We start from the raw sequence: 144179 nt of genomic DNA, 5'->3' as shown, positions 1-144179 counted from the left end.
TTCGACGTTCTCGTACTTATTTCCGAATTTCGCAGTCCACGTATCTCAAACGTATAAAAGGACTTACTAGCCCAATACTATATACAATTCTGAACAAAAAACACTGCGATACATTTTCATCTGACGACAAAATGAAGAAATGGCACGGATTGAACGAAATCGCGATAGGATATTCGAAGAATTCAATCCATTTCTAGCTTTCTTCGTCAAACGGAAATGTATCGAAGTGCATTTTTGTTCAGAATTGCGGATGAATGGAGCTGTTAAACCCTTTTTCGCGTTTGAGATACGTGAACTTCGATATTTGGAGATATATACGAAATCGTCGAAATCGATTAAGACACCTCCTTAAGCAATTTCAAACTCAAACTGAGACAATTTATCTACTCTTAAACAGATTGGTAGAGACTAATTGAGAAATTGGGAATTGAATATGATCTATGACCCAGTATTGTGAAGCTACTGCCGACGTGGGATAGATTTCAAGTCTAATTTCCTGCTAGAAAGTGGTTTTCGACCAGTATGTATAATTATCTATTAACGTTTCATTCCTGCTCAGGATTAAGTAAGGAGAAAAACGGTGTGGAGGTAGAAAACCTTGTTTGGCAATCGCTAGCCTGGTCGTCCCAGACTTCGGAGGATGAAGATTACACTTTGCAATATATATAACATACTTGAAATCTGGCCACAGTAGGCTCAAGTTGTTGAGACGTAACACGAACCGAGATTAAAGAGACTCTTGGAGACATCAGCACAGCAGTGAAGTCAACCACCACAGCAATAAATCCCAAGTTGGAAGAGTTCCGAAGAAAAGTCTCTTCCACGTCTACAGCATTGTCATGACTTAAAAGTAGTTCATCAACTACTACTACTACTAGTACTACAAAAACCACTTCGACATCAAATGAAGTCAGAACCCGACTTGATCATTGATCTGAAATCAATCAGATCAGTACCATACCAGTGCAATTATCCACCGTAACAATAAATTCAAAGTAAAAAATTTTGTCCAGAAAAGACTGTATAACTACTGTAGTATTGTTGTGATTCCAAACCGATGTATCAACTAGAAAAGACAGCCCGACATGCGACACCAGGAATACTTAAGAGCTGAATTGATCTTCTGATGTGGATACTTGATTAGGTGAGTAACATGCGTTTGACTAACGGAAAGGATGTCGATGAAGGGGGGGGGGGGGGGGGGGGGGGGTGGAGGGAGCTTGGCTGGATTATATAAAAATTAATCGTTTTGCCCAGTTTCCTAATTTCTGCTTAACAAGCGGTCGTAAAATTAGTTTGTATGCATCAGGGTCTGTTAGCTCATGGCTCTGGGTGGCAGCCGCGCAGATGCGGGCTGAGCTAACTGATCCGCCACGCACTCCACGCACTCCACGCACGCCACTATACAAGCTACCATCAAGGCTCGCACAGCGTTAACCCATCTAACGTAATAATCGTTTAATTCCGGACCTCGGACGCCCCTGTGCTTGGCGCCAAGTCAATCTAGCGCATCCCGTCAACCGGATATGCCCTGCCACCGACTGCTTTGTCCCATTGTGACTGCAGACCGCGGTGACGCAATCGAAGAGCGCCAGCTGAACCTCTTCCTCAAAACGTTATTCACCGGTTTGGTATCTAACGAGAATGCATTTTTACCGTTTACGGTACCCGCGAAGAAAAGAGGAAAGAGGAAGTTCCACGAAGATGCTGAGAAGGGACGCACTTCACTTTCGAAGGACTCATTGGCACTTACTTTCTCAGTAGAACACAGAGTGCAATTTATGTCCGACTTGCATTGCCAGTAGCGAATTAAGTCAACTGACTTGACACGTTATTTGACATAGAAGAAACGTGTTCAAAGTCCATAGCTGATACTGGATGCCAACTATAAGTTCATGAAAGTAATATGAAATTTTATTGTCAATTGGCTAAAATATCCTCGTCAAATCGTAGTCAGGAAGAACTTTAAGACTTTGATTATAACAGTATTTGCGCATCCTGTAACAGGCACCATAACAACTCGTACTATTCGACACTTATTTTTTGATTGAAGTTTGTGTTGATTCTGATGTTTTAAAATACATTTGCAAACTGATAGTCATTATCGCCAAGGCCAACTTCATTATTTTTATTGTATACAGTATCCGCAAAAGAATTTCGAAAGAGGAAGTGAAAAGTGAAAGTGAGCTCAATGATTATCTGCAGACGACGACCTCACGTCACAAAAAGACATGTTCAAAGTCGGTATTTGACAACTCATGCAAACCGTCTAAACTCATGAATGTCTTTTAGATTGTCGATTCACAGTCGATAGTATACAGAGTGATTATCTATCGCCAGAATGGACAGTTATCTACTCTAGTTTAATACGCATGCGCTAAAATTCTCGAGCAGTTGTTTGTCAGGGCAACCAACAGTGATAAATTCAGATGACAGGTCGCCGCGATGTATGTAACCAAAAAAATTTTGGCAACTGTAGGTATTGGCCGCAACTGCTAGCGACAATTGTCAAAATTTTGAGGTTACGTTCACGACAGTTGGTAGCCCTGATAAACAACTGTTCTCGGATTGTAGCGCATGCGCATTAAACCATAGCAGACGACGGATCATTCTATCGATAGATAATCAACTCGAAATCAAATTTAAACTATGATGATAACAAGATTTTGTTCATTATATAATACGCAGTATATGTATAGCAGCAGACAACTACTATCAAAAATTTATTTTTCGGTCTAGTTTTATCTTTATCTTGACATTGTCAAAGACTTTTGTGGCTTCTGGTCAACATAGCCAAGGCCAAAATGATTGAATAATTTATTTGTGAAGCTTAAAATCACTGTAAGGACTTGGTAATAATTCCTGAATTGTGTAAACCTTCTAAAAAAAATGTAAACAAAAAAAAATGCAACCGTCTTGTATCGACAATTGAAGAAGAAAGAATTATTCCAAGTCACGTAAAAGTATGTTGAGCAGTAAATCCTGGCCTTGAATCAACTTCTGCCACATGCGTGAAAGATGAGAGGTTATGTGTTGTTACTTTGTCCCGTTATCGCTGAGAAATGGATGAAAAACGGACTGCGAATTGTTTAAGCGAAATCTTGATAAGCCCGCAATTCCGTTCCTCTTTAAACGGAGCTTGGTAGCAGATTCCTCGAATTGTACTAACTCCAGGCCACACTGTATCATCATCGGTGGCACGATGACGAGCCCACGCGGGGGCGCCTGCGGCGTAGGTTTGACGGAGCAAAGCGCAGATCAAAGTAGTTTTACCAACCGACTGCGAGCCACGGTCTCATCTGAATTGATAATTTCCCCGTCAGCATATCAAAGACTCTTGTGCTGAACCTATTTCCATCCCTTCCTTCCTCTTGCTTCAACTGTAGGTACCTACATATCCACTTTGCACACCGAAGTCTTCAGATTCCGAGGCTGCTTTGACTCACGTTTATACAACTGCTCACCCACACAATTCAGACTCGTGAGAAACGTCACGCGGTTACCTAGGACAGTATAGAACTTTCGAGATGACGATACATATTTAAAACTTTGTCTTTGACTTCTTGCGAGCTTGCGAGTCTGCGGTCGCTGAGAAAACAAAAACTGCATTTTTTTTCAATCGAGAAATTTATAGCCATTATTCAGAGACTCAGATTCAATGAGCTAATGGACTGCTGAACAACAATTGGAGATCGCTTATATGTTTACTGTTTTTGAAATGTTACTGCCAGTTCTTTAAAAATGAATTTCGTGATAGGGTGTAGAAGAAATGGGTTCGTTTTGGGAATTTATATCTGAACAGTCAATTTTTTAACAAATTTTTTTCATCGGAATCAATTAACATCAAGCATTGTTAATGACAAAAACGTAAACCGTTTCATCCAGTGACATGTTTTGTAGTGCTCGAAATATCTTGAAAACTGCTCAACAAGCTTACGTTAAACTTGGAGATTCTACAGTCTAATTTTGAATAGTTTATCCTCTTTGCCGTCATTGCGATTTTTTGTTTATTTTCTGTTTCGAACAAAACGACGACGTTTCAAAGTTGGCATTAAATTTTTCGTTAAAAATTTACGCCTTCTTATTTAACTGTCAGAAAAACGTAATGATGTAAAAAAAATGGAATCGCGACAAGGAAAATCAACTATCCAGGAATATCGTCTCAAAGTTTGAAGTAAGTAGGTTGAGTGGTTTCAAAGTTATCGTAGACACAGCAAGACGTGTCAGCGAGAGAAATGGGTTGACGTTATTATCAATAACAATGCTTTCTATTAATTGATTCTGATAGAAAAGATATTTCAACGAAGTCTGATTCACACAGTTTCGAATAAAATAAACCCCACAAGAATTGAATAATTCTTTGTAGAAGTATAAATACCCAAAATTTTAACTTTTGAATATTACAGTAGAACAGTTTTTATAAAACTTAGAGCAACCGACTTGTGTAACATAGATACATGTAACAATAAACCATTGGTTTCAGTTCACAAAATTTTAGTCACGATTTGACGAGTAGGTATTCTACTTTTTAATCAAACCTAATTATTGAACGGTTTTCCTAGCTCAAAGTGTTGTAAATTAGGGTATTAAGTACTCGGGGTAAGCTTGGTGGATTTCGACAATCACACACCTGATTGATATATCTCTCTCACAGATTATTACTATCGGCGATCATATTTCCATTCAGGATCATAACTACGACAAATTCGTTACGCGCAAATAAAAGATGGAGAGAGAGGGGGGGGAGGGGGGCGAGAATGTTAATATCAAAAATCAACCTTACCTAACAAATCTGCCTTTAATCACGAAAACACCTTGGATCGATCTATCATCAATTCGATTGATTCACCACCACGTCGACAACTGTGGTGTAACAAGACTGCTTAGAGTTGCGTTCTTTGGCGATAACACCTCGTTTTACTACATTAATTATATGCCATTAGCTTTGTCAATCAGGATTGAAAAAGTTGTATTTTATACCAGAACAAGTCATCGTTGGAAGTAGAAAATAACGAATACCGTTTCAACAGTGCTAAATGTACGAAAATTTGGCGTCTGATTAAAATACTTACAATTTGAGAAAGGTCTTCAAAATCTTGAACAATCACACTTGTGATCAGTATGGTTACCGTTTCAAAACATCGTTTTAACGATCATAATTGTCCCATTCAAGTACTTTTACATGAAAATATGAGCTGTTTCATGTACTTATATACTTTCAATATTTATAAACAGGTATTCTTAACTAATTCGAAGATTCTCGTTTTCACAGGACACAATTTTGAACCCATACCAAAGCACACGAGCATATGAGAAAGTGACGTAAACGTAACTACGTGTTGTTCAAAAAGTGCAAGAATCTCGAGGCTCAGATTAGAATCCTATAACTCGTTGATACTGGCGATAACTGGAGTGTTTTTACGTGATGAAATTTCAATTCACGAAAGCACTGTGCGATCAGTGTGTATTAGGGTGGCGTAAAAAACCGACTATTTTTTTTTTTTTTGAGTCTCGTGTAACAAAATGTTAGTTTTTGATGTTTTAAGAACCCATTCCAAAGGACAGCTCAGAAAAAAAAATTTTAAGAGGTCGCTCCAAATTTTTTAAAATGTCAAAAAATTAGATTAAAAAAATTATATTCTCAGTATTTTGTTTGATTTTTAATTCATGTCGTGATGTATTGTTATCGATTCTTTCTTACTAAATTAAAGAAAAAAAATTTATGAAATTTTAATATGAATATTAAAAGGTCGCTCGAAAAGATCTAAAGAAATGCACCAAAAAATTGAAAAAAAATCATCAGCGACCTTTCAAAATTCAAATTTTGAACTGTAACTTTCGGAAACTCGTTTTTCTTTTGTCTATAAAATTGTACCGTAACGAGAAAAAAAATCGTTTTTTGACGATTTCCGACGTTTTAAAAAATGTGGAGCGACCTCTTAAAAATTTTTTTTTTAACTGTCCTTTGGAGTGGGCTCTTAAAACATCAAAAAACAACATTTTGTCACACGAGACTCAAAAAAAAAAAAAAAAAAATATTCGGTTTTTTAGCGCCACCCTACTATGCATACTCGAAAGCTCGAGAAATCCGGTGCCAATCAGTGCGGTCTTTTACTCGACTGGATATTGCGACATATCGCTTGCGCGCGATAATGCCAAGCATAACCCTTTAAACGGGACAATGCCACCTGAGACGCTAAAAGCTCACACACCATAGAGTCGTTCGCTCTACACACACACACACAAACCATGAAGAGGGGAAGCAAGATTTAGAGCTGATGGACCCTTGAGAGTCCATATCCCGATGCACGTACACTATCAAGTATCTAACGATGGCCTGATACTTGTTATACCAGCAACTAAGGAATTACTTTTTCGATTCAAATCACCCATAATATGGTGTTGAGATATGTACACTACAAATGATGCATTCATTCTTGTCATATATTGAACTCTATTCAGGCAAAACTGGAACATAAAGGAACACCGATATCATAGCTTCACTGTTCGCAGATAAAAGGTCGTCAAAATTGAGCTGCTTGTCGATATTTCACTTCTGATTGTAGTCTGAATTTTCATCTTTCTAGCGTATCGCACAACATTAGTTGTGATGATCAAGAAAGTTCAGTAGTGTTTGTCAACTGTGTAATTGATAGGCTTGTGAGACTGAATAAAAATTGAAAAAGTCTTCAATTTACGTGATGTGTAATCCAGAAATTGGAAGAATCTGTTAGTATATACAAAGTACACGGTGAAAAGGGTTTTCTACAATCCATCAATCTGTTCGTGTGAAGTTAGAAGTACAGTTTGTCTATTCGGAACACATTGAAGTCTTATGAGTTACATTGATGCTCTCATCGTCAAGTAAGTAGCAAATCGATTTTTTCAAGACGTGACTTCAATTTCGGTAGAGTAGACACACCTTTAAAAAATGTTGTTATCAATGCTAAATCTTCACGATGACTCGATATTCACAAATAAATCTGTTTGTTAATACTTGGTAGATTTTCTTGTTTGAAAATAAACATTCACGTAGATGAAAGCACCTCCATGCAATTTTCAACTATATAACTTCATACCACACGTATAACGAATATGATCCATTGACAGTTGGCACTTATCTTTGAACCGAAGATAACAGTCATCAAGGTTGGAAAGGTAGAAGCAGAAGAATAATAAATATGACTAAGGACAGTCGTTAATAAGGTCACTAAAACTGCTACATCTACTCTACGACATAACGTTCTTCTATGATTTGGGATATGACTTGTGAGCCAAATGAACGAACTTCAATGGGACGAACTTAACGTCGTCAATCGGAATGGAAAACGGATGACAAAAGTGACATCAGCATGCAGTGATTTTGATACGACAGAATTGAACGTGCGCGTGTTCAGGTTCAGCGTTAAATCCGTGATGGGCATAACGAGTATGATGAATTGTATTAATGAAGGATCAATGGGCTGCTGCCGCTGGCCACTTGCAGGGCCATCGAGGTCAAGTTGACCCGGTTAAGACGACTTCCTCCTCGAGTTGACCCACGGCCACGCTCAATCTCGACTCGGCGTGACTCACCGCGTGATCAGTGCCGCTGGTTCTAAGGCCTTCCGACGTTCCGACGTTCCGTCGTCGTGGAGCAGCTAACTTGCAGGCCTCGTCCGACAAAGAAGACTCTCCTCTCCGCAAGCGAGTGCAGGCTCGCCCATGTTTGTGGAACAATCAAGCCCAATCATTAACCCCTGAACGCCGCCGCGTGGCTCGACTACTGTGCACACACAAAACGCACCGCGTCGCACCAGCCCTGTGTGACCTGGGCAACCACACTGGGTCGACTCGTGGACAGGAAGTCGAGCTAATCAGGGGTAGTGAGTGGCAAACAGGGGCGCGTCGCTCCGCTGGTCGAGCGATGGGACGTGATCGGCGAAAAGCGAACTTTCGACCTTTGCCTTTTTCAATTTTTCGCCCTGTTTGGAAAGATATTTGGCGGTTGTTTGTCAATTTCGTTTAAAGTTGAATTTATGATTTTTCTTTTTAGTTATTGACGTTTTTTTTTTCTAAGAGAATAACTTTATACAATGCTGGGTAAAGAATTAGAACGACTTTCGTAATTCTACTTAACCAAATGATCAAGCGCGATGATCAAGAAGATCTAGTACTTCGCTTAAGGAAGTCATAAATCCATCGCATATGGATATTCAATTGTATAAACTGCAGGAACTCAAATGGCTTGAATTTTCTGTCACGATATTATTTCAAAGTCACTTGCAATTGCATAATTGGGCCGAAGAACGCTTTTCATTCAAATCAATGTCAAAGTTTTTTCTTTTCTTATCATTCTTTCATCTTTTTTTGTTGATTTTTAACTTACCTTATGATTTCCATGAACTTCTAACGATTTTGTAGCGCTCTCGGTGATTCCCAGCAACTTCCAGTCATTTCTTCTGATCCCCTTTGCTTCTGTCCAATCCAAAAATCACTGAAAATCGCCCAGAACGATTAGAAAAAATGATCAAAAGACAGAAATAATCTTTGCCAAATCAGTAAAAAATAACGAAAAGTACATTATGTAGTAAAAATCATTGATAATCACTCGAAATCAATGTTCATGAATATAAATCTTGCATTTGATTTCCAAAGTTGTGTTCTATGTGATAAAACGGAAACCGGATTGGTTTCAGTTTTTGATGGCATCACGTGAGCATTTATTGCATAATGTTTATTATACTTGAACCCAACTGCACGATTCGTTAATCGCATACGTACACTGCCCATTCAACTCCGTAGTCTTATATTTTGACTGCAAGCTTTAATAGCCGTCCGGAGTGTAAACGACTTTGAACGTGTGAACGCAAAAACCCGAGCTCGGCTAATTAGCACGGAATTGGTGAAATGAAATGAATTGCGTGCATCCCGTTGTTCGCAGATGTTTTCCTGTACCGTAAACGGGCGGACAAAAATGTCACAAACTTGCACCGGAGCATTTCCTCGGGATAAATGAACAATCTTTAAAACTGTTTTAATAATTATCAACCAAAACTAGTGATAAATAAGATCACAAACACATGGTGTTGATTTATTTTATTCGAAAACATAATTTCGTCAATTATACCTACCAGTGTTGTTTTCATCTAATTTTTGCAAAATTCTGCACTTATGTGTGCAATTCCATGTCAAATCGGACAAGAATTGACTTCGTATTTTTCTAATCGATCGAAACGTTTTTTTTTTCCACAGGGTATACGCAAAAACAGACACGTTTTTGTTAGTTCGTCTAGAATATTTCGTTTTCGAAAAGTACGAAACATTCAATTTTTAAAAAAGTGTTTTAATATTGTCTGATTTAGCAGGTAGAATCTCCGGTTCCATTTGTTATAATGTACAGGAAAATGACGATCGTAGAAAAAAAAAATACAAATCACTGAATTAGTAAACATTTCGAATTGTTCCGAAAAATTGAAACGTTTGAACACTTTTTTCACAAATTTTGCATTTCATGAAAGTGAAAACAAAATATTTATTGAAATCGTCACTAAAATCTATCAGAATTTTCCATGAACTACGTATCAAAAATATGCGTCTTGTCTTTTCACATATAATTTGTGTGACAAAAGTTTTGATCGATTTATAAAATTCGACCTTCAAAAATCCTCGAAATCAATTCAATTTAACGAGGCATTGCCTGTAGGTATAATTCCTCAACACCTATAATTCTGCATTTCAGATGAAAATATGATTATTACCACAAGAAAAATAAACGTGTGCAAGAAATTTTTTCCTCAACATATTTGAAGAAGCTTCCATAATTACTCAAATTTTCTTTCAGATGATCCTTCTGACATGGATGAGACAAAATAATTTCGACTGATTTCACATTAGAGTGCAGGAATGAGTCACCAATAACACTTGACCCGTCAATGAGGAACAGCAAGCAGTGTCCTCATGTTTCATCTGTAGAATGTTGAAACGAGCTCGCCGTAAACATCTGAATTAATATTCGTTCTGCTTAGGGGATACAAAAAAATTTGAGTTGATCTTAGTCAGCGAGCCATCCGATGAAAAATACCTCAGGAGATATAATAAATTCATTCAAGCAGTTGAATTGTGTTTTTATTTACGATTGAAACGATGTTACCAAAAATCTTGTGTCTCATTTTTCTATTCCGATTTGCGATTCTTACTTGAGCCAAAATTTATGGTAATTGCATCAGCCGATGATGTATTTTCTCATCGACTCGATGCTAGACTTGATAATAGAGATATTTTGTCTTCTACAATTATACAGACTCGATTAGTCAGAACTTCTTGCACGTAAATCGAGTCAGGAATTGCAGGAAAATTCGTTCTCCCCGGGGAAACTGAAATCAACCGTCACAAGACTTAACGTAAAAGAGTAACAATTGCGTTTACTAGTTTAACAGAGAAGCCTTGTTCGCTGAAATACTCTAAAGTACTTTCAAGGTATCGATAGTAGCCTCAAAATCTTGGTGCGTAAAATATTTCAGCGACAAAAATTTCACGGTATTTGTTTGTTATATAACAAATGCGCATGTTTCTATAACGAATTCGAACAAAGAGTTACTACAGAATTCAAAACAACGTGTTTTTTAGTATTTATTTTATTGCAACTATTGTACTAAATATTTTCTAACAAACCTTTTTTTTCTAACAATTATCGATAAGAGATGTTTAATAATCATTATTTTGTAAGTTTTTAATCATCTCGTTTTTTAAATAAAAACGTTTTTGTCGTTTTATTTAAATACGTTTCTTTCGGGTGTCACTCGCGAATTTTTCACGAAAAACATCTTCCTTACTCTTCTTTATACGGTAAAATTTTCAACTTGATCCATTTGGCGCAACATAGTCAAAAATAAATAAAATTAAAAAAAAACGATTTTTTTTTCATATTTTCTTCGAATATTATTCACTATTTATCAGATAAAAAATATTTTTGGACAAAGTTCCAAAAATCTCATACCGCTGATTAATTTGAAATTTCATAAACTCGTGTCCATGTATTTTGACTCGTTAGCAAAAATACTAGCAAATTTGATTTTCAGGGTCAAAATTCACAAAAGTATAAAAGTTGCCTGTGAATTGTCAGGTTAAACCTCGAACCTCGATTCGACCATTTCAGACAAATAAATAAACATCTAGAATTCTCTTTGTTCTGAATGGTACAGTAAACCGCAATCAAAACAGGGAACTGCGATTACTTATAATGCGCAATGCGAAAGCTAATTACCCGAGCAATAACAGTTTTATTTCAATAAAAAACCGCAAAGTACGCAGAAAGTTTTTCGCAATCTAATCTAATCGGCGGTAAAAAGTTTAAACTAATTAAGAAATTAACATTTTCTGGAATGTTCCGTTCTCGTCAGCGTTAATCGCAAGGATTTATAGAAATAAGTGATTGAGAAGAATTCTGATAGGTACTTGACTGCACGCAATGACGTATCGAAATTGTAACTGAATAAAATTTTTTATTCCTGATCATTTGCACGCAATTCATGACATCGCGCATTTTATTTAAGAGAGTGGAAGTGAATATAATTATTATATACAAATAGATGATGGGAATCCCAATTTAAACATCGCAAAATAAAAAATTTTGCACATTAATAAAGAAAATGTCTTTTTGACTTTTGAACTTTAAACCTCAAATATAATTGTTATAGTCAGAAATCAAAAAATGGTCTTATCGAATGCCCTACTTCCCCAACGATTGCGGTTTTTAATTTCTTTAATCTCTGATTAATCCGAGTCGAGTTTCCGGTCGAAAAGTCTTTTTAAACCTCGCTCGCCAACGAGTTTCTACAGTTCGAATTCTCCTTGCGATCCAATAGAGTCGCCCACACTCGTTAGGTTGTCACATCACAGATTTTTGAGTTTTTTTGGGATCGTTGTGACTATCCGAAAAAAGCAAAGATCAAAATACAGAGTAAAGTAATAATTGAACATCGCAAATTTGACTACATGAAAGAACTCTTTCTGCTGAATTTGCGGTGAAACGGACCCAAAAATTCTGCGTAAGTTTCAAATGATGCTTCCAGTCGTATGACTGAGATTCATATACTTGCACTTTGTTATTCGGATATCCATCCAAGTATTTTACATAAATAAATTATAAATATTTCATTCTTTCTTCACATCAGAAGTAGGGGAAGGTGAGGCAAAGTGGGCACCTTGAAATTTGAATTTGTGCTTTACGCTCAGTTCGTCGAGGTGAAATAAATTTCTGAACTTGAATTTACGATTACTTTTGCTCGAGAAAGCTGAATAATAATTTAACATAATTGTTCATATAAAAACTAAACATTTTATTCTCATTTTAGGCATTATTTTCTTAAGGGCTCCACTTTGCCCCACCCTCCTCTGCCAAGCTGCTCTAATTGACTTTTCGGTCAATTTCCGCGTCCGGAAAAATGAACACTGAGGACAAATCAACTGCGGAGGTACCGAAGGTAAAGTAGCTAATTTGATTGGCTCATTCTCCCACAGTGTCTTCTTTTTATTGCCTTTTTTCTTAGTCATTAGAAACTGGAATTGATTCCGAACAGAATGAAGTTGGTCAAGATTTTCATAAACTCAAACAAGAATGGTTTGCGAAGAAAAAAGATGCGAATGATAAGACAAATTTGTTTGTCGACCTATCATTCACAGCGCAGGATTCGATCTTATATCCAAATGGGATCCCATGTGACAAAAAGAAATTTCCTGAGAGAATCGTATGGAGACGTCCATGGGTAAGATAATAGCTATTTATGTGGCATGCCCGTAAACCGCCTGTTTTTTTGGCAAGGATAAAGATTTCAGGACGAGCTGAAGGCGAGCCGGAAGCGAGCCGGAAGCGAGTACTGAAATTATCCGAGCCAAAAAACGGTTTGACGGGCATACCACATACAATATTTTTTACGGTATGGGAATTGAAAAGCAAAACGAAGAGTGAGGTTATGTCGCGATCTGTTCGACGAAGCTACTTTATTCGGCAGTTTGGGATGCGCACTTCGAACTGCGCATCAAAACTGCGAAATAAAGACTTTATTCCGCAACTTTGTTCGCTGCCGTATAAAGCGTCACTTAACGGAACAAAAACTGCCACAAAAAGTGGACTTTTCAATGCCCATGCCGTAAAAAAAAATGTATACCATTGTACCAGTGATCTTACAGAACTACTCAGAACTCGTTCACTGCTGCGTAGGTCAATTTATTTAGACTTTATTTCTAGGAAATAGTAAAAAACCCGCAATTCTTTGTCGATGGAATTTCACGATTCGATGCCGAGCAGCGTGTGTTCGATAATTGTTGGGTAATCGCTAGTTTGTCCGTTTTGGCAACGAACCCTAAATTATTCTATCAAGTTGTACCGGAGGATCAAAGCTTCCAGGAGAACTATGCTGGAATATTTCACTTCAGGTACCTACTCAATGCATAAAGAATTTCTTAGCGTGTAAATACCCAGCAAGGATTCAATCTGTCTATTCGAATCGCACGATCGTCAATTGTTTTATGCGTAATCAGATTTTGGCGATATGGAAAATGGGTGGAGATCGTGATAGACGATTTGCTACCAACGGATTCAAGAGGCCTGTTATGCTCACGCTCACCAGAAACTAACGAGTTCTGGACTTGCCTGGTTGTGAAAGCTTACGCGAAACTCTATGGATCATGGGAAGCCATAGAAGACGGTCGAGCTTCCGAAGCTTTGGAAGATTTTACTGGAGGACTATCGTTGTTCTACGCTTTGGATGAAACAAACCAACTTTCTTTTGACACTTTACTGAAGGCTCATGAGGATCATGCCTTCATGGTGTGCAGTTCAAGGGTAAGTAATCGCTAACCTAACCAACGTAGTTTGTCTTCAGCTGGCACATCTTTCACACCATTGTCAAAGTAAATCGAGTAATTCACGTTTCCTCATAAGCCTTTGCATCCGAACGATTGGTCCGTGAATCACAAGAAAAATTGGATTGTTATGGCCCGTTAACTTTCTTTATTATCACCAAATATCACGAGCACATACAGAGTACAGTACCACCTCGTTATATAAGATGCTATTAGAACAGTTAGAGGAATAGGATTCCAAGCAATTCGTCAAGTGAGCGTTGCTCCGAGTGTGTCGATGATCATCACCGTCTTCGTTATAAGAGAATGACAGTTATGTATACTAATTTGGTGTCTCAGCAGTTGCTTATAACGAGAAGACCGCTCCAAGGTTGAAGCGCTCCAAAGACATTCTCTTATGACGAGGACTCTTATATCGAAGTAGTACTGTACCTAAGTCTGATGATTATTACAGTACTACGAACGGAAGAAAAACTCCTGTGAAGGATCCAGACGCAGTATTTGGCCGCAACACGGTTACAGTATCACTGGAGTCGTGAGTTATAAGGGAAAACAGTTACTGCGGATGAGAAACCCGTGGGGTAATCACCGGGAATGGAATGGACCATTCGGAGACAAGTAAAGATATTTCGGCAAAATTTCTTACGTACACCTAATTGTGAGAACAAATAGTAGTGCTTTTAGGATCGAAGATTAAATCGTCCTTCATGATTCTGATTCTGATTCTCAACACATTAACGTAACGGTTTGAGTATTGATGGATATTATCTGAACCATTGAAATTCCTCGTAACTGTTGTTCTCTGTGGTCAATCTACAGCTGATGAGTAAACCATTGCGTCAATCAATTTTTCAACAGCGATGCAGTTTGGACGGTCGATGCTGAGATGAGAAAGGCACTCGGTTTTGAGGCTGACTCTGACGGGGAATTTTTCATACCCTACGCAGTGGTTCTTAAATATTTCTCCAGAATCGAGATTTGTTACTTGTCCTTTCTTGGCAAAGGTAACGAGAATGTTAAAACGATGGTGTTTGAAGGAAAATGGATACGTCGCAACAAAATCCTTGAAAGCAGTAATTATTTGGGTACGTTAGCTTAAAGCATTGTTTTAATTGTACATTTCATTTTCCAACCTGCTTGAATCGTCGTGATTAATCATCACTGAATCTTGTGAATTGCTTTACCATATTCAGACATATCATCAAAGATATTGAGTCAAAACACGCAGTATCGTATTACCTTGGAAAATAAGGACACGGATGATGGTGAATACGCAGTGATAGTTGCACTGATGCAGAAGAATCGAAGAATAAAACGAGCTGCTGATCTCACAGTTGGACTGGAAATTTATCACGTATGTTTGTAATTTCCATTAGTATGAAAAACCGGGAAAAATTGAAATCTACAAAACCGGAAAAGTGAAAACTAAGCACCTTTCAATATTTTCGAACAGCTGGCGTATCCGAATAGTTTACCGAAGCCATTGCCTGCCGATTTCTTCAAGAAAAACCAACCGATTTCAGGATCTGGAGCAGGAGCGCAACTCCGCGAAGTCTATAACTTATTTAAATTGAAACCCGGAACTTATTGCATTATTCCCTGTGTTTACAACCGAGAAGGTGAAGAATACGAACTTACTACCAACGAAGAAGAAGAATTCTTGCTCAGAGTCTTCTTCGGGAACATTCCCGATGTAAACAAAGCGTTGATGACCAGTAATTTAGAATCTCGAAGAAAGTATGAGTGAATCTTGTTCACTTCCATTATACCAACCCCAACGTCTGGGAATTTCTATTTTTTAAGGACTATGATTTAGGTTACTAAAATCGACCATATCGATCGATAATGATAATATTAAAAAATGAAACTGTTCGTTTGTTAAAATAAACTTTACCAGATTGAGCAATTTTTACACTGAATAGTCATTTTGCAATTCTTTCATCTGCTACGACTCGCTGATTTATACGATTGATGTGATGATCGAACAACGAACAAAGCAAAGTAAATTAGAATCCACATTCGCGTTTAGGATTCGCAACACTTTTTCTCTATTTTTAAAACCGTCAAAGTTGAACAGTCGACGGATTAAAATATGAAGTCGTAAGTACTGGTAAATATGGTAAAAGTTCCATCAATCTCGCATCGAAAGTCAATTCTACGTGAAATTCGATTGAAAAAACGTTTTTAGTATTTAAGCTATCAAAGGCGGCAAAAATTGCAATCACAAAATTTATAGAGAATTCAATATTCTGCAAATTCTGCTTTCAAGATTAGGTTTATAGAATGAATTTTGTTCGAATGGTAGCAATTTTTCAAAAAAACTTATATCCTCCCCCCTTTTTGGGTAGAAATACCGTTTGTGACAATGGCGCCACTTTTGGCCAGTCATGTAAAATGTTTCAACTGTTCCTGGCACTAGAAATCTATTCAATAATTGATTCAATCACAAGAATATCTTCTGCAGTAAATATCAGTACAGCTTGTTGGCTCCTCAATTGTTTTAAAATCAATTTTACAACGTGCCTAGGCAATCGAACACCTCCGTGCCAATCATGACCAGGAATCGGCCAGGATATGGCACCAAATGGTAAGATTTATGGCTTAAAACTTCGAGAGTCACTTTGTACCTCGAATTTAAGGGACACCATTCTAATGTATGAACTATAGTGTACAACAACAAGGTTGACTCAGATGTCAGGAAGAGAAAGAAATGCTTCGTCGAAACGAAACACCCTAACGTACCCTCTCGTCGCCGCGACGGCGTCTCAACGATCTCGTAGAGGCTGTTACATCCCCGAAGCTACCTCCACATAGAAGACCAGGACTGCAGGTACCTCCGCAAGAGCTTCTCGTGGGATCGAAAGACGCACGCCATCAAAGACGCACGGCGATGGCGTGCGTGCCGGCAGTTCGTCGGGCATCCGTTGACGGGAGGCCCGTCGAGGGCCACTAGAGCCGGCTAGTAACCCGGGGCTCGAGAAGCCGTCCGTCCGTATTTCCGAGCTCACGCTCGTCTCCGGGGGATTCCGGGCGGCGCGCCCATCCAGCCCTTGGGAGCCGCACACCCACCTTCGTAATTGTTTAAAATCTGACCACGACGTGCGGTCACTAATTAACTGATAGCGTTATTCAGAACGCGGACTGTCTGATTTACGGACCACTATCGTCCAGGGACCTCCTCTCTCTTCCTCTTCCTCTTTGTCCTCTTGATCCATCAACGAATTAGGTTCACGGTCAAACTTTGGTGTAAGAGAATGAAATGTATGAATAGAATTGATGTGAGGGCGGTTTCGGACAGCTAGTCGTCGACATCGGTTGATATCCGGATGTCACTATATTCGCACTTTGCTTAGGTTTAGGTTATCATCGAGGGTTATGCTAACAAACGGTCTACAGATGAGCTTTCAGCTACCATCGACGTGAGCATTCATTGTTAAAAACGACATCCAAAACAAAGTAGGTATTCCATGCTTAAGGTGCTTATGAAGACACGTTGTACACCTCGAAATCGCGGGGATGCATAACTCCTATACCGCTCAAGCGATCAGAGTGAAACTTGGGCAGTTAATGCCTTATTTTAGCTAAAAGTGGAGCGTCTTTTTACTTTTTCAAAATTTGGAAAAAAATTTTACAGATTGGTTACCACCCACAGAAATTGGCCAAATTTTCACAGTTGCACGGAATGGATCGATCTATCCGGTATGATGCCACTCGGCGGTGATGAAACACACATTTTGAGCCCAGTTCCATGAGATTTGATGGTGAAATGACGAAATGACAGCTGATCTGGTTTTCGATTATGAAGAACACCGACATCTCATTTTGGCGACATTTGTTACCGACATTACGCGCATGCCGGTAATGTATACGTGTAATGTCGGTAAAAAATTACCGGCAGGCGTGAAAGATCGGTAACAATAAACCAAGTACCAATAAACTTATTTTTCTCGAAGTATTCAAAGAATTTCGTTGAAAAGTACAATTTTTTTTTTAAACTCCGTGGATTCTCGTTGAGGAGTACGAAACTTTATAAAAAATTGTGATGATGGACAACTCTGGAATTTGATTTAGATCGATGAGGTTAGGAATATGTATGAGAAAGTATGAAATTCTATTTTTGAACCACTGCTGGATGTCGCATCTTTGTCAGAAGCAAAACCTTATTGCGACAAGTTAAGTACATAGCAGAATTTGGATCTACGTCCAAAGACTGATTTTTTAATCTTGCAAGTATGATCCAGACGGATGTAGAGAATTCACCGTATAATTTAGAACTCGCTTTATCTCAATAAGTGAGTCTTATGAAAAAACCAACATTTGATATTTCACTAAACGAGGAATTCTACGATATTTTACAAAACTTTATATCCATTTCAATATTTCATACCTTTCCAAAAAACTATCGCGTAAGTGCAAGCCACTCTACACTTGTCTATTAAAAACGTCGTTAATCGACGAAAAAGTAAACTATTTCAGAAAGTACGATAATGTACAAAAATTCTGTGGCAAATCTGTGACAGTGTCCGAATTTCTTTAGTTGATCGTAAAATCAAATTCGAAAATTTTATTTAAATTAAAAATTACTTCATATTTTTCACGGTATGTAAATTATTTTGTAAGATGTTAAAGGATTTCGACAAATTTCGGGAATTAACAAGGTTTCAATTGATTTCAAAGAATTTTCAAAAATTTCAAAGGCTTCCGGATATCGGGTGGTTTTACGGATTTCAAATGATTTTTTCGTGATTTCACAAGATTTTAAATGATTTAAACAAATTTCGGTAAATTTCAAGGATGGTCAACCACTAGTTTCAATGCAAATCAATATTTTGTAAGAGTATTCAAAAAACATTAATTATACAGTATAATAAAAACGAAAAACGAACCGCTCTAAAACCTGAGTTATTATAATTATATTTCTTACTCACACAGGCTATTTATTTTCACCCAGAATCATCGGTCTAAAATTTTTTTCCACTAACTTTAAACACGAAGATCATTACGAAAACAAAATGACGAATTTCAATAATTATTGTCTCGATCAATGGGGTGTTTCCCGACTAACAACTGATCATAATTTGAGCAAAACCGGTTAAGCTTTTTCTGAGTTCGTTTAAAAAATGTGCATTTTTGTATCCGACCATAAATCGAAAACGGGTATAGTGATTTACATTAGATGAAACTTGGTCCATTGAATTGCCATTATTCAGCATCCAACAGCACAGATTTTAAGCAGAATTGATCGAGCCACCTGCCAGTTATTTACAAAATCAAAAAGCATACTTTCATAAATAACCGGAATATCGATTTTTCTTGTTTTCGTTTTTGTTGCCGCTTGTTTGTTTTCTCACATCTGATTCCCGCTCTCTAAAGTTGAAGTATGTTATACACACAGCTAGTAGTGGGATGTCGTCGATGATTTACTTCTTTATTACCCGCAGATGCGAAGTCTTGTAGCTCGGAATGAAATTTCACTGCAAACGGTGGGGCTGGCTGCCGTCCGTATATGATATAGAGACGGAAGTGGGGAAGGAACCAGGGGAATCAGCCGGGAACGGATAGAAGCGGAAGCGGCGATGAAAATGGGATTGAAAACCGCCAGACTAATCTCTGGTACACTCGGCAGACTTCGTGATACCAAAGAAGCTTTAAAAGATGTGTTCAGCTTACAGTGTTGCCAATTCGGATTTTCGTTCGATGTTTTTAGTGTGAACCATGCACATGATTTAATACCAGTGATAATATTAAATAAATTTAAAGTCAGAAATTTCTCGCTAATAACAAGAAATTATTTTGAAATCGCTAAATTTCACACCATGGAAAACAAATTATTTTTTTCAAATCGACGAGGTAGCTTTTCGTCTCATTTCGATTTTCTTCAGTCAACTTTCTTACAAACACATTGCACACAAATTTTTTGTACACGGATATTATTCGACTCGGACGTGTTCTGCACAATTTGTCTCTGACACAAACACTATATTACAAGTCAGTATTCAATACGACAAATTTTAATGTAACCAGATATTATTCGACTCAGATTTAGTCAAAACGAATTTTATTTGGCGCAAACTTAGTCTACACAGGTGATACTTGCCACGACGTTACTTTACTAGGACGTGATTGCACAAAGTTTGGTCAATTTATGTTATTTGGACATGTGATATAAATAGAACAAATAGAATAAAACCTATGCAGAATCGATTTGTGTCAAATAAAGTCTGTGTCGAATAAAATCCGTGTATAACAATAACATCGTGTCTAATAGTACCACAAAAAATATAACATTTGTGTAAAAAAAAAGACCGGGTCAAACAACTTCACGTCAAATAATTTTGTGTGGAATGTTTCTTTGCAGAAAGGTAACTAATTGGAATGTAGATCGACCCGATTTATACTTAAAGATCACTAGATTTCTCGCTGATCGCTAAAGTATACATTTCCCCACCAAAAGGCATCCAAAACCATGAAATCCAGTGAAAAAAAACTAGCAAGTTGGCAACACTGGCTAACCCCGCATCGTTTCGACGAATCACCGCAGCGCTGCGCGCACCTGCAGCGTGCGCATCTCGCTTCCTTTCTTCTCTCTTTCCCACTCACTCGCTCATCTTCTCATACGCCGTGCGCGTTGCGTGTTTTCGCGTATAAGGCGCGAGTATAGAAGAATCCTTGACGTAGCAAAACGAACGTACTACAGCAAGGAGCCGCCGAGTGGAAGGCTGCCATTTAAATAAATGTTTAATCTCATCCTCCGCAGCCCGCTGTGTGATACATATATATTGTACCTATATATGTGTGCAAGTGTCTGTGTATGAGTTTATGTACATCCATCGACTTCTCCGTGAGAGTAAGAGAGAGGGAAAAAGAGAGGGGGAGGGAGAGGCTGCCTTGGAGAGTAAAAAACCAATCGGGTCCGTGCATGCGCCCCCCAGGGCATCCCAGCCCCTCGCCGAGCCATTTAACCTCTGCATTGCAAATGCCACCCCCTGGTAGTGGTGTAAGCGTGCGGGAAGGGGGGCCTTCAACTCCGCCGCTGAGTCGGTACTGTTATTTTAACGAAATATCTTTAAACGCGGGGGCGAGGATCGGGCAACCGGAGATGAAAGGATAGCCGCACCTAGTTATACGAAATAAAGGCTCGTTTAAGGGATTACCTACCATTCCCCCATTATTTAAATGTATGCTAAATTTCAACGGATGTGATATAACCTCCCATAATACTTGAATATATATGTATGTACTGCCTTATCTATGTATTATACACATACCTACATAAATACATATACAGACGTATGTACCTACATCGGGAGAATTGATATTTTGTATCATTGGTTTTAAGCCTGTGAAGTACTTCACGAGGATAAGTGGCACCTGATAATATCTGTATCTTCAGAGTATAGATCAAGTTTAGTGGTAGGGAAGAGGTGGGTAAATGGGCCCTAGTAGCGGGAAAGATGGGCCCCCTGTACAATGAAATCGGATTTCAAAAAGTATCGATAAGGCTTGAAAAAAAAATTGAGTTGTCGAAATTGGTCTAACGTTATTCCTCCCTTGAGGTGCCCATTTTATCCGTCTCTCCCTTATATATCTTCAAGGGATTAAGCTTTCACGCACGGGAGAGGAAAAATTTAGGCGTTTTATACGAAGCTGGTAAATTTGTATTTACCAGTAGACAAATTGTTTAATTCAAACGTTTGCCGTGAAAGGAGGAACAATTTGTACCTTGAACCAAGTAAAATGTTTAACTTAATCCTGGTTTTTGTAGTCATGTTATCAAAATATTTTGTCAGCCAGTGTCTTTCCAAGAGGAAATCATGAAACAGTGATTTCATTCAAATCAAAATAATATCATTTATTACTAGTTTGGAAAGCGTATTGCTCAGATTAGGGTCATTTATCCCCAAAAGAAACAACTCCAAAGTAGAAACCTTATCATCGTAGGCTGAAAATTATGATACATGACTAAACATCCTTTCACAGGAAGATACATGTTACGAATAACTAAATTGAGAAAATGTCTACCGCTCGTAAAAGGATCATCCAAGGCTCGGGAAAACAAAGAAATGCAACAACGTACTTAATCAGAAATCAGTGTCAGTTACGGAAATTAGCTCTTTCAGGTTTTATGGCTACGATTACACTTCTACGATGCGTAGAGTTGAAGTGAGGTTAACCAGTCACGTGTAAGATTCCAGTCACCTCAATGAAACTCTACACTGCATGAAACTCTCCACTATCCATAAACTGTGCCAATATACATCAGTGTCTTTGGTCTCTGAACGTAGTTCCATCTCTACAGAAACTTTATTATCCTTATAACCAGTATTGGGATATCACGTAGTTATGTGTAACCATTGTAATAAAAGAAGCTCTTTGCAATTTTCACAACCCCAAAAAAGGAACCAGTGAAAAACTAACACCAAACTTTTCACATTCTAGTTGAATTTGAAGACTGTCACCATCTCGCCACTTTTGAAGTTCAATGTTCGAGGAGCTTTTTGAAGAACAGCAATGTTTAACGTTATTCAAACCACTATCTGTAAGAATGTGCTGAACACAATTCATCAAAAAAAAAGGAGAATAATTCTAATGCCGTAAACGAGTTTGATATTCAAAGTGTGACGTCAGTAAGAAACGTTTTGTAAAATGAATCCACCAGATCATTCACCAAATTCATCATCACCAACAACAGCTAATAAACTATGAATAAACGATGATTTCAGTATTTTTATCGCATGAAATAAGGTTAGATTGACTTTCAATAGTGTTTCATTGCCATGAGATAGCTCAGATTGAATCGCCCCGATATTACCTTCTGCAGAAGTCAAAACCTAACTTTTTCTCATACTGTACAAGGATTTCTCGTATCTGATGTACATAGAAAACTGAGTTGGGAGAAAAATATGCTTCCAAACTTGCAGGGGCATATTTTGCCCAACGCTTTTAACCACGCGATGGAAATTGCGGGAGATATTCAGAGTTTCGAGAGTCGCTGAACGCCCCGTGTAACTCGTAGCAGGTCAGTACACTGGTCAAGCGGTCATCTATCTCGGTATCCTTGTGCCGAGCTTAATTAAAACGAGAAACCCTTACCGGGGTAGCCGTGGCCCTGCGGTATTTGGTAGCCGAGTATAACACCATGTTTCCATACTCGACCGCATGTATATCCGGAGCTCCGGTCGACGTTATTAACCAACCAGGACGAACGAGACACGCGGGACTCGAAATTTCCACTAGGTTATGCACGGTATTAACGGTCAGAGAATTCCACCGTGCCGAGAAAGGATCGGCGGCCCTTCCATGGAACTCGGCGTGGTCAGCTTTTACGAGTTTCTCTTGCTGACTGAGGCATGATTTGGTTTGTTTCGATTCAGCTTTGCCTAATTAAACCCTGCGGACTTTCTCTCGCATTTTTTTTACTTGCACTTCGCGAGACTAGTGAGAAAAGTAACCCAGATATGTACCTCAACGATTTTCTTTAATCTCTAATATGCTGTAGAACGTCAAAAAAATGAGACACGAACTGTTTTCACCTGTCAATACAGTCGTTTGAAAAGTGAAAACTACCCTTGAAGCTTATTGCGGATATTATCAAAAAATATTGCGTCATTATAGAGAAGTTCTGAGAAAATTCATTTCTAGGCTTTAACTTAAAGGTAAACTAGGAGAAAATTCTAGTTGTGGTTGCTGAATGGTTCTTAACTGTTGTTAATTTTTCCCATAACCAATAAATATAGTTCTTGGTGAAAATAAAGATGAATAGAATTCGTAGCTGCAAAGAGGAAATATATTATGTATTCCTGTTTTTTTGCGATTATGGTCACTCGCACTTTATTTTTTTCTAATTATTGCAATAATTTGACGCTGGTGCAACGTTGAATTCATCTCACGGCATTAATCAATAAAAAAAAAAAAAAAATTCAATGAACTAGACAATCAGATTTTATGCTACAATAACTAGAAAATAATGTATCGGGACAAGTATAATTACCCTAAATATAGTTACTTTTATCACATATTCTTATGGCAAATCCAGTATCGTAGATCTGATAAAAATTCAGAGAATAGTTGGATTTCATGCAAAGTATAAGGTATTTTATAATTATTGAGGCAACTGAATCCGAATCTGAATCGAGACGCATTCAGAATCAAGTTGAGTATCAGACCGAAATTCGAAAAATAATTTTATTTCGACTAACGCGGGTCCTTCGTGGAGGATACTTCCAAAATGGGGGATCTACACTAACAGCGAACGAAAATTATAAAAAATATTTGGTCTCCAATGGGACTCTGTAAGTCGAATTAACATTTCTGAGAAGATTTTAATGACCTTAATAACGCCTTTCGCGAAATACGAAAAGAAGCAAGAATTTTAAAATACTGATATGGAAAAGGTGCAACATCTGAACAAGGGTAGTGAACTAGTAAACCATCTTCCATAGCTGTAGTTATATCCGAAGTAAGCAGAACAATGGTACTAAAAATGAATAGGAAGATAGGAGTCAAAGTGCGATGATAGAATTTGACCGAAGCAAGCAGAGAACGGGAGTCGGAGTGGTCGAGTAGGTGATCTCTTGACCTTTTTACTTTTGTAAATGTCAGAATGACGAGAGGTTGAGAAATGCACAACCGCTACTCGCGGGCTGGACACGCGAAAAAGTGAAGAACGGATCGCGGTGATTAAGCAGTGAGCGATTTAACGAGGATGACCTCACGCGAGTCTTGGACCAGAGATGGCAGACGATGGACGAGTCAGAGAAGGAGGGCGGGAGGGAGGGAGGGAGGGAGGGAGAGGCGTGTGTTTTTGTGGCTTAGAGTCAGCAGCGAGGCTTCGTTATCTCGAAGTTATATACGCGCACTAAACGGATTCTCACGACAATTGGTAGCCGCGAGTCAAGTGGCGGGAATTGTCGGCAATTGTTTCCGAAATCCCTAACAGTCGCGAGAAGAGAGCTCCAACTCTAGCAACTCTAGCATCACGGCATGCGCGGTAATGTGGCATTACACGTATGTATGTATGTATGTACATACATACGTCGTACATACGTATATACGTATAACGCGAATAAGATACATACCTACTGACGCAGTTGCCGTCAGCAACGCGCGGCTGCACAACGACTCGACGTGTGAATCACTCGACACAATTACGGCAATTACCGCAGCGGTCGCAAGTCACCGCTATCACCGGCCTTTACTATATGACACAGTAACGCCAAGCCGTTCCCACGCCCTCTTCTTCCCTGCATGATCATCCTCCCGCGAGGCCAACCCTTCGCGCCGAAGACTCGGAGGATACCTACACCTAGCAATAAACTGGATCATTTTATGCGCGTTGGGATTGTCAGTTTGCGATGCGTCATCTGGTGGGATAAAATCAAACTAATACAACTAGGCTGAGAGATGAGGGTTGAGCGTGTTTTTTCGCGTATGGATAGTAGAACAGGTAGATTATTGATTGTGTTTAATTATTTTAAGTGATATGAGTAATTCGAAAGCTCGAGAATTACGATAAAATGGCGCTGACGAGCAGGCTCTGACGTCATGAGGACATTTTCCAATAGAGGCATGGAGATAATATCGATAGAGTAGGGAAGTCAGCGGAGTATACAAGTTGCGGTTAAGAAAAGAATGAAGATCGCGTGTTAGTGCTTTTTATCTCTGTCTAACCACTTGCACGTGGAGATGGAAATGTGACGCAAAAAGTCGAAATTGAAATTAAAAACTTAGGTTATGTGGTGATAAAATGGCGCCGACAACCAGACTCTGACGTCACGAGGACATTTTCCAATAGAGGCATTGAGATAATATCGATAGAGTAGGGATGTCAATGGAGTATACAAGTTGCGGTTAAGAAAAGAATGAAGATCGCGTGTTAGTGCTTTTTATCTCTGTCTAACCACTTGCACATAGCGATGGAAAAGTTACGCGAAAAATCGACTTTTGAGTTCTTTGAGAATCGATTTTCAACTTTCCAACTTTTGAAATCGATAGAAGATAGATAATTGATATTTTGTAAAGCGATATAAATCAACCATCTTGTTGAGAATAACGAAATGACGGTTATCAATTATTACCTAACCGTGTAACCAGTGCAATGTAATAATATTTTGAAAGACAGCGTTTTAATTGATATAGGATATGTACTATGAGAAAGAAGTTAGGTTATTAATTATTTGCTACCTTACTGGCGGATATTAAATTGAGTTGTAAAAAAGTTGAAAAGTCATCACCTAAAAGTCGATCTTGATTATTTCTGAATAAGTGACTATTTTCAACGTAAAGTCGATTTTCGAATCAAGTTCAAAATCAGTTTACCAATCCTCAAAAAAGCTTTATTGCGCATGCGTCAAAAGAGAAAGTTAAACAGTACTAAGCGATCTTCTCTCTCTTTTTTTTCGCAACGTGTTTCCACTTTTTCGATGTTTGCCGGTTATGAAGTGGACAGTTTTCAATATTTTTTCATATGAAAATTCATTTCATCAGAAATCTCAAACAGCAGTCTTTGCACCAAAAAATACGCTCACATTTATTTGTTGGAAGACTGTCATTTTTCCGAGTAGGAATTCTGAAATCTGCGTCAAGATACAACATCCTCGTATACCTCGCAACACCACACTCGTCAAAGTAGATTTTAACAACAAACTATTGTATCTAACCTTCAAAAATCTACCGAATCGATTGGATCTCTCTTTTTTCCCATCTTATGTAATGATCTATGAAAAAATCCACAAAAAATAGTTTATTGCAGTGGACGAGAACGTTGTTCCAAAGGTATACGATGCTCATTGCTCATGCATCTCAAGATACAAATGGGTAAAATTTATTAAAAGTAAGGCGTGCATATTTAGATGATATATTTATATCTCACAAAAATTTCCGAAAAAGCCGTTCACTGACTAGGCACAGATCAGAAACGAAATTTTTAAACATCTAGTTTGGGACGCTGAAATTTTCAAATGAGTATACACGTTGATTGGACTAACGTAAATAAACTAAATTCAAGTAAGTATTGCAATATTGTAAACCACTATTGATTTGCAAATCGAATTAAACGTGACTATTCAATTCTTATCGAAATACCCACGTACCTCTGAAATGAATAAACAATTTTGCACGCTCGAGATTTTTAACGGTATTGTAAACATTATTTTGCCATTGAGAAAATAAGATATAATAATTTATTACAATGTAGTACAAGGAAGTAAAATCCTTTTTTCCCCAATCACTGTTGAGCTTGAAATTCGAGCGTTACTGAACCGAAATTGGACACGACATAAAATCGTTGATCTCGTATACTTCCACGATATATTTATATAAATCCATTGTCCATATCTCGCATGCGAATCGCATCACGGGCTCAGGATATCACCGCAATCCTGGGGCTTTATTTTGCCGATTGAAATACTGCAGCACAAGCTTCGAGTTCCCGGCGGTAAAATTGGATCAGAGTTCCCTCAGGAGCTGACATTCGACACCTTGCGAATGCCGTGGGGTGTTTTCACCCCATTCTTGATTGGCTGATTATGATCTCTGGCTAATCTAACAAGTCGGATTCACTACGCACCGAGGGCGACCGCCGACGTTCAGCTCTTCTCCAAATAACAAACACACGAAGCCGAATACCGAATGAACATTTACACATATGTTTGCAGAAATGGATACATACAGGAGTCATCCAGTGGCTACCCTGAGGATATGTTTTCTGTACAGTTATTGAAACGCCAAATCAATTTGTTTATAAGTTACCTAATTTTTTTTTAGTTCGGACTTGATAGAGCAGGTATTGAGAACTCATTAAAGAAACACTTGTCACTGAAGCTCCAAGCTTTTTCCATTTACATCGAATGTTAATTATGAATAAAGCTCCTTGAATCAATTATTTCTCTACCTCTGTGGACTGATTGTATTCAATAAGTTGTAGGATACATTTTTTTTTTAAATATAAACGTACGGAATTGGTGTTGATCAAAAAGCTCCTTTCTTTACAATTTTTTGCATCCAGATGTTTGAAATAATTTCCTTCATAACATGGAAAATAAAAGTTACTATCCTGATGATTGAATAAATCAATCATCTGATTTGAGAAATAATTTTAATATTCAATTTCAACATATTTTTATTAATTTATTCTATTTTCTTTTGTACTTCAGAAAAACAGTCAAGAGAATACTTGTTTTATGAAACTCGCTCGATAGTCTTAAACTAAAATTATTAAATGTCATATTGGAGTTTTGATGTGTTCCCATAATTACACCGAAACCCATATCGATCAGATGATCTGAATAATAAAACCCACATCATACACAGTTCGAATTGTCACCAACCAAACTCAAATGTCCAATTTCTTCCTTCAATATAACACAACAATAAAAAATCGAAACAAACTAAGATATTGTATACTAAAAGTAGCAATCACTGATACCAAAAAAGTAAATAAAGTCCAAAAAAAAAACGACTAATCCCGACTAGTTTCCCTGCTTTCTTATTCCCTTTTCCTTCAATTTCTCCTCTCCAATTGCATCAACGATCAGACTTATCCAGAACTGGTTAATGCCAAGTTCTTACGCAAGCTCGTTAATTGGAGCTGGCAAAGTTCTCGCAGTGCCGCAATCAAAATGCTAATACCCTGCAACAAGGTGTAAGTCCATAGAAATTGGATGTAAGGGGGAGCAGAAGGGGGGCGGAGAGGGGAGGGGGGGAGGGGAAGCTCGACGCGATGGATCTCTAAAGAGTATTAGGCAGGATTAACCCCCGTTAAGTGGAACCCAAGCCACCACCGGAAGCCCGCGGTGCAGGAGTCTTGACAAAACGGCGGGGAGGGCTGTACAGACCTTCTGTAAATATTGTTACTACCACCCCAACACTGCGACAGCCAATTTCATTTGCCATATGTGCGGAGAGCGCGATTTAGTGACGTTCTTTTCTTGCTGATAAGTTAGGAAACTAGTGATGGAGAGGGTGGAAACGATAGGAAAGTCGGAAATTGAACGAGTCTTGAATAGTGACGACGTTGAATTTTCAAAGACGAAAATGTAGAAAATCGAAGTATAGAAAAGTCAAGTGTAGAATCTTCAAAATTAAGAAAAATGTATAACAAGCCAAAATATGGAAAGCCAAAATGTGAAATGAGTAATGTGTTAAAAATAAAAATTCAGAATCATCAGAATTCTGTGTAATGGTGAAAGGTTTTGAAAATATGGGGGAATAAATGTGGAAATATTAGAAAATAGAAGAATATGTAAGAATGGTGAAGTCTAGGAAACCGATTCTGTGCATCAACTTTCTACACTACAAAACTCTATCAAACTAATTTTTGCGTTTTTGAAAATCAAAAACGTTTTAGCTTGTATTATTCGAATTTGTTCAGAATCATTTCTATCGTATAGAAGAAACGTTATTTTATTCGTCTTCGTGATCATTGGTACAAATAAAAGTGCTGCAATTTTTTTGAACATTTCCTTCTCTATTCCTAACTTTTGATTCGGACGATTCATCCTTAACCGGTAACGAGTCGCTTCCTGGATTCATATTCACGTTTATGTGAAGAATATAACAAAGCTTAATTTCTCATACGAGAATCCAAGAATAGCTATAGTTTCCCTAAAATCAAGTAATATCCTTGTGATAATTCTATGAACCATGGTAATGAAGTCTTGTTTTACAGTTCATATTACACGATGGGCATTGAAACGAGGTGTTATTCACTCACAAATCACGTGACAAACGATTAGGAATGAGTTCAAAGTGATAAAGTGATTTCAAGCAGTTTCGATTACGAATGGTTTCAAATAAATTTCGACAAGTTTCAAATAACTTCGAAGTAGTTTGAAGCCATTTCAAATGGTTTTGAAATTATTAAAAACTGTTCCAAAGTAATTTCAACGTGTATTCGTTTTTCAAAACGATGTCACGTGATTTCTAAGTAATTTCAAACGAGCTCAACTGATTTCAAGCAGTTTCGATTACAAATGGTTTCAAATTAATTTCGACGAGTTTCAAATAACTTCAAAATAGTTTGAAGCCATTTCAAATGGTTTTAAAATTTTTTTAAACTGTTCCAAAGTAATTTCAAACGAGCTCAACTGATTTCAAGCAGTTTCGATTACAAATGGTTTCAAATTAATTTCGACGAGTTTCATATAACTTCAAGGTAGTTTAAAGCCATTTCAAATGGTTTTGAAATTATTAAAAACTGTTCCAAAGTAATTTCAACGTGGATTAGTTTTTCAAAGTGATGTCACGTGATTTCTAAGTAATTTCAAACGATCTCAAGTGATTTCACGCGATTTTTGAGCAACGTCAATCAAAAGTAGTTTGCAATTTCAACGAGTAAATAGCCCTTCGTATCAAAGTATGTAAATTTCGTCATGCAAGGGTAGCGTCAGAACTATATACATGTATATAAATCGCAGGAGCTGCAGTAGGGCTGAAGAATTAGCATTGCTTTCAAGTCGCTTTCTAATCTTACTAACCGTACAAATTGGTATTGAATTGAATAGAGAATATAACGAATTAACGAGTGGACCAGCAAAGGCGGGAGCAGATTGCTCCGGAAAGGGGGAGGAGTAACTGATGCGGTTGCAGCCTCCAGCACGTGGCCCGGATTACGTCTGTATTACACGGCCAATTTCGGACATCCGTTCGACGGAACCTGCGCCTCATCGCGAATGTTCGATCGGCGCGTGTGTCGCCGGTATTTTTCCCTTTGTCAAGCCGCCAAGGGGTGCAGGATTTAAATTTTTAAGTGTCGCCGATGTGTCTATCAAACCGCAGACAGTGATTCATTCAACTGATTTATTCGGGTCCAAGTGACTGGAAAAAGCTTGTGCGGTGATGAATCTTTGAATTTTATATCTACAAGCTATGATTGTTGATTGCCTTAAGAATAAGATTTCCGCGGTGTAATATAGACTTGTCGATAGTAATTTTGAGGTTAGTTTTTTGGACAAGTCGGTTACGTTGGCAATGTTGAATCAGCCCGAAGCGCCACGGCGGACTGGCCACGAAACAGACTCAATCTTTGTAAACATAACCTGATTTACCTGATCCATGACAGTTGAATTTTGTATTTTTAGGTTAGATTCGACGATTATGGGTTACGTTATGTTTACTATGGAGGGTGGAGGTAAGGAGGATTATCTCCGTGTATAGAAAGTGTCCATAAAATAGTGTGCAATTAAAATGTCGCTGCTGTAGAAAAAGTTTGACATTTAAAAGAAAACGCCGATCAGATTGAACCCTGATTACTTATTAGCATCGTTTTTAGGTCAACACTTTGTTAAGAATGAAATTAAAATTATATACTTACGATTTTAACGGGAGTGCAGGTGCAACACGAACGATTAAAAAAAATAACTATTAAATTAAATATTAACACAATTATAACATTAATCGCGCTCGTTGATAAATATTCGCTTCTATGAATTATCGGACGTCTTACTCGGACTGCGTTTACATACGAACTACTTCTTCGCTTCGCTCTCGTGCGATTTGTTTTCGTTGACACTCTTCTTAATCCTATTCTATATCGTTCGGTCATGAGAAACCTCACGCAGATTAACACGCACGGTATACATGGAAACGTAATACCTAAATCAACAACTTTTTCAGTCGACAAGTCACATGAAATACTTCTCCCAACTTCTATTCTCCATAATGTTTACAAAGATTGAGTCTATTCACGACTAGCCGTTAGTGGCGCTGTGGTCGATTCTGCATTGCCAATTACGTAACATCGACTCGTTAAAAAAACTAGCCGTCTCCGAATTTTTCGTCTCTTCTTTCGATCGTTTTACTGTTTCATTTTACGTACCTTCAATTCGATGAAAATTTTCTTTCGGACCGATAAATTTGTGTCTTGAAAAAGTAAATTTCCGTGTAAAGTTTCTTATTCGAACGGATCTTTTTTCTGGGTTCAAGGCTGCAATGTGGTAACGAGTAAAGATTTATTAAGCGTGAATTGGAGGGTGGTTAGAACATATTGGGGCGCATAGGGACAATGGCGTGTCGGAAAATGGATTGCCAGCGTGCGGCTCGCAACGTTAATGGAGAGCTGGAAAGAACAAGTGTGAAATCAGGTGCATTCGCACAGGGGCTAGAGCGGAGGGCGAGGAAAATAGAGCGATACGCATATGCATGACAAAATCCCGGGTGTGCCAACATGCAGGGATATACTGAAAGCCCTGTATCGGATACGGTGTAATCGCTGTGCTTGCAGTTAGTCGTAATACGTATATATTTTTCTTTTTTTTCGCGTAAAGGGTATCACTTTACACTTTACATCCGTGAAAATCAGTTTTTTTCACCAGAACTGATACGTCATGCGTAGGGTTCATTTATCACTGCACAACGCACGGGGAAAGAAAGTTTTTTCTCTGTAATTGAATAATGAAAAACTAGTTATCACTGGGTGGAAGAAAATATGGCAAAAGAAATGTTTTTTTTTTTTTTTGTTTATGTTTTTGTTCAATAAAACTGTAAAAAATGTCCCTAGGAGCCCAAAGCTAACGGTCAACTCCTAGGGACTTTTTCTGAGAGTCGAGTTTTATAAAAAAAAAAAAATCCCATAACTGTAAGAAATCATCGATTTGATTCCCGTAAAATACAGATCAATGAATGTTTTTGTAGGGAAAAATATCCAACGACTGATGATCGGTTCACCTATAATTCAACTGATTATTACTGTTTTATTAATTGTACGACAATTGTAGAACAATACTATAATCTATATCTATAAACTCAATCTATTCTAAGGTTATTTTGATTGTCTTACAGTGACGTCAGCTAACTTAAAGTGTATTGCACATTGTATATAAACAATAATTTATGGCATACCACTGATAAAACGATTATTCTCGAGACGGTTTTTCTTATATCCAATTGCGAAACATTCTCACGTACAGAGTGACGATAAGTATAAATTACAGTCTATCACTCTGATTGATATTGGTTAATGCGAAGCGTCATAAATGTTGCAACACGAAGTAAGTAATTTCCTTGAGCTCGAAAGCTCGGAAGATTATATACTGAATTGTAAAATAATATATCCGATTTTTATACCTACGTATCGTGGTATATAGTCAGTCAGATACCGATTTCACTGCTGAACAGCTCTTTGGTCTGTTTATAGATTTTATCCCGTTATTTGCAATGCAAATTTTTTCTAATTACATTTCTTTAGTTAGTTGGTAATCAAAAATTAAGTCATTTTTTTAAAACAAGAATCCTTCACGTTTGATTATCGGAAACATTGAGGAAAAATTCTGGAAGTGGTGTAAAAAAAAACTCCCAAATCTCGCTTCATCATAATTATGTAAGGAAGATAAAATTTAAAACAAATGTAAATTTTATTTAACGAACCCGAAAAAATTATTAAAGCTGATTCGGACTGCCATTGAATTGAAAACAATTGGGTTAACAATCGATGTGAGTTTTCAGTTTGCATAATACCAATACAAAATTAATCGGAATTAAGGTTATTTATCGAATCAAATCATATCGATAAAATATTCGTATACAAGGACTAGCGATACAATCTGATAGAAATCAGAAAATTAGATACTTTGATCCCGATAACGACACAACAATAAATAACACCCGAAATTAAAACGAGGCTGAATTATAGTTATAGCATAACGTTAATATCACGTATCAAAACATTGAAAGAAAAATTATCGTTTTTCATTTGTAGAATACAAACTTTGAAGAAGTTGAGTTTCCAAAATTCGATTATATACGCAATGTCTCGTTATTTATTATAATTAACTGAACTTTTGAACACTCCTAATAAAATTGCTGTAAAATAATTTTTTACTTTGTCGTAGATTTTCTTCTAACTTCTTACCTCATAAACAAAATGTTTAATTATCTTCTATACATTGGCGTACATAAAAAACTGTACATCCGTGCATCATTTTCATCATGACAAAAGTCATAAAATAGCATGAAAGAGTGTAAATAAATCAATGCATTGCAATTAAACAAAAATGCAGTTATGCATCTCAATTTGTCAGTTTATTGCGTTATAATATTGCAGGTGTATCGCCCCGCATAGAAGCGGAAAACAATTACGAAACTGGCAGCACTGCTGCAGTCGGGTCCCCTATCAACTTGTCCACGCCCCGACTATTAGTATAATCGCTTGGGGTTGGTAGCCCTGCGATACTCACTCCCTTCCCTTCAACCTCCTGCAATTCGGTTTAATTCTTGCCAAGTCACGAGTTCCATCCCTTTCCTCTCCCCTAACCTCATCCTCTTTTTGCACTTTGTTTAACTCGCATGAAATTTCCGCTCTTTCATTCAGAATATATATATGTAATATATAGGTATTCTTCGAGCTAAATTCTTACATTGTGAGAATTCTTTATTGTTTTCTTTCTTTTTTTTTCTTTCTTTTGTTGAATTTAATAAATCAATCTTACAGGCTAGTCAGTCAGAAATTCGATACGTTTTCGTTAATTCGATATTACAAGATACAGTTGATCATTAAAGATTTGGCAAATTTGTTTATTTGTAAGGTAAGATGGTTTTTCTGAGAATTCAAGAAAAACAGTTCCTATAGGATTGTAGATAGAGCTTAGGTATCGATTTTTTCCTTCAAATCGCTCTTGAATAATTACAATTCTAGTAGATTCTTCAAATTTCACCCTGTTGTAATTTAACTAATAGTTTTTGTCAAATTTTATTAGCCGACAGTTACCGTCTGATTGAGCAGCCGACGCGATACCAATCGCGATTGTCTGAAAATGTTCCTAGGAGCCCACTGTTAGCTGTGGACTCCTGGGGACATTTTCTAACAGTCGTGATTAGTATTGCGTCGTTAACCATGGGCTTCTAGGGACATTTTCTGACAGTTGCGATTGGTAATACGTCGGCTGCTCAATCAGGCTAAATTATATGTATGTAGAAATAAACACGGAGAAAGGATTTTTCGATTTAATTAAATATGGCGGAAAAAATATCGTTAGATTCACCTCAAAAGTGATCAAAACAACAATTTGAATTTTATTATGTTTTTTACACAATTATTGGGATTGAAAAAGAATTTTCATTTCGTTTTGTCGTTGCGTATGCTCAAAACTTTATTACAATTTACTGTCAAATAGTTATATGTGATTAAAACTTTGCAGGTTTCAAGTCAAAAGTTATTTAGCCATTCTTGAGCCTCAAGAAAGCGTTAATAATATCAGCGTTTGTAACTGAACTAATTTTATAATTCAATCGGTTTTTTTTTTCAAAGTGAAAACTCGATTTGTACACCATAGTTCTACTTTGAAATTGTAGAAAATTCATGACTGAATGAGGGAAATATTTTGATGGTAAAGCTTTTCCAACCGCATTTGTACGAAATCAAGTTTTCTTTTTCTTTATCCTTAGTGCTCTTGATTTTTTTTCATATAGGTAACTAAGTTCTCAAAGTTCTAACATTATTATAGAGTAAGGCAAATAATTTTCAAACTCTCGGAACACCCATAATTGCTCAGAATTAATGTTTCTAATTTTTGCACAAATTTGTTAACATAAAGCTTTCCGCTAGCAATTTTCATTATACATCCGGAGCAAATAAAATAATTGCCACATTTTTCTCAACATTCGTTTCTAAACATTTTTATCCTTCTCTAATTTCACTTGACTGTCTTGATTTTAGGTTTCAGTTCGAAATATCGAACGAGTATAAGCGTTGAATTGTTTTTTGTTCACTCTAGTTGGAAAAAAATTGTTGGCAACTTGGCAGAAAATAGAAATCATATTGAATTGAAACTGATTATTATCGAGTGCTCCAAGTAATTACTTACAAAATTTTCAAGTGCTAAGAGGACATGGATTAGTTATATTGTAGGTTTTTGATAAATATATTTTTAATGTAATTCCTGCTATTATAAATAAAATCTGGGAGCTAAAAAAATTGGTACATTTGAAAGAGCAAATTTTATCATTTATCTAAGATGGGTAAGTTAAAAAAATCGTTAGATATTAAAAGTTTGTTTCTTGACAGGTGCTTTCAAGAAAAAAAATTGTAGAGATTATAAAAATTTAGATCCGAAATTTAGGTTCTTGATTGTTTTATGATTTGACTAAAGCGAAGAATTCAGTTCTGTCTACAAAATGAAAATGAGTTTTCTAGCTGTGACCGACTCGTTTTATATTTTCTATAAACTATTACGATTGTTGTTTTGCGCAATAACCAACGCTGAAGCCCTATTTGTCTGCATAAATATAATAAACTAAACGGATTGAATGTTGCAATAATAAGAAAACGAAGTATAGAGGAATTATAATTACAATCAAATAGTAGCTTGAAGTAAATTTTTTTTGTAATCCAAACGATACGTAAGCTGTTATTTTGACGATATAAAATTTGACAAAAACTTTTTAGCGTCGAAATATCAAATGAAAATTTTTCCAATGTTATAACCTTCCGATCTTGATCGAGACTCGGGGTAAGAATTCTCGAAAAATAGAATGAGTAAACGAAGACAGAAGATGCGAGGAGCAATAAATGAGAGACCGAAAACAGTTTGAATAAAAAACAGAACTGCCCGGGCGGAAGTGGATGGATCAACGTTTGCGGTGCGACGTCGATGATGTGGAATAAACTCGGCGAGAGCTGGACGCCGGGATACACAAGAGCGTAGGAGTGAACAATGGCGTTTGCCTTGGCAGGTTGATCCGTGTTGAGTAATGTTGAAATCTGGGGCGAGCCTGGGAACGGGCAGCTGACCTCCACCTCCACCTCCGCCTCCGCCCCTTTAACCCCAGAGGCTCGTAGATCCGCAGAGCCGATACAACAGGCATAATAATAATTACCACTGCAAATGTCATTTCTCTCGGCTGCTATTCGTATGCGATACATTTTATACGGTTCTGTAGAGTGTATATACACACAGCAATTGTAGTTCAAACTTGGCGCCAAAATCTAGTTCCTTTTAGTTCAATCTAGTTGATTTTATCACAGGTATACCAGTGGGCTGACACGAGTTTCTGCTTCTACGTTTTTATTTGAGAATTTGTGGCATTCTATGGTAATAGAATTAAATAGATTGGTAAATTGTAGTTCAAACTTGGCGCTAAAATCTAGTTCCTTTTAGTTCAATATAGTTGATTTTATTACAGGTATACCAGTGGGCTGACACAAGTTTCTGCTTCTACGTTTTTATTTGAGAATTTGTGGCATTCTATTACCAATTGTAGTTCAAACTTGGCGCTAAAATCTAGTTCCTTTTAGTTCAATCTAGTTGATTTTATTACAGGTATACCAGTGGGCTGACACAAGATTCTGCTTCCACTTTTTTATTTCAGAATTCATGACATTCTATTACCACAGCAAGAAAAATAAATGTTGAAAAGGAAATTCATTAGTAAGAATAGTAAATCCACCAATTTTCAGACCACCAAACCTTACTCTTTAGAATTTTCAGCACTTCCGAAAAAATTTGATGTGCCAGATGTGCTTTTTGTGTAAAAAAGTTTAATCTTCTCTAATAGAGAATCCAAGTTTGGGTGAATCCCTAAGAACTGCAAACAAAAAACATTTTCAGTCTTGTACGTGCAACAAAAAACAAATCGCTTTTTACGTTTACTCCGGTTAAAAAAAGACGTTTCGAAGTATTTGAGAGTGGAATGAAAATGGGATCATAATTGAATCGATATAAATATTTCAGGGATACGAAGTCAATTTAAAAAGTTCGCTGTCCACTCTAAAAATTTTCACCCACTTTTAAAAATTTCCAACATACTCAAAAATGTCTATATTTTTCACACAAAAATTAGGAACAATTTTTTGAGCAGTTCCAGAGTACAATCTATCGTGAAGTAAATTTCTTTTTGGAAAGACTATCCTTTGTTACGTACAAAACACATTAGGTGATATTTTTTCTGATACAAAATTTTACTGTATTCAACTAAACAACTTCCGACTACGTGGATAAATTTTTCCGAGAATAATATAAGCATATTGATGGATGTAGACATGTAAATAGCCACGGGGAAAAATTTCTATTTGTCATTTTTCGTTTTTGAAAATATTAAAACATACACAATTTTCATTTTACTTTTACAGTATTCTGAACATGTTTCATAGATTCTCAATTGCATCGATTCATTTTCTTGCTAGTGATCCACAATAAAAATTTGCAATACAAGTGTTGGATCACGCTGTGTGTTTGTGTTTGTCTTTGACTAACAATAACTCAACACCTGGTGGACTAATTTGATCGAGATTTGGTCCATTTGGAGCCACATTTGATTTTTTTCAAAAATCAGAATGTCCTAGTCACTACAGGTTCAGTTGCTTATAAGGTCTCTGAGATGAATTAGGTGATTCTTGGATATCAATAGTAGATACTCGTACATACCTTAGTCCATATAATCTCACGTCGGTGTGAATACAAAATTACACTTCCCGAGATGCCATATACATCGAACGGATTAGGATAAATAGAAATAAATAATAATGCGCGTTATTGGCGGACTGTGCGAGAGGTAATTGAAAATGGTAAAAATTTAGTATGCAGGGTTGAGTTTATTTGAATTTTATTGGGGAGTGAGTTGTCACGCGAGGAGGGGACAGACCTTTCCACTTTATCGGATCGGAAGACGTTTCCTCGGATCCCGTGGGGACACTTCCGCCCGACCAATATCGCCTTTCCTGGCCGGTTCCAATATCTTTCTAAGTTCTAACCGTCCATGAATAAACTATTGCCGACTTTGAATATGCGATCGCTTTCGTTCGCCACGCGGCACCCGCCGCACTTCTATAACGGGGAAAGTGCCACATACGACCGAATACGAAATGATTGATCGGGGAGAGATATTCTCATCCATTTCCTCCCAACCCCCAACATACCGTCAATTTTTTCCCCATGCCGATGAAACTTCTTGCTGTTTCGTTTCATAATCTCAATATTTCCTCTTTAATATAATTGTAAGTATTGGTATAGAATCCAAGTTCACACCATCATCTTATTATGGGTGCATATGTGCTGTATTATTTTCATCAATTCGAATAGAAATGGAAAAAAGTTTAAGTGTTGCACTTAAAAACCGTAAAAATTTTCTTTTTTATTTATAGGCCTTTCTCAGGTTAAGACTATTCAAAGCTTTTTTAAAATTCTGAGAAATTATAGTTATAGTTATGATCATTTCAAAGTCAGCTTATTGATATTCGTTTCAGCATTCTGAAAGTTCTGGTCTCATAGAAATGAAACATTTTAAATGTGTTTATTACACGTCTCATTAGTTTGAATGAAATTTAAAACATTGTTTCAGGAATTATGAAAGGCAAATGTGAAAATGTTGCACGTTCAAAACCCCAAACTATTGTTGTTAAAAAAATTTCTACGAAACACTTTATCACACCTTCCTCAAAATTCTAAAAAATGTTATCTACAGTTTCAATAATTTTATTCCCATTCTTTCCACCACTTGAAAAGTTTTGCATATCAAAAATGACAAACATATTTTCAAGTCCCTTTTGACCCTACAATGACTACTAAAATTAAAAAATAAGTAAAAATCGAAATTGCAGTACCTATTTGACAACATCTTTTGGAAAGACGATAAAAAGTAATGTAAAAATTAATTCGACCTTCTAACATCGTTTTCCAACGTTGGCCGAAAGTTGTGTTGACAAGTGACATGATTCCCCAAATTATACAACGAGACTTCGCAACTGTGTCTCTACAGTAAAATTCCACCCATGTATAAACAAGGCTGCACATTCACAGTCAGGTATTAATATACCGATCCGGTTGATTAATTTTTCTTCATCGTCTTGTCAGCCTGATGAAATCAAGCTGCGGGGATACCGAGCAGCTTGTCTACCTCGCAATTCATTGGACGCTGGGAGGGTTATTAATATTCAGAAGCGGGCGCGCGACTTGAGCCTCGCCGAGTGACAAATACCTCACTTCATCCCAACCCCGACTCAACTCTGTAATTAACACTAATCTCCGGCGTGTTCTCCGACACCTCTCCAGCCTCTTCCTCCGCTTCCTCCACAGAGTCTCTGGCTCACCCTTTCGCTTCCGCTTTGTCTTCTTCTTTTCACCCTTCTCCGTCTCACCTCCACCCCCTGCACAAGAACAACCTCGCCAAAGACAGCTCCAGCACACCGAAAAATTATGCTTTAGTGTTGCTAAAGAAAATCTACTTATTGGGATTGTAGTGACTTTACAATGCGTGATCTGGTGGAAAAAAATCAAACTAATGCAACCAAGCTGACAACTGATCTTTGACCGTGTTTTTCTGCGTATGGATAGTGGAACAAGTATATTATTGATTATGTTTAAGTTATTTATGTGACATGAGTAAATTCAAAGCCCAAGGATCATGATTTGCTTACATTAAAATTAAAAACTTAGGTTATGTGGTGATAAAATCGCGCCGACAACCAGGCACTGGCGTTATGAGGACAATTTCCAATAGTTGAAAGTTGTCTGATTGAATAGGACTCGTATTTCTTGGGTGAACAGAAAACTGATTCTTTTTTCTTATACTCGTGAGGAATGTTTTTGTAAGATATATTCAGCACAAAATTGATTGAGCAAAATTAATCCTTCAATTATTTTCGCTTAATTCTTCATACAGCGGGTAGAAAATGTGAAAAAGCAGCGACAACAGAAAGGCAGGTTCGTAACCACTCGAGTACTCATTTCACCAATTTTCCCTATAAGCGCAAGTTCACGCGGCGTTGAATTTTATCTTCGGGCCTAACTCCTAATATATATATATATATATAAACAAGGAAGCTGCGCCCACTTTAGTGGCTGCGGGTTTTCGTCCCCATTAGACAGATGAGCAACAGATCCAGTGTTGTTCTCGGTCTCTTGTCTTCTATATCTTATAATAGATGTGTACAGGGTGTCCAGTAACTCGCAAAAAATAAGTTTATACATAGCACTATAATGCATAAAAATTGAGGGTGGTCAAGTACAAGTGAAATTTTTTCAGCGTGCATATTGACGAAGCTATGATGATGCAAAAACGCTAGATATTTACCTCATCTGATCAGGGTGACTAAAAATTTGAGAATTGGGAGTCCTCGACGGTTACAGATTAAGAATTTGAACTCAAAATTCCAGAATTTAAAACGGCGAATCCATTTTAGTGGACAATAATGGAAGAAGTCGATTGGTTTACATGAACTTTGGCATTTGGGGGATTTTGAGATCGTTCAATACGAATCTGAACTCAAAATTTATATATTAAAAAAAAAACGGATCCAATATTCCGGGCAAAATGGAAGTGGTCAGTTGATTTGTGTGAAACTTAGTACCCAAGGGTTTCTAAAATCACTGATTGCGAATCTGAAGTGAAAATTAATCAACACAAAATGTCTGACTCTGTGAATCTGCTATTTAGATTTTTCCAATTTCTATAGTCCCAACACGTATTCAACGACTTAAAAAACCCCGGATCCTCAAATTTCGACTCAGTTAAAGGTAAGAAAAAGTGCACGCCCAAAATGGGTAGACATCAGCTATTCAGCATCGTTAATAGCTTTGTCACTATGCAGCGGGATGTGAAAATCTACCTCATAGATTTAGCAACTGTCCTTATTCTCCATAGAAAGCAACGCTGCTACTGACTTACTATTCCTGAGTTACCGGACACCTTGTATAGCTATACATATGTACCTGAACTACATACCGTTAAACAGTGGATGTTACCTATGTCGTCCTGTGCCCGCCTCCTGTCCCCCCTTTTCCATCTCTTGCGGATGGCCACTGCCTTAGTTGCCTTACTTACTTCGGTTGGCTAGAATACGACTGCCAAGCCACCCGACCGCACGAATACCCTTGATTAAACACAAAAACAGCAAGGCGAGTTCCTCTGGTCCATATGCCCTAGGTAAATTGTATATCTATGTGGTATATAGGTTGTACTCGTGAGCGGCATCGTGCTATACGTACATATTATATATCTAGAAGCTACAGCACGTTTTTCTAGCCTCTTTTTTTGCAACCGCTCTAACTCTGTCGCACAGAGAAATTAAATTACCTTTCGTACTCGGCTGAGATGCGGGGAGCAAAAGTAAAAAAGGAAAAAGACCGCAAGACGATGTTTAATCACGAGTCGGTTTAATAGCATAATGAATTCTTCCCACAGACAGCGTACTCCAAATAACTAAATATTCATGAACCGATGCTTTTTGTGTCTTCAACCTGCTCAACTACCGACTGTTTTTTCCAAATTTCATCTACCTACTTATCGAAGTTGCGTCATTGGACAGTGCTCAAAATTTTAAATCTTATCTCCAGAATTTTGGCTATTTTTTCCTCAAGACGATATATCTAAAAGTGGTAAGTGTTTAATATGATTCTAGTTGTAATCTGTTTGCTCAATTTGCCACATTTTTTCAGTTATATTAGGTCTGATCGACGTAATTTCATTCTTTCACCAACATCAAATGATTCCAGTCATAGCTGGAAGAAAATATATTATACATAGTCCAAACGACAATGATACAAAAAGAATGGTGTCATTAAAAGATCGATTTTCCGCTTACAGCTACGAAACTCGTTTTCACTTTCTACCCAGAATCACTATACCTATACGAGATAAGCAAGTGGACCTTGACTATTTTATTGTTTACAAGGTCTGCACGCTGACCACAATTACAGCTTTTGTTGGTGCAGGTGTACCAACTGTTCAGCCGCGGTTTAACCAGGCATGCTGAGTGCCGCGTCTTCTCTATACGATTTCGCCTGCGATATTGTTCAAACAATGGGTGGGGATCAAAACTTTGAAGGATCAATATTGCGAATGAAAAATGAAATAACGAAAAACAAATTGTTCGAAATCTTGATTTTTGAAAGTGTCGCTGATTAGAATGACTACTAACCAGTCACTCAAGATTTCGAACAATTCATCTTCCGTAACTTTATTTTGAAATTTCGACGATCCTTCCAAGTTTTGACCCCCACCCTTTAAAACTGGGGAAATTTCTCTTGCGATCAGTGCAGCCAGTTTGGCTCTAGGGGAATAATGTGTGTGTATAGGTAATTTACGGGTAAAAATAAAAGTAAAGTTGAAAAGATTAAGGAGGTTGGATTAAGACGTGACATCCGTACCGTTGTTCGAATAAACAAGCGGCAATAATACGCGGGCGGCCCCAATGCACGGGGGTCGGGGAGAAACCGTGATAATCGGGGATGACGGCGCCCGAAACAATGCGCTAGGTATTCGCTCGGATGGGGCGTGCATGCGTAAAGGCGCGAGGAGAGCCTCGGTGCTAGGGGTTTCGATGTCAGACCCCCGTGATGTATGGCGCCCAGCGCACGGGAAATGCCACGTGCCTTCCTCTCCTGCAGCACAGCCGAAGAGTTTGGGGTGCGCGGTGACGTTTTCCCGGATGACAACTGCCTGCCTGCAGCCTTTTCGTTTCGCCGGAAACTCTGCGGCTCGATATACCGATTATCGCCCTTTTCTTCTTGTCGATTACTTACCAAGTAATTAAACTTGCTCTCATGTTGTTGACTATCTTTCATTTTCACCTACAGATCTTGTGTTCACTCGAATTACGAGTATGGAATTGTCGGGTATTATTAGATAGGAATATTTTTTTTAGGTTATGAAATGATTTTACATTGGAAACTTTTCATGAGCTATATATTTATGATGATTGTACACAGTAAGATTATCTAAGCGCTAGAGTGTATTCAATCAAGATTGTATTTATGTAACATTATCTTCATTGGTAAGGGGGTTCTCTGGTGGATTTCGACGTTGACGTATATATCTACAAATATCGAAAACCACGTATCTTAAAGGCGAAAAACAGGTTAATACCACATTTAATACACAATTTAGAATAAAAATATACAAACGCGTTTTTATTTGATGCAGAAATAAAGAAATGGCATGGATACTACCAATTTAACATTGCGATTTTGTTGCATGCATTCTGTTTCTTTGTCAAATGAAAATGTGTTGGAGTACTTTTGTTCAGAACTGCGTATGTAATGGGGCTGTTGAGCTCTCGTTCACGTGGACTTCGATGTTTCGAGATGCTTTGAGCACCTTATTGGCCGATTTAAGATCATTTACGGCATTCAATTACATTTTTTTGTAAAACTTGATTTCTAATTCAAATCTTTTGTAACATCATCATTTAGATGTTAAGAAGTGCACTCTGGTCAGCTGTGAACGACAAATCATCATATGAATTCATGAATTGATAATCGAATAATTAGCAAAATATAACCTCGAAACCTATCTCACACCAGAGCGCACTTTCTAGCCATAGCATCACCATTTTACAAGAAATTCCAGACAGATTCAAAGTCTTTCACGAAACTCGTGACTTTCAAAAGACAATTTTTTGCCTGAAACATTTTATTTTATCTCTATATCATTTTGTAGACATTGGAAGATATTATTAAACACAAAATTTCAGGAGTCTGAGAGTCCTCAGACACAGAATTACCACACCTTGTACAGGTCTGCCAGTAATTATACGCTTTGTCGTGATGTTTTTCGCATCGAATTGAATGATTGATAACTTATGCTATGGAATGATTACTGCTAATTATATATTGGACCAGCCAAACGCGTTACACCATGCTCAGATCGCAGTGTACCAGAGTCTGGAGAACATATTTTCGCACTAACCCAACGTAAATTGTCATAAATAAAGAAAAGTAGTAAATTCCGAACGCTCACGAATGCTCGACTACGATTCTCGACCTTGATTACGATTGAATTTAACTACATACCCTTGATCAAAAAGCTTCCTGAATTTCGAACATCGATTCTTCTTAGATGTCAATTATGAAGATGATTGGGTATAAAGAGACCATAGATTCTCGAGAAACCAAGGAAAATTGCGGTTTCCTGTGTGATTTACTATCAATGACCACCATTATCATAATCCTACAAGAATTTCGGCAATGCAGAAACCTAAGATATCCTCGAAGGCCACCAAAATCCATCACACGACTTAAGCCAGGTTTGGTAACCCTTGTGTACTTTCATTCAGTATTCCAAAGAAAAACTTTTTTACCGACTATTAACCGCCGGCAATAAGTCATTCATTGGCGAATGATCTCGAGTTTCTACAGTGAGTAACAAACTGTTGTCGGAGGATCTCTCAACTTACCGACAGAGCAAGCCTTATCGACAATAGAAAACACTGAGCGTGTAAAATAAAATAAGCAGTAAGATTAGGTTAGGTTAAGTTAGGTTAGGTTAACTGAATGACATTCCGAGCAAAACTGTGACAAAGGTGGCTTGTAATCAAAGACCAGTGTGATGTGATGTAAACAACTCGGGGAAAAAGCTAATACTAGATCATAGATTAATCGCCAGTACGACCTGATGAACGTAAGAGTACGTGTTCCCTGAAACAGTCGTTGATAATTAATTCTAAACCAGTGCGTTGAAGTTTTTTTACGTATATATACATACAAGACTCGGTGGTTGAACTTGAACTGAGACAAAGAACGGCCAGTTTCTGTTTATTAATGATCCGTGATCTCACAGAAGTGCTCTGTCAGATATGAAAGCAGTGCTGTCCTCGGACGTTTAATGGCAGTCGTGTGTTTATTTATCATCTGCAGAGACAGCTGACAATGCATTAGAGATGTGTAGCAAAGCCTGACATTGGCAACGACATCTACGTAGTTCCCTAACACAGTCGCAGACTACAGTATTTATTCAAGTTGCAAAGCACGAAGGAACACGATGTTCTACCGCAGCATTTACTCTCTTCTCATTTTTGCCACTCTGTTAGCCGCTCCTAATTATGCGGCCAATAACTACAGAGCTGTTGTACTCATTCATGGAGTCCTCACTGGAAGCGAGAGCATGGAGTTGATAAGCAATCGAATACAAGAGGTATGTTTTATTTCACGTGTCAATTTAACGACACGAGATTGAAGATTGCTACGTTTAAGTCGTTGGTTTCGCTCATCATGATGAGCCAGCCCACAAATTCCATGTTCGGATACGTTTCAAGATGAGAAAACGATGGTGTATACAAAAAAATTCTTCATTATTTTGTTATTTAAATAACACGAACATAAATAACTCGAGCAGCATTTCATTAGCCACGTCGATTGAGGCCAAAATCGTCAAAATCCGTTCATCCGTTCTCGAGATGTCGTTTGAATTTTTTTTCCTGATTTTGGTATTTGAATAATTCGAAAAATGCTGGACCGATCATATCCGAAATCTAATCAGTTATAAATTAAAAGAATTGCGTCTATTTCGACCAAAATCATTAAAATCCTATTCTCCAGATGAGTAGGTATCATTAGATATTTTTGTAACTTAATTGTTATTCCAATAACTTCGAAAGTATTGAACCAATTGAATCAAAAATTCAATCAGTTCTAATTTGAGAAGGGCCGCGTCGATTGAGACCAAAATTGTCGATATCCGTCTATTCATTCTCGGGAGATCGTCGGATATAAATTAATCACACATACGCGTGTGCAGGTTTCCATCTGAAAATGGTCGGAAGTGATTCTTCGCACCCCAAAACGTAGGAAAAGAGCAAAAATTAAATTTTTTATTTCGAGGTCATTACAATAACTTTGTCTCTTAGAATTGAGTGAGTTTAAAAAATTCATGACTTTGAATTTCGTAACGTTAGTATAAGGATGCATTTTCAATAAACGGTCAAATTCAATAAACGGCAAAATACGCTCATATTCGACATTATCAACTCCTTGAAAGTCACTCTAAAGTTACAACGTATCTAATGATTGTCTTGCAATTATCCATTGCGTTAAAGTCAATGTTGTAAAGTATATGCAGATACTTTCCTCAGCAAGTATCTTGTACTTGTACTCAGGTACATTTACAATTGCCTATATATGTATATCTATTTATAGGTAAAATGTAAGGTACTTTATTTGCGTAAGAATTTCCGCGTAGAGCGTGCGTTCAGCTCTGGAGGGCAAATACTAAGAGATCTTTCCACTTTGTTCGGTGGCAATATGTTAGATTTTTTATCAAATTTTCATCCAAAAAACGTGAAATATAAAATGTCGGTATTCGGTGTGTTTACTAAGCGGTCTTTATTGAACACGATGTAAAGTTTGACACAACATGATACTGGAAGTGGGAAGAGCCTCAAGGATATCCTTCGTTTGTGGAAGTACTCCTACACGCCCTAGACAAGCAATCTTTATAAAATTTGGCAGGCACGTGTACAACAAAGGTTCTCATTAGTTGGACCAGAACGAAGAAGAAATATTGAAAGATAAAAAAAATAATGAGCGATTGAAGGGGAAGTTTAGTATTTTGCCGAAAAATTTTTCAGTATCAAGTTCATGAAATAAAAATATTTGAATATTGTTGGATAGTTCTGGTTTTTAACTTGAAGCTCATTAATTTGAAATTTATGTGAGAACGGAGGTTGCTAAAAATGTAGAACAATTCGTGATCTACAAAAATAATACGATTTTGAATTTTCGTTTGTACATTTTCGATAGGGATTCAACGAAAAGTTTCACACCGCCATTTTTACTCACTCATACAGAGAAGGAATGGAAATTTTAGGGGTTTTTCTAAGGGTTCATGTACTTTCAGATGCACCCTGGCACCCAGGTATTTAATACGGTAAGGTACGCCGGATGGAGCAGCCTGGAGCCTATGTGGCGTCAAGTGGAAGAGATCGGGGGTGACATTATGGCAATTGGCGCCGCGTTTCCCGAAGGAATAAATCTGCTCGGGTACAGTCAGGGCGGCCTCTTGGCCAGGGCAATCCTGCAGAAATTTCCCGACCACAATGTCAGAAATTTTATTTCGTTAAGTTCTCCGCAAGCTGGGCAGTTTGGAAGTGAGCTCTAATTTCATTGAAAATCTTTATAACCTGCATCCTTGGCTTTAGAATCCTTCACAATTTAACTATAATGCAATGCAGCATAGAAATTTAGTTCACTCTTTATAGGCATGACCAGTACAGAAATTTCCCAGTACAGAAATTACAAATTGCAATTGACGAATTTGTAATTCGAACGAAATGAAATACAAATCACAATTGTGTTTTGTAATTGAGGCTAAATGGATACTAATTACTTGCAAGAATTCTAATTAAACCGAAATTAACCGCTAATTACAAATGTAATTTGTATTTTATTTCACTATGATTGAAATTTTTTTATTTCATTTATATTTCATTTCACACTAATTGTAAAATACAAATTTGTATTTTATCTTTCCTAATTACAAAATACAAACGTAATTTGTATTCTATTTTACCCTAATCACTCCATTTTTTTACTTAAAACATACAAATCCGATTTATCATCTGATTTATTTCGACCTAATTGCAAAATACAAATGTAATTTGTAATTTAAGTGTAGATGATTACAAATTGTAAGTAGGCGGTATCCAATACTGATGCGTATTTCTAACTGCAATTTCGTTTAAAAAAAATGTATTTATGTAGTCTATATGTAGGCGCACGGTTGAAATATTTTGAAACAAAACTAAAAACTTTTATGTTATCCAACAGCTCGATTTCTGCACCTGTTCTTCCCAGATCTGGTATGCGAAACTGCCTATGAACTGTTCTACTCAAAAGTAGGACAGCGGACTAGTGTTGGCAACTATTGGAACGACCCTCATCATCAGGTAGTCAAGCTGTTCTAAGTTATTTATTAATTACAAGAAATAAATTTCAATTGGGTAAACAGACGATTACACTCGATGTTCATTACAAATGTTTTCAATTTCGCAGGGATTGTACTATAACTACAGCAGATTTTTGCCATATGTGAACAACGAAAAAACCAGTTCATTGACTGACGATTTCAAACTTGGCATCACAAAGTTGCGTAAGATGATTTTAATCGGGGGACCTAACGATGGGGTTATCACTCCGTGGCAGAGCAGTCAGTTCGGATATTATAATGTCAATGAAACCGTGGTCGAAATGAGAGATAGGGATATTTACATAAAGGATATGATAGGACTGAAAACTCTCGATAAACACGGGAAGTTGAAGACGCACGTAGTGCCAGGAATTTCGCATTTTGAATGGCATAGAAATACGTCGATTGTAGATGATTATATATTACCGTACCTTGATTAAAACTCATTAAAATAATAGCTCAAGTTAGAAATTTAATGGAATACTTTTGATTAAAAAATGTTTTCATGTAAGAAAATACTCTCTAAACGTGAAAACGATTGAATGCGAGTTACATTTATCTGGAATTATCTAAGGAGATGAAAAATGGTGCAAAAATAAAAATCTATTTTTTTAGTAATGAACAGGTATCATTAACCCTCACAAGTTTTAACGAATTGTCGTAATGTCTAATATCAGCATGATCACGTGGGACACATCCGAGTAAATGACTAGAGGAGTAGGCGAATTACCAAAATTTTTCTTTAAAATACTAATTATTCGATTCCATCCATTTTTTTTCAAAGTTTATACGTTAAGGTATGTTCACTAATCGGTTGATCTAAAATAAAAAACTTCTTTTTTATTAACGAAACGGTGAACGTTTCGACTTTATCGTTCATTTTCGGCCTAAATTTAACACCTTTTTTGAACCATAAAAAAAATAAATAATTGAATTAAAATAAAACCCATAGGCAGCGAACGAAACAAAATGTACAAAAATATTGTGTCCAAATCTGGTAAAAATTGGTCGTGCCGTTTTCGGGATGTCCTAGCCACGGACTCGGAAACGTAGTTTCGAGATAATCGAGTTCGAAGTTCGACGAAACGGCCGCAACTTCTACAATTCTTCGAATTTCATTATGCAATTTACACACAAAATTCTTCATACTTCAAACTTTCAGGAACGCGAATAAAAAGAAAATTGATTTTTTAAATATTTTACTCGGATGTGCCCCCTTAATATAGTAGCTATTCACGTGGGTTTGACTGCAGATCGTCTTTTTATCGCATTTCTGTAGTGATTTTTTTAAAAGGCGTAACGCGAGGTTTTCAATTTTTTTTACTGATATAGGCATGTGTCGTGTAATTCGTGATCAACTGAATTTAGAATCTTGGAAAACTCACTAGCATTGTACATACATAATGCCGCTGTTATAAAAGCGTAAAATAACAACCTGAAACAATCTAAATTATAAAATTCTGATATTACAAAGGCTTATAAGAGAGTTCATACAGAGTTGCTGATTGTTATGAATTATAGCATCAAACATTTGTGTACAATAATTATAGCGTAATTGTTAAAAATAATGCAAAAATATATAAACAAATAATTGTTTATTCTCATGTAAGTGAAGCGACTGAATAAAAATAAGAAAAAACAATACAAAATGTAAACCCAGCACTCTTTTGTCACAAAAACCGAAAAAAATCTGCACAAATCATCAAGAGTCAATTTTCCATATTTAGGAGTTAGCTAATTGTAAAACCATATTTCAATTACTCTTGCCGCAATTTTCTTCAAAGCAACAGACCGCTTGGCATCTACCGAGTACAAAAAACGATCGTTGAGCCAAAACGATATTCCAAGTGCTCCAACGGCAGCCATGTTGGTTTCACTTCAAATTCTCAATTCACGGGTAAAATCTGATCGTCGAACACTTATTTAGTACATTGAGGCAGCGCAGGGTAGCAGGGAGTCCGAGAATTGGAAATTTTATTCGTTAGAAACCTTAAAGAATATTTCGTGTCAGAATGCCTGGACGTAGCAAGCGGATGCGCAAAAACGCTACACTAGATTATAGTTTTACAGTGCTTGATAAAGAACATGGACATAGTCAGGCAACTGTAGTACCCAGTTCACGATCAAACACCGAATCCAAGGAACAGCAGCCCGATCCGGCAATAGCGAGACCGCAAACAAATAAAATATCTGGGAAAGGAAATGTGGTTGCAAAGGGAAATGTATGAACAAAACTTGTGGTTGGGTAAAAAAAGAGATTCCTTGTGGGGAATTTTGCAAGTGCAAACACGCAAAAATGCCAGAACAAGGTGAAATTAAATTTTCCAAAACAAAATTCAAGTTTAAATTTCAATCTTTCTTGGCTATTTTAACGCAGACTTTTAAACAATACTATGTAAAATATTATTGAAACATTTTACTTGAAGAATATCGAAACCGTATAAATACAGATACCTTTTCTACTTTTACATGATTTTGATAAATTTACAGGAATCGAACAAAGAAAATATCGCGAATCCAAATCTTCAGGCCACATTGGCTGGGGTGGCAGACCATGTCTCGAGTAATTTGTCTATGTGTAAATTTCCAATTCTCGGACTCCTCCTTTCTTTCATTCTTGGCACTTGCCGGCTGCTTCAATGCACTAAATAAGGAATCGGTGGCCCTGGCCAGGAGTCTGGTGAAAGTGCCGAGTCCGAGATATGCGATCACCGCCAGCGCCAAGACACGTATGTATGGAAAAGTTTTCATTCGCAGCATTTGTCCACTACTCTCGGAATTGCTAACGATTGCTCGGACCGTTGCTGCGAACATTTAAATGTGCACTCACTACGATCCGAGAGCAGTTGTGTCCCAGGGCGACCATCCGTCATAGATTTAAATAGTTTGCTGCGATGTGTGTAAACTTTAAAAAATTTCAACAGCTTTCAGTGGCAGCATGTTCAAGTCGCGACTAAAAATTTTTGGTATTACATATCAAAGCATTATTGAGCGGATTCGTAGGTAGAACAATAAAATTTTATTAAATCAAACAAGTACAGAAGTATGGGGATAAAAATTATAAGCTTCCCATCTAACACCTCTGCTGAATTCAACGAATATACGACTAAACTGTACGAATGTAGAAAAATATACATCAAAGAACTATGGGAATCAAAAAATTTCACATCAGTCCTATCGTAACGAGATGCAACAATCTCTGTACAATATCACAGTTAAAATATCCCTCTTTGCGTGACTGATAAATTAGTCTAAACAAGTTTATTACAGAAAAAAAAATAACCTTCGGCTTCTACACACTGCAGAAAAGACTCTACGAATGCGAGTAAAATCATTTTGTCAATGTTTGCTCGCAACAATTAATCGCTGTGAATTCTGTCTCCCACCCAAAATCTCAGAGTACAGTGGAGCGTCATTATAGTCTCGCTGTTAAAGCTGTCGCAGGACTATAATAGTCAGCCCTACTCCTTGTTGTTGCAAGGCTAGTGAGGTTTCTAGCGAGTCCCTAACATATGCCTAATGGGCAAATGTAGGAGGACAGGCTTCTAAGACGAAGCTTATATTGACGCTCTACTGTATATTGAAATGTTGAGATATTCAACATTTAGAATGGTTTGTTCTTGATAAATCTGGTGATCAAATCGAGGGCCCAAAGAGGCTGATCAGAAGGAACCATGTGGCCGGCATTACGAACCAAAACTTCAGTCAAACTCCCAGCAGTTTTTGAATATCCGGCGAGTTCTTTGCCCACCCACCACTGCTTCCTGACAGCCTTTTTGTATGCCTTAGCACCGGGCCAATTAAGATTCTTGAGGTAATTTTCAGTCGTCGGATAAGCAACTATGATGTCCAATTGCCCATTGTAGAGTAAAACGCGATAGTGCTGCGTCAAGTCCGCTATGAGTACTGCTAACGACTGCATCACGTCGCTTTTCAAGTGCATTTCGACTGTCTTATCCTCCGTGTGAAAAGAATTGTTCCCGACATGAATGGCTCGGCGAACGTCGACACGTTGCACCCATTCCGACATCCAGTTGGACTCTTCGCTGTCTTTGATGTGCAAGTAGTTGAAGTAGAAGTCGAAGCCGGTTAGATTTTGGAACAAGGAACCGCCATGCAGGTCACCGTTCAGCAGCTGGTCAAATACGTCGAAAGCTTCGTCGTACTTCTTGGCCTTAATCAGTTTGCGCCCTTTGTCCTCAAGCTGGTGAAACAAATCCCTGCCATTCGAGTCGATAAGCCCAAGCTGGTACAAATAGTCTCCGTAGACGAGTTGGTTCTCTGGATCGGTGAGGCCGTTCCCGATGGCCAATCCCTTCAGGTTTATCTTAAGTTTCGCCTTGATGTTGAAGTCTTTTATGGCGTGCGAAACTGCCGGGACGTACTTTCCTCCATAGGATTCTCCTGTAACGAAGAAATCATTCTCCTGCAGCTCGGGGAAAAGGGTGAAAAACTGAACCAGCGCTGTGTGAACATCTCTGCCGACATGAGTCTCGTTTGTCGCGTATCCTTTGTCGTTCTTTGTGAAACTGTAACCTGTCCCAACAGGATTATCGATATACAGTACGCTGTGCGCTTTTGTCCACGAATATTTGCGTAGCTCCAAAGTCTTGTTACTCGTTACTCGGAACGGACCATTTTCCGTGAACAGACCAAACAGCGACGTTGCTCCTGGACCACCCTGCAGCCATAGCACTACTGGAGCAGATTTTGGATTGATCTGTAGTAAAATAGACAACTTGATCAGTGATTGTTACTTCGAGATGAATGATAAGATGAAGTTCTACTGTTGTTACGATTTACACTTTCCTCAGTTTTAAATTCGCTTTTCATTCACACTGAATTTTCAATAAGCAAATTGTTGGCTGTGTAATCCGGAATCTGCCTTAAAAAATTCAATTTTTTCGGGGCCTAAATAAAATTTTTCCATAGTCGAACAAGTCTTATTTCGGAGAGCAATCAGTTTAGAATTTTAGATCTATCGCGATTGCCTGAAATTGGGTTGATAGTGATATGAATGATTTTTACAACTTTTACTCTGAAACACTACTTTATACTCGATGAAATTATCCCTACATATCAGAAATGAGTTGAAGTGAATCATACCGAATGTCAATGATGAACTGTCAATACACCCATTATGTGTGATAAGGGAATGTGATAAGAAAAGCACAGATAAATCCAAATTTATGTGTACTCCACTGTGACAAAGTCTCATCCTAATAAGCAGTGATAAGTGCAAACATGAAATAACAAGTTTGTCATCACTGTATGTAAACATGCGATAGAATTATGGAATGTTAGAATTATTATCTAACAAAACGGTTTCAAAAGATGAGAAATAGATGTATTAATATATGAAGTTGAAGTGAGTGAGTGAATTTAATTTAATTTTTTATCACAATATCTTTACTTAGCAATTTAAGAATTACTTCAACAGAGTTGATTTTGAGAAATATCTTTCTTTTGATATATTACAGTTGACTGAATTTTAAACGATAATTTTTTTTATAAACTACATCATCACCTAAATATGCCTAACTTTGACCTTGTAAGAACATTATAAATGAATTAGTCAGAAACAGATGAAAGGACATCTCTGTTTGATAAAAAAAAATGAATCTACAGAGCAAATTCAAGTAACACTAACTAGTATATCAACAATTTGAGAACAGATTTTAGAATTACAACATTCAGAATGTTTAAAATCTAGTATTTTTCATCTAATTCTATCGGTTTTGGACTCATTTTTCTGGCTGACGAAATACCCATAAATTGTGTGGAAGACATTCAAGATATCTTACATGACAGCATAGTTATAATGAACAAAAGTAACTATTGGCAAATATTTTTTTGCACCCTACTAACATAAGTTCAATTCTATATAGTCTGGCGTAATAATTTTGGACTATAGGTAATAATTTTTTCAGGCAATCTTCAGAGATCTGTATGGTGAATAAAACAGATCCACAAATATTAGAATTTGTTCAAAAACATAGTTGTTTCAATTTCATTTGCCATCAATGGCGCAAATAACGTTGCGAAATTTTTTTTTGTCCAATTCGTTACTGGATCTTTTACCTTTTGTTTCAGACAGTGAGCGCATTTTGAGGGTTCATTCGTACTTAAATTCGTACGGTTTGATCGAAAAACAAAAAACCAAGACGACTGTACATGAAGTAAAAATTTTACCTGCGACGGGAAGAACCAGAAGAAGGTATTGGATTGGTACTCCTTATTGACAGTGAGGTACCCGGAATAGCTCTGAACGTCGAGCATTTCATCATGCCGAACTGTCGCTAATTTCCTAGCTTTGTCGATTTTCCCGGCTTCTATTAGAGGCGTTAGAAACAACGGTTCGCCGGCATCATCTCCTTCTTTCAACGGGTAGCTTGCCAGCTTTGGATACGGATTAATAAAAGCGTACACATTGTGGACAAGGAAAACCGTCAACAATAACTTCAGGCAAATCATTGCTGAGACAAAGTATGTCAGAAAATTACACTGTTCTGCTCCACAGTTGGTCTTCCTCTGAGCACCCAACTGACGAATCTTGACCTAATCAGCGATTTCTATATATACATCATGGAGACTAGAGTAACGGAGTTCGATCTTTGTACCATGTTTGTATTGTACATACATACATACCTTTGATCCGGCATCAAAAATCCGTACAATAAGGCTTGCGCAGGCTGACGCTGAACGGCGCTGATATCACAAAGATCGAACAAATGGTGGGGAGACTAGACAGAGACAGATATACGCATTATTATTATTATGCATCTATTTCATAGAGGAAATGCTTTAACATCACCATAATAGATATAATTTTCATTATAATGCAATTTCCGGTATATTGGAGTATATAAGAAATAAGAGTGCGGCATAGAGTCGCGTGTAAATTTGTTGAAGTTTTTTTTTAAATATTTTTAGTGGCTTTTTTTCTTCCTATTTTTCAAATAAGAGAAAATCGTTGAAAAAGGAAAGAACATAAGATGTCAAGTGAACATTGGCTATCTGTTGAAAAATCATCTCGGAACCATCCTACAGGCAAGAAAAAGGCAGGATATAGGTGGCATTCGTTTATTATATAGACTAGATAAAGGGCCGTATGTGCCGATCACGGAGGAGTAGGAGGGAGACAACATTCAAGCAACGCTTGGCTCAAAAGTTGGTCTAGATTTCTGAGCAACGTAAAGCCTAAGGCTAAGATTTCATAGGCAGCAAAAAGTAGCAGCAGCAGCAATTCACTGAAAGTTACTAGCACTTCCGGTGTAAGTTTTTGCTGCTTGAAGTTCAGCTTTTCAGTGCCCATGGAATCTTACTTTTAGAGCAAGAAATTCATAAGTAACGCTGTTACTGCACAAATTACTAGACCGATGTTAGTAACATTTAGTAAGTTACTAGCTGCTGCTGCTTTTTACTGTCCATAAGGGGTGCGTTTCAATATTTCCTCCCAGTACTGACAACGATCTTTTATCTCTGTTACTCCATCAAGTTCGTGGATAGCTCTGCCTCTGTCCTAGGGAATTTTCAGCGCTGCCAAGTAATTTCGGAACGCACCCATAATCTTACTTTTAGAGCGTTGGCTAGGGAGTTTTTAGCATTGCCATCTAATTTCGGAACGCACTCAAGACAACTTTTGTCTACGAACGCCATCTGATAATCTGTCGGACAACCACCAGACGATACTCGTTTTACTGGGGCGAGTAGCTTCACCAAAGTTTAACAAAAGTGCACTCAAGCGCCAGTGGAAAAGACGGTACCGACAGGCAACAATTTCCACTAATATGGCTGATTCTGCGGTCGGTCGCAGTTGGTTATAAGCGTTTGCTTTTGCCGCGAAGAAAGAGCGCTGTATAATGTGTCGTTAATTTAGAGTTTCGAACAACCCTAGCAGTGATGATAAACGAAATAACAGACGAAGATGCTGTCCAGGCGACAAACGACGATGCGAGTGAGTGCAAAAGGTGCGCCGTACAGCTCGGCTACTGGACGGATCCGTTCATTTCACTTTTCGTTAAGCAGACTAACCGAAAAGCGCCCGAAATAAATCGCGGCTACTTTGCGAGGGTCAAGGGGATCGAAGTATTCATCGACAAGTTTCTCAAGGTCGGTAAAAAGACAATCACTCTCCAACAATTTCATCTAATCGTCACCTATTTTTGACAGTTCGACAGTTGACATGTCAATACCGCATCCATTATAACCTAGAAACTCACACAGTCATGTATTGCACATACAGCTGATCGTCGATGCTGCGCAATCCGAATATTCACCGCGCAGCATTTGTCACGTCTGCCCCAATTTCACGATGCGCCACTTTCGTGGGAATATATGGGACAGTCAGAGTCAAAGTAAACAAGCTTCAGCCTTGGCCTTGGCAAAATTGGTTGCCAACTTCATTTCTCCTGCGAGAACGTCCAATTATCACTCAGGATCTTTTGTTTCACATTTTTCAATACATTCGGAAATCAAGAAAATGCTTGACAACTGATTCAATTTGAAATTTTAGAGAGAACTCCTAACTTCTGTCTCTTTTTCACTTAAAAACACATTGCTAATACATTGAATCTCCATAAAACTAATTCACTTGACTAATTTATGACATTGATCATTTCATATCTAAACCATATTTGTTAATACCATTCTAACATTTGACGTTAATTTTTTTACTATTTTCTTCATAAGCACTCGTAAAGCTTTCTCGACTGTCAATAGAAAAAGTTTATTTCTTTTATTCCATTCCAAAATCAATCTCCACTATTCATACTTTTTAATGGACATTAATTTTTCAGTACACACGGCAGTAGAATCAGATTTATTTCACATTTCGAGGCATAACAAAGGCACGTTTTGCCTATTTTTTGGCCTAAGTGAATGGTTACAAAACAAGAGCTAAATATGTAAACTTGACAACTTTGCACTCCTGTATCTTCGGAAGAATTTGTATACTGAGACTAAAATTTTTTCCTGAGTATTAGGGTATCGTAAGGTATCATTTGGCTCTTGTTCCAGAAAAATTGGTCCACACTTCAAAATGGGCAATTTTTACAGACCCTCTTTGATCGAAGCATCACGCAACAATTCCGTTCAATAATTGTATGACTGTTAGGCAACTACATTATATTACAGTTTCCATGTCCAGTTTTATTATCAGATAGTGTTTTGAATTTCCAGTTGTAAAAACTGTTTGTCAAGCTTTCATTCCAATTATCCAAATACTCATGTGACCCAATTTATCTGAATAACAAGTATTTCAGTGTACGAATAATATTCCTTTATTTATTTAATTTTTTCCCAGGTTGAAGTTTGTATCGTCGATGTAACGATGCATTTTTTTAAAAACTCGTTATTTCGCTACTTTGGAATTGTGTTAAACTCTATAAACAGTAATAACTTCAATTTCATTATTTTTACATACCTAATCTAATCCCAGATCCGTCCTCTGATACTCACGTACTTTGATTCCGCTAGTTGTTTCCACGTTATGACCAACGACACGATACGGCTCGAATAGTAGCTTTGACCGCGTAGATCTTGTAATGAGCAACAATAAAATGCAAAAGAATTAATTTTTGCTCATAGCGATTCACTGTGTGGGTTGTCATATTCGACACATTCGTTTAATTGTGTTTGTACTTAGTTAGTTAGTTTGAGTGAAGTGTCCAGAAAATTCATTAAAACTTATAATTAAAAAAAAAACGATGTAATTAACTGTTGAAAGTTATATCAAAGAATCTCACAGTACACCATAAAATTAATGATAACGAAAATGCAATCATAAATTTTTACAATTGTTGAACAGATGTCTGGAGACAAAAGTCAAATAATCAATTTGGGTTGTGGATTTGATACTCTCTACTGGAAACTGAGAGATGCCGAAAATAGTCCGCAAAATTTTATAGAACTTGATTTTCCGAGCGTCACAGCGAGAAAATGTTACCACATCAAAAGACATAAGCAGCTCATAGATAGACTCAATACTGAAGGTATGTAAGAAAAAACTTGTTCAGCAACAAGTTAATAAGTTACTAATAATAAAGCGCTTATAATAATTTACTTGTTTTTTGTCTTTTTTTCAGATGGTGAAATAAGTTTCTCAGCAACAGATTTGCATGCAGCTAATTATCACCTGATGGGTATCGATTTGAGAAACATATCGGAACTGGAAAGCAAGCTTGCTCAAGCCGAGGTGGACTTCAGTGTACCGACGTTATTTCTTGCTGAGTGTGTGCTCGTTTATGTTGACAAAAACGCAACGTCTACTCTGCTTCAATGGATAGGAAAAAAGTTTGCTGACGCGCTGTTCATCAATTATGAACAGGTCAATATGAAGGATAAATTTGGAGAAGTTATGCTCTCAAATCTTCGAGGTCGCGGTTGTCTTCTGGCTGGAGTCGAGGACTGCGAAAGCTTAGAAAGTCAGCAAAAAAGGTGAATAATAGATTCTAGCTTAGCTCAAAGGCTAAAAGGTTCATGTCTCAGTTACATATTCAGTAGCTACGTGTTTAGAGAGATGGATGTAAATAGTGGAGGAAGGACTGGAATGAGTGAATGGGACGATAGTTAAAGACTTCTGATGATTAAGGAAACAATGATATGATGTACTTTATTCGAGAAAGCGATATGATCTGTATCGTGAGAGATCAGTACAACAACTGCGGCTTTACAAAATGGAAAGCATACATAGAGTGTCCAGTTTCACGAAGTTTCTGTGAAACTGGTAGCATGTGCCTTGGATGAAACCAAAATTTTCGTCAGTAACAGTGGAATATGTCAGGGAATTTGATACGCCATTAACACTAGATACCCTAAAATTATGTTTTAACTATCAGAAATTAGTAAATGGTAGTAGAACTAAACTGACATGGAACATCTGTAGTGAAAAATTTCACCATCACAGAAATTATTGTAATCGAAACTAAAGCTTAATCTAGAAATACTGTCGGAAACGATCTTCAGGGTTTATTTCAGTCCATTTTAATTCATCCTTATTATAAAAATAAAGATTAATTCCAAGGGCAGTTAGCAAGTTTAATATTATCTATCTACAGAATTCAGTTCCTCGTTACTTTGTAATGAACATATTTTAATTACAGGGTGAAATAATGATTGTTACAAGAAACATAGTTTTTCGTATTTTTAAACCAAAGAAATATATAAGGAGATTCTTTTTGAATGCATTTTTTTTTTTCGAAATAATTTGAGAAGGTTATAATACTCGAACAGACTCTTCAATTGTTCGTACATTTTTCTTTACTGCCATTATCATTAGCTTTTAGGCATATTTGTATTCCTCATAGTTCGTCATTACAATCTGCAATTATTATCTTTCAGTCTTTCAGCTGGAGAAATCTCGGATCTATCGGTCAGGTCTCTCCCTTACAGTTTGTCGGTTCTTTTTGTATGTATCACTGATAGATAAAAAGAAATTATTTCCACCTTAAAAATGTTTGGTGTGAAATATCTTCCAACAATTATAGATTCGTATTATTAAGGAAAACATTATTTTTTACGATCTTCCTCAAGCCGCCGGGAACTTGGGCTGAAATTCAAAATGGCCGCTGTTTTAGACACACTTGGAATTTAGTTTCGTCTCTACACTGACTTTCTGAGGTTGTTGGATATCAAATGTTATTCCACGCCAAACAAAATGATAGCAAAAGTTGCTGAAATATAATTTCACCTTCAACCAAATTCTAGTAACCGAGAATTCAGCCCATGCATGTATGCAGATGTGTACATGTATTGCAAAACGAAACTTGTATGGTAGGCTGTGAAAATGAAAATTGTCACAACTAAAACAGTGAGATAATTCACACAATCAGCCATTAATTCCGCAACTGATTGACACGGGAAATCATCAAATAATAATGCGCCCAAGTTTTAAAATTTCAGCTAATAACAATGGCCATCTTCAGATCAATTGCAAAGCAATTCTGCAAATAAATCGCATAATTTTATTGTTCTGCAGTGTCAGCTTTGATTTTCAATAATATTTTTGGGAGTGTGTTCACTGTGTTCTTCACTAAAATCTATTTTTATTTTTTTTTTATTTTGTTATATTAAATGTTGATTATTCTTATTTTCCATAATTTAAACTCGTGATGTATCATTATTTCGTAGTATTTTTTTAAACTGAAAATTGCTCCTACTATTCCTATTACATGGTCTAGTCGAGTTATGTATTATTTTTACTCACAAATAATCATTTCTTCTCACATTTAAGATGATTACAGTTGGGTTTCTTGTGGAGAAGTGACTAATTTGGATATTTTGGCGGCCGAAAACGGTGATAATGTGTCGTCAACGTAAATGCTAACCGGTGATTTTTGAATTGGACAACAATTTGTAAGTAGCAGAGCAATAAAAGTTTACTCTTAACCCTGTCATTCAATTAGGGATAACAATTCACGAAAATTTGGATCAAATGAAAACGCGCCACGTTTGGCAAAGGTAAAAACAATAAACACTAACGAGTGCAAAAAAATAATTATAGAATTCGCAAAGATCAATCTATTGTAACAATCTATTCCAACATACTGACTAGCATCAAAACATAAATATTATAAAATTTAGTTGAGAATTATTTTGCAACAGACCTCCGAAGATGGGTGTTGTACTTATTGTTAGCTAAAACATAATCAAACTAATAATTTACATCGAAATAGCTGAACTACCGCATATAATAGTTATTCTCTGTTGAAACGAGAATCTTTCAGCGTTTGTGTCTGTGATTTTTTTCAAATCTATTCCACGTTTGTATTTCAAAACCAGAACCTGTACCGGAAAGCATTTTTTTTAATTTGGGCTTTAATTTTCCTATCATTTCAACCTTTAACAACTGAGTATACTTTTGTTTGTGCCATTCACAAGTCGATATTAATTATTAATTCTATTTCTTGGAAACCCAACTATTATGATTCATGTTCCATGGTGACTTGAACTCCAACAACCATAATTTGCTCCCTTAAATCTACTACATTGGCTTACACATTACGAGTGTATTCTCAATCATTAATGCTGAACTGATTACACACCCTGCTCGAAATGTTTGATTTAATATAAAAAACAATGATGAGATATTACAGAGTATTATAAAATGGGAATCGAAAACACAGTACCAAACGATAAGTACGTCGTCTATTTGCTTCATATTCTATAATATCCGATGAGAATATTTCATTACCTATGAAACTTTTTCAACAAGGTAATTAGGCTTCGCCCTTCCTGAACATTAACTCTTTTCACCTTTCGTCATGCCCTGTATTGACGTTAGTGATGCGTAACTTGAAGGACTAAGCGATATAGAGATAAAAAGTCAAGTGATACCCAAATAGTAAAGTAGTATGGCAGAATGTAGTGCAAATAATTGCCATAGATGAGTTATTGCCATACTGAATTACTGAGTTGAGTAAAAAATAACGGTTGATCCAGCGATGATGGATCCCGGCTGTCTAAAACGGTGATAGCCAATAACGAAGGCAGTTGTGCGATTCAATTAAAGGAGACACATAATCCAGTGGCTTCTTAAGACGAAGCAAAAGATCCTGTGACTATTGGCGAGTAATAATTCATGCAAGAAGTGACGAAACATGCGATGTATGCTTGAAGTTTTGAACGTTCATTTGAAATATAAACCGGCTCAAACCGTGCTACTCATTTTCTGATCGAATGCTTTCCAATTCTCCGTCCTTATGGAACTCCGTGTTGAATTTGTTGACACATCCTTGACTTGACAGCAAAGTTGTGCCCTTTGGTGCCTCGCTCTTGGTGTGTGTACCTATTATTTCCTATCTATAGTTGAGTAATCCAACATCAGATTTCATTGTACATGTTCGATACTATTCCCTAAAATAAATTTCGCCATTCATTGGCAGTTTTGAATTATCAAACTAGGACGTACTCCAAATGACCGAGAAAATGCTTGATTACAGATTTACAATGAACGGTTGGGAAGGCTCGAACGCCTGGACGATGGTTGAAGTTTACGACTCTCTACTATCCTCGGAGCGAACGCGGATAGAGCGAATAGAAATGTTGGATGAACGAGAACTCCTCGTTCAATTGTTGCAGCATTACTGTATCGCAGTTGCTTGGAATGGTCAAACTTTTAAAAATATTTCCATAGCTCAGGGTTAATCCCATCTTTTATTCTTAAGTTTCATATTTGTCTGTCGCAAGGGTCGTGTTACACCAGGTATATAAGTATTCGAACTGAGTCGTGTAAGATGTGTATATAAAATAACATATAAAATTAAAAAGAATTCGAAGGTATAATAATGATAGTAATGATAAATGAACAAAACAATACGTAATGGTTTTTCGTTCCCAGGATAATATTATCCTGTTTGGCCGATGAAAAATGGTGACTTGTCTGTTCAAATAAAAATATTCAATTTAAGGTCCCGATATCGAGTAATGTTGTCCAATGGATTTATTGGAAACAAAATGGGTGATGTGGATAAGCAATATGACCCAAGAATGTGACGTTGAGATCTTGGCAGTTAGCAAGAAGTTTCCACTAAATTATGCAAATACAAAGGTATAGACTATCCAGTGCAAGCTAGAAGATTTCCGTTTCATCATTCAATCAAAAGAGGTCTTTTGAAACTAAATATGGCTCACTTGGAAAACATACCAAACATAACTGGGAAAAATTAACAGTTCGATTAAGTGACTGCGTATATGCAAAACGATTGAACTCTATTGATTGGCAAGATTATCAGACTTCACAGTGTGTAAGTAGGCTAATTTCAGGGGAAATAAGGAGTATTAGGGTTCCAATGCACCAGTAGGCAGTAGAGCACTCCTCTGACCATCAGTTAGAGCGGGCTGACACGAATTTCCTCTTCCAGTTTCCACTTTCTTATTTGAAAACTGGGGTGACATTCTATTACCACAGTAAGAAAAATAAATGTTGCTGAGGAAATTTAATGACAGTGGTAGAATTGATATAACAATAACAAACAATGGAAATTTGGTAACTTTTGTATGGGTGCTTTCTGAAATTAGTTGGCAGCCCCAAAAACTCCCTAACAGTGAGACAAAGGCAGAGCTACTCACGAACTCGGTAGCGTAAATGCGATAAAAAATTGTTGGCAGCACTGGGAGTTAATATCGGAAGCACCATATATTGAGTGTGCTGGTGATATAATTGCGTTACCAACATACGTGGGGGAAAACTAAAAAGTTCTACTAACTCTTGGTTAATTCATCACTCAGCTCGAGTCAGGTTTTAATGCTTCGTAATTCATCGTCGAATAAAGGTCTTATCCTAAATCATTGAGTGTCACTCCGATGCTCACAATATTCACTTTTATCAGCTTGTTAGTAACTATTGGACATTAATTCTGGGTATATTAATATAGGTATAAGTGCCAGTTACCGACGAATGGTAACGCCGCTTACCACTGGGGATATTTTGTTAACTACCCATCAATCTGGGGATATGAAAGTTTCCCACGATTACCGATTACTCCCTGCAAAAAGTCGTACCGTGTCAAACGAGCCTAGGACTGTAGGTAACTCCTCATCTGGTAAGGTCCCACAAAGTACATACATGGAACTGATTATTACCTACCACTCATTTTCCCCAGCCTTCCAGTGGTAAATTTATCCGTGCAAATCAATAAATATTCGCTGATTATACCAGCAAATTTCTATTGATTTATACTCAGATAGCATAAATCCGGTACAGTTGAATTTATTTACACGCTTTAAATTGAATCTTTTTTCAATTGTTAATAAATAAAATTTTGGCTTGTATACACTGAAAAAGTTACATAAAAGAACGGTTTTTGATACAATAGCATGCAGACGGATTATTGTATTTGAAAAAAATATTGTGACTGTAACCAAATGATTATAACATGACGTACATTATGAAACTAAATAAATGGAACTGCTTATTTTTGAGATTGAAAAGTAAATAAATATACAAAATTACTTTTTGATAAATGATATATGTACAATATACACACTAACAGTATTCGCCGGATACAGATGTTCCTTTGACTTGGTTGACTTCTCAACTTGGAGTAACTCCAGCAGTGTTTTCAAGGAAAATTTTACAGCCATGGTCATGGTGTTTATTTCCAAATGAGAGTCACTGTTATGTTCTATAACTTCGAATCGCTTCGATGTGGCAAATTGAACAAATAGGTTGACAATATTGCCCAAAACAGGTATAAAGAAATCACGGAGTCTGCACGGAGGACAAATATTGGAAATGAAAGTACGTCTACTTATGTTATATGTATACCGATACTCCGCCCGGCAATCCTTTCAATTCATTCCACCTTCGGTCGAGCCATTACGTCTATACAAGTTCATATTTACATCGTTTCAATAAGAGCGATTCTGCACCTACTTGGATATTTGAATATTATTATGTGAAAAAGGAGAAAAACTACTTCGAACTAGGCCGCTTTTAATCCACAAGTACATACTTAATTTCGACTTGACCCGAATTTCGAGTAAATATAACATTCGAATGATATTGTAACTTGTATACTGATAGATTTTTTACGTATAGTAATAATATTTTTGATGGAAATCGGATTGTAGATATATATTGTTGTACCATGGTACCATTGTATTGTAAACATGGAATATGTATCGGATATTTTTTCGCGCGAATTCTTTTTTTGCGCAACAAAGATGTAATAATCCTCATGTGCATTGAAATTCTAAATTTTTCCTTTGTACTGTTTCATAGTACTAAACCAGGTGTCACCGTGCAACTTATAACGCTGCAAAGGGTTACTGATAACCAATTTTATTGAAGAAACAAAGTTTGAAAATGCGCAATTTACATCCTAAGATTTGTTACCGTTACAGATTCACCCTCGTATGTGTGTATTATATTAGACATGTAGCAATTATATATATAATACATATTACGCAGAATCAGAAATGGTCTGCATATATAAGATTTTCTTCTCTTTGTTTGCGAAATGTAGAATGTTTTCAAAACTTCTTTTGAATCGTTAAGATAAATGAAGAAGCAACCGCAACACCTGAATCAAAAGTTCGAAATTAAGAAAAAACCGTTTACAAAATTTCGAGCAATATGTTATAAATGCCAATGATAGTCAACTTGAATGAAACAATATTCCACTTAATTGTTATTCGAAAGGAATCTGAACGAGGTCGAATAAGACCAGCTGAAGGTATCAACAGTTTGAAAAAAGGTTTTACAAACAGAACATTCGAAATGATTGAGCTTTGGTACTTTTGATTCGATTCTATAATGTTTATGGGTTTATTTTGTTCACCACATAAACTCTATATGGCATAGAAGCTTCCAGAGATTACCAATAAAATCAGATAAGAATAGTAGAGTTTAATCACTTTCAACGTTCTAATTATAAAATCTTATCTGAAATCGTGGATAACTTAATAGCTTGTGTTGCTATAATTTGCACATACGAGCAATCATTTTAGTTATATAATCTGAGGATGCTAATGGATGGAAAAGATTATTTGATTCAAGTGATAGTCGTTTGATTCAACTAAACGCGGCGAACAAAATCTACTTACTTAATTCAACAAAATACTTTTGTTGGTCTAACAAAATTTAGTTGAATCAACTAAACAGTTTGTTAGACCTATAGAACTTGAATTGATTCAATGACTTTTTTTCGCAGTGTGCTTTATTCGTGTTCACAATCATTGGAGCAATTTGCATTACCGGAGATTCTACCGTTCTACAAACGGATTTCCCTCTTTTCATAACCTTTGATTCGCACAATAAAGCACATTCGTCCTCAAACCACACATACAGCTAAACTACCATCCCTCCTCCCAGAAATCCAAAATCCCGATTCCCTGCCACAGACTGCATAACCTATTGTCCATACGCATTCGGATTCCAAAACGTATTACCACACAACCTGAAGTTACAGGCATGTAGGTGCGTGGGTCAGGGTCAGAACGCCTGCAGAGGACTCCTAGCACCGTTACGAGACTCGCGGTATAATCGGCGAAGGGTAGGTACAGTCTGGCCAAAGACTCCGTCACCACCGCATCGCGAAGCGTCCACCCGTAAATTTCCCATAATCCCCGGGAGCGCGCTGCACGAGTCAAGCATCGCTACGGCAGTCAAACCTCGAGAGTATCGGCAGGGGGATCCAGCGGTGGGAGAGAGTTGATTCCGGCGCAACTCGTTCCGCGCAGCCAGTAATTTTGCAGTGGGTTGCACTCCGGCATCCGGGCCAAGCAGAGTCGTGGGTGGCCATGGCGATCAGCGGGAAGCCCCGCCCCCAAGGGGAGGAGCCTTTCGCCCATTGGCTGCCACTCAGTCGCTGGGAGTTCCGTCCGCCAATGGAGAGCGACGAGCCGAGAAGCCGAGCGTGTCGTCACTCATCACGAGCCAATGCCATGGGCCAACGGGCGGGATTGGCGGTAGTGGGAATGGTGGGAATCCCGGGGGCACCTCTCGAGCGAGAAGGACCTCTCCCGAGTCCCGGCGTCGCGCGGAAGGGGGAAGAACTCGACTCTTGGTACCAGGGGCACTTCTCGGTAGTGGGTACTCATCGCATCATCTACTGGTTCGCGAAGCGCCTGGGCCGGGCCGCCGAGCAACGACGACCTTATACGAGACGGTCGAGTGGTTTCTATAAGCGGTTGTGAGAGGAGTCGTGAGGACCTCTCCACCGCGGAGAGTGCAAGCCCAACAGTCCTCCATTCATCTATCCATCCGACCATAGGACCATCCATCCATAGCCCTCAGCTTCTCTGGCCAACGTGTATATCCTCCGCTGAGAGCAAAGTTGGGTCTACTACATCTCTACCACTGCACGGCCCCCGAACCGCGAGTCCAAGGACTAAAAGACTCCACAGGAGTTTTCAGTCGGCCGCCGGCCGGCCGCCGGCCACTCCTCATCACCTCCACCAATTAACCCTGTCTGACCGTTGTCTATACCTGTAATTGTTTTCACTTTCGTTGACCTTATACGATCATGGTGTCGCTTAATTCCGGATGTCGGTATTCTTCAAACGCGCGACTCGATCTACTTCGAAACTGCAGTGAATTCCGGTGTTAACCGAAGATCAACGTACCTACATACTGATGTGGAGTTTAAGTGCGCGGTTTCGACTTCAACAGCTGTGAACAAAGTGATCTCGAAGTGTCTATATAACCTTATACTTTCATCAAATTATATAAATTAACTTGTATAACTAGTGCGCGGTATTTGACGTGAATTCCCGAAGGTTCTGCCAAACCAACCCATCACAGTGTTCGAAATGTGGAAATTTTACCACGACTCGGTGATACGAACGTGAGATAGGTCGAAAGCCAGGCGTACGTACGTGCAGCTGGGGCGATGCGTCGGGAATTAAGTATTTAGCCGGAGCCAGTGTCCGTACTACTTATTCGTGTTTTGGAATTGTGGGGTGTGAGCTCGGATTTACGGGGCCGCTGGTAAACAGTTGAACGAGCAGAACGAGTCTCGGAAATGAGCGGTAGTGGAGGTGGCGGTGGCGGTGGCCAAGGGAACAACAACGCGGCTTCTTATCACCAGCACCATCAGCAGCAGACGCAGCTGGAGCAGGCCGGCCTGCTGCCGGACCTGAACGGCGTCGACCTGGCTATGAGTTTGTCCCCAAAACAGCACCAGTCCCACGTTCAGACAGGCGGTGGTGCGCACACGACGCCATTTAGTGTAACCGACATTCTCAGCCCGATCGAGGAGTCCTACAGGAAGCTGGAACTTGCTGCGGCGGCAGCGGCGGTTGGCGTCGGGGTCGTCACGCACCCTCAGAGCTCGCCCTACGCCAACGCCTGCGGCGGCCGCGTCGCCGGAAACGCCGGAAGCTCCAGCGCTAGCAGCGGAAGTCCGCCGCTTCACGGCGGGTCCACTCCCGGTGGATCGACGCCTGGTCCTCCGTTGGGGGGTGCTGGTGGCAACGGGGGCATGGGAGCAATGGGCAATCCTTACGCGACCATGCAGCTCACTTCCCAATATCAGTACTGTGCCGCCGAATTGTCACCCTATCATCACGCCGGGCCCGGCGGCGTCGGCGGAGGCGCCACCGCCTCCGACCCCATGAGGTCTTCCCATCATCATCCATGGTACGCGCCCGCGCCACCGGCCACTAACGACCCCCGATTTGCCAGTGAGTACCGATAATAGACTTCTTATCTGGAATCTATCTAATTGCCCTCAAGTCGTACGTACCCCATATAATGCTGCCGTATGGTTTCGGGTTTGTTGAGTGATCAGCGTGATCTCGTAACTTTCGTACTAATTCCATCGGCCGCGAAAGCGTCCGACGGAAAAAATGGTAGATGTTATACGATTAAAATCCTGCATATTAATATGGTATAGGATGAAAAAATTTTGTCGATTGATGGTCAGAATGTATTTTTGGACAAAGTCAAACGACGTTTCGGCTGCACCCTGCCGACCATCTTCAGGCTACACGGAGAAAAATACGAAATGCATTTGCAATTACAAAATGCGTCTCGAGATGGTCGGCAGGGTCCGGCCGAAATGTCGTTTCACTGTGTGTAAATATACATATTATGACCATCAATCGACGAAATTTGTTCTTCTTACTCATATGCTTGGCTAGTCGCGAATTAAATTTCAACCAATTATCATGGTAGGTATAGTTCTAGATTATGGATTAATCGCAGAAGTATGTCCGTTATTCCAATTCTTTGAAACAATCCTTATGATCTAACGATAGTCATAGAAAATTCTAATACATAGAGGTATGAACTATTATACATTATAATCCGACGGCAGGTCATCTGTTAGTATTCCTTACAAGAATCTTTAGTACATCCTTTAATTCGCTTTGAGAAAACAGGTCCTGTGTAGAGATTGAAAATAGGCGCTGGTCAGACCCTGTCCAGCTTTCCTTCTTTCTATCCAGTTAAGGGCAGAAAAACTGTCGAGTTTAAACTAGGCGTACGTGTCACGCAATATTACGTCCAGATAAACTGAAGAGTTTCTGGAGTTTCGGAAAACTCAACAGCTGCTAGCCAGGAAAGAACAGAGAAATCTCGCCAGTATCCAACGAGAAGACTCGCCAGTACCTAAATACAATCCTAATCAGACTTGCAGCAGCCTACTACCTGATTTATAGGCTCGGATGACGAATATAAAGTAACATTATGACTGGGGCTTGACCCGGTAGTGATCAAAGTCTTTGAATAGTCCCTGATAGTGCGTTTATCAAGTCATACCAAATCAGACTTTGCAAAACGATTCATCTGATTTATTAGATTTTGAAATTATGTAACAAATTACTCAGTTTTATGATAGATGGAGAGAGAATGTTACCGCAAATGAGTAACTGAAATCTGTAGGCAGATATCCATGAAAATAATATTTGTCATGAATTTAGAAGTAGATGGCCACACTCTACAAGCAATAATCTGATGCTTTTATCACGAGAACGCCAAGAACCCCCATAACGTCTGGTGGCTACTCTCGGTAGGTACTTGTAATGCGTCAGGCTTAGTCAGGGTCAGATAAATCTGGACAGTGCCAAGTCGGGCTTTGCCTAGTTTGCCCTAACCAGAGGTTCCAAATAAAACCTGACTAACGCCAAATTGAAATTTGACGAGCTCACTCTAGCCAGTTTATCCGGAAGAAATCCAACCAACATCAGGTTCAGATTTGCAGAGTTTAATACGGCTAGTTAAATTTCTGCACGAGGTGTGGACTACTATACCAGAATAATTTTTTACGTCAATTCGGAAGTTCAACATCAAATATAATGGTGGATTGACACCAAATAATAGTCTTTGGAGGTCCGCACAACGCATTTGTTTTTTCAGCTAGGACGAGAAATTTGATGTGTGGATTCACTATTACCGTCGGACAGTCAACGTTACCCTATTTTATTGTGACTTTAGTATGACGTGGAGTTGGTGCTCTCAAATACTAGGTACCCGTTTTTTTCGTTCACGATACTCCTCATGATCGTTCCAAAGCTCGACACCGAGAGAAAAAAACTTTTTGAGAAAAAGAATTTTTGAGCTGCTTTTGAAACCCCAAAAAGTTCTGCGGGACCTCAAAATATCAGTAATATTGCCTAAAAGTTTGTGCAATTTTATTAGATTTTCAAAAGTAGCACAAAAATTCGAAAGTTAAGCGACATCAAGAAACAAGATAATGCAGATAGATTTGTATATAAAATATTTGAGAATAGTTGATGTTAGAAAAAACTGGGAATGGTGGCCGTCCGACGCTATAAGGTGAAACAGTATAGAATTCTCCACATCTTATTGAGTACAATGAAGGGATTCGTTGCGTTATAGCAGTTTTCTGGATAATCATGTTATCTTCTTGGAAGGTGTTCCAAACTCTCCAATCCTTAGAGAATCAGAAATTTATCATTTTTGCAGATTTCGATTTTTGTTGAATCATTAATTATGTATTAGGTATTAACTTAAAACTATGGATACTTGTATTACTTTTCATGGGAGAAACACCGCTTGTGCTTCTTGCTTTATCTATACCTACTTGCTTCATACTTTCTCTGCATTTAAGTGACACATGTGAGCTTTCACGAAATCTTTATATATTTACCAAAGTCCCATAATGTTACATCTTTTCATAGAATATCACGTGTTACATTTGTTATTGCACTGTGTGAATATGAATACGTGATTATATATTATATTGATATCGGTGAATATATAACTATCGGTTTGCAGTTGTAAATATGGCTCTGATTTTTACTAAAAGTTAAAGGATGCAAAACATGTGACCTCATTCCCGCGCTTGGAAAATTATATTCAAGGCGAACGGCGGTCATTTCATTAACCTGAAAACCTACTTTTCAAAATGATTTTTATGACAGTTGTATTTATACTCTCGTTACTTATACTTATGAAATCTCAATCCCTATAATCGAATGGAAAGTAGTTCGTAAATTGCAGGCCTTGAAACAAAATATTATTCTCTCGATAATTGTTTAACGTATCGTATAGTTTAGAAATCTTTTCGAAATTTTTTAACGTCTCGACGATTGTGTCAGTTTCAAAATTACAGTACAGAATATCTAATGACGTCGGAACATTTATCTTTTCAAATGTTTTATTTTCAAGGAGATGAAAAATTTCGATGAATCTCGAATTTTGTGTATAAATTTCGATACTTAATTGAGAGGAAAATTTTTTTGTCGAAAACGATCGTATTTTTGAATAAGATGGTGGAGAAAGTTTGATGTATAATTACGAGAAAAAAGATTTCCAAATAGGTTTATAGTACGAAAAAACCGCGTGAAACTTACATTCCGTTTCCCAAAAGTATAAGAACAGACTTTAGCCACAGACCAAAGTGTAGAATTCCTTAGATGGAACTCGAAAAGTTCTTGGAATTCTAGCCAAATTCCAAGCAAGTGTCGGTTTCCCACCGAGTAGGGTGTTTCAAGTTTATATACATACCTATATGTGTATAAATACTCACTCGTCAGTAAAGTAATACGAGATATCTAGTTGTTTTAAATCCACCGAATGCAGTAAAAAATTATATATATATATATATATATATAGGTATGTACTTAGTCATTAATTCAGTTGACACTCTGAAATAACTTGTGTGAATATCTATATTGAATATATTACAGCGATATTTTATATTTATGTTATTAAATCCCTGCGGATATAGAAGCGATATATCGAAACCCCAATTTGTTAAAAACGTCGAAGATCTACAGCTGCGTAATGCAATATGTTTATAATTAAAACGATATTGCAATTTATTCCTAAATATCATTATGTTACTAAATATCCTGTCCTACAAGGGGCTTGAAAAGGCCGTTGCTGTAAATTACAGATTCAAAACCTGCTTTCTACAAATAAAAACTGTTTCGTAATCCAGGCAGTATATGTATAATAATAAGTTATACTTCTTTGACAATCTTTGTTTATGCTATTTATATTTATATATTTATTTCTTTGTTTGCAATGGCTTGGAATAATGTGCACGGAACGTCTGGTAAATGTCAAACTTCATTTATAAACTTACCGCAACGAATATGTTACGTCACTTTACTCCTCGGCATGAGCTGCTGCTGCTGTTGCTGCTGCTGCTGCGCCACAGAGTGGTTATTCAAAATTCTACAAACACGTCGAGGCTGATGATTTGAATTACGTCAAAACTAGATGTCGTGATACGGGTTCCCTATGTGCCAGCCGCTAATGTACAGTCGAATTAGACAGATGCATAACTTATACAGTGCCTAGATGTATTCCATTACGAACTTCAAACAGAAAACAATCTCAAGTATGTCATGTCTTGACGTCAGTCTTCTTATTATGTACGCCACAATATGTGATTTACCTTCTCTTATCCATGCGAGAGACGTTTCATTTAATGAGGATCTATCTACGCGCCGTACCGTCTGAGTTAAAAGTTCAAAAGAGGGAAAACCCCGTTCGAAAAATATCCAGCAGTCTTATATCCGTGCCAATGATTGCGAACAAGCGTAAAACAGCAGCACTTACCGCTACTACTAGGTGCGATAGAATTTAGAAATGACTCTCAGCTAATTTAAATGGCACAAACTGGGATATCAACGTTTTAAGAGTTTCAAGTACTACTTTTTACAACTCCAGTTGACAAGTTTTCAATACGAGAGAGACAATTTCTTAACGTGCCAGCGATGATTTCAAAAAGTAGTTCACCGATTTTAATGAAATTTAAACAGCAGCTTCTCTACTATAACTAACGTGACATAGAAACTATAGATCAAAGTTATCTCATGGAATAACCGAGTAACAGGACTTGGGACTAATTTTCACCGGCGTAAGAATAATTGAAAGCGTTATGTGTCTGGTGCGCGTCAGTCTGGATTTCTCCGCCAGGTGGCGGGAGCGGGAGCGTCGTTCCCACGATCGAATCGACTTGTCGAATATATTAAGACCGATGAACCAGTCTCATTTCAATGTCGGGCTCGTATTATTTCGGAAATTATCCGCGAATAGAAAAGTAAGAGACAGAAGACGCGAGTTCACTGTATTTTGAGGTTATATAAGCTGGTTTCTAATCCTTTGTATTTCCGAAATGACTAGTGACTCCTGGTTTTAGATTACCCCAAGACGTGACGCGACTGCGATGAATCGAACGCACAACTAGTCGCCCTAGTCGGTTCAGGTTATATAGACTCGGCGTTAACTGGGGTGCAGATTGGAGTTGAGATAGGGACACGGCAAGCAAAAAGAGTATGCGGAGAGAAAATATAGACCGAGATCTGCTGTTTACGATTGAATTTTCAAGATGTGCCTCGGACACGGTATCCGCGCATTATTCCGCCTCTCGCCCTCATCTTTTTTCCACCGCTCTCCGTCTGCGACACAAGAAAGTCGTTCGAGTTTTTATTTGCCTGACTAAAATCCATCCCGATGTCCAGTCCCACGCGTCGTCACATCCTCACGTCTCCAGGATATAATATTCTCACCCTCGTCCTCAAGAGCCGTCAGCTTAGGCGGGTATCTGGGACAACAGGAGAATCCGTGTATAACTGCTGCAAATTTTCCTTCACATTTTAGGAGGTTCGAGAATTTCGTTTTTTGAAAAATGACACGAATTTCTCTTTGAGTAAGAAAATTTGAGGTTGAATATGTGAAACATTTAAAAATACTTTAAATTGTTTGTAATACTTTGAAAGCATATGAAATGTCATGAAATATTACAAAATCTCCTGAAATTTCTACAATCCCTAGAAACCCATGGAATCCTCGAAGTCTTATGAAATCCTTGATTGATCGATTGATCCTTGACCCGATGAAATCTGTTTAAATCTTACAAAATCCTATGAAATCAATCGAAATCGCATCATGGAATTCCTGAATACCTAAAATCCTGTAAAGTCTTGTGCACCGGTCTGAAGTGATCTGTGAAATCTCTGATTGATATCTTTGAAATAATGTCAAATCTTTCGAAAATAACGATGTAAAAATGCATAGAAACCTTTTTCATATATGTATGACTTTTATTAAATCAAAACAATTATTATAAAAAAAAAACAAAAAAACAAGTGTACGAGACCGAACACGTTATGAGTAGGTTATAATATCCGAATGTTGTTCCTGAAAAACAAAACTGTTAGGTATAGAAACAGATGAAAACCCTGTAGAACTAGTAGGTTGAGTCGCGTCCACTTTTCCACCTTTAAGTCCGCATTTTTAGGTGTATAATTATCAGTAAGTAATCCAGGCGAAAATTTGTCAGTAAAACAAGAATCGAGGATTCAGGTAACAAATTTGGGTACATTCGTACGCTATTTCGTATCTCTCTCTCTCACTCCCTCTTTTTCTCTCTCTCTCTCTCTCAACGATGCGAGTCAGAAGGAGACTGAAGAGCGCGCGGTAGCGAAGCTCACGGTTAACGAGCTCAACCCTACACACTCTGACAGGAATTTCACCGGATTGTATCGTGTTAGCAATTGTTACGTCATAACTCGATTCCATACAAATGTCAATCAAGCACCGCCTCCGAGTGTCTGCGTTGTATTATGTATATGTATATAATATGTATAATAGAGACGATGACGTAATTCATTTATAGGTATATATAAGGTGTTTTGAGACCGCCACCCAAGGATTCCCAAAAAAATGTTCAGCAATCCTTCCGATTGGATTTCAATTTAAACTGTATAGCTTATATTTATCGATATCGGAGCAAATTGGAATGCTCGATTAGTTGCAAATATCTTATTGTTAGCTAGAATTTTTTGATCTAGTAAAACAGTCGAATGTTGCTGAAAAGCTTTGCCAATTATTCACAGAAATCTGAAGATGAAAAATGTTATTTCGGAGTAGTTTACGCCATATTACATACAAATATATTTCATGGTAAAAAATTCAATCCTGTTGGTAAAACAGACGTTTCGCGATATAGCCGAAGACAAATAGATCGATGAAGTAAAATTATACGAAGCGAAGGTTTTTCAGATTTTTAATAAAGTTTATTGTTGAATAGTTATTACTACTTATAATAAGTATATAATCACGTTGTATGCGATATGCGTAAAAATTTACCGCCATGATGCAGCGGTTCCAAATTCCATGACCCTCGGAGAATGGAAGGCTTTATTATTCGTGTCCATCCTGACCGTCGAGGTTTTTTAATTTTTATTTTGAAACCGTTAACGGGCTGCAGACCTCCCGGGCAGCGCCATTCGTGACGCAGCGTCCCTTCTCCATCCATCCAGCATCCCTAAATGAACCCTTTGTCCACCTGTCTCTCAGTTAAATCTCGATTCTCTCGGGTCTATCGGGGGCAAGAGGCTCCCGGGACTCATCCGTCGGCACTTTTAAACCGCACTTAAAGACCGCAACGCCTTCGACCCGGTAGCTGAAGGAGGTTGGTTCGCCGAAAATCGATGATTTTCATCAATTTTATTGAATATTAATTGAGTATTCAGTAAACTGTCGTATTCGTAAGCTACGAAGATCTCTTTAAAAGTACGAAAATTCAAAAATATCGGAATTGGAATTACAAAAACTTAGGTATCGATGCTTTATTAACGATCACTTCAAAATTGTCAAAAATCTAATTGGAGATTTGATCGATTTCACTCTACGGTGACTCGTTTTATTGGGAAAACTGCTTCCCGTAAATTCATTGAAAAACTTTTCTTCGTCATATTCGTAACGTTGAATACTTGAACTTTACGATATATATAATATTAGCGATATAATCGGTATCGATTGTGATCCACAAATGGCAACGTCGGAATGACTACTGAAGAAAAAAAAGAAGAAAATTCCTTTCAGTGCCTGTTTAGAAAATCTTTTGAACAGATTTTTAACAATTAATTACTATATTTTCAATTTTTGTTTTCAGGATTGAAGATAGAAAATAATTTTTCTGTTTTCTTTCGCTCTGCCATAAAAATTCCCGTAAAAATCGTCCTGCCGGAGAATATGGATCATGCAGTCTTCAACATTATCCCGGAATCTCCATTGAATTCAAAAATGTTTATGCAGGATGAAACTTATAGTTTGTTTTTCAAAATTCCATGTTTTTTTTATCGCAGTTTCACGTTTGATGGGAGCTGCGGCAGCGGGAGCCGGTTCCAACATGGCGGGCTGTTCCGTCGGGCAGTCCATGGGTGACATGGGTAAGTCTTCGGGGATGGGCGTCGGCGTCGGCGTCGGCATGGGCGTCGGTGCGATGCAGTTTCCTCTTGCCCAGCGACGAAAACGCCGCGTACTTTTCACCCAGGCTCAAGTATACGAGCTTGAGAGAAGATTTAAGCAACAAAAATACCTCAGCGCACCTGAAAGGGAACATCTCGCCTCGCTAATTCATCTCACTCCAACCCAGGTAAGTTCACCATATACACTATAATATATTAAATTTTGAATTTTCCAAATATAGTGGAAGAAATGTTCTTTCGATTCAATAGAATGGATTATTTGATACAACAAGAAATTGGTTAAAACAATGATTTACATTTTGTTATGCGAAGTTCAAAATTCATTTGAATTGAAAAAGCATTTCTTTTGTCGTATTTGATCGCCATGTTTTGTAAAATCAAATTTTTTTTTTGTTGCTGCACGATAGGCAAACGTGATTGTATGAATTCATGAATCTAAAATCGATAGTCATGTAGGTATCATTTCGAGGTTTACAATTATGCACATCAATTGACTGTACTCGTGTGTATAATACGTATAATAGATTCTTTTCAATTTTTGCATTAGTGTTTATGATAGAATACAGTTGAATGGGTTCGCAACAGAATTCGTGTTGATGTAAATAACAACTGTGCAACCTATTCGTAGTGTGAGTATACATGGTGTGCCTAGATCTCCTACGACAAACCTATTCGAGATTTGAGTTTGAACTGGTAGTTCCGATTAGTTGACTAAACTATGGCGACTAAAATAGTTATAGTTATAATACGAGTGATCCACCGCTTGTCCAATGACCCTGGTTATATGGCGTGTAATGGCTTCCCATGCGATGCATCAGGGTCGAGCCGTTCAGTGGAACAATTAATCAGGAACGAGCTCTGATTGGAAAAATTCATTTTACGAATCACAGTCCGGCGTGTGATTAAATTCAAACTGGGCGGAGGAAACAATTATGCAGCCTAATTGAGGGGAGACTGTCTATGATTCATTCAAAAGTTACGCTTCTTTGAATGAATGTTTTTTCGAAATTTTCACCATTCATTTATAACTCTGAAACTAGATTTGGGACTTAATAAGTCTAGTGATTTGAAAGTTATGAATATTTTTATAAGATTTATTCGAAAGGTTGCAACTACAATTGCGCATTCATAACTTACTACCATGGACTAAAAGTTTCCGGAATTAAGATTTTTTGGATTCAAGTTTATTAACTCACTTACAGTTCGTTATCTGAACTCACTACATTTTTTCCCATCATATTTAACGAAAGCTTTACCGAAATCAACCTTGAAAAGGATGGATAAATTGAAACTATATTCACGTTTTACATCGTCTAGATATTATTTCGACAAGTTTAAGTTTATGAAAAATTTTATTCTATTCATATAACGATCACCATGAAATGAAGTTCTGTACCATGCTGTTCAATTAACGAAAACTCAATCACTATCATTATAATCACATTATATTATAGATATAGAACAATTATCGCCATTTTCCGGGAATAATAATTAGACAATTACCGTCGTAGTATTTGATACCTATGACACTATAGTTTGGTGGCTGCTCTGGCAAATCAATCTGGCAACATGAACGCAGTTGTCTGACAACAATAAATAATTGTTGTCGCCTTCATTGCTGGCATCCTGTACTCCCGGCAGTCCCTTCTCCTCTGTCTGCCTGTGGTTTCGACATACACCATTCCCATGTGCGTCCTTCCCCTTTTACTCGCTATCTCTATCTCTCTCTCTCTCTCTCTTTGTAATCATCATGTAATTGGTGCTACATATATTTTTTATTGTTCATAGTCCGAAAACACTATCATACAGTAGTAATTTTCTTCATTAAAAGCAACTTGGAGTAACCCTTTGTTTTGGAACGAGTGATTCAAGTAAGAACTTTTATTCATTTCAATGCGAAAAGCTTGTAAGCTATAGTATTATATCAACACTTTATTTTATTACAAAATCCGAACTCAAAACATTCTCACTTCACGAGTAAATTTTGACGTATCAATTATAAATAAGTATCACTTGATGTTAGAGTAATCGTGAGCCAAGAAATGGAGTCGATTTATCCAGAGTTGCCTTAAAGATGGAATAACATTTGGTTGAAACCCATTTGCTTAATATCCTGAAACATAACTTGAACCATTATAAAACTCTTTGCACAAATTTTCTTTCCACTATTGAACCATAATTTCTTCCTACAATAGATACGTTGATTATTGTAACTACTTTTTCCACCGCATTGGTTTTGACGAACGTAAACGTGATTTTGTACAGGTTTTCACGTCACACTTGCAAAATATGCACTCTTTTCCGTCATTACAAATGACCAATTGTCGACTTTTTTTTTATCGCTGTACCTACTTCTCACGCTCGTGTGACTATTTAAATCCGCCGATTCCGCTCCCTAATTCATGAATGTGGAAAATTTGATAAAGAACCGAGTGACGACGGATTATGAATTGATTTGTCGTCGGGAAATTGAGCGAGTCGTCCATCTTACGTTTTCCCAGTTCCGTCGGTAAAGCAGTGCGCGCGTTTTTGACTGGATTGTCTTTGCAGTCTGCAGTAAAGGCTCTCTGAAGTGCGGGTGCAAAGCTGGTCTATTCGAAGAAGAAGCGAGTTTGATTACAGCAATCAACCGCACCGACGACTTCCGCGACGGTAACAAAAGCTCAACTGCAGCGTCGTGCGCGTGGCTCTCTAATTTTGAATAACGAGTTTCGTCGGATGCGGCACTCGCGTTTCACCGATCCGTCCATGGACTTCTGCGCCCACAAAAGCGCCCAACCCTTGACAACAAATAACTTCAAACGAGCTCTTCGCAACGAAACTATGCACGCTTATTTCATTCGGTTTCTGTACGTGTCCCGCCGAGAGGAAACGATGAAACCTGGCAAATTGAGGTTCCTACTACGCATGCGCAAACTCTACTAAATTTCTATTCAGGCTGGCCAACTCAAGCTTGAGCTGTCAAGCGCGGCTTACGGAGGTTAGGTAGGTAACGTGAAGTTTTTTAGGTTGACAAGATCTCAAATAGTTGTTGTAGGAATTCGGAAAGGCTAAGTGAACTCTTGTTGCTGACTGATTGATAATTTATCACTGCTACGAATGATACAACTTAACCCTATTCGCCACTTTACGTGGTGGAATTCGACATGTCGTGCCTCGTTTAATGTAAGTTGGCACCCCTGCCTAGCGGACGAAAATGTTGCCGCGATGCGATCTCGTCGACCAGTAGAGTTCGATTATATTTCTGATAAGTTTCACCATTTTCTCTCGGTATGCATAATGCAACGATCGTATGTTATAGATATCAAGTATTTTCGTGTGAATTTAGCTACTTATTCGTCTGTTGACTTTCCGGAATTTTTTGAAACTTAATTATTGTACAAAGAATGGTTTTTACCTTTGCAATCTGAATTTGGATAACGCATTTTTTCAAACACGGATTTGCGATGAAATAAAGAGATTCTTAAAGCTCGTTATGCGAATGGTCTTTCATAGTAAAAATAATCAACTATCACAATAATCTAAAAAAAATTTCAATTAAAAATTGATCATCAATTTATTTTAAGACGATTGTTTCTACTATGGTTGCAGGCTTGTAAATTTTAACTATAAGACAAGCTCTTTTCCAAGTATCATTATTTTTCAGGTAATCGCAGCTTTCGGCATTGTTGATTCTAACCTCAACGAGTGTTTCAAAAAATGTGTCACCCAATTTACAGGCTAAAAGGATAAGAACATCCCTTGTTGTTCACTAAAATCCAATGCTAGTTGAAAAAAGTGATGCATAATCTGTACGTAGAATCAACGTATGTTATAGGTTATCTGTAAGTATGTATGCACATAGATGCATCAGACAGCGCGTAGACTAAAGCGCACGCGCAATTCGTAAAAGGGACACTGCAGATGTGACCCTTCATTTCATTATGTTCGCATATTGTCACTTTGAGTGTGCAGCAGCTCGACCCATTGTGAATACCTGTTCTGTTCACTTCGGCATTACAGTTATCGCCATTGATGTTGTTGTCCTTGTCAGGATTGTTCTTGGTGTTATTGTTTCTGTTACTGTTGCTCCAGGCCATGCAGCCAGCTGTCGCTCCGGACTTTTCTATACGTAGAAGGCTAAGGGTAAAAATGTAGAAAGATTCAAAAATGAAAGTATTTCAACATAGAGTTTTCAAAAACGCGAAAATCTGTTTCATAAAATTTTTAAATATACGACATTGGTTCGAATGATATTGGAATTATTTGAAAATTTGGTAATATTACATATATATTTTTCGGTTACAGTTAAAAAAAAGAAAACACTCAATACACATAACCAAAAATTTTTCTTGGCGTGTATAGTTTCGTTTCGAGCGCAAAAATGCGTCCCGTATAACATAACACATGAAAAAACCATGAATATGCATCGTCGGTGGATGAAGAAGAATACATACTGCACAAGACGGGGAAAAAAAAAATCGAAAAGAAAAAAAATATTCGGTATATTGAAACGGGCTTCGCGTCGTGATTGGTAAACAGTATTAAAGCTTCAATCTTTGTTCACGCGTCTAAACTTGAAATGAATGGTATAAAAAGAGGGGGAGAGAAAGAGAGAGAGAGAGACAGAGGCCAGGGTGAGCCAAGGTATGTTTGCGCAGGAAGGGAGGAGCCTGGGTAAGCGCGTCATCGTGCTGGGACTGGCTGAGTACACAAAGTTATTTTGGCACGCTGCTTTCGCGTATTTCGTACGCCATATAGGCACGATGCACACAACTTGCAGAAACGAATTGCGACGTGACGCGAGCTCGAGAGTTGAACTGCTGCTGGTCCCGGGGGAACGCGGCGGAATTCCAGAATCGCTGTGTCTTCTTCATACCCTACGCGAATAATAATAATAATAACAATAATAATTGGCTTGTGCAAAAAGCTTTCGTTCGTATAAAAACAAGGCAATCAACTCCAAATTGAATGAAAAATTATTATTTTAATGTATGTAGTACATGCACACGTTCGTACACGTTACAGAGAAAACGGGAATATTTCGATTCAAAGATTCGAAATTCTTCGATTGGAAGACTAGGTGGGAATCAAACCGATATTTTTGTCTTTAAGTCCTTTAGTACCAACCGGCGGGATTTTTTATTTGGTAATTTTTTTTTTTTTCTTCGAATATGTTTAGCAATCTCGAGGGAAATGTTTTCTAAGAATTCGATACCTGGCTTACGGGCGTTCTGGGCAAAATTTTTATACCAGAAATTCATTGGGAAGCTATATTTGGCTACAAAAATTGAATACTCAATTTATCAAAACTGTCGTTTTTCACATATTTTGAACCAGAGAAATGTTGAACAAATGAAAAAAATGTAAGCATATATAGTCTTCTGAAATGGGTGTCAGGCTCTAATGGTAAAAAACTATTTTCTGGAGTATTACAACATTATTCGAGATAAAAAGCCAGCTTACGAAATTCCCGCTCACAATCACATAATTATGTTTTCAGATCGGAAATAGTATATTATGTATAACAAGTCTTTTCGGGCCGAACGTAAGTTTGCAATATGTGGCGTTGGCAGAGTGTCCAGCAGCCGGAAATTCCTGTAAAATCGGGAATTATACGGGAATTTTGAATTCCGATATCGCTGGATACCATGATAGGTCAGACGAAGACGTATATTGCAAATACAAGAGGCGAAAAGACCGTTGCTTCCTTGTTGCATGCGATCATTTATGTATCAAGAGTACCTATGCTATGCGTTTTTCACGAAATTGAGGTTAGGGTCGCGTAATGGCTGATTTGTTTGCGACAACGCATGCGCGCAGTAGAGAAAAGACGACTTTTAACTTCCTAGGAGTGAAAAGTCGTCTTTTCTGTACTCCGCGGATGCGCATTCGCAGACTTACTCTATATCCGTCATCGAAACGGGCACCTTCGTGTACGGAAAACACGCATGAAAAAATGGCCGAAACGTGTTCACGTTGTATAAATATTATTATACAACTTTTTTGTTATTTTTCAAATTTCTCATTTAAACGATGCGAAAACAAATCTGTTCATTCATTCTCAAAATATCGTCATTTGAATTATTTTTATTTTGTTTTGTTTTTCGAATAATTCTAAAACTACTAGACCGTTTGAATCCAAAACCTATTGATTTCCAATTTAAAAAAAGCCGCGTGAATTAAAACTAAAATTATCCAAATCCGTTCATTCATTCTCGAGATAACATCATTTGATTTATTTTCTTTTATTCTTGGTATTAAAACGACTTAAAAAATGCCGGACCGTTTGAATCAATAACGTACCTAATCAGTTTTCAGATAGAAACTTACACAATCAGGTATAACGATGAAGTAAAAAATTTTCAGTTTCTCATTTTCTCTACAAAAGTTTTGTGAACGACCCCCAAAATTTAACATGTCGAAAAAGTTACAAATGTATTTGAAAACCCTTCAATTCATGGGCAGGGAATGGAATAAAAAACCAATCAGTTGGGTATAAAATATTCTCTGTTCTTGTATGAAATCATCAATCGCCGTAATGTATATACACAGTGATCCAACCGAGAATATACCTATCCAGATTATACTCTTTTCGTCATAGCTTGACAACTGTAATTTCTCATCCGAAGCTTGAAAAATACTGAAAAAAGCTCAAAGACTGTGATGTGAAAAAAATTTCTGGTGAGGCTCGACGCATCCTGGAGGAGCGGAAAAAGCAGCGGGTCGTAGCGGTTAGATCTGCACTGGGAAATGCAATGAGCGTGCGTGAAAAGGGAAGCGGAAGAATATGCATATGCCGGAACCTCTTTGCATCTTGAGCAATGTATGCACCCTTGGCTTCTGAAAAGTGTGCAGAGCCGTGAAGAGGAGAAATTCAACGGTGCATCAGCCACCTGTAATCTGCATACATACGCCCTCCCAGCTTCAGAAGGATGTAATTATCGCTGGCCACATGCCGGCGAAGCTGCGCACGCGTTCTTCATTCTACGTGTCCTTCCTTATCATGCGTTGGTATGCAGATGCATTATTCTCAACAGCGCGAGTCGCTCGCTGCGAAAATTAACCTCTGAGCCACGAAAATCCTTCGGACTATCATCAAAACATTCATACGTTTGGGGTATTTTACTAATTTAACAACGTGTGAAAATTTCTTTGGAATTGGTTAAGACACTTTTTTTATTTAGGCATGCGCGGTAAAAACAAAATTTTTCATTGGATTATTCGTCTAATTACCAGCAAATATGGTTTCTTTCATAGGAAATTTGTCGCCTTCAGGTTTTGTTATCGTTTCATTATTATTGATTAATCAAATTGTTAAACTGTACTCAAAATTTTTTACTGCACTGAAAAACGTTGCGATTAATGATCCTAGAAGTGATCTATTGATCAAAGGATTTGACGATATGGTACTACGGCTTCATAAGCAGATTTGGAACTGCCAATTCCGTCACTTCGTAATCATTTGGCACAAAATACGGATGAATAAATGATCGTAACAAGCAAAAATATTGACAGTATCAACGACGATACCGTTTGGGTATATGCTTCATAGAGGCAGCAAGCCTCATAGAGTGAATTGAAAAATAATTCGCATAGCACATGTGGATGTATCGAGTCTTTGATGAAAAAAGCTTGAAGATTTTGTCGAAATTTTGAATTGTAAAATCGCATTTTGAACCCCAAAGAATGGAGTGACTGACTGCGTACTGTGAGTAAATATATTATGTACACTAGCAATAAAAGTGGCAAACACAGGCCTGTTACAGCCCAGATTGTTTGTTATAGGGTGTCCACTGTATAAGAATTAGTGGGGCGAGTAAAGTTAGGTCCGACTAATAGGTGAGTGAGACCGGTTGTGGACACCGCTAACAGCACGTCTTGGCTGACTGCGGGTCCATATAATTACGGCCATCAGTCCTGGCAGTCAAAGGATAGTCCCTCAAAAACCCAACAGCAGTTGGTCCTGAGTGGTCGCGATAAAAGCGATAATCCTTTTTATACTAAATCCGAAAATTTGCAAGTAATGCTGAAATCATTTGCAGGTATTCTGATCGCTTGAAACTTCTTACGTCAAGAGAAACTTCTATCTGTGGTTACTAAAAGTCAGTTCTTAGTTGTTTACACTTTTTAATAATAACTGAAAAATATGGTTCTTGGTACGTACTGAGAGTAAAGTTTTTTAATCGTAACTATACGGATTTTATTATAATTTTCTAGTAACTGTAACGAATTATTTTTTTTCTTTTGTCACAATACGTTTAATTGTTGACTAAATCAGTTTCAAATTATGCAATCTTTCAGTGTCAAACCTGGCGCAGAAAATATTGAAAAGTACTTACAAGTATAAACTATGAAGTGCGTGATATTTATAAATCTTGAGAAAAACAAAACCAGCTCTGAATGACCTCACAATCAGTGACATTTTGAAATTTTCTCTCTGCGTCATTTATTGATGAACAAGAAAAACAAAATTTTTTATGCGTATCACTCTGTCTAAAGAGAATAAAATTTACATGATCAAACCATTATAAATTCAAGAAACGGATCTGGCTGTAGTCTAAAATCATTGAATAACACATTCCACATCGTGTCAAGAATGATGAAGTAATTAATTTCGTCGCCAAAAGAAAACGATGATTTTCAAAATCCTGTATTGTGTAAAATTCACAATTTATGGTATACCTAATAGGCTCTTGGAGGAGTAACTGAATTTTCCGCTCATAGATTTCTTCAACTAGACTATACTCCTTCAAAAGTTGCCTATCCGAAATTTGTATTCTTTTCACATGAGTTTGGATCGTGAATATTTTCTCTTAAGGAATTCATTGCATAGAACATAAATCCAAAATTCAAGCTGTTTTAGAGATCCGTTTAACTTTTTGTCAGAGTTATTTATTTACGTTATCTTATGTTATCGGTTATCTTTTTGTCATTCTTTACCAAATTTCAGTGAGGTATGAAATTAGGTAAATGATGAGTTTACTTGATTTCATCATGAACACCTGTAAGCTGACGTTTTCCGAACTCGAATAATGCACAGGATGAGAAAATCAACATTTGACGACACTGTTATCAGGCAATGAGTGCACGTATCGCTTTCGGCCATAGCTTTATAACGCAATCTGCTTGAGCATTGGGTTCCGCGTCGTGGCTTGTGGCCACACACACACACACACACACACACACACACACACACACACACATATAATCGGCAAGTCATCATCGGCTCTGTGACGTTCTGCTAAAATAACACGAGGGGCTTTGGCGTTGGGGTTTCCCCTCTGGCGTACCACTTAGCAGGGTCAACACGCGCCAATTAACAACCCCTAATCATAATTTGATATTTCAACCGCAACGTAATTATTCCGCGATCTAACACCGAGTGACGCCGCAGATATTCCTACTAGCTGTACATAGGCATAATATTTATACAAGAGAATTTGGTTACGTGTTGAAAATCAACTGCAGGTCGTCGGGATTTAATTTACAATCCTGTAATTCTATGCATTTGGTAGAGTAGCTGCACGCATAGAATAATTGAAAAAAATTTGTAAGCTGATTTGTCTGTAAGATAATTTCAACTATTACGAACAAATTAATGTATGAATTATTGAAAATTAATGTGAGTCTTTATCAGTACAATCGTAATCGCAGTTGATATTTCCACTGTTTTGGTGCAGATGCCTTCGTGTTTGTTTTTAAATTTATTTATCTATTTATTTTATATTCTCTATATTGACGAGACACTGTTTCTATCTAACTCACCTTGATTAATCCCGCAGTCGCACTTATTCCGTCTGGATTCCATAATTTTTTTGACTAGACATTGTTTTGAATGGCTTGCGCATTCGCTTGGAGTCATAAATTTTTTTTTACAGCATCGGCATTGAAAAGTTCACTTTTTGTGGCAGTTTTCGTTCCGTAAAGTGACGCTTTATACGGCAGCGAACAAAGTTGCGGAATAAAGTCTTTATTCCGCAGTTTTGATGCGCAGTTTGAAGTGCGCATACCAAACTGCCGAATAAAGTAGCTTCGTCGAACAGATCGCGACATAACCTCACTCTTCGTTTTGCTTTTCAATGCCCATACCGTAGAAAATATTGTATGTGGCATGCCCGTAAACCGTTTTTTGGCTCGAATAATTTCAGTACTCGCTTCCGGCTCGCTTCCGGCTCGCCTTCAGCTCGTCCTGAAATCTTTATCCTTGCCAAAAAAAACAGGCGGTTTACGGGCATGCCACATAAATAGCTATTTTCATGCGTAGAAAAAAGTTGAACGGCGTTTGTGGTTCAACTTGTGCTGAGCTAAAGAGAATCGATGGTTTGACGTTATATAAGGCATTCGTATAGTTCTAGTCGATCTTTTAACCTGCAACAGAGTAAGTAATTTCGAGCCAGCTATAATGCAGGATAAGCGATTGACTTCGAACGCTTGGATTGCCTCGATCAGATAGATAGATAGATAGATAGACTCTATAATTTCTGACAATCAGCGGTTCCAAATTCACCCTACCAATTGCTCCCGCCTAACTCAATCAATTGCTCGCCCTTCCACCCTACCGCCTTGCACGAACCCCTTGTCGGACACAGAACCAGAGCTTGGAGTATCCCTCACCCCAGCAGTACAGATAGGCATCCGAGAGATTCATTGCGTTTTGATAGAGAGACGTATAATGATCAGAACTCGAAGCCCAAGTTCAATCACAAACCGCAAGTCATGCCAACACCTTTAAAGTCTGCAATATAATAGACGAGGCACGGACACTAGAACTTAAAGTACCCAGAACGGTGGCTAAATCATGTCTTATAACCCGTTTTTTGACGTCTTTTAGTTTTGGTGTGTTATAATTCCTCGAGAATATATGCATGTAATAATTTATCAGACTATCATAACCTTTGCAATTTGAGGATAATGAAAATAACATAACTTGTGCCCAAAATTCGTTTATAATTATCAACTCGGTTCATTCATGTGAACTAAACAAACCGCGACTGTATTCGTTGATAACACAAAGTGGCTAGAAACCGTTCCATTGCCGAGTACATTACGTGGATGTAAGGGTTAGAATGACTACGTAACAGCGTCCAAGAAAAGAACCATTTCCAACCTGTAATCATTTATCTATTCAAGCGAGTTGGCTATACGAAGATTGTGATATTTGGCATATCTACTCATAGTTCCGTGATCAGTCGATTATGACTGTTGCGATAAACTGGTGTTGGTAAAAGAATGATACAGATTGGTCTCACGAAAGGTTTATTGACCCGTAGATACAAAACTGAAAAAACGAATTAATGTTGCAGTCATGAGGAATACAATCTTACAAACTCGGTCACTTTAACTAATACACATTCGAAGATGAGAGAGTTCGTCGCCACTTGATTTTGGCGACGAAGGACCTGAAGCGAAACGAGTCACCGCGAGTCAATTACCGGCGTTCCGCCTATCAGAAGTACCTAATCCTCGACTTGCGGTTGAGTAAACGCGGGAGTCCGACTCGTCCCTCATCCTCCAGGTTCCACGGGCTCAATGCTCCAGGGTAAACAGTCGAGCTCCCGGCGACGGTGCAGCGTCAGCTACCTGCAGCAGGCTGCACGAGTAGAGGATGAAATTCCCCGAGTCTCCGGATCGCCTGTCACCGCAGTTCGAGCCACGTAGTACGACTCTCCGTGCAGAGCTTTCATCGAGATCAGAAACGGGCGCGTATTTACACACCGCATTGCTGGGCTGCTGCTGCTGCTGTTGCTGCTCCTCTGCTCCTGCGTGATGGACAAACGGACGAACGGACGAACGGTCCCTGGCTTGAAATAACACGCGGCAGGCAGGCGTTTCTTTCCTCGTCATCTTCTCTCCTGCACACCCAGACTCCCACTTTGACTACGCATATTCACCCCAGCTCTGCTTCCAAATATTGTGTCGAGCCTTGTCCAGTCTTTTCAATTCTTCTATACATACACCCGGGCTGCTGATGCTGGAGAGAAAAAGAGAGAGAGAGAGAGAGAGAGTGTGTCTAAAATGTTCATGGTTTTCAATGTTGACTTAACGCTCTCGCAGTTTTCGCTCTTCGCACTCCCCATAACCGATGCTGCCGTTCCGATGCTTTGGAACAGTGTGTGCAGACTATCAACAACCCACTTTTCGGGACGAACAAGTGTGCTGCATGGAAACTTCGTCGTGATAGTGAACTTCAGTCGATACTACTGAACTGTACAATTTACACCGTTGTGAAAATCTGAAGACAGTCACGCTGATCTTTGAGGTACAATTATCAATCTTAGATCATTCGTGTACTTGAAGATGAATGAAATGCATACTGTCGAGCCAAAGCAGTTTAGAAACTAAGGTTTTAAAAGCGTCGCCATTAAGTCACTAGTTTAGGAATTATTCATAAGACATTGGATTCTCCACCGCTGATGTTGATGTTCCAATGGTGTGAAACACTAAGCAGACTAATCAGGATTCCATTTTTCGATATAAACAAGTATGTGGACACTTCGTCGTGATATTGAACTCCAGTCATCATTACTATATTGTAACCGTTGTGATGAGTAAACTTTAAATCGTCATAAAATGCTAAACGCTATGTTGACCTTTCAATTAGAGGCACAAACATTGTCAAGTTAGTATTTGTGAATTTAAAAATGTACGAGGTACTTATTGTCGGGCTAGAAAAGTGTTGACACAAAGATATAAAAGGCTCCACTGGAGCTGATATGGTCCCACTTACAACTAAAAGAGTCTTTTTGAGGTCTACGGGAAGAAATGATAAGACACTGAATTCGAACTCAAAACATCTCACGACATCAACAACATCGATAGCATTTGGATCAGTTATATAATTGATTGCTAGTTTTATTTGTTACTCCCTGCACTCCATTTGACACTCCTTGATCGCATCCGAGCAGACAAGTTCAAGACTCTTAGCCTTGAAATGTTTGTGGTCTAAGGACACTTTGGACTCCGACAAGAGGTGGCATTGACAATTTTTTCTTGGTTCAAGCTGGTTACAAAGTAGCTACATAAACTCCGACCAACATATGGGCGAAAGTACTCTACTGGGTTCCGCTGAAGGGAGGGTCTAGGGCTTCCATTGTGGTTCTCGCCAGGCGGAAGTTATCTCACCCCGGGGTTAATATTCTGCGAATTACACGCTCAGAGCCGCTCACTTGTCTTACGGACGGATAAACTGCGCCCCGAGCTGTTGCTACGTGCCTTGTACCCTCTGCACATTGTCAAACGTGCATGCTCAACACGCGAACGATTGATGCGTAGTTGAATTTCGGGCTGAAGTGGATCGCCGGCATTCTGCATCAGGGATTCTGAGTCGAGACCGATGCAACGAGCGGCTAGTTGCAGGATGAGAACTGTGGTGTGCTGTGTGTGGGAATTGGAAGTTATGTGTGGCCACTTGACCATCTTATAAACCGATGCATGCTCCGTTATTGTGTTCAAGTTGTGCGTTGTAATTGTGGTACAATTCACCGCAGATAAACATATGGGTTAACAATTGATGAAGATGGTTGCGGGCAACTACGTCTATAACAATGGTGTAACATGTTGTGGGAACAATAAGTTTCACTTGCGAGGGTGAAAGAATGAGAGAAAACTGTGAAACTTATCAGTCGTCAGTTATCGAGTGCGCATGCGGAAAACAATTGAACTTTAATGGTCAACGAGATCAACTCACGCCAATAGTTTCCTCGATAAGACAGAGGAGCCAACTTACTCGAAACGGGAAACGAGATGTCAAACTCTCCCGCATCTAGTGGCGAATTCAAATAGTAATATTTTAACTGTGATTCATAATTAGCACTCATCAGTCATCGGTTAGTTGAAAATAAAACTTTGCCAAGCCTTTCCGAACCATTGTATAAACTGTTTGCAATCCGGTTAACCTAAAGAAATCACATCGCCTACTTAACCTCCGCAAGTCGTGTTTGATAGCTAAAGCTTGAGTTGGCCAGCCTGCGTGAAAGATGGCGAAGCCCGCGCATGCGCAGTGAGACAATCAATTTGCTAAGTTTCCTTTTCTCATAACGATACAACGTATATCGTTCAGTTAAAAATGATTCTTGTGGAGTTAGAAACTATTGTTATAAAAGAAAAGAGGTCTCGTAGAATTTTTCAAATATCGCCATCAAATATTACGAAAAAAATATTTTGTTTCTGTGAAATAAACAAGAAAGTCATAAGAAATTTATGCGTATCACGGTAAATGCAATAAATTATTTATTCTTCTTTTTTTTTTACCTCTAGCATCCACAGTTTCAGAACAATTGTTCTAGTAGGTTCACGTAATAATATTTTTACACCTCGTCATTGACACCCTGGAATCTTGCCCTGCAGTTTTCTCTCCCGCGCGGACTATATAAGGGACATAAAAGAAGATGAGCACGCTTCTGGTGTCTACCCATCACATTTGGGGACCAATGAGATACTAAAAAAACTTCCTCGCGGGTTTATACGCATAAACGGTGCGCAGGTATATGTGTATGTGTGACGTGGTTGTACACACGTATACCTGAACCTTCACGCAATATCCCTCGACGCACTCGACACTCTGTAGTCTATTGTAGTTCGTATATTCCGGGATTACGACACGCGGCTGTCAGAGGCAGATGGTGATCCAATCGAGACGGAACTCCCGACGCATCCAACCATCGGTATTCAATTGTCCGAAAAGCCTGATCCCATAAACGGTTTGCGTCTATAGAGATGATCGCAGGTAAATATAATAGATATTGGCGGGTCCCACAATGCAAAAAGTATGATACTCGAGATGGCCTGAGACAATAATGACGTCAAATTAACTATCGGCACGTTACCTCATTGCAGAAAATTATGTGCGAATTATGCAAGGAAATTTCAGCGAAAAATTTTGGATCGATATAGTTTGGAATTTTAATGAATCGGAATGTGAAAATTATGGGAAATTTGTGCTTCAAATATAAAAAAAAAAAAAAACGAGAAGCTTAGGTATTGAAGTTTTTCGATAGTTTAACAATTTGCATTCAAGAAATAAGCCGTAATCGGAAAGCTTTGAAAAGTGGAACGGATGCCAGTAATCAAATTAAATTACTTATCGATCCAAGTCGACGATAAAGTTCATCACTTCGTGACTTTGGATAATTTACTAAGCTTCAATTACTTACCGCAACATTATTATTCTAGTTTTCGATCAAACTCCATCGATTGAAATTTCAAGTACCTACGTGTTAATCTTGCAAAAAAATCCTCCGTGATCTAAAATAAAATGTTGAAACAATAAATTTCAACGTCAAACATCTTTTTATTAACAACGTCAGGGAAATAACGTTATTCTATTATTTTCAAACTAAAAAAAGCTACAGATTCTTCGATTCTCATGAAGACTGGCTCATTTCACGCCGAAACTAATTTTTATCTTGAGTTCCTCGTTTGTTAAAAAACCTCCGATATGTACAATCGTTATAATTTATAAATAATTACTTGTGATTCAGTAAAAAATACATTATTGCTGTCCAAAATCTGTTTTAGATAATTTGCGGAGAATTCAATTTACGAATAAAATGAACTGTTCTCAATCACAATTTAACAAGGAATATGGATTTGTCGTAAAAAAAAAAACAAATAAACAAAATTGTAACATTATACGATTTTTGTAGGTACTGCACGGGGACTTTTTCAGTTTATAAATGTATCTTGAAGAAACCTTTGGTTCAAGACTGCATATTAATTCCTGGGTCTCTATTTTTATTCTTGTTTCAACGGCGTGTATCTGCAATCTCGTATCATCTCAACTTTCGCTGAGCAAACGGACAAAATAAAACGGTCAGGATATAGCGACGCCTTTACTTTTCAACGTTTCATTTAGGCGTGCAGCCCTGTAACCTGGGCGTTATTGAGTGCCACTTGGAAAAATATAAAGAGTAGCCGTGAAGCCCGGTGCAGGGACCCTTTAGCAAGGATTACGGGATTGGACCCTCTTAAGTCGTTACAAAAATTGTCAATCACTAAAATTGGATATTGCTGGGCCTATGAAAACACCGTCTGGACTTGCTGAAACTTCAATAGCCATCAGAAAACAGGTTCAATCCACGTTATCCATGTTTCAACTGCAAACTCAACGATTTCCCATTTTCGAAAATTTCAGAGGCATAAAAACATCGGTTAAAGTCGTGTTTCTCCAATTCGGATTCAAGAATTTCATCATAAATATGCGGTTTAATGTATTGAGTTAGTAATAATTAAGGTCGTCAGTAATTCGTGTTTTTTTTTTTTAATTCATTCTGAGGAACATTAAAAATAATCTCTTATTATAGGTTCAATATCTTTTGATTCCTGGTTGCTTTTCAAATATGCAGCCAAATATCCTTGTCAGGTATATACTAGTACTGTGGAAAATTTTCGAGAAATAATTTTTGACGCTTCACTTTTCAGGACAGAGTCACATCTTCTTTAAAAAATTTCGATTTGAATTCTGACATTTTCTCTGCTGTGTTTTACAATCAATTGTAATTCTATTTCCGAAATTGAATTGAACTTAATTTTCAACCTATCTATAAAAGTATTTAATTAAGCGTTAAAGAATTAAAATCCTTCCATGCAAAACCCGTTTTTCAAACTGTTACGAAACATTTTTTAGTCAATCAAAAGTGAAGTTTCGTACAATTTTTTTAAAAAGAAAAAAATCTTAAACTTGCAACGAGGAATATATGAACTGAAGTATACGTGAATTGAAATGCATGATGAATTTTACTTTTTTCAAATACATTACGGTACCGTTTTTATGTTTCAGGTCAAAATCTGGTTCCAGAATCACCGGTACAAATGTAAACGACAGGCCAAAGAAAAAGCTATGGCAGAGCAGAACGCGCAAAATCAGGTAAGATGAATCGATAGAAATGACCTAGAAAAATTTTCACTATTGCAGGTTAAGATACAGTTTTTTAATATTTTCATTTTATTCCATAATTGCAAAATATGCTTCTGGATACAGACTAAAAACAGGTTTCTTTCCTGCATCTACACTTCTTCCTATACGCAGCTGTTATTATAAAAAAAGAGAGCGTTTTTCTGTTTTTTACCGATGATCTCAAAATTGATGAACCGATTTGGTTTGACAACTAAACTAAGTTATTTCTTACAAGAATAATTGCTCAACGCAATGAAATCTACAGTAATGTTGTAAAGAGAAAATATTTGATGATTAGTTTATTATCGATGATCTCAAAAACTGTTCAACCGATTCCGATCATTTTTTTACCATCGGAAAGACTATTTCTTCCAAATAATGAAAGGATATATTTTATTGAACAACTATTGAGAAAACGCAAAAAAGTCTTCAATATTGTTGGGAAGAGCGAGCGTTTGTGTGTTTATTATCGATGATCCTAAAAACTACTCAACCGATTTGCATGATTCCTTCACCACTGGAAAGTGTATTTCATTGCTTGTACTCATCCGGAAACGGTAAAAAATTTGACTATAATTTACGAGTGACTGTAAAACATTCAATTAAAAAGTTTCTCTCTCGCGCTGGACTGGACTTAAGTAAGACGTGTACCAACCGCGCGAAAATTCCCTAGATCGGTGGTGATTAATTGTTGTGACGTTGAATCTGCGTGTGGAAAAAATGAGCGGGACTTAGAATAACTCAGACCACAACTATACGTCGTGGCATTATACCCGAGCAGGGTAGCGTTCGCCAGAAAAATAATTCCCTAACAATATAGGGATTTCTTTAAACAGTTGGTACACATGTCAATTAAAGGCTTTAACCTCGAAGAAAGGGGCGTGTCGTAGGAGTTTTAGGCACACCATGTATACTCACACCACGCCTGTGACGATTATCCTCTGTGCCGTTGGTACCGTTACGCGAAATGGATTTCGAGAATGTTATACGAGGAGAAGACGATGTGGCGTAAAAAGCGGAGCGGACGAGGGTGAGGCGAGATATTAGAATTCAGAGCGTGTCGTATCTTGATCTACCGTGTCGCGTATGCATCGACAAATACCTACAACTCTACGTCTGTATGAAATTGAAAAGTTTCTGGCAGCCCGTATGAGTGCTCGGATCGGTAGTTGTATAAAAGACGCGTCTGTGCAGATACTGTCGATATTATAATCTTTGTATGCAGGGTCACGTATAATCGCTATTCTCGCAAATGCTTTCGACATTAGTCCTAAACACGCGTTTGCGTCATGACCATATGTGCATATAGTGATGCAGATATTTTGCGTTAGCATCATTTAAATAACACCATAACGTGGTTTGAGTATATATGGTGTACCTAGGAGTGCAGCTTTTTTTTTCAAAAATAGTTTCTCTCTCGCGCTGGACTGGACTTAAGTAAGACGTGTACCAACGGCGCGAAAATCCCCTAGATTGGTGATGATTAATCGTTTTGACGTTGAATCTGCGTGGGGAAAAAATTACCGGGACTTTAAATAACTGACACCATAACTATACATAATGGCATGACCGAGCAGTGCAGCGTTCGCCAGAAAAATAATTCCCTAGCCATCTAGGGATTTCTTTAGACAGTTGGTACACAAGTCACTTAAAAGCTTTAACCACACTACGCACTATAAAAACGCGGAAAATAATATTCTAAATATTTCCTTAGAACTACTTAAACATATATTCAATGGATTATAAAAAAACATTTTAGAAATGTTGTAGAACTAAAACAATAAAATACAAAACGAACCGCAATTATGCATTGCTCACTAATCTCTAAAAACAGTTCAAAATCTCGTAAGAAGATAAATTTTTTTGTTTATTATCACCTTTTTTCAACAAGACAATAATGAAAAAAACCGCAAAACTACAGTTATTTCCAAAAACTCTTTTGCATAGTAAGATCGCTCGTTCGGTGTAAAATAAAAAAAATAATCAAAGTAAACATTGAAGGGTAAACAAGCGATAGAAATCGTAACTTGGGGGATGGTATCGGGGCCAAAAAGTGAATTGATGCTATGGCGGGGCTTTAATTTGGGGTTGCGATGAGGCCGTAGGAGAAATCGACTGGGGAAGCAGCGAGGCGAGGGCGCGTTCTCGAATCATGAAGGAGTGGGGAGGGGGGGGGGGGGGGATTTCTTCCTTCCTCCGGTAGCTAACGAGGGAATTATGAACTGGTGCACTCGCCGGAGCGTGCGGGAATGGGGAACCTCGATGGAGATGTAGATGATCGTTTCGGGTGGGTTGATATTATTGAATGCATGGTGTTTACTGCCGCCGCCACCGCGAGGAGAGAGCTAGTCGTTCGCAAACACCGTTTGTTATGGGTGCTTCCATTGTTGAACGGAGAGTTTAGATCTTATCCTTAATCTCGACATCCATCCGTGCAGAGCTTGCAAAATCGTTGTTATGTATATATATATATATACGTTGAGGAAATTGTCCACCACTTATAGGACAATTATTTTGTTACAATGATATACCCGAGGGACTTCAGGCTTTGGCTTTCGGGCTCACAGATCGCCCAGATAACCGTTCACGTGTGCTTTTCACTGCGGGAAGGAAGCTTTTCTGCCGATTCTTAGCGAGAGGGAAGCATCCGAGGAGTATAATCTCAACGATTTTTGTCATTCCGCGATATGTTGCGATATATTAGAAAACAGTAGGCAGGTTTTTTTTTTTTTCTTTTTTTTTTGCTCGCCAATTTGGACGTTTAAGGGCTAAAAAACAACCCCTGGAAAATGATAAGAGATACAACTCCTGTGGATAAAAACACTGCGCATATTATCGACTGATGGTACGTATATGGTCCGATTGATTTTTTTTTAGACAAATTCTACGCCGTTATCGAAAAGTCATCTTTAGAGGTAGTTTTCACTCGTTAAATGGCCACACTGGTACGTCAATAAATCATAGAAATTTCTAGTTGCGGTTAAGGTACTGCATGATACATACAGTCTATGACTAAAAACGAAGATTTAACAACAAAATAAGCGATCGTGAAGTGGATTTACCGAAATTGTTATAGATTTTTTTTATTATCTTGAATCGCAAAATCGAAATAAATACCGAAATGGTAATAAATATAATGGTTCGAACTCTGATTCAAACGTTTTTACACAACATTCGTATAAATTTTACATTATATATACTTACACACATGTAATTGTACATGCGACGTATATATATATATATATATATATATATAATATAGATCTATATTAATCTATACGTAGATCCGTATGAATGTTCATGAACGGTACCAGCAAAGCCGAATATATTATACGTTTAAGCCGGTGCTCGGATTTTCTGTATTTCTCTTCCTCCTCTCGCGGATGCGTGTGTTTTTTCTTTCATTGTATCTTCGTTGTCTTTTTATTTTTATTTTTCCCTCGCATTTCTCTTTTTCTTATTTATTTTTTCCTTTTTTCACATTTCTTTCGTTTTTCTCTTTTTCTTTCAAATTCTTTTTCTTTTTCTTCATTTCTACTCTTTACCGCTTTATTTTATTTCCCCCTCGTGCAGGCGGTAAAAAATCTCAAGTGCCGCGCGCGTAGCCAGCGAACGAACGTTCGTTCGTTCGTTCGTTCGTTCCTCGTTCTCTCCCTCTGATGCCCGCTTCGCCCCTCGGTGGCTGCTGCTGTTGCAGGAGAAACGAGCCTGGAGAGGGCAGGTCGCCATCTTGCTAGGAGTGTACAGTCATCCGCAGCACCTGGTCCCGCCAAAGTACAGACCGCTGTTATTTTCACCGGCATTAAGTTGGATGATGTTGATGAGCCTAGTTCGATACTTTTTATCAGTATTATTAACGGTTAAAATAAAAATATTTAAACGAAAAATATCTGAATTTTAAAGAAAAAAACTCAAATATAAATGCTTTGTTTGAAATTCCTGGGAAATGGTTGAAAATTTAATGGATTCCTTGCATTTTATTCTGGAAGATACTTAATTTTATTTAGAAGACTATTTGGTACTAATTATACACTGGAATAGACATTTCTCTTACAATTAGCAGTCAATTCTCATATGATACGTACGTAGTATAAGATAATCGTGATAAAATTAACGAAAGTGTTGATTTTCGGTTATTTAAACTCATTAAATATATCGCGATGTTATTCACTCGAGGAGGTCATGAATTTAACGATTTAAAATCGATTTGCAAGCGAATGGAAATCAAACGACTTAAATATTTTTTGAAACACCAGGAATCAATCGGGATAAGAAAAATCATTGGAAATGCATGACCATCAATTATGTCGTGTATCATATATATTATAAGCTTGCGAACGGTTATGCCTGTACATAAAAATACATCAAACTACAGCCCCTGCACTTCGGATAAAACGACCCTTTGATGAATTAATTACCTCAATTTGTGTGTAACAAAAATGTTTCTCCCTCCTCAGTCTTAAGTATATATTATTCATGTTACGAGAAAAGGTTGAGAAATTAATATACCTTCATTGAACTGTCGTTTAGAGGCTTGTTTGCTTAATTACGAATTATCATTATACAAAAGTATAAAAAACACGAATTAGATTACAGGCCTAATTCAACGTAGTCCAATTATCGTGAAACGTGCTTTCGTATTTCTTACTTACCTATACCTACGCATAGACATAACGTGCGTTCTATAAATCATCAGACAATTACATTATACCATTTAATTTTGATTTCACTTTTTTCTTACGTTGTTGCATTTTTATTATTCGCGTACCTCTCGAGCTCGTTTATACTGATCAAACTACAGGGTCGAATTATCTGAAGCATCGGTTGAAGTTCGTTGGATTTTTCTTTCTTTTTTTCTCTCTTCTTCTTTCTTAGTCTCTCTTTTTCACCGGAAATTGGTTCAAAGTAGTGGCGTGATGCTGTACCTACCTAATATGTAACGCAGCGCGCGTGACTTGCAGCTGATTGTGAATGCGTTACTCCATGAATATCGTCGAGCGTTTGCTGCATGCATCGTGCATGTATAAGCCTTGCAATCATCGCGCAACGCGCTTCTGAAGTGCATTGCATTGCATTGCATTTGCTCCACTTAATACGAAAGTCTATCTTGGCATACACGTCACTCAGCTGCCACTTACTGCAAGTATTATACAATAAGTACGTGATATATGCTGCATGGTAATTTCGTGCGCGCGCGTACGCCGTCATCATTCCATTCCACGGTTATATTTCCGGTCTGGATTATTCGCCGAAAAGAAGGAACGCACTATACAAGCCAGAGTCCAAAACGTTGGGAATCGGCTGGAAAGCATCAGAAAAAATTGGGGACAGAGTAAAATCTGGTTTTAAAAATCTCTAATTAAAAAATTCTACTTAATAGAAATGAATTTTAGGAAATTTTAACGACACTAGCCGTGATATTAAGAATTTCATGAAAGTTAGTACGATCAGAACGTTCAAAATGATTTTACTCTCGTATTTTCGATCCGATTCTAATGTTTTCGTGCTCACTTTCCTCACCATTAAGATCTCAAAAAACCGTCTTACCATATTTTTACAAACTACAGTTATTTTCAGAACGTCTGACTGATTTAACAGATTATAGTGCGTGGGAATCACCAAATAATATAGCATCGACTAGCATGTAGTGACACTAGATCCAAGTTATTTGCACCGGAATTTCTTCACATTGTAATAATATTTGATCATTACCACAATATTATTATAAAGATACTCATTTTACTAGACTTTTCTGGTTGTTTCACAAAGTGAAATATCACTCAAAAGGATATTTGTTAAGCCTCTACTCAATATTCTAGGCTCATTTCCTTGGCCTTAAATGTCAAATGATGTTTAATTTTATCTAACAGGCCTCTTTTTACTTCGGTTACAATTGATTTGGTGTGTATTAGCAGTTTAGAGAGTGAAATGCCGCGTCACACGAAACCTGTTTCATATTTTTGTCGTAACTATTAGTTTCAATCGACCTCTGAGAATGTTTCAACGATAGGATTTTGTGGATTCGATTATCGTCAACGGATATATTACCGCAGAGTATTAGTAAAGTAACCACGAATTTTCGATTACCTGCTTCATTTTATGATAAAGTAATTTTTAGTGGAAGAAGGCCAGTTTACCACATAAACCCTAGAAGTTCCAACACAATCAATGATCCGAAGGCCTTAAAAGTACCTTTTTACGGCATGGGCATTGAAAATTCCACTTCTTGTGGCAGTTTTCGTTCCGTAAAGTGACGCTTTATACGGCAGCGAACAAAGTTGCGGAATAAAGTTTTTATTCCGCAGTTTTGATTTGCAGTTCGAAGTGCGCATCCCAAACTGCCGAATAAAGTAGCTTCGTCGAACAGATCGCGACATAACCTCACTCTTCGTTTTGCTTTTCAATGCCCATACCGTGAAAAATATTGTATGTGGCATGCTCGTAAACCGTTTTTTGGCTCGGATAGTTTCAGTACTCGCTTCCGGCTCGCTTCCGGCTCACCTTCAGCTCGTCCTGAAATCTTTATCCTTACCAAAAAACAGGCGATTCACGGGCATGCCACATAAATAGCTATTCTTTTCAACACGATGATGTAGAACCTTAAGTTCACCAATTACCTTAAACCATCACGTAGGTATGTATAATAAAAGATGCATACATGCAGGATTAAATATGTGTATGATTCCTGAATTCGACTGATTTGCAAGGTTGTTTTATCCCAAAAGACAAAAAGCATGAGGCGTAACGCGTGAATTGGTGAAGCCAAGAGACTCGAATGTCACGTACCGAGATTAAAATTGGTGACATTGACTCATCAAGGCGACCGTTTTCCCCAAAAACATGAAAAGTACAAGAAGACTTGTTGGTACCTCTATGCAGAAAATCTTGGCGACGATTGTAAGCCTACTTTCTGCAGGTCCGAAATCGTGAGCGTGTGTGTGCGTGTGTGTGTGTGTGTGCAGGAATAATCAAGGCATGTTGAGAAAGATAGAAAAGGAATGTCATGTACCGAATGTTGATACAGCTGAGTGGTTGGCCAGGTAGCCGAAGCTTCTGTAAGGCATACCGATGAACGGAGATCGGTGAATGGGTGATGGCGTCGCGACGGTAGCCAGGCATCAGCGCGTCTTTCGCTCTCTTCTCTCTCTCTTCTCTCCCTCGCCTTGGATAACACGACTTGGAGTTTGCTCGTCGCGGACTGGTTGCGTACAGAGACATTACACATGCATGTATACACGTGTCTGTGTGCGTATACATATGCATATATGCAGACATGCGCATCGACGTGCTTGCGGAACTGTGGACAGAGAAGGTGGTCACGTCGCGATGCCGTGTTTGCTGGACACACATACCAGCACCAGTTGGACCGAGAAATGCATTTTCTAAAAAAGCCTTGTTTACCCTTGTTGCTTATCCATATTAAACTCCTTCGACGCTGCTCTGCCATGCAGCCCAACCGGGGCACGGTTTGTTGGCAACGGACGCGATCTTTATCCTACCAAAGGATGTGTTATGGGTAGATTATACATACGTACCTGCAGCCTCCTTTCTTCGTGTGCACAGAAAAATTTGATACCCCTCTTAAAACTTGACATTTTATTCTAATCACTGCCTAACTTGGCCTAACACGTCACTAAATACATCCAAGCCTTTTGATCTTATACGTGATTACCTTCAAATAGGTATCTACCAAGCCTTGTGAGACAGGTATCAACTTTGTTTTAGATCCTTTCTGGAATCATTGGCGTCAGTAGGTTCTTAGATTTGGTGAATTGCGAAGAACTCCGAGAATCACGTGACTTCTCTCTAACCTATTTTATGTATGTACATACCTAAATATTCGAAATCATTTCATGCAGTTATAATTTGCCGGTGTTCTGAAGAGAAAAATAATTGTTACTCAATTTGCAATCCGATAAATTATTAACTACCCAATTATGCCACTAACTTACCAACAGAATATAATCAATGCATCGAAATGTAATGCTAAAGTTATTTCTTTATAAATTTGATCTTTTTAGACCAACTATATATATAGTTACGTGTATATTATGTTTTCTAAATTTTTTGTGTCTGGTGCAATAATTTAATGTCAGCGCAATAATAACGTGATGTTAAGGCTTTATTTCACTGAAACCTATACAAGCATTGACGAATATAATCGTACTAAATGTTTACGAATTTAACACACATCCCGGAAAGATTTGCTAACTTTGGTAATCACGGCAAAAGAAACGTCTTTCGATTAATGGGTTAATCGGTCTTTCCAATTAATCGTTTTTTCGTCTAATAAATTGATGGATTATTTTAATTAATCAATTAATGGACGCATTCAATTAATTCTTTTCACAGTAATCGATTCATCATGCAGCCTCATAATAAAACGCATATAATAAACTTACGATACGGCATCAATGCCTACTTCAAACAACAATAAAAATCAATACATTTTCAGAATCGGTTTTTTCTATTTTGCCAATTTCTTATAGGTACAGCGCATTATACTGAGAAAAAATGGTGAAAGTTAGTAGAGTCAGAAACCGATCGCGCATGCGCAAAATGATCAAACTCTATTGGTCGGCAAAATCGTACTGCAACAATGTTTTCATCCGTAAGACAGGTTGGCCAACGTGCTCGGAGCGAGGCACGAGTTGCCTAACTTGTTATGTATTGTAACAATGACTCGTAGAAGTTATCAATTGGTAATTAATCAGTCAACAGTAAAAGATCGAAAATCCTACCCGAGTTACTAACCTCAATCATTTAAGATCTGCCTAACCTCTTCGCTTTCAGGCGAAAATGAGGTCATCGTGCCAATTTTTGGGTTGGAAAAAACTTTTCACAGATTTATCCTACATTTTCAGTATTACAGTTTTTGGGGTTATTGAATCCAAATCTGAATTCAGATTTCCAAAATTCAAGAAGGCGGATCCAACATGGCGGATGCAAATTCGAAAAATGGTTTGATTCCGACAAAAGTGAATACCATGGAGTTTTTGAGGTCGCTGAAACTGGATCTGAAATCGGATTTCCAAAATTCAAAATGATGGATAAAATATGCCGGGAGGAAATTTTAGTTTTTAGTTGATTGAGTTGATTTTAATGTAATTAAACGCCTAAATGTGAGAAAATATCTCACATAATATGAACAATATAAATATTCAGCAAGAAATTTTTTGTCTGGTATAGGCTCGAATTATGGGTTACCGTAATAAAGACACAACACTCACACTTGAAACGAACCGGCTTTATTTGGGTTTATACTCGTATTTCCTCCAGCCATATTGGATCCGCCATTTTGAATTTTGGAAATCTGATTTCAGGTTCAGATTCAGCGACCTCAAAAACTGTGAGGCACCCACTTTCGTCGGAATAAAACTATTTTTCGAATTTACGCCCACCATATTGGATCCACCATTTTAAATTTTGCAAATTCAATCTCAGATTCGGATTCAGCGATCTCAAAAACGACGAATAACCAAATTACAGTCAAACCGATGTAGTAAAAACATATTTTTTTCAAACGCCCACAAATATATGTGTCATGGGACAAAAGTTGCACGACTTTTTTCTGCCCGTATGTGTGTCACTGACAATCATCGGGTTAACCTGAAAAAACTTGAATCCGCGACATAACCTCCATAAGCTGAGTTTGGCAACTGAACTATTAATATAATCAGTCTGCATAAAAAGACGACAAGTGCAGTCACTCATCGTCAGCCTGCTAACTTTCACCATTTTCTCTCCCAAGTCTCCGTTGGATGGGCAAAATTAACCTAACCTAACCGAAACGAACTTGTCTTTATCGTTCCAGAGCGCGAGTTCCCCTCGAAGGGTGGCCGTCCCGGTTCTGGTCAAGGACGGAAAGCCCTGCGGAAGCGGGGGCGGGAACGAGGGAAGCCGCGGCGGTCCCAGCGCGGCTTTGGCGAGCCCTGCGCCCCACATGACGGCCGCGTCGAGTCCCCACGGCTCGCACCACGCGGCGGTTGTCTCGCACCACTCGGTGGTCGGCGTGAGTCACGTGATGTCCTCGAGCCAGAGCCTGCAGCACTGTTCGTACACGAGGACGAACGCCCAGCAGAGCATGCAGCAGCAGCAGCAGCCGCAGTGCGGTGCCTACCTGCCACTGCAGGGCAGAGCCTGGTAGTGCGCACCATCCGCGGCGGGAGCTGCGTCCTACGCAAGTCCCCAGGTCGCTGGCCCTTGGGCCCTCGCCGCGGATCCAGCCACTTGGTACGCCATTCCCGACGACAGTCCTTAATAAAGCTTGCTCGCCTCCTGCGGCAGCTGCTTATCGTCTCGCGTCACGTCACGCCGAGAGAAAACGGTGAAACTTGACTTAAGTTCGGTGTCTGACTGCGCATGCGCGAGCGTCGTCGTCTTTTCGCGCAGGCTGGCCAACTCAAGTTTCAGGTGTCAAATGTGGGCTGTGGAGGATACGAAGGTGATACGATTTTTCTTTCGGTTTCTTATTGATCATTGATCACTGGTTACTGATAAGAGTCGTCGTAACACCGTCATTTCAATTCGCCATTTGACGTCGGAGAGTTTTACATCTCATGCCTTGTTTCGAGTAAGTTGGCTACCCTACTTTGCAAAAGAAAAAAACGCTGCGGTACGATCTCGCCGACTATTAGAGTTCAATGTTCAATCTTGTCCGCATGCCTAGTCGGTTACTTGGCTCGATAAGTTTCACCGTTTCCTCGCGGTAAGAGTATACCGAGGAGCCGTTCACTTTTAGATATAAAATTAATTATTCCCTATCATTATTTACATTGATTTCAAGTCATTTTTATCGTATGGGGTGATTTTCGGTTGTGTGATATCAATTGATCTGCATGTCAACCCCGATTTTCATTGATTTCCTAGTGTTGCAAGGGGACAAAATTGTTGGAAATTCCTAGAACGCTGCTAAATCATTAAAAATCTGTGGAAATCCGTAAACAACAATTTAAGTCAGTGTTAATAGTCAATTAAAACCATTCAACGTTAACCGCAAGACTTAAAAGTGATTCGCTACAATTTCAGTCATCATGATTACTCGTCATCTCAAACAAGATTCAAGTCATTTGAATTCTTTCTGCCAACTTTTAATTCCAACTGTAAAATGTATGACTTTCCTAAGTGAACGGCCCCTCGGGGTATTACGGGTACGAATTTATATGTCGACGCTGGAATACAGAGTGCGTCTGACAAGTGCGGGGTCAATGTTTGGTGAGTTTCGGACTAATGGAATATATTTCATTACAGTTTTGCTCAGGGGGAATTAGTTTGGCGTTTTTGACTGCATGATAAGGTTAGACAATGCAATCTACGACCAATGTGTGAAAGCTAAAAAGTGAGGTTATTTTTTTTCTTCAAGTTTTAAGTCTCGACTAAGAAATAGTTCTGAAAAGTCATGTAATCGTCCGATACACGATCTCTAATATTTATCTTCTTTTCGGTTAATTACAATGCATTAAATCTGCATTTCGAGTAATTTTACGGTGAATAACAGAAAAAAAAATTACAATCAACGCTTACCTGCACCAAAATCGACTTTTCAGCCGATACGACTTTATTCTCCACGTATAATTATTTGAAAAAGCACTTGTGCTACGATAAACTGTAAGAAGCGTCAAGTTCCGTTCTTTCTCTAAATTAATAGACTTCTTTCACGACTCTCGAAACTATTTTACTCTGTGTCATAGCCAAGAATTTTAAATACCTCAAATTTTCTTCGATAATTAGATGCATAACTTCACGGCGAATAAAATATAATCAATGGTTACAGGGAACGGGAATAAAATGTACATAGTTGACGATATGCCGTTATTCTGATCACATTCGTAAATTTTTTTGGGAATTCCACTCCCGGTCTCCGATCCCATTCCTCGGGAATATATAATCAATTTGGTAACGTTATAACGGTTATCTTAATAAGCAAAGTCAAACAGAGTACCGCTCGTTGTAAAACCAACTCTCTGAAATCATAGTTCACCAATAAAATATAATGCAATCACAATTTGTTCAAAACTACACAGCACGAAAGAAAACGAATTTGGCACAGCTCTAATTCTTTTTCGGACAGTGAGGTTAAGTCCAGAATCAACAACCAATCATATTTTCGTCGAAAATCTCAGTAGTTTTCAAGGAACACATTTTGCAAATTATATTCATTTCGTTCCAACAATAAATGACGTTTCAATCACTATTTCATAGCGCAAGTGTCCTGAAGAAACTGAACAAATTGTTATAAAATCGGAGAAACAAAGTGAAATCGCGCTAGTTTTCGGTGTATTATTTTGGTATTGCGATCACTGACTAAATCTCGTGAATACTCAGTGGTAACGAAGTCAAACGATTGCACGTTTAGTCAATACCTAAATTTCTAATACGTTCATGTGGTGCGATTTATTGAAAAATGATTCTTGATCGACGTGGATAAATGCAGAATTTTTTCCTCGATATTTATCATTCATTTCCGAAACGAACCGGCTGCCTGTCAATTTTCATTCGCGAAGTTGAATTATTGTTAAGTATAACTCAGACGATCGTACCCGTGAATTCGTGATCTTCGCGAGAGTGACGAAAGTCGAACCAGGCTTTGAAGTGTGCTTAGTTATAAGGGGACCTTAATTAGGAAGAAAAATAAAATATCGTGAAACGTTAAACGTGCCGAAACAGTGGCTGGTTTATAAACATAAATATATATATATAGTGAACACGAAGTGAATAGCGTTCCATTCAGATTGGCGAAAATAGCGCTCCAGGAGTTGTGATGAAGCTGAAGATAGCGATCAGAGTCAGCAGCCAAAGGTGTTAAGCTTTTTGGAAATAGAAAATTGCAGTTCAGTTTTATCCTCAGAATTGTATAATAGTATCAGGGCTTCGAAGTATCTCACAAAATTTTCATTTTTGAACTTTATTACCTTATTTGAATGAACATTAGAACGTTTGGCTGCTACCTTCAGCCTCGTGGAGCTGTGACGTTGATTTTGAACAATTTTTCCGATAACAATTCTAGTTTTATCATCGAATTCGGATAATTCTGCAGAGACTGTGGAAGCGGTTTAATTTATTCTAATTAAAAGAGATTCTTCGTTCAAATCTTCTATGAACCCAAGAAATAACATGTAACTGTGAAACGAAAAATTTTGTTCAATAGTCAATGCACTCATTATATTAAGTTTATTACGGAAATATTGTGCAGAATCGACGTATACGTTTAGCGTGAAAATAATAATCGACCACACAGTCGCATTAGACGATTAAATTACACATACCGACGTAAGTTGAATTTAAGAAAGTAATTAGTCTCCAAGACTTTGTACATATTATATATTACAAACAATAGTATAAGGTAGAAGATTTTTTTAAGAAGATTTTCTCACGCGAAAATAAGGTCGTTTTATTTCCTTTATAATTCTATACATATTTTCAATCTGAACATCATTATCATGACAAGTTAGAATATGTACAAGTTTATATAATATAGCATCGTACAACCTCGCAGGAACACGAGGTTCTCGTAGGTTTCGATAAAAAGTTTCAAATCTTTCACTAAAATAAATAATAGCTTGTCGATCTGTAGCTAGATTCAGGTACCTAATTAATAAATGAGTAATAAACATCGAATAGCTTTTCATGACGTTGCACATGATAGGCTGGTCAGCTGAAGATTATGCGTAAAATCAAAATACGAAATGGAATAAGCAGTGATTTTACAATTACGTTACTGCACTTGCTTTAGATTCAAAATAATTGCACCGATGAACTTTAACGATTCAATACGAAAGTTGCATTCATTTGGTCAGATTTTTGTGCATCGTTATCGTGAATTTTTACTTCTCTTTAGAAAAAAACTGTATTATAGGTATGACATACATTTTGGATACTTATGACTATAATTGGGTCAATTGAAGCGCAAGAAAACATAAGATTTTTCGATTTTTCATCAGTTGTAACCTTCAAACTTATATACCAGAACATATTTCTTCTAATCAATGCAATTTATCCTCTCGAAATTAAAGTATTAATTCCCTGAAAGGGAATCGGAAAAATGTAAAGTATAATGTAGAGATTAATTTTGACCAGCTGTAGAAATTACGTTATACATTGCATATTAACTAAGATTATAAATCCTGGATCTAGATCGCTGTAGATTGAATTAAATAAAAAAAAAAAATTGTTTGAGAAAACAAATAAACTCTTTTCTACGTCAATTCGTTTTGTATGATGCACACAAATATATTTAAAATAATATTATGTGCACATATAACACAGTGTTTAGTAATGTATAAGATTATCTTGGATATTATGTACATAATGTCTTCAATTATCATTATATATATATAGTTATTAACTATTTCATTTGGAAAATGTGAGGGAGCTCGCAGAGTCCTGACAGAGTCATCAATACGTCGTTCCTTATGTAATATAATAACTTACACGAATCTATTTCTACATTTTCCTATTCGTTTTAGACAAATATATGTCTAATCGTTGTACAAGTATTAAATTCGTTAGCTATTTTCGCGTTAATTTCAATGTTCAAGAATTGTTTACCACGTGTAATAAAATTGAAAAATTTGGTTACTAATACAATATTCAAGAATCGGCTACGGAATTATTTTATTTTGCAGTATAAGCATAAGGTGTTTATTGAAAGAGCACGCATAATTTATCTCGAGAATCATTTTATTTTGTCATCAAGTTTTGCACCTTGAAGGTCGTCGAGAAATAGACACCGCAGGCAATTGTGAAAAAATTGTTAAGAGGCATTAAAATTGTTGATGAATAGTTGTTTTTTTTTGCGAAATTGTCAGAGCTCTGCTGCAGCCTCATGTATAATATAAATGTATTGCGCATTCCGCACTGCATATATAAAGTAACGCCTGCAGGGGTATCGAGTCACACGGACCACGTGTGCTAATGTAAATAACGAGTAAATTTAAGAAATAGAAAGCATCGGTCTCTCCTTGTACCAAGAAATTTGTAATAATCGAAACGATGTTATATTATATATATATATATATATAAATATATATTATATATTATACATAACGTTAGAGAATTGATATTATTAATGTTAATATAATGATAAATATAGTAATAGTAGCATATACGTGTGTGACGGTGAAAAAAAACCTAGAGATATTATTATAAAGTTTTTTGTAAATAATAAAGAGATATTAATAAAATAATACCTAAAAGCCATTCGAAACGCCAAAAATCTGTCGAAAGGAAACTGTGAAACTTACCAGATTTATCTCGTATTTTCACGCAGGCTAGCCAACTTAAGCTTCAGTTGTCCACCTCAAATAATGGAGGTTATGTAGGTGATGCTTATTCTAATCGTTGATGCACTCTAATTTCAAATCGCAATTCTACACGGAGGGAGAGTTTGACGTGTCAAAGCCCGTTTCGAGTGAGTTGGCAGCCCTGCCTTGCCGACAGAAACGTGACCGCGTCGCGATCTCACCGACCAGTCGAGTTCGATCGTTTCGCGCATGCGCAGTCGGCCACTCAGCCTGCTAATTGTAAGTTTCGCCGTTTCCTCTCGACACATTCGATCCGCACTTCAAATTTCTATCTCCAAATTCCTCTGAAGTGATTTTGGTGGATTACAAGTACCGGAGAACAGTTTGCCACCTGAGGCTGCAGAATGACTTCAAAGGTAGCGCAGAACGGACGGTTTCGGGCCTCTCATTCAGCCCGATGTATCTCTCCATGCCAATAAAACTATGTAAGAACATTTCATTAGATGTCTCGTATTTTGATCATTGCTTCAGCCAATAAGTTTTACTGTCATGGCAACCCCTGCCTCGCGTTGCTCAATGCAGCGAAACTGGCGAGCCGTACGACTCCATCTCCCCTCAACTCGGCTGCAGACCCTGATGCCAACAAATATTAAGGTAAGCCGATCTTCACTGCGAGCTTAATACTCGGCACAGGAAACCCGGCGAACGCATCCGCCTCCCCCTTACATATATATATATATATATATATATACATACATATATTTGCCTGCAGCGTGCGGATTTTATAGGCACCTGTTTATTGCCAGCTTCTTCATACGGTCTTGTCTGTGCTCGACCTTTGTGCAGGCCCGATGTACCTGTGTTATACCGTGCGAGATAAGCGAGGGTAGTCGTTATAGGATTAAGCATTCTTCGACGTACAGTCAGCTCAAGAAAGTGTGAAAACAAAGGTTTTAGAGTTTCACTGAACAATTAGTTGGTCTAGTTATATTTAAGTAAAAAAGTCCCTGTAATGGGAATTTTTTTTTTTTTTTTTGAAAAGCCTCGTTATTTGTATGTCCAAAATGAATTGACGACTGAATCAAAGATTAGGTTAGAAAAAGAGGAAAACCCGTTAAAAATATCTTCAGCAATGATGTTTGCCTTAATGACAGTGAATAGAAATGATGAAACTACATTCCTACCATCTGAGAAAATTCTAATAACACAAGCTGAGATATCTGGAATTGAAGACAATTGTTCATATTTAAGATTGGTTAGATGGTTAAATTCAGTCTTCTTGATCCAATTTCAGTGTTTTTGGGCCCATTTTTCTAACCGTAGAGATCTGCTGAGATTGTTTGACATTTTTTTTACGAATCATCTCCAGAGCGGATAAAAATATATTTTTGTAAATACGGTACAACAGATGCTTGACAAGAATTATATTCGAGCATTATAATTGTACTATCATTTTAGATTCTTTGAATGTTTTTCAGACATTTTTTTGGGGGATTTGGGTAACGAGCAGAATAAACACAAGAACGTGAAAGTTCAGGAATTTGAAACGTTTTGTTTATAAAACCTTTTCTCGAATTGTTGATTTTCCTTACCTTGTTGTTTCGACGCATTTTCATCCTGACTGTACGTCCCACACATCCTAAGGTATTTATCAATCGATGTTCCTAATTGCTGAGCTGGTATAACTGCATCGTAGTATTGATTGCGGGATATATCGGAATAATTCGTTGTTATGAAAATGCCAGCGAAATTAAACCTCCGTTAGAAGGGTGCAGACTCGGTGAGGGAAGGGGGCAACTAATCTTCTATTAGTACACATACAATAAGAGATTAATCCCTTTCTAATACGTATGTTCCTATTTTTATGTATAATATGGGGTTCCTATAGAATGAAAGCTCACGGGGTGAAATCATCGCGGAGGGGAATAACGTGAGTTTTTTTTTCTTCTTACTAACAATAACTGTTTCCATAACATTTTATATACTCGCATTTTTGATTATTCGCTACTGGCGGTTTTGAAAATTTATTATTACCTTGTATACTACGGTAAAATTTGTGCAACTTTTTTGCAAAATCTCATAAGATCTTTCAATGTACTCGTATGTATAACTATATTTTCCATTATCGCAAAACCATTATGGTGCAATGCATGTATGGATCTCATATTGAGACGAAATTTTATCCACTGGTAATTTGGTTTCATTTCATATTTCCAATTAGACTGGATTAGATTTTTGCCGACGTCAGATTCAAATAACTTTGGAATAGCGGGAATTATTTCATTATGAGTAAGTGATAATGATTATTGCATTTATTGGTATTGGTACACATTAAGAAAAATGTATATTTTTGATTACTGTACGGTCCTTAATTACATTTTCATTTTTTTATCATGACGGAAAAATATGGTTCCGAGTACGAAATGAAAATGAGTTTTATAGCTGTAATAAAAAAATGAGTCTGTGACTACTATTGTTTTTTACATTCTGTTTACTCGTACTAAATTTTTTTTGTAACTATTGCAATAATTTGACGTCGGTGTTACAGTAAATCGATGTAAAACTCTCATTTAAGGGAAAAATGTAGTCTATCAAACAGATCAATATAGCAATAACCGTAAAATGCATAAATATTGACAACTATAATCAACCAGAATATTTATTTGTACCACATTTTCTTGTTATATTTAAACCGTTATTGTAACGATACCATTTTACTACAGAATTTGTTTATAACTACAAAAAAGTAAAATTTTTCTCACAAGTGGAGTAATGAAATTTCCTGTACTGTCATTGAAATCTGTAATGAAATAATCGCGTGAGAATGCGGTGACGTGCAAATGCATCCTGCAGACTCGTGCAGCCTTAAGGATACGGCGTAATCGTATCAAACAACAAATCGGGGATGGCCACGTGCTGCTGTCATTGCCACGTTTCTACATGGGAACACATCTGCGCGCGTATATATTTATGCACACATATTCACCCGCGCGTTTGTACAGTAGCGTAAGTACAGAATAGTTTTCGTGGTCAAGAAAAACGCTACACTTGGTTTAGTTAACCACAACAGTGAGAAAAACTTCGTTTGTGACAGTAAAGTACCGCAAAATTCTACCGTAAAACACGCCGAGAGAAGGATCTGTAGTGAAAATAACTATAACGTTCTAACTGGAAAGCTTAGTGAGATTTTGTGACAACTATACCGTCTGTCCACGAGGAAAATGCGCACCTTATGCGCGTGCGTCAAGTCGTTCGAATTTCATTGGCTGATGTAACATCGATCGCGACTATCAGAAAATGTCCCTAGGAGCCCAGCGTTAGTTCTTGCTCCTAGGGACATTTTCTGATAGTCGCGATTGGTATTGCATCGGCTGCTCAATCAGACGATAACTGTCGGCCAATGAAGTTCTAATGACTTGACGCAGGCACATAAGGTGCGCACTTTCCTCATGGACGCATGGTATGACGTATAAGTTTGGTCAACTATGTCCATAGTAACTATCTCTTTGTAGGTGCAAAGCACACAATATCCCCTGTACGCAAAATCGTGAACTTGAGTAGCTACAATGATTAATTCAACTATACGAATAGACGAATCTACTATTAAAAATAGTCGGGTTCCTGAATTCGCTTTTCTCACAATCAGTGCAGGTATGGTTAGAATTACAACGATTGGAGTAATACTAAAACTGCAAGAAAATGTAGTAAAATTAGTACAACTATTCAATGCGATTATGACAGTTGTCAGTATACGAAATTTTTTGCTATCTGGCTGTTTGTTTATGGCTTATGGTTTTTCAGTTACATAAGTCCTTGACATCCAACTATCGCAATAGTTGCGAGAAAGAATAGTCTGACTGAGCACAGCAAAAAAGAATAGTGACAAATACTAGATCTTTTGTTTTACACTGTCAAAAAAACCAATTTTCATTTTGTATCCAAAACTATATTTTTTATAGGTTATGGTAAAATGCTTAAGTTTATGAAAATAGTTACAAAAAGTATAATAATAACAACTATAAATCCTTCTCCGAGCCATCAAGCGAGTACATAACGATACTGGGTTTCTGCGTGAAAAACATTTTACGTTCGTATTAAACAGAAAAAAAACCAAAAGTAATTATAGGTCATATTTTTTTTTCTCTTTCTGACTGAAGAAAAATTGACGAAAATACAACAGGTTATAACCACAACAATATAACGTCATCTGGCGCTATTAGGTACATATTACGAAATTAGTGAAATTCAATCGCTTGTAAGACCTGCAATTATCTTTTTCTAAGAAACAGAAAAATATATGACTTAATTATTTTGCTTCCCTCTGCGTTGGACATGTGTGGAAATAGCAGATTACGCAACTATAATCCGCAGTGCGGGTACAATTTTTCGTAACCAAGTGCGTAAAATTCGATTTTGCGCACCGGAGTGAGTGCGCAAAATGGAAAATAGTAAATTTCCGCACTAGTGAGTTAGGAAGGTGATTTTCTTTGCGTTTCGCAAAGACCGAATTCCACCGTTTAACAGTCGAAGCTCAATGATTGAGCTTCAGAATTTAATTTGCGGCAAAAATTGGTACGCTACTGGGCTTCACGCCTGTTGGCGTTACGGGTTGTTGATATTTCTAGATCAGGCACGTGCTCTCTTGGTGTGGGTGGATGGAAGTTCTAGGTGTTAGCCGTTATATGGGCGATGGATATGTATAAGCACCGCAGTAGGTACGGTGCGGCGGCAGTTAATAAATATGATAATAGAGGCTGCGACAGCGATAGGCGCGGGATGATGCAGGGGTGTATAAGAGTGACCAGTCGAGCTGGCTGACCTGTCACCAACAGACCGGCTCGTATGTCACTCGCCCAACCCGCCAACCGCATCGAGCGTCCCGCTCCCAAATTCCAGCTTTGCTCTCAACGAGGTGTCAGTCCTGCCCCGCAACTCCCGGCAATCCCTGCTTTTTCTCCCGCAAGCTCGACACTCACCCTCCTACAGTGTGGCGGTATTTTTACGAGGCCACTGCGATAGATCGGTTTTGCTTTTGCAACTGAAGGCAGCTATTTAGTTTCAATTTCTTTTACAGGGGACTCGTAGAGCGATTATGAAAAATTAACAGGATAGAAAGTCGACTTGTTTCCTTGAGGGGACACGTCAGTGAAAATCTAAACTTTTTCCATTTTTAAAAAACATTACGTGGTAACAAGGACAATTAGGTGGTGACTTGTCGGATTGCAATTGCCATCGTAACTTTTGTTCTCGACGCTCCTCTAATGGCTGTGGAATTTTTTCAGATTTTTACAATGAGATTTTTGAAAAGCACCACTTTCAGACGTTATTTTTTAAATAATAACTGGACACATGTGGAACTTAACTGATTAGAACCGAGTAAAAACCACTTGGTTTATGGAGCTTTATTTTGAGTTCAAGATTCAAGCAAATTGAAAAATTTTAGAGTTTCATTGACGTGTCCCCTTAACCGAAGCTTATTTCACGTAAAAAAATTTCTTTGAAAATAATAATCAGTATCGTAATTCGTAACCAGTTTTACTTATACTTTTATATAAAATACTGCTCTGCAGGTGCATCCTCGCAACGTATCGATTGGTGCAGTGTACGTTTGTTACGTTTTTATACGAAAACTCGGTTCAAGTAAATTGTTCTCGCAATATTATTTTCATTTAGAATTTTGTATGAAGCCTTAAGGAATTGCTAAAATTTTTTTTAATTGTTCAGATGTTAACACAAATTATAGTCATATAATTTTTTTTTACACTAAATCGCGTAAGTATGTTAATATTAATAATATTCACGCGGATTATATCAGTGCTTCAAATATTTGTTCAGATATTAAGTTTGAAAGAAACTAAATTTCAAATTTTCACCTGGCAACTTGAAAGCGTATACATATATATATATATGTGTGGCGTATACATATATGTGTGTGTGTGTGTGTTTCAAATCTTTAAAACTTTAAAGCTTGCACGTGATTGTTTCTACAATTTTTTATTAACTCCATTATTATAATAATGTAAATATTTCCATAAAAACGAACATTTTTTATATTATTCCTTCAATCGATTATGTCCAATACATTCTTCACAGATTATACATAGAAGTCAGAATGATTTTGAAAAGGTTTACGAATGAAATCTCAGTCTGTGAGCAGGATATGATTTATTAACATCAACATTCTTCTCGCATTTTATGTCTTACTTGTAATAAAAAATAATGAACTGTTGATAAAAGCATGCTAATAATAATTGAAAGGTATTAGTTCCGTTTACAAAATATTAATGTATCAATGGATTAAAGTTGATAGTAAATATATAGACGAAAATACAAATTCATCTGAACGGAAAAACTGAAATAGTTAGTCAAACTGTTCGTCATCCTTTCTAACCAGAAAGCTGTTCCAAGTACTTCTGTGTACACAAACGATGCAAAACAAAATTTGGTCCGCCAATTTTCACGATTGTAAATTCATGGCCGAGTGTATAAAGGCGCCTCCATTCATTGGAGATTCATGAACTGAATCTCGTCGCTTCTCGACGTCGTGTAAGGGTTGTTTTGAGGCGCGAGAGCTGGTTGAGAGTTCTAAGAAGGCGCGTTCTGGAGCGTAAGGATCGAGGCAGCGGCCCATCACGGGGATGCTAATGTCCTTTTCCTATACGTCGTAGCCAAGCGATGAGCAGCAAGGGTGGAGCGAAGCCCTTCTTCGATGCCTCTGTAATATATTGCAAGGGTTGTCTTGTTTGCGTTCGAGGAGCCAAGTTTGCATTTACCATTCATGGGGGTTATGCATTATCCAAACCCTATTACGCCCATCAATACGATCGCCGACGAATTCACCGCATTTGTATTAACGCACCCGCACGGAGGAATATTTCATTTCTTTTGGTCACTGAAAAAATTTTAGTCAAATTGGTGGAATGATTTACATTGTTTTTTCGAATTGCAAGAAAATTTGATACTGGTAACTATTTATTAGTTGTTGCAACGTTGAATTCGTTTGCTTAGTCAATCACATTTTTTCAGTCGAATTACGTCTTTACCTCAATTCATTCTTAGCCCGACATTAAATTATTGCAATGATTACATGACAATATACTAGAAGTAGCTATAAACAAAAAAAAGTGTAACACGTAATAGATTTTATAGTGTCAACTATATACGAAACTAATTTTTATTTTTTAACCGGAACTATATTTTTATACTAATTAAAAAATCAAAGTATCAAATATATAATACACTTACCGTAACTATAAATATTTTCCAGTGTACGAGACATTTATTTACGTAGCATATAAACTGCATGGTGTAAAAAAAATTAAGAAGATAAATATCGGAGGGATTAATAACTTCTGAATTATAAAAGGTTGTTGAATACTTCAGATATCCTGGAATAACTGCATTTGCCTGGAACAAATAATTCAAATGTATTCAAAACTTCGGATGAAGTAGAAGAAAGTTCATTAATTTTTTTTTTTTTTTGCTTTCATTCAAATTGAATTATTACGTCACGAGATTCTCCAAGGAGATTTTTTTTTTTTAAGATACGATTTAGCTGTTCCAACATCAGTTCAATTGAATCCCGTTTCACGCTGCAGCTTTTGAAGCTCGTTCATGTATCAACACAAAAACTGGTACAGTCAAACGGTAACAAATTATTTTATCTTTAAAATTTCTTGCTAACTTCTTCGATCAAATGGTGCTCATCAAAGGGATATTTACTCGTTGAAATAACAAACCACTTTTCATCACAATCGTCCAGAAATCGTATGAAATCGCTTGAATTCGTTTTAAATTATTTACAATTTCAAGCCTTGTAGAACAATGTTTGAAACGACGTTGAAACCGTAAAAAAAACTTTTGAAACTGCTTAAAAACCATTTGAATTCAGTTGCAAATCGTTTAAAACTCCTAGAACTAGTTTGCAACAGCTTAGAATTGGTTGAAACTACCATCGAAATAGTTATAAACTACTGGAAATGAGTTTGAGACAACTTGGAATCATTCTTAAATCGATTGGAACAGTTTGAAGGCATTTTAAAACCTGGTTAACATACATGCATGCAGCTATAATTTCACCAAAGATTGACAATCGATTATTGAAACACAGTTTCTGCGATTATTGTGTCATAGTCCGAATGTTAAATGATTACAACACCGCCTGACAGACGAATTTTCTTACTTTTGTAAATATAATATTATTTAGATTATATAAAATTTTGATTCTTATTATACTACATGTAATTAGTTTAAAAATAAACATTCCAATCCAGGACTATGTATAACAATACTATACATTCCTATATCATTTCAGAAAATTGCGATTTCTATTATTTGGTTCGTTTCATTTGCTGTACGATCTATAAAGTTTGAAGCAATTGAGAAACATCGAATCTGCAAGAGCTTGGAATGGTTCAATTTATTAGAACGTTTTTGGTTTAAATAATAATTCCATTCAAGTATAAGGTATAAAGTATTTATATATAATACTGCAGAAAAATTAATCAACATAACCACCGATCAGTTAATTATTATTATTACACCAATAAAAAGTCAAACACTCATTCGTAGGAAAGTCTATTCATACAATCATCAAAACCCGAGTAAATGATGTGTTGAATCGTAATTCTATTAGCGTTATGCGAAATGAATGTATAAAAATAACAATTTTCAATTGAAAATCAAGAAAAAAAAACTTGAGGACGTGTAAAATTTGAGAACACTTCAAGTCGATTGTACCTACCTATATTGCTGCAGATGTAAAAACAATTTACAAGTTTCAAATCCCGAGAACTCTTCTAAACGATCTCCACTTCTATTACAAAACCATCCACCTCGTGTAGGTGTAACAAAAATTGTTCTTTCTTTGATTAAGAATCCTCAAAAAATCCGCCAAACCAAGTATAACTAACGAATAAAAAATTTGATTGATTACTCGACAACGCAATTGAAAAAAAAAAAAACCATCGATACACGATATTATTCCCGAGTAGCTGAACAATAAATTCCTGCACTATGTAACTCTGACCAAATGCAATGCATCTATACCATAATCCCATAAACAAAACGAATCTGACGCTGCTTTTGCACACAGCGCTATTTTCAATATTGTAACAAAACAAAATCGATGCCTATATAGGGATTTGCGGTTGTGTAAGTGCATAACGCGTAGGTATATATATATCCATACACACACACACATTTTTGTATACCTATACGTATACATATATATATATATATAATTTCCCCACACGCCGGTCTTCCGAGCACTCGACGATACCTGCACCCTCGGCTGTGCCGCTGGAACGTTTCAGTAATCCTCAAAGCATTCCGCACATGATAGTCGAATGGCGTGCTTCTCCATTCCCGATATTGCTACTCGATACCTGCTAACCTTCGCAGTGCGCCGTTCGTTTTCCAGTTCTCTCACCCTACTGCAATTAATTACATAACAGGATACCTTCGCGGCAATATTGTGTGCGAGCTGCAGGATCAATTAAGCGACGCGACATGGCAATGCGGGAAAATATTTTGGTCGAGCTCAAGTTGAGCTGTGTAATTTCTCTTCGTACCCTTTATTCATTGCGTTCACAAAGCCTTTTGTAATATTCAGGGTGTCCAGTGTTCATGGAAATTATGGAATCAGGTAATTTGATATCCTGTAAAAAAAAAAAAAAAACTGGAAATCTCAGGGAATTCGTGTCGTATTTGGAATATAGTAATCTTCATCCTAGGTTCATAAAAATTTAGCCATTTGGTGAGAAGAAAAATGTTTTCTTTCAACTTTCAGGCAATGGTCATAAACTAAACCCTGATTTCTTGAAAATTGTACATGCTAGCGAATTTTTACAAATTCGCCTCACAATTAGCTGTACTCTAGTCAAATGTAAAATATTCTACTAAAGAACTAAAAAACTATGACTACTACTGCAGAAAAAAAAGAAAATCCATTTTCGTCACTTTTTACGTCATTCCGAATGCTGCCGATTAATAAAGATCATAAAAACTGTACGAGCTTTTCGGTCGCCATGAAATTAACCAAAAACACCAAATTCTATAAGAATTCATCTCACATTCTGAAAACAATTTACTCCTGAATAATTAAGTTGCTGCTAGTTTACTATCTGCTGTTGACCGGTATAATCTAATCGTAAAAGTTAAAAAATTGATTGAAAATGATTTGTGAACAATAAAACGTGTTTACAAATTAACGAAAACTTTTTTTCTCAAAATGACACTTTGTACGTTTGTCAAATTATTTTCAAGACTGTAAAGAGGAGAGACTGATAAAGTTATAATGGTAGGCTTGTATTCAAGCATACGAATTTTTGTTGGGTTCAATTAGTCTTCGCAAAATTACATTAGCATTTATAGAGGGAGAAAGTGAAGCATGGAATAAACCTTTTATAACCTCGACCATCAACCGTTAACTCTGCAGAAAAAACGTACATTTGTTAATGAATTATTTCACCAATTAAACTGATTGTGTGGCAGAAATACCATTTCGCTCTACAAGTATTTTATTGGAGTTGAGTAGGATGGAGTTGCACTTGAGTAGATTGCAAATATTGTCCAAACTACCTAAAGCTACTGCTTTATTGAATACGAAAAACATTTTTTGCAAACCATAAGAGGGTTTTTCAAACCAGATAAAAAAAAAATTACCGCATTACCTAAGTATTACAAAAAATATTACCGTTGCATTGAAATTACAATTTCCGCTAACTGCAACGTTGTCTGCATGATGATTATTATGACATGATGCATGTATTACGAAAAATAGGATCTTTCTCTCGTTTGAAACTTCCTTATCAGGTCGTACACTGGAAAAATGTAAAATTCAGTCTACCATGCACAATTTATTATAGTGATGAGACAGTCTTCAAATATATTTTTTAGTTATAATAACTATGTTTAGACTAGATATAAACAAATCAAACATAGTAAAACAAATTAAAATTTTAGTTCAGTTCACAATTATCAAAATGGGTATTGTAATCAATGAAATTTTAGGCCCCGCGACATATTTATTCAGTGTAGGTATTATACGATTGACGATTGAGGTTGAGGCGTTTTGAGCAGCACGGAGTTATGTGATCTGCAATTTAATCTTTAGTGTTTACGAAAATCAGTATAATTTTTTCTAAAAACTTCGAATTATTTGAAATTTTTTTGTAAAATTATCGTACCAACGTCAGAAAGTGTGCGTTGTTCAGCGAGGGGTGAAAAAACATCGTGCAGATTTGTAATCCGTTTATTTTTCTGCGAGATGAACTTTGAGGTTATATTTTGCAACCTTTCACAGTTTCTCTGTTAGTCTGTTTCTCGCAGGCTGGCCATCTCCATTATAATTTTAAACTGTAAAACGGTGTAAAATGATTACATCGACGACGATGATTAAGTCTTTAAAAATTGACAAGGGGTTGGCCAGCCTGCGAGAAACAGTTGAAATTCTTAGGTGGTGCCGAGTGTGCGGTGACTGACTGCGAACTTTCAAGATAATCTTTCGTTTATAATATATATCATCACGCGAGTGAAATTACGCACGTAATCACTGTGAATTATTTGAAAAGTGTGTACAGATTAACAGCGACGATGAAACACTTGAATGCGACGGAACTCGCGAATAGGTTAGGAATACGCGTCACGTTCGCCGGTGTGAAAAAATCGTTCGTATTGGGATTGTCGAATCGTACGAGGAAATTTCCAGCAGGGGTGTCGAGACGTGGTTAAAACGGCGGCTCTGCCGCCGGCGGGAAGACCGATTCTCGTTGTTGCCCCCACACCACCGTTCAGACTCCACGCGGCATCCGTCGGCGTCGATTCGGGTGGGGAACGAGCTTCCACCCCGCCCCGTTTTTCACGAGGGCGCGGCATCGCGATGGCACGCCTACGCACCGAAGGAAGGCTTCGAGAGCTGGATTCTAGCGAGCTGATATTGCGGGGCGCTGAATTCTGTCAGAATCAGCTCCGCGCTGCCGAAATAACCTTACCGGAGATTTTTTGCGAACGGCCCGAGAAACGGCTGATTTCGATGCCTGCGGAATCCAGATTGGAAATATCGAAGGACGCCATCTGGTGGCAGGAAAATATACTTCACTAATAACCGGGTCCTATTTGAGTGTAAAGTCGTTTCTTTTAATAGCATATATTTTACATGGTATCAACTCGACGTATCTAAACAGAAATTGAATCACTTTCGAGAAGTTTTTTGTGTCTTTATGTTGGTATATGTTAGCTATACCGATCAGCTGTTAATCTAGTGACGGCGCACGCCATATTGCTCTAGTCACACCTTTACTTTTGATCACAATTATAGCTGGCGATTTCAACATTAAATATCGAGTCTAATGATATATACTTTATATAAATATATATTTGAAGAACAAATTTAAGTTTGGTATAAGTGGCTAGATGACGTGTTATGCAAAAAGCATACTTAGTGGGCTACAATTAGTGCGTGATCGTTCATAACTTCAACTATACCTAATGATAATGAATCCATTTAGTTTCGAGTAGTATTCGGTAATTATAATACCATCATTCAGAGTGGTAAGGTTTTTAATGAAAACATAATAAATTGACTATTAAATTTAATTTTATAATGGAAAATTTTAACATTAAAAAAAATGAATTCAATAGCTAATGGAAATTCTTTCCATTAAATAATCAAAATGAATGGTTAATGAATATTTTTCCCATTAAAAAATAAAAATTAATGATCAATGGAAATGCCAATGCATTAAAATATTTATGGGAGTGGTTTTTTTTTTTATTAATACTAATATATAATATATACATATTATTATATTATATATAGATATATTATGATATTAATATTTAATATATACATAGGTATAGAAGACACTGAACAAATTTTTTTATTCGAATCTTTAGAATTCTAGAAAAAGAATAGTTTACGGTGTACGCGTCTTCCAAAAAGACACTCCGACGAAGTTGCTGCTTGGTGGTGACAACAATTAAGCCATACGGTTGATCTGAAAAGTACAAAAAAAAAACATATTTATAAACTAGTCATAAAGATTTAGAGTATCACGTAGGGGGAATTTTGATCTCTCGCTCGAAAAAAAATGGCGGTCCAGCGAATTTTATTTTCCATTTTCACAGAAAATTTTCATCGCTTACGAAAATAGAAAAAAAAAATAATAAAAAAAATAAAAGGGGGCACTTTACAAAAAAATCAATACGTGGTGTCAGAGAAACTGGATTTTCGAACATCTTAAGACTTGGTACATGCAAATCGGATGAATGGTTTTTTAAATATGTTGTAAACCATGTTGAAAAACGAAGTTTCGAAAAAAAACGCGGTCAAAGTTTTGCTGAAGGATAATTCGACATACAAACTAAATTTTACACGTTATTCTATTTTTTTTTTGTTTCTCATATCAGTCAGCTATTCCTCGACCATAGAACAGCTCCTCAGCATCCAGAGACTCATCATTTTTTCCGTGTTTTGCACGCAGACAACCCTCATGTGTCTTTTTCGGCTTCATGCTCAGCGTCGCATATCCGCTTCTCATCAATGTTTAGACAATATTGGTAGAGTACTTTATGAATTTCTTTACAAAATGTGGTGAGAGCATTCTTAACAAATGGACCTTTCGAAAAATAAAATTCAAAAAAATGAAATTTTTTTTTCTCACCGTGGTCCGGTGTCTTAACAAACATAATGATACACAAGTCGTACAAGGTAATATATATAATTACATGCCAAAACTACATTGCAGGAAATTAAATTCATCCGTTATGGTGCTTTGCAGCCTCCATGTGCCCAGTTCTGACAATATCTATGGTCATGCAATGAATCCAGCCTTGAGTACAATTCGTTCAGTATACATGCGAGCCTTTTCGAGTTCCTCATTCCCTTCAAAAATACTGCCGAATAGTGAAGACGAGAAAAGCCACTTTTAGAAACTGACTTGCACGGTGTTAGCCATGATATGGAATTGAAGAGATTCGATTGGAATACAGAATCACTAAATTGCTACAATTTAGCTTTAAAGTCACATCCAGGCTGATTCATTTTATGTTATAAACTGCACAAACTCAATTGAATTTCACCACTCTTTAGAAAATACATTAATTGCTCTATTATTGCCTGTGTAGAGTGGTACGATTTACCTGGTGCATGGTAAGACCTCAACCGATATTAACTGAACAAACCACATTCTCCATGCAGTGATGACCAAAAAGTTGAGTATTGACAACTATATCATATCACAATTGAATGGTTTATACTTGTACAAATTTTGTCCTTCTGCAATTCCAACAATATGTTTACATCGTTATCGTAACTATAAACCAATTTCGCAAAAATTTTCTATTAATCGTAGGGAACAAAATTTTTCCCAGTACACTGCAGGAATCAACGGTCGCCTCGGTACACAAAAAGCATAAATTCAGGGTCCTCGACGTCATCAGCCGTTGGGATTGCATAAGCCGCAGGAACACAATTCGATTCAAAGTGCGGTTCCCGCCAACATCGCGTTTGGCCCGTTACCGGACAGGGCAACGTATACAAGTAATAACGGTTGGTCCTCTCGAAAACTGGGCCTGCGCGGCCCATAAGATCGCGCGAGGTATTGTATCGTTGCCACTTATCGGCCTAGTGACGCGTTAACGATGGGACATTGTTTAACGCCGAGTGCAACAGGCTTTGTTCGTTCCTCGGCTCCCGAGCGAGCAAGCGAGCGAGCGAGCGAATCGCGGTGAACGCTCCCTTGAGTGGCGAAATGAAGCCCGCGGCGGTCGCTGCGACTCGTAGCGCCGCGGTGGTCGGACGCGTAACTATCGTTCCCACACACGGCGAATCGCATGAGCATCGCGAAGCCCACCAGCGGCGGCGGCACCCTACGATCCTCGGCCTTCCGGCCGAACGTATCGATATTTCCGCGAGACTGGCTACTCTCGCCTCCGGGAGTCGCGCCCCGGGGTACCGGAGAGTCTCCGTCCCTGGAGTCAAGGAGTCACTTTGCGGGGGGTTTTAGTCGCACGGAGGTCGAGGTGCCGATACATTAGCGACGCCCGGGTGCCCCGCGCGGGAACCCATCCCGGGGGGTCGCTGCTCGTCAACTTTTCACTGCGGAGTCTTGGCCACTTCGGTTCTTTGATCGCTCACACGACGCGGTGGCTCCTCAACGTCACTAGGCTTAACGTGACTTGATGCCTGCTCCATACATGCGATTATGAAACGATTTTGTAAGCCGCTGGGAGCAATGCATACCTCAAGGGGAACTCGGTTCAACTTTTCGTCAAATATGAGACACGAGGTGAGGGAAAAATAGTAAATTTTAACAGTTTAGCTGATGAATCGAATGACTTGGAAAATTTCAACCAATAGATTGTTACGAGACAATCTTTAGTTCATGGTTGTAGGTGCGGCGGTAAAAAGTTTTGGCCTTCTACGATTCAAGCTAATTCGCAATTGTGACGTTTTGCAGAAATCGTAGAAACATTTTCATATCTCGAATCGCTTTACAATTTTTGAGCTCAAGTTTGGATCAAATTATAGTCTCAGGGTTCTGGATAAATAATATAAATTTCAGAAATATTTATTCAAAGATACGAAACTATTTCATTTCATCGAAGTCTCCGATTAAGTCGGAGGTTTTTTTGGTAAGACTTGATAATTATTATTAAACTTATTACTCGAGATAGATTGCTCACTCGAAAAATCGGGAATACCTAGAAAACCCGGGAAAAACACGGAAATTTTCTGGTACTCCGGGGTAATAAGATAAATTTCGCACAATTAGTGCATAATTCATATTTTTTGGGAACATTTTTTCCCATTCTGCCTAGTCGACATTGTATAGTGATATCGTGAGTCTAATGGCATAAGAACGTGTGTACCAAAAAGGCGATTTTGGTGGAAAAAGGACGTATAATCTCTTCTTTTCGCAGCATTCGCCATAAAAAGCATTTGAAACGTATATACACTAAAGAAAATATCTACACTAAAATTGACCGAAAAAATTAATAAAGGTAAAAGGTTTTATGTTTAGTGGATACGTCCTTTTAGCACCAAAATATATTCTTATTTATCACATTTATAAATTATATAAGATCGGATCCGCCATTCTTGTGTTTTTAGTAAACGACGCAAAAACTTCAAAATATAGAGATTTATCAATTTCGGGAAGAATTTAAAAAATTTTTATCACTCATTAAAAAAAAGTATCGGACGTAACGGTATACGGTCGTGTGCGGGCACATGCGACCTTACACTATTAGAGAACGTGATTACTTTTCATAAGGTCTGTAACGCAAGGTCATAACCAACAGTACTTACGACTTTTTACCGTCAATTGATCCATTTTTCAACTTCAATGTTTTCGAATATATCCTCATGCTTTCACGTGAGTACAGAGGGAAAAAATACGCCATTTCACCTTTTCGTGCGGCAAAAAGTCGTATAATGGCGCATACGTCCTTATACCATGAGACACGCAATGTACCTGATGCGGAATAAAAGTTGTAACATGTCTTAGATATCCAACTTATTAATGTGCCCTGAAATCTTTAGTATGTTGATGCAAAGCTCTCGCACACATTGCTGTGATATCAGATTTCATTGATAGAATTTCATATTTCGCAAGCCATAAACAACATTCGTAAAGGCTGAAGCACGGTGTTATAAAAATATATGAAAGGTTTGTTATTTCTTCGATATGCAAAGTAATCTGTCTCAAGGTACCCGAAAAGAAAACAATTTTCACCGGGAAATTCGGAATAACACGGGATTTTGTTTCCTGGTTTCCATATGCCTTTGTGATAAAATGTTTCAAATTGCTACCGATTGCTGGGGGAATGTTGAGTTATCAATGTAAACTTCAACTGAATAATAATGCATTTGATAATATGATACACCGATTGATGTTATTGTTCCAGGTTTCTAGATCCAACGGTTTGAGAAATTGCTTCGGTTATTCAGATGGAGCCACCTTGGAATACATCGGTTGCAGCAAAAAATATAATTAAACCCATTGACATTTATTGTAATTGTACAGAGGCCGTATGCTTTTTGGAATCTGAAATTCTCTGACGTTTCCCTGCTGTAAGAAATTCCCTGAGTTTTCCCGGTTTTCTCTGTGCGTACGAATCCTGATATACTGTAATTACTATATTACCTATAATTGCGATGCACACCAATTAGAGTACTAAACAGATATCATTTTTAAATAATAAATTTCGTTTTTTGATTTTGATGGTGTACCCTCACGGAAAAACCCTCAATGTTGGTGTAAATTCGTACCCTCATTTTTATTCTTATGGGAATTTAGCATTACACCTATCTATGAGTTTGGGGTACGAATTGACACGCAAGATGAAGATTTATTTTCGTGAGGGCAGTGTAAAAAATGTATGCGTGATATATGCCTTTAATAAGATATCAAACTCTTACTTTATTCCTGATATTTTACTGTAGCATTCAATACTAATAAAGACATTCAAATTACCTAACTGAATCAGTATACTCTCACTTTATACTCCATTAGAATAATAACGAATTATTGTATAAAATCTAAATTCGTTAACTGACTAACCAAAACATCACTCCAATGTTATTAGAACAGTAAAATATTGCATAATGTCTAGCACACCGCACTAAAAACATATCATTTTATTCACAACTCTATCGTAAAATCAGGCGATTTTGGCCGCCTGCTGAAAATGAACAAACGACGCTATTTCCCAATGGATGAGTGCTAGTTAGGAAATGGCAAACCATTTCTCCAATAGTGTGCAAAAACTGTTTTTACCAATTCTTAAAATTGCTTATAGAATGTATTGTTTCATATGCTAAAATGACATGATTTAGAGTTAGGAAACCATTGCGAATAGCCTTGATTCAGTGCGATAGACGGTTCAAAGGGTGTGGAAAAAATTAGGAAACCTTGATCCATTTTTTCAACTGTTAATCCTGATACATTATGGTTGTGTTTTCTGAGTTTCTGGTACCCCAATTAGTTCAGAAAGGCTTCCAAAAGTTAATTTCACAATAAGAAGTGGTTCACGGTTCACAATATACTCGTATATACATACCGTCTGTTGATGAAATTTTGCAAGACAACACGATTGACAATTAGATCCGTAGAACGCTGCAATAAACGACTTGAAAGTTACAGCTGAAAAATGGAAAAACTTGTTGTATTTTCACAGCTGGTGATTGTACGATTTTCTGAATATCGTTTTCGCTTTCCTGGGGATTTGATGTCCAGTGAAACATTTTTTCAATTTTACAATTTTTTTCAAATCATTTCGCACGGATTTTGTGAAATGCTTCAATGAATTTACTCACAATAAAAGGCTACATCAATGGAATTTTGGGAGAAAAAATAATCGCGTGGGATTTCAAGTTACTGCAAACAGTTGAAAGTGACAACCGAAAAACTGGGAATTTCTCCGTATTTTTTACGTATTTCCTTAGCTTTTGGTTCGACGATGTTTGAAACACCTTTCGTGAATTTCTTGGGATTCAATTAGTTAGGTGAAAGTCATTAAAATGAATTCCAAGGTAAAAAGTTTTTGGCTTGAAGAGAAGAAGGTCAACCCCGTACTATTTCGTCAGTTTCGAATTAGGAAATTTTCGAAAATGCTTAGATAAAAAAATATATACGCATTACTTGTATTGAAATGTGCCACACTTACAATATTTCGTAAAAAGGATGACTATTACCGAAATACTATGATCCGTATATCCAGTGACTTAAAAGTAACATACTTCGAAACTTATGCTCTAAGATGAGACGTTTTCTCAAGTAAAGTGCAACATGGCTATGCTAAATCATTTTTTCAAATAAATATTTACATCTCAAGAGCAAAACATTTGCAAACATTGATATTCCAGCTCCGAGTTTCTGTCAACATACCAAAAAGAATAGTATTATAAAACTGCGTAAGAATTTTTAGGTCTATAAAGAAATGAGTTAGGCGGATTAAATAGGAAGCCATTACTACATGAACTTTCGATTTCTCTGAAAATTTTATTTGAACTGTTCATCTACAAAATCTTTTGGTTTCGGCTGTGGTGAAGCAAAATTCTTTTACTACATTGTGAAATCACAGCATTCCAGTCATGCGAAAATTGTTTATTAGGTCTAGAAATCTTGATGAAAATATGTGATAACAGTATACTTGAGATCGATAACCAATCTTTACTCATATCATCTTGTTGATGAAAAATAAGTAATTACTAATAGATACGCCATTTCTGGTACGATTTGTTTTATCTTGCACACAATCTGCTTTACCACCATCTCACTGTCTAATTTTTCTGAATACTTTATTATCATCTTTACGAATTTTCGTCTGTTTTTCACTGCAAGTGAAGTGACTGATGAAAATCAAGAGTCAACATCTGATGAATCGAAATGGAACCGTGACATTTCTCTCGATTCGTTCAACTTCAAACGCAAATCATCGTAGTGATAGTCTTGTCTAGGTCGTTCAACCTTCTGTGTTTGTTGTTATTGGATATTCCGTGTTTGTATGCATGACCATTCCAAGTCTCACGAAGTTCAGTTTTGCATGCATGGTAAGTACCATAAAGTCTCGCAGTCCGTGCGTTCTTGCGTAGGCTTTCTGTAAATAGTCTGGCTGGATCAAACATAACAGGGAAATAAAACTTTCGTTATATTTTCAATACTGTTGACCGTTGTATGACGCAATGTGACATTGAATATGGATGTATGTTATGGCTATCCACAAGCGGAAGAAAAATCTGAATCGGTCTAGTAATTCTGAAGAGTTATTCGCACCGTATTCGGACTGCGCGCAATCGCTTCCTCCGTCGAAATTACGTCAGTATAGAGCATCCAAGAAATGATTCCAGAACTTTCCAATATCGTCATGATTTTGAAAAAAAATGCAAAGGGATGAACCTTCCTTTTTTTTTTTAACAAAAAATTTTTAATCTTAAAATCAAATTCTGTGGCCATTTCACAACTGGGTAGGTAGACGTACGAGACCACAAAAAACGCCGCGAAAAAAGCGTAGAACCAGCAGGGGAGAAATTACAAAAGAAAGAAGAACAGCAGAAAACTGACTGGAATAGAGTGTTTCATTTTTCGGCTCTATCTCTTGACCTGATGCTCGCAGCGTGTTCGGACTGCGCTTCATCGATTTCTCTCGCAATATTACATCAGAATAGTGCTCTGAAGAAGTACTTGCAGCACTTTCCAAAGTCATCAAAATTTTCGGCAAAAATCCAAAGGGGTTAGCCTTAATTTTATGGTCATTTTCGAAGCCGAAAATTTCTCGTTCTGGAATCGATTTATACGACCATCTCTAGGGTAATTCGACCACCAGGAACTCAGAAAACAAATCAAAAAGAGCGTAGCACCAGCAGCAGAGAATTGACGATGAAAATCATGAGTTTTTCGGCCGTAACTTTTCAGCTATCGCTCGCAGCGTATTGAGACTGCGCTAAATCGATTCCTCTCGCAAAATTACGTCGGAATGGAGCCTCATCAAATTTATTGCAGCACTTTTCAGGATCATCGAAATTTTCGGCAAAAATCCAGAGGGGTTAGCCTTACTTTTATGGTCATTTTCGGAGCCGAAAATTTCTCGTTTCGGAATCGATTTGTACGACCATCTCTAGGGTAATTCGACCACCAGGAACTCAGAAAACACATCTAAAAGAGCGTAGCACCAGCAGCAGAAAAATGACGATGAAAATCATGAGTTTTTCGGCCGTAACTTTTCAGCTATCGCTCGCAGCGTATTGAGACTGCGCTTAATCGATTCCTCTCGTAAAATTACGTCGAAATGGTGCCCTATCGAATTGATTGCAGCACTTTTCAGAATCATCGAAATTTTCGGCAAAAATCCAAAGGGGTTAGCCTTACTTTTATGGTCATTTTCGGAACCGAAAATTTCTCGTTTCGGAATCGATTTGTACGACCATCTCTAGGGTAATTCGACCCCCAGGAACTCAAAAAACACATCTAAAAGAGCGTAGCACCAGCAGCAGAGAAATGACGATGAAAATCATGAGTTTTTCGGCCGTAACTTTTCAGCTATCGCTCGCAGCGTATTGAGACTGCGCTTAATCGATTCCTCTCGCAAAATTACGTCGGAATAGTGCCTCATCGAATTGATTGCAGCACTTTTCAGAATTATTGAAATTTTCGATGAAAATCCAAAGGGGTTAGCCTTACTTTTTTGGTCATTTTTGGAGCCGAAAATTTCTCGTTTCGGAATCGATTTGTACGACCATCTCTAAGGTAATTCGACCACCAGGAACTCAGAAAACACATCAAAAAGAGCGTAGCACCAGCAGCAGAGAAATGACGATGAGAATCATGAGTTTTTTCGCCGTAACTTTTCAGCTATCGCTCGCAGCGTATTGAGACTGCGCCTAATCGATTCCTCTCGCAAAATTACGTCGAAATAGTGCCCCAACGAATTGATTGCAGCACTTTTCAGAATCATCGAAATTTTCGGCAAAAATCCGAAGGGGTTAGCCTTACTTTTATGGTCATTTTCGGAGCCGAAAATTTCTCGTTCCGGAATCGAATTGCACGACCATCTCTAGGGTAATTCGACCACCAGGAACTCAGAAAACACATCAAAAAGAGCGTAGCACCAGCAGCAGGAAAATGACGATCAAAATCATGAGTTTTTCGGGCGTAACTTTTCAGCTATCGCTCGCAGCGTATTGAGACTGCGCTTAATCGATTCCTCTCGCAAAATTACGTCGAAATAGTGCCTCATCGAATTGATTCCAGCACTTTTCAGAATCATCAAAATTTTCGGCAAAAATCCAAAGGGGTTAGCCTTACTTTTTGGTCATTTTTAGAGCCGAAAATTTCTCGTTTTGGAATCGATTTGTACGACCATCTCTGGGATAATTCGACCCCCAGGAAATCAGAAAACACATCAAAAAGAGCGTAGCACCAGCAGCAGAGAAATGACGATGAGAATCATGAGTTTTTTCGCCGTAACTTTTCAGCTATCGCTCGCAGCGTATTGAGACTGCGCCTAATCGATTCCTCTCGCAAAATTACGTCGAAATAGTGCCCCAACGAATTGATTGCAGCACTTTTCAGAATCATCGAAATTTTCGGCAAAAATCCGAAGGGGTTAGCCTTACTTTTATGGTCATTTTCGGAGCCGAAAATTTCTCGTTTCGGAATCGAATTGCACGACCATCTCTAGGGTAATTCGACCCCCAGGAAATCAGAAAACACATCAAAAAGAGCGTATCACCAGCAGCAGAAAAATGACGATCAAAATCATGAGTTTTTCGGGCGTAACTTTTCAGCTATCGCTCGCAGCGTATTGAGACTGCGCTTAATCGATTCCTCTCGCAAAATTACGTCGAAATAGTGCCTCATCGAATTGATTCCAGCTTTTTTCAGAATCATCGGAATTTTCGGCAAAAATCCAAAGGGGTTAGCCTTACTTTTTTGGTCATTTTTGGAGCCGAAAATTTCACGTTTTGGAATCAATTCGTACGACCATCTTTAGGGTAATTTGACCACCAGGAACTCAGAAAACACATCAAAAAGAGCGTAGCACCAGCAGCAGAGAAATGACGATGAAAATCATGAGTTTTTCGGCCGTAACTTTCCAGCTATCGCTCGCAGCGTATTGAAACTGCGCTTAATCGATTCCTCTCGCAAAATTACGTCGAAATAGTGCCTCATCGAATTGATTCCAGCACTTTTCAGAATCATCGAAATTTTCGGCAAAAATCCAAAGGGGTTAGCCTTACTTTTTTGGTAATTTTTAGAGCCGAAAATTTCTCGTTTTGGAATCGATTTGTACGACCATCTCTGGGATAATTCGACCCCCAGGAAATCAGAAAACACATCAAAAAGAGCGTAGCACCAGCAGCAGAGAAATGACGATGAGAATCATGAGTTTTTTCGCCGTAACTTTTCAGCTATCGCTCGCAGCGTATTGAGACTGCGCCTAATCGATTCCTCTCGCAAAATTACGTCGAAATAGTGCCCCAACGAATTGATTGCAGCACTTTTCAGAATCATCGAAATTTTCGGCAAAAATCCAAAGGGGTTAGCCTTACTTTTATGGTCATTTTCGGAGCCGAAAATTTCTCGTTCCGGAATCGAATTGCACGACCATCTCTAGGGTAATTCGACCACCAGGAACTCAGAAAACACATCAAAAAGAGCGTAGCACCAGCAGCAGAGAACTGACGATAAAAATCATGAGTTTTTCGGCCGTAACTTTCCAGCTATCGCTCGCAGCGTATTGAGACTGCGCTTAATCGATTCCTCTCGCAAAATTACGTCGAAATAGTGCCTCATCGAATTGATTGCAGCACTTTTCAGAATTATTGAAATTTTCGATGAAAATCCAAAGGGGTTAGCCTTACTTTTTTGGTCATTTTTGGAGCCGAAAATTTCACGTTTTGGAATCAATTCGTACGACCATTTTTAGGGTAATTTGACCACCAGGAACTCAGAAAACACATCAAAAAGAGCGTAGCACCAGCAGCAGAGAAATGACGATGAGAATCATGAGTTTTTTCGCCGTAACTTTTCAGCTATCGCTCGCAGCGTATTGAGACTGCGCTTAATCGATTCCTCTCGCAAAATTACGTCGAAATAGTGCCCCAACGAATTGATTGCAGCACTTTTCAGAATCATCGGAATCTTCGGCAAAAATCCAAAGGGGTTAGCCTTACTTTTTTGGTCATTTTTGGAGCCGAAAATTTTACGTTTTGGAATCAATTCGTACGACCATCTTTAGGGTAATTTGACCACCAGGAACTCAGAAAACACATCAAAAAGAGCGTAGCACCAGCAGCAGAAAAATGACGATCAAAATCATGAGTTTTTCGGGCGTAACTTTTCAGCTATCGCTCGCAGCGTATTGAGACTGCGCTTAATCGATTCCTCTCGCAAAATTACGTCGAAATAGTGCCTCATCGAATTGATTGCAGCACTTTTCAGAATCATCGGAATTTTCGGTAAAAATCCAAAGGGGTTAGCCTTACTTTTTTGGTCATTTTTGGAGCCGAAAATTTCACGTTTTGAAATCAATTCGTACGACCATCTTTAGGGTAATTTGACCACCAGGAACTCAGAAAACACATCAAAAAGAGCGTAGCACCAGCAGCAGAAAAATGACGATCAAAATCATGAGTTTTTCGGGCGTAACTTTTCAGCTATCGCTCGCAGCGTATTGAGACTGCGCTTAATCGATTCCTCTCGCAAAATTACGTCGAAATAGTGCCTCATCGAATTGATTGCAGCACTTTTCAGAATCATCGGAATTTTCGGCAAAAATCCAAAGGGGTTAGCCTTACTTTTTTGGTCATTTTTGGAGCCGAAAATTTCACGTTTTGGAATCAATTCGTACGACCATCTTTAGGGTAATTTGACCACCGGGAACTCAGAAAACACATCAAAAAGAGCGTAGCACCAGCAGCAGAAAAATGACGATGAAAATCATGAGTTTTTCGGCCGTAACCTTTCAGCTATCGCTCGCAGCGTATTGAGACTGCGCTTATTCGATTCCTCTCGCAAAATTACGTCGAAATAGTGCCTCATCGAATTGATTCCAGCACTTTTCAGAATCATCGGAATTTTCGGCAAAAATCCAACGGGGTTAGCCTTACTTTTATGGTCATTTTCGGAGCTGAAAATTTTTCGTTCTGGAATCGATTTGTACGACCATCTCTAGGGTAATTCGACCACCAGGAACTCGGAAAACACATCAAAAAGAGCGTAGCACCAGCAGCAGAAAAATGACGATCAAAATCATGAGTTTTTCGGGCGTAACTTTTCAGCTATCGCTCGCAGCGTATTGAGACTGCGCTTAATCGATTCCTCTCGCAAAATTACGTCGAAATAGTGCCTCATCGAATTGATTCCAGCTTTTTTCAGAATCATCGGAATTTTCGGCAAAAATCCAAAGGGGTTAGCCTTACTTTTTTGGTCATTTTTAGAGCCGAAAATTTCACGTTTTGGAATCAATTCGTACGACCATCTTTAGGGTAATTAGACCACCAGGAACTCGGAAAACACATTAAAAAGAGCGTAGCACCAGCAGCAGAGAAATGACGATGAAAATCATGAGTTTTTCGGACGTAACTTTTCAGCTATCAATCGCAGCGTATTGAGACTGCGCTTAATCAATTCCTCTCGCAAAATTACGTCGAAATAGTGCCTCATCGGATTGATTCCCGCACTTTTCAGAATCATCGGAATTTTCGGCAAAAATCCAAAGGGGTTAGCCTTACTTTTTTGGTCATTTTTGGAGCCGAAAATTTCACGTTTTGGAATCAATTCGTACGACCATCTCCGGGGTAATTCGACCAACAGGAAATCAAAAAGAGCGTAGCACCAGCAGCAGAGAAATGACGTTGAGAATCATGAGTTTTTTCGCCGTAACTTTTCAGCTATCGCTCGCAGCGTATTGAGACTGCGCCTAATCGATTCCTCTCGCAAAATTACGTCGAAATAGTGCCCCAACGAATTGATTGCAGCACTTTTCAGAATCATCGAAATTTTCGGCAAAAATCCGAAGGGGTTAGCCTTACTTTTATGGTCATTTTCGGAGCCGAAAATTTCTCGTTCCGGAGTCGAATTGCACGACCATCTCTAGGGTAATTCGACCACCAGGAACTCAGAAAACACATCAAAAAGAGCGTAGCACCAGCAGCAGGAAAATGACGATCAAAATCATGAGTTTTTCGGGCGTAACTTTTCAGCTATCGCTCGCAGCGTATTGAGACTGCGCTTATTCGATTCCTCTCGCAAAATTACGTCGAAATAGTGCCTCATCGAATTGATTCCAGCACTTTTCAGAATCATCGGAATTTTCGGCAAAAATCCAAAGGGGTTAGCCTTACTTTTATGGTCATTTTCGGAGCTGAAAATTTTTCGTTCTGGAATCGATTTGTACGACCATCTCTAGGGTAATTCGACCACCAGGAACTCGGAAAACACATCAAAAAGAGCGTAGCACCAGCAGCAGAAAAATGACGATCAAAATCATGAGTTTTTCGGCCGTAACTTTTCAGCTATCGCTCGCAGCGTATTGAGACTGCGCTCAATCGATTCCTCTCGCAAAATTACGTCGAAATAGTGCCTCATCGAATTGATTGCAGCACTTTTCAGGATCATCGAAATTTTCGGCAAAAATCCAAAGGGGTTAGCCTTACTTTTTTGGTCATTTTTAGAGCCGAAAATTTCTCGTTTTGGAATCGATTTGTACGACCATCTCTAGGGTAATTCGACCCCCAGGAAATCAGAAAACACATCAAAAAGAGCGTATCACCAGCAGCAGAAAAATGACGATCAAAATCATGAGTTTTTCGGGCGTAACTTTTCAGCTATCGCTCGCAGCGTATTGAGACTGCGCTTATTCGATTCCTCTCGCAAAATTACGTCGAAATAGTGCCTCATCGAATTGATTCCAGCACTTTTCAGAATCATCGGAATTTTCGGCAAAAATCCAAAGGGGTTAGCCTTACTTTTATGGTCATTTTCGGAGCTGAAAATTTTTCGTTCTGGAATCGATTTGTACGACCATCTCTAGGGTAATTCGACCACCAGGAACTCGGAAAACACATCAAAAAGAGCGTAGCACCAGCAGCAGAAAAATGACGATCAAAATCATGAGTTTTTCGGCCGTAACTTTTCAGCTATCGCTCGCAGCGTATTGAGACTGCGCTCAATCGATTCCTCTCGCAAAATTACGTCGAAATAGTGCCTCATCGAATTGATTGCAGCACTTTTCAGGATCATCGAAATTTTCGGCAAAAATCCAAAGGGGTTAGCCTTACTTTTTTGGTCATTTTTAGAGCCGAAAATTTCTCGTTTTGGAATCGATTTGTACGACCATCTCTAGGGTAGTTCGACCCCCAGGAAATCAGAAAACACATCAAAAAGAGCGTATCACCAGCAGCAGAAAAATGACGATCAAAATCATGAGTTTTTCGGGCGTAACTTTTCAGCTATTGCTCGCAGCGTATTGAGACTGCGCTTAATCGATTCCTCTCGCAAAATTACGTCGAAATAGTGCCTCATCGAATTGATTCCAGCTTTTTTCAGAATCATCGGAATTTTCGGCAAAAATCCAAAGGGGTTAGCCTTACTTTTTTGGTCATTTTTAGAGCCGAAAATTTCACGTTTTGGAATCAATTCGTACGACCATCTTTAGGGTAATTTGACCACCAGGAACTCGGAAAACACATCAAAAAGAGCGTAGTACCAGCAGCAGAGAAATGACGATGAAAATCATGAGTTTTTTGGCCGTAACTTTTCAGCTATCGCTCGCATCGTATTGAGACTGCGCTTAATCGATTCCTCCCGCAAAATTACGTCGAAATTGTGCCTTATCAAATTGATTCCAGCACTTTTCAGAATCATCGGAATTTTCGGCAAAAATCCAAAGGGGTTAGCCTTACTTTTTTGGTCATTTTTGGAGCCGAAAATTTCACGTTTTGGAATCAATTCGTACGACCATCTTTAGGGTAATTTGACCACCAGGAACTCAGAAAACACATCAAAAAGAGCGTAGCACCAGCAGCAGAGAAATGACGATGAAAATCATGAGTTTTTCGGCCGTAACTTTCCAGCTATCGCTCGCAGCGTATTGAGACTGCGCTTAATCGATTCCTCTCGCAAAATTACGTCGAAATAGTGCCTCATCGAATTGATTGCAGCACTTTTCAGAATTATTGAAATTTTCGATGAAAATCCAAAGGGGTTAGCCTTACTTTTTTGGTCATTTTTGGAGCCGAAAATTTCACGTTTTGGAATCAATACGTACGACCATCTTTAGGGTAATTTGACCACCAGGAACTCAGAAAACACATCAAAAAGAGCGTAGCACCAGCAGCAGAGAAATGACGATGAGAATCATGAGTTTTTTCGCCGTAACTTTTCAGCTATCGCTCGCAGCGTATTGAGACTGCGCTTAATCGATTCCTCGCGCAAAATTACGTCGAAATAGTGCCCCAACGAATTGATTGCAGCACTTTTCAGAATCATCGGAATCTTCGGCAGAAATCCAAAGGGGTTAGCCTTACTTTTTTGGTCATTTTTGGAGCCGAAAATTTTACGTTTTGGAATCAATTCGTACGACCATCTTTAGGGTAATTTGACCACCAGGAACTCAGAAAACACATCAAAAAGAGCGTAGCACCAGCAGCAGAAAAATGACGATGAAAATCATGAGTTTTTCGGCCGTAACTTTCCAGCTATCAATTGCAGCGTATTGAGACTGCGCTTAATCAATTCCTCTCGCAAAATTACGTCGAAATAGTGCTTCATCGGATTGATTCCAGCACTTCTCAGAATCATCAGAATTTCCGGCAAAAATCCAAAGGGGTTAGCCTTACTTTTTTGGTCATTTCTGGAGCCGAAAATTTCACGTTTTGGAATCAATTCGTACGACCATCTTTAGGGTAATTTGACCACCAGGAACTCAGAAAACACATCAAAAAGAGCGTAGCACCAGCAGCAGAAAAATGACGATGAAAATCATGAGTTTTTCGGCCGTAACTTTTCAGCTATCAATCGCAGCGTATTGAGACTGCGCTTAATCAATTCCTCTCGCAAAATTACGTCGAAATAGTGCCTCATCGGATTGATTCCCGCACTTTTCAGAATCATCGGAATTTTCGGCAAAAATCCAAAGGGGTTAGCCTTACTTTTTTGGTCATTTTTGGAGCCGAAAATTTCACGTTTTTGAATCAATTCGTACGACCATCTCCGGGGTAATTCGACCAACAGGAAATCAGAAGACACATCAAAAAGAGCGTAGCACCAGCAGCAGAGAAATGACGATGAGAATCATGAGTTTTTTCGCCGTAACTTTTCAGCTATCGCTCGCAGCGTATTGAGACTGCGCCTAATCGATTCCTCTCGCAAAATTACGTCGAAATAGTGCCCCAACGAATTGATTGCAGCACTTTTCAGAATCATCGGAATTTTCGGCAAAAATCCAAAGGGGTTAGCCTTACTTTTATGGTCATTTTCGGAGCTGAAAATTTTTCGTTCTGGAATCGATTTGTACGACCATCTCTAGGGTAATTCGACCACCAGGAACTCGGAAAACACATCAAAAAGAGCGTAGCACCAGCAGCAGAAAAATGACGATCAAAATCATGAGTTTTTCGGCCGTAACCTTTCAGCTATCGCTCGCAGCGTATTGAGACTGCGCTTATTCGATTCCTCTCGCAAAATTACGTCGAAATAGTGCCTCATCGAATTGATTCCAGCACTTTTCAGAATCATCGGAATTTTCGGCAAAAATCCAACGGGGTTAGCCTTACTTTTATGGTCATTTTCGGAGCTGAAAATTTTTCGTTCTGGAATCGATTTGTACGACCATCTCTAGGGTAATTCGACCACCAGGAACTCGGAAAACACATCAAAAAGAGCGTAGCACCAGCAGCAGAAAAATGACGATCAAAATCATGAGTTTTTCGGGCGTAACTTTTCAGCTATCGCTCGCAGCGTATTGAGACTGCGCTTAATCGATTCCTCTCGCAAAATTACGTCGAAATAGTGCCTCATCGAATTGATTCCAGCTTTTTTCAGAATCATCGGAATTTTCGGCAAAAATCCAAAGGGGTTAGCCTTACTTTTTTGGTCATTTTTAGAGCCGAAAATTTCACGTTTTGGAATCAATTCGTACGACCATCTTTAGGGTAATTAGACCACCAGGAACTCGGAAAACACATTAAAAAGAGCGTAGCACCAGCAGCAGAGAAATGACGATGAAAATCATGAGTTTTTCGGACGTAACTTTTCAGCTATCAATCGCAGCGTATTGAGACTGCGCTTAATCAATTCCTCTCGCAAAATTACGTCGAAATAGTGCCTCATCGGATTGATTCCCGCACTTTTCAGAATCATCGGAATTTTCGGCAAAAATCCAAAGGGGTTAGCCTTACTTTTTTGGTCATTTTTGGAGCCGAAAATTTCACGTTTTGGAATCAATTCGTACGACCATCTCCGGGGTAATTCGACCAACAGGAAATCAAAAAGAGCGTAGCACCAGCAGCAGAGAAATGACGTTGAGAATCATGAGTTTTTTCGCCGTAACTTTTCAGCTATCGCTCGCAGCGTATTGAGACTGCGCCTAATCGATTCCTCTCGCAAAATTACGTCGAAATAGTGCCCCAACGAATTGATTGCAGCACTTTTCAGAATCATCGAAATTTTCGGCAAAAATCCGAAGGGGTTAGCCTTACTTTTATGGTCATTTTCGGAGCCGAAAATTTCTCGTTCCGGAGTCGAATTGCACGACCATCTCTAGGGTAATTCGACCACCAGGAACTCAGAAAACACATCAAAAAGAGCGTAGCACCAGCAGCAGGAAAATGACGATCAAAATCATGAGTTTTTCGGGCGTAACTTTTCAGCTATCGCTCGCAGCGTATTGAGACTGCGCTTATTCGATTCCTCTCGCAAAATTACGTCGAAATAGTGCCTCATCGAATTGATTCCAGCACTTTTCAGAATCATCGGAATTTTCGGCAAAAATCCAAAGGGGTTAGCCTTACTTTTATGGTCATTTTCGGAGCTGAAAATTTTTCGTTCTGGAATCGATTTGTACGACCATCTCTAGGGTAATTCGACCACCAGGAACTCGGAAAACACATCAAAAAGAGCGTAGCACCAGCAGCAGAAAAATGACGATCAAAATCATGAGTTTTTCGGCCGTAACTTTTCAGCTATCGCTCGCAGCGTATTGAGACTGCGCTCAATCGATTCCTCTCGCAAAATTACGTCGAAATAGTGCCTCATCGAATTGATTGCAGCACTTTTCAGGATCATCGAAATTTTCGGCAAAAATCCAAAGGGGTTAGCCTTACTTTTTTGGTCATTTTTAGAGCCGAAAATTTCTCGTTTTGGAATCGATTTGTACGACCATCTCTAGGGTAATTCGACCCCCAGGAAATCAGAAAACACATCAAAAAGAGCGTATCACCAGCAGCAGAAAAATGACGATCAAAATCATGAGTTTTTCGGGCGTAACTTTTCAGCTATCGCTCGCAGCGTATTGAGACTGCGCTTATTCGATTCCTCTCGCAAAATTACGTCGAAATAGTGCCTCATCGAATTGATTCCAGCACTTTTCAGAATCATCGGAATTTTCGGCAAAAATCCAAAGGGGTTAGCCTTACTTTTATGGTCATTTTCGGAGCTGAAAATTTTTCGTTCTGGAATCGATTTGTACGACCATCTCTAGGGTAATTCGACCACCAGGAACTCGGAAAACACATCAAAAAGAGCGTAGCACCAGCAGCAGAAAAATGACGATCAAAATCATGAGTTTTTCGGCCGTAACTTTTCAGCTATCGCTCGCAGCGTATTGAGACTGCGCTCAATCGATTCCTCTCGCAAAATTACGTCGAAATAGTGCCTCATCGAATTGATTGCAGCACTTTTCAGGATCATCGAAATTTTCGGCAAAAATCCAAAGGGGTTAGCCTTACTTTTTTGGTCATTTTTAGAGCCGAAAATTTCTCGTTTTGGAATCGATTTGTACGACCATCTCTAGGGTAGTTCGACCCCCAGGAAATCAGAAAACACATCAAAAAGAGCGTATCACCAGCAGCAGAAAAATGACGATCAAAATCATGAGTTTTTCGGGCGTAACTTTTCAGCTATTGCTCGCAGCGTATTGAGACTGCGCTTAATCGATTCCTCTCGCAAAATTACGTCGAAATAGTGCCTCATCGAATTGATTCCAGCTTTTTTCAGAATCATCGGAATTTTCGGCAAAAATCCAAAGGGGTTAGCCTTACTTTTTTGGTCATTTTTAGAGCCGAAAATTTCACGTTTTGGAATCAATTCGTACGACCATCTTTAGGGTAATTTGACCACCAGGAACTCGGAAAACACATCAAAAAGAGCGTAGTACCAGCAGCAGAGAAATGACGATGAAAATCATGAGTTTTTTGGCCGTAACTTTTCAGCTATCGCTCGCATCGTATTGAGACTGCGCTTAATCGATTCCTCCCGCAAAATTACGTCGAAATTGTGCCTTATCAAATTGATTCCAGCACTTTTCAGAATCATCGGAATTTTCGGCAAAAATCCAAAGGGGTTAGCCTTACTTTTTTGGTCATTTTTGGAGCCGAAAATTTCACGTTTTGGAATCAATTCGTACGACCATCTTTAGGGTAATTTGACCACCAGGAACTCAGAAAACACATCAAAAAGAGCGTAGCACCAGCAGCAGAGAAATGACGATGAAAATCATGAGTTTTTCGGCCGTAACTTTCCAGCTATCGCTCGCAGCGTATTGAGACTGCGCTTAATCGATTCCTCTCGCAAAATTACGTCGAAATAGTGCCTCATCGAATTGATTGCAGCACTTTTCAGAATTATTGAAATTTTCGATGAAAATCCAAAGGGGTTAGCCTTACTTTTTTGGTCATTTTTGGAGCCGAAAATTTCACGTTTTGGAATCAATACGTACGACCATCTTTAGGGTAATTTGACCACCAGGAACTCAGAAAACACATCAAAAAGAGCGTAGCACCAGCAGCAGAGAAATGACGATGAGAATCATGAGTTTTTTCGCCGTAACTTTTCAGCTATCGCTCGCAGCGTATTGAGACTGCGCTTAATCGATTCCTCGCGCAAAATTACGTCGAAATAGTGCCCCAACGAATTGATTGCAGCACTTTTCAGAATCATCGGAATCTTCGGCAGAAATCCAAAGGGGTTAGCCTTACTTTTTTGGTCATTTTTGGAGCCGAAAATTTTACGTTTTGGAATCAATTCGTACGACCATCTTTAGGGTAATTTGACCACCAGGAACTCAGAAAACACATCAAAAAGAGCGTAGCACCAGCAGCAGAAAAATGACGATGAAAATCATGAGTTTTTCGGCCGTAACTTTCCAGCTATCAATTGCAGCGTATTGAGACTGCGCTTAATCAATTCCTCTCGCAAAATTACGTCGAAATAGTGCTTCATCGGATTGATTCCAGCACTTCTCAGAATCATCAGAATTTCCGGCAAAAATCCAAAGGGGTTAGCCTTACTTTTTTGGTCATTTCTGGAGCCGAAAATTTCACGTTTTGGAATCAATTCGTACGACCATCTTTAGGGTAATTTGACCACCAGGAACTCAGAAAACACATCAAAAAGAGCGTAGCACCAGCAGCAGAAAAATGACGATGAAAATCATGAGTTTTTCGGCCGTAACTTTTCAGCTATCAATCGCAGCGTATTGAGACTGCGCTTAATCAATTCCTCTCGCAAAATTACGTCGAAATAGTGCCTCATCGGATTGATTCCCGCACTTTTCAGAATCATCGGAATTTTCGGCAAAAATCCAAAGGGGTTAGCCTTACTTTTTTGGTCATTTTTGGAGCCGAAAATTTCACGTTTTTGAATCAATTCGTACGACCATCTCCGGGGTAATTCGACCAACAGGAAATCAGAAGACACATCAAAAAGAGCGTAGCACCAGCAGCAGAGAAATGACGATGAGAATCATGAGTTTTTTCGCCGTAACTTTTCAGCTATCGCTCGCAGCGTATTGAGACTGCGCCTAATCGATTCCTCTCGCAAAATTACGTCGAAATAGTGCCCCAACGAATTGATTGCAGCACTTTTCAGAATCATCGGAATTTTCGGCAAAAATCCAAAGGGGTTAGCCTTACTTTTATGGTCATTTTCGGAGCTGAAAATTTTTCGTTCTGGAATCGATTTGTACGACCATCTCTAGGGTAATTCGACCACCAGGAACTCGGAAAACACATCAAAAAGAGCGTAGCACCAGCAGCAGAAAAATGACGATCAAAATCATGAGTTTTTCGGCCGTAACTTTTCAGCTATCGCTCGCAGCGTATTGAGACTGCGCTCAATCGATTCCTCTCGCAAAATTACGTCGAAATAGTGCCTCATCGAATTGATTGCAGCACTTTTCAGGATCATCGAAATTTTCGGCAAAAATCCAAAGGGGTTAGCCTTACTTTTTTGGTCATTTTTAGAGCCGAAAATTTCTCGTTTTGGAATCGATTTGTACGACCATCTCTAGGGTAATTCGACCCCCAGGAAATCAGAAAACACATCAAAAAGAGCGTATCACCAGCAGCAGAAAAATGACGATCAAAATCATGAGTTTTTCGGGCGTAACTTTTCAGCTATCGCTCGCAGCGTATTGAGACTGCGCTTAATCGATTCCTCTCGCAAAATTACGTCGAAATAGTGCCTCATCGAATTGATTCCAGCTTTTTTCAGAATCATCGGAATTTTCGGCAAAAATCCAAAGGGGTTAGCCTTACTTTTTTGGTCATTTTTGGAGCCGAAAATTTCACGTTTTGGAATCAATTCGTACGACCATCTTTAGGGTAATTTGACCACCAGGAACTCAGAAAACACATCAAAAAGAGCGTAGCACCAGCAGCAGAGAACTGACGATAAAAATCATGAGTTTTTCGGCCGTAACTTTCCAGCTATCGCTCGCAGCGTATTGAGACTGCGCTTAATCGATTCCTCTCGCAAAATTACGTCGAAATAGTGCCTCATCGAATTGATTGCAGCACTTTTCAGAATTATTGAAATTTTCGATGAAAATCCAAAGGGGTTAGCCTTACTTTTTTGGTCATTTTTGGAGCCGAAAATTTCACGTTTTGGAATCAATTCGTACGACCATTTTTAGGGTAATTTGACCACCAGGAACTCAGAAAACACATCAAAAAGAGCGTAGCACCAGCAGCAGAGAAATGACGATGAGAATCATGAGTTTTTTCGCCGTAACTTTTCAGCTATCGCTCGCAGCGTATTGAGACTGCGCTTAATCGATTCCTCTCGCAAAATTACGTCGAAATAGTGCCCCAACGAATTGATTGCAGCACTTTTCAGAATCATCGGAATCTTCGGCAAAAATCCAAAGGGGTTAGCCTTACTTTTTTGGTCATTTTTGGAGCCGAAAATTTTACGTTTTGGAATCAATTCGTACGACCATCTTTAGGGTAATTTGACCACCAGGAACTCAGAAAACACATCAAAAAGAGCGTAGCACCAGCAGCAGAAAAATGACGATCAAAATCATGAGTTTTTCGGGCGTAACTTTTCAGCTATCGCTCGCAGCGTATTGAGACTGCGCTTAATCGATTCCTCTCGCAAAATTACGTCGAAATAGTGCCTCATCGAATTGATTGCAGCACTTTTCAGAATCATCGGAATTTTCGGTAAAAATCCAAAGGGGTTTGCCTTACTTTTTTGGTCATTTTTGGAGCCGAAAATTTCACGTTTTGAAATCAATTCGTACGACCATCTTTAGGGTAATTTGACCACCAGGAACTCAGAAAACACATCAAAAAGAGCGTAGCACCAGCAGCAGAAAAATGACGATCAAAATCATGAGTTTTTCGGGCGTAACTTTTCAGCTATCGCTCGCAGCGTATTGAGACTGCGCTTAATCGATTCCTCTCGCAAAATTACGTCGAAATAGTGCCTCATCGAATTGATTGCAGCACTTTTCAGAAT

The 144179-nt window shown here is 38.0% G+C and overlaps 5 protein-coding genes across 6 annotated transcripts; 4 read left to right on the top strand and 1 right to left on the bottom strand.

Moving 5' to 3' along the window:
* The first annotated feature begins 11927 nt into the window (after positions 1-11927).
* On the top strand, positions 11928-15674 carry LOC124411286 (calpain-A-like). Its single transcript, XM_046890345.1, has 9 exons — positions 11928-12029; positions 12336-12464; positions 12561-12746; positions 13229-13416; positions 13522-13825; positions 14300-14463; positions 14704-14930; positions 15039-15199; positions 15299-15674. Exons 2-9 carry the CDS (start codon positions 12426-12428, stop codon positions 15590-15592), a joined length of 1563 nt encoding a protein of 520 aa, XP_046746301.1. The 5' UTR covers positions 11928-12029; positions 12336-12425; the 3' UTR covers positions 15593-15674.
* Positions 15675-45044: 29370 nt separating this feature from the next.
* LOC124411297 (lysosomal thioesterase PPT2 homolog) lies at positions 45045-50370 on the top strand. 2 transcript variants are annotated; one of them, XM_046890358.1, is made up of 4 exons: positions 45045-45684; positions 47386-47635; positions 48315-48433; positions 48540-50370. In XM_046890358.1, the coding sequence occupies exons 1-4, from the start codon at positions 45532-45534 to the stop codon at positions 48891-48893; spliced, it is 876 nt and encodes a 291-aa protein (XP_046746314.1). In that variant the 5' UTR covers positions 45045-45531; the 3' UTR covers positions 48894-50370. The 2 variants fall into 2 exon arrangements, with proteins under 2 accessions (XP_046746314.1, XP_046746315.1); XM_046890359.1 differs by having other exon boundaries at positions 45565-45684; positions 47369-47635.
* A 1100-nt stretch (positions 50371-51470) lies between these two features.
* LOC124411288 (venom serine carboxypeptidase) lies at positions 51471-54958 on the bottom strand. The gene is made up of 2 exons (XM_046890347.1): positions 54646-54958; positions 51471-53173 (listed from the first exon to the last, which is right to left on the bottom strand). The coding sequence occupies exons 1-2, from the start codon at positions 54925-54927 to the stop codon at positions 52058-52060; spliced, it is 1398 nt and encodes a 465-aa protein (XP_046746303.1). The 5' UTR covers positions 54928-54958; the 3' UTR covers positions 51471-52057.
* Positions 54959-56226: 1268 nt separating this feature from the next.
* Positions 56227-62764, top strand: LOC124411295 (leucine carboxyl methyltransferase 1). Its single transcript, XM_046890356.1, has 4 exons — positions 56227-56565; positions 58262-58445; positions 58539-58890; positions 62394-62764. Exons 1-4 carry the CDS (start codon positions 56356-56358, stop codon positions 62596-62598), a joined length of 951 nt encoding a protein of 316 aa, XP_046746312.1. The 5' UTR covers positions 56227-56355; the 3' UTR covers positions 62599-62764.
* Positions 62765-66990: 4226 nt separating this feature from the next.
* LOC124411289 (homeobox protein Nkx-2.4) lies at positions 66991-103926 on the top strand. Its single transcript, XM_046890348.1, has 4 exons — positions 66991-68580; positions 76468-76757; positions 93350-93436; positions 103281-103926. Exons 1-4 carry the CDS (start codon positions 67920-67922, stop codon positions 103611-103613), a joined length of 1371 nt encoding a protein of 456 aa, XP_046746304.1. The 5' UTR covers positions 66991-67919; the 3' UTR covers positions 103614-103926.
* Positions 103927-144179: the final 40253 nt, after the last annotated feature.

This window comes from Diprion similis, chromosome 10 (assembly GCF_021155765.1).
Source record: "Diprion similis isolate iyDipSimi1 chromosome 10, iyDipSimi1.1, whole genome shotgun sequence".
Taxonomy (NCBI): domain Eukaryota; kingdom Metazoa; phylum Arthropoda; class Insecta; order Hymenoptera; family Diprionidae; genus Diprion; species Diprion similis.
Note: the sequence above shows the minus strand (reverse complement) of the source record. Positions and strands in the feature narration are given on the sequence as shown.

Excerpts from the sequence above, each read along its gene's own strand:
- LOC124411289 (XM_046890348.1), top strand. The coding sequence starts at position 67,920 with ATGAGCGGTAGTGGAGGTGGCGGTGGCGGTGGCCAAGGGAACAACAAC. Across the intron at positions 68,581-76,467 it reads TAACGACCCCCGATTTGCCA|TTTCACGTTTGATGGGAGCT; the intron begins GTGAGTACCGAT and ends TTTTTATCGCAG. Across the intron at positions 93,437-103,280 it reads AGCAGAACGCGCAAAATCAG|AGCGCGAGTTCCCCTCGAAG; the intron begins GTAAGATGAATC and ends TTATCGTTCCAG.
- LOC124411288 (XM_046890347.1), bottom strand. The coding sequence starts at position 54,927 with ATGATTTGCCTGAAGTTATTGTTGACGGTTTTCCTTGTCCACAATGTG. Across the intron at positions 53,174-54,645 it reads TCTGGTTCTTCCCGTCGCAG|ATCAATCCAAAATCTGCTCC; the intron begins GTAAAATTTTTA and ends ATTTTACTACAG.
- LOC124411286 (XM_046890345.1), top strand. The coding sequence starts at position 12,426 with ATGAACACTGAGGACAAATCAACTGCGGAGGTACCGAAG. Across the intron at positions 12,747-13,228 it reads TCGTATGGAGACGTCCATGG|GAAATAGTAAAAAACCCGCA; the intron begins GTAAGATAATAG and ends CTTTATTTCTAG. Across the intron at positions 14,464-14,703 it reads AATGGACCATTCGGAGACAA|CGATGCAGTTTGGACGGTCG; the intron begins GTAAAGATATTT and ends ATTTTTCAACAG.
- LOC124411295 (XM_046890356.1), top strand. The coding sequence starts at position 56,356 with ATGATAAACGAAATAACAGACGAAGATGCTGTCCAGGCGACAAACGAC. Across the intron at positions 56,566-58,261 it reads TCATCGACAAGTTTCTCAAG|ATGTCTGGAGACAAAAGTCA; the intron begins GTCGGTAAAAAG and ends ATTGTTGAACAG. Across the intron at positions 58,891-62,393 it reads TTAGAAAGTCAGCAAAAAAG|ATTTACAATGAACGGTTGGG; the intron begins GTGAATAATAGA and ends GCTTGATTACAG.
- LOC124411297 (XM_046890358.1), top strand. The coding sequence starts at position 45,532 with ATGTTCTACCGCAGCATTTACTCTCTTCTCATTTTTGCCACTCTGTTA. Across the intron at positions 45,685-47,385 it reads TAAGCAATCGAATACAAGAG|ATGCACCCTGGCACCCAGGT; the intron begins GTATGTTTTATT and ends ATGTACTTTCAG. Across the intron at positions 48,434-48,539 it reads GGAACGACCCTCATCATCAG|GGATTGTACTATAACTACAG; the intron begins GTAGTCAAGCTG and ends TCAATTTCGCAG.